The following is a 144,179-nucleotide window of genomic DNA, read 5'->3' as shown; positions in this document are numbered from 1 at the left end:
TGTTGTGTAGTGTAGTGGTGGTGTAGTTGTTTAGTATAGTGGTGGTGTAGTTCTTTAGTATAGTGGTGATGTAGTTGTTTAGTATAGTGGTGGTGTAGTTGTTTAGTATAGTGGTGGTGTAGTTGTATAGTGGTGGTGAAGTTGTATAGTGTAGTGGTGGTATAGTGGTATTGTGTAGTGGTGGTGTAGTTGTTTAGTGTAGTGGTGGTGTAGTTGTATAGTATACTGGTGGTGTAGTTGTATAATGGTGGTGTAGTTGTATAGTGTAGTGGTGGTGTAGTTGTATAGTGTAGTAGTGGTGTAGTTGTTTAGTATAGTGATGGTGTAGTTGTATAGTATAGTGGTGGTGTAGTTGTGTAGTATAGTGGTGGTGTGGTTGTATAGTGTAGTGGTGGTGTAGTTGTGTAGTATAGTATAGTGGTGTAGTTGTATAGTGTAGTGGTGGTGTAGTTGTATAGTGTAGTGGTGGTGTAGTTGTATAGTATAGTGGTGGTGTAGTTGTCTAGTGCATTGGTGGTGTAGTTGTAGAGTATAGTGGTGGTGTGGTTGTATAGTGTAGTGGTGGTGTAGTTGTATAGTGGTGGTGTAGTTGTATAGTGTAGTGGTGGTATAGTTGTGTAGTATAGTGGTGGTGTAGTTGTATAGTGTAGTGGTGGTGTAGTTGTGTAGTATAGTGGTGGAGTAGTTGTATAGTATAGTTATAGTGGTGGTGTAGTTGTATAGTGGTGGTGTAGTTGTATAGTGTAGTGGTGGTGTAGTGGTGGTGTAGTTGTGTAGTGTAGTGGTGGTGTAGTTGTATAGTTTACTGGTGGTGTAGTTGTGTAGTGTAGTGCTGGTGTAGTTGTGCAGCATAGTGGTGGTGTAGTTGTATAGTGTAGTGGTGGTGTAGTTGTATAGTGCATTGGTGGTGTAGTTGTATAGTGTAGTGGTAGAGTATTGTGGTGGTGTAGTTGTATAGTGTAGTGGTGGTGTAGTTGTGTAGTGTAGTGGTGGTGTATTTGTGTAGTATAGTGGTGGAGTAGTTGTGTAGTATAGTGGTGGTGTAGTTGTATAGTGTAGTGGTGGTGTAGTTGTATAGTATAGTGGTGGTGTAGTTGTATTGTATAGTGGTGGTGTAGTTGTATAGTTTAGTGGTGGTGTAGTTGTATAGTGTAGCGGTGGTGTAGTTGTGTAGTATAGTGGTGGTGTAGTTGTATAGTGTAGTGGTGGTGTAGTTGTGTAGTGGTGGTGTAGTTGTATAGTATAGTGGTGGTTTAGTTGTATAGTGTAGTGGTGGTGTAGTTGTATAGTATAGTGGTGGTGTAGTTTTGTAGTGGTATTGTTGTTGTGTAGTGTAGTGGTGGTGTAGTTGTTTAGTTTAGTATAGTGGTGGTGTAGTTCTTTAGTATAGTGGTGATGTAGTTGTTTAGTATAGTGGTGGTGTAGTTGTATAGTGGTGGTGAAGTTGTATAGTGTAGTGGTGGTATAGTGGTATTGTGTAGCGGTGGTGTAGTTGTTTAGTGTAGTGGTGGTGTAGTTGTATAGTATACTGGTGGTGTAGTTGTATAGTGGTGGTGTAGTTGTATAGTATAGTAGTGGTGTAGTTGTATAGTGTAGTAGTGGTGTAGTTGTTTAGTATAGTGGTGGTGTAGTTGTATAGTATAGTGGTGGTGTAGTTGAGTAGTATAGTAGTGGTGTGGTTGTATAGTGTTGTGGTGGTGTAGTTGTGTAGTATAGTATAGTGGTGTAGTTGTATAGTGTAGTGGTGGTGTAGTTGTATAGTGTAGTGGTGGTGTAGTTGTATAGTATAGTGGTGGTGTAGTTGTCTAGTGCATTGGTGGTGTAGTTGTAGAGTATAGTGGTGGTGTGGTTGTATAGTGTAGTGGTGGTGTAGTTGTATAGTGGTGGTGTAGTTGTATAGTGTAGTGGTGGTATAGTTGTGTAGTATAGTGGTGGTGTAGTTGTATAGTGTAGTGCTGGTGTAGTTGTGTAGTATAGTGGTGGAGTAGTTGTATAGTATAGTGGTGGTGTAGTTGTATAGTGGTGGTGTAGTTGTATAGTGTAGTGGTGGTGTAGTGGTGGTGTAGTTGTGTAGTGTAGTGGTGGTGTAGTTGTGTAGTATAGTGGTGGAGTAGTTGTATAGTATAGTGGTGGTGTAGTTGTATAGTGGTGGTGTAGTTGTATAGTGTAGTGGTGGTGTAGTGGTGGTGTAGTTGTGTAGTGTAGTGGTGGTGTAGTTGTATAGTTTACTGGTGGTGTAGTTGTGTAGTGTAGTGCTGGTGTAGTTGTGCAGTATAGTGGTGGTGTAGTTGTATAGTGTAGTGGTGGTGTAGTTGTATAGTGCATTGGTGGTGTAGTTGTATAGTGTAGTGGTAGAGTATTGTGGTGGTGTAGTTGTATAGTGTAGTGGTGGTGTAGTTGTGTAGTGTAGTGGTGGTGTATTTGTGTAGTATAGTGGTGGAGTAGTTGTGTAGTATAGTGGTGGTGTAGTTGTGTAGTGTAGTGGTGGTGTAGTTGTATAGTGTAGTTGTGGTGTAGTTGTATAGTGTAGTGGTGGTGTAGTTGTCTAGTGTGGTGGTGGTGTAGTTGTATAGTGGGGGTGTAGTTGTATGGTGTAGTGGTGGTGTAGTTGTGTAGTGTAGTGGTGGTGTAGTTGTGTAGTATAGTGGCGGTGTAGTTGTGTAGTGTAGTGGTGGTGTAGTTGTGTAGTGTAGTGGTGGTGTAGTTGTGTAGTGTAGTGGTGGTATAGTTGTATAGTGTAGTGGTGGTGTAGTTGTATAGTTTAGTGCTGGTGTAGTTGTATAGTGTAGTTGTGGTGTAGTTGTATAGTATAGTGGTGGTGTAGTTGTCTAGTGTAGTGGTGGTGTAGTTGTACAGTATAGTGGTGGTGTAGTTGTATAGTGTAGTAGTGATGTTGTTGTATAGTGGTGGTGTAGTTGTATAGTGTAGTGGTGGTGTAGTTGTATAGTGTAGTGGTGGTGTAGTTGTATAGTATACTGGTGGTGTAGTTGTAGAGTGGTGGTGTAGTTGTTTAGTGTAGTGGTGGTGTAGTTGTATAGTGTAGTAGTGGTGTAGTTGTATAGTGTCGTGGTGGTGTAGTTATTTAGTATAGTGGTGGTGTAGTTGTATAGTATAGTGGTGGTGTAGTTGTGTAGTATAGTGGTGGTGTAGTTGTATAGTGTAGTGGTGGTGTAGTTGTGTAGTATAGTATAGTGGTGGTGTAGTTGTATAGAGTAGTGGTGGTGTAGTTGTATAGTGTAGTGGTTGTGTAGATGTATAGTATAGTGGTGGTGTAGTTGTATAGTGCATTGGTGGTGTAGTTGTATAGTGTAGTGGTGGTGTAGTTGTATAGTGTAGGGGTGGTGTAGCTGTATAGTCTAGTGGTGGTTTAGTTAAAGAGTAAAGTGGTGGTGTAGTTGTGTAGTGGTGGTGTGGTGGTGTAGTGGTGTATTGGTGGTGTAGTGGTGTAGTGGAGGTGTAGTGGTGTGGTGGTGGTGTAGTGGTGGTGTAGTGGTTTGGTAGTGGTGTAGTGGTGGTGTAGTGGTGGTGGTGTAGTGGTGTATTGGTGGTGTAGTGGTGGTGGTGTAGTGGTGGTGTAGTGGTGTAGTGGTGGTGTAGTGGTGTTGTGGTGGTGTAGTGGTGTGGTGGTGGTGTAGTTGTGGTGAAGTGGTGTAGTGGTTGGGTAGTGGTGTAGTGGTGGTGTAGTGGTGGTGGTGTAGTGTTGTATTGGTGGTGTAGTGGTGGTGGTGTAGTTGTGTAGTGTAGTGGTGGTGTAGTTGTGTAGTATAGTGGTGGTGTAGTTGTGTAGTGTAGTGGTGGTGTAGTTGTGTAGTATAGTGGTAGTGTAGTTGTGTAGTGTAGTGGTGGTGTTGTTGTATAGTGTAGTTGTGGTGTAGTTGTATAGTGTGGTGGTGGTGTAGTTGTCTAGTGTAGTGGTGGTGTAGTTGTATAGTGTTGGTGTAGTTGTATGGTGTAGTGGTGGTGTAGTTGTGTAGTATAGTGGTGGTGTAGTTGTGTAGTGTAGTGGTGGTGTAGTTGTGTAGTGTAGTTGTGGTGTAGTTGTATAGCATAGTGGTGGTGTAGTTGTCTAGTGTAGTGCTGGTGTAGTTGTATAGTGGTGGTGTAGTTGTATAGTATAGTGGTGGTGTAGTTGTATGGTGTAGTAGTGATGTAGTTGTATAGTGGTGGTGTAATTGTAGAGTGTGGTGGTGGTTTAGTTGTATAGTGTAGTGGTGGTGTAGTTGTATAGTGTAGTAGTGGTGTAGTTGTATAGTGTAGTGGTGGTGTAGTTGTATAGTGTAGTGGTGGTGTAGTTGTTTAGTATAGTGGTGGTGTAGTTGTTTAGTATAGTGGTGGGGTAGTTGTTTAATATAGTGTTGGTGTAGTTGTTTAGTATATTGGATGTGTAGTTGTATAGTGGTGGTGTAGTTGTATAGTGTAGTGGTGGTTTAGTTGTATAGTATAGTAGTGGTGTAGTTTTATAGTGTAGTGGTGGTGTAGTTGTATAGTGTAGTGGTGGTGTAGTTGTGTAGTATAGTATAGTGGTGTAGATGTATAGTGTAGCGGTGGTGTAGTTGTGTAGTATAGTGGTGGTGTAGTTGTATAGTATAGTGGTGGTGTAGTTGTATAGTACATTGGTGGTGTAGTTGTAGAGTATAGTGGTGGTGTAGTTGTATAGTGTAGTGGTGGTGTAGTTGTATAGTGTAGTGGCGGTGTAGTTTTATAGTATAGTGGTGGTGTAGTTGTATTGTATAGTGGTGGTGTAGTTGTATAGTTTAGTGGTGGTGTAGTTGTATAGTGTAGTGGTGGTGTAGTTGTATAGTGTAGGGGTGGTGTAGTTGTATAGTGTAGTGGTGGTTTAGTTGTAGAGTATAGTGGTGGTGTAGTTGTGTAGTGTAGCGGTGGTGTAGTTGTGTAGTATAGTGGTGGTGTAGTTGTATAGTATAGTGGTGGTGTAGTTGTATAGTACATTGGTGGTGTAGTTGTAGAGTATAGTGGTGGTGTAGTTGTATAGTTTACTGGTGGTGTAGTTGTGTAGTTTAGTGGTGGTGTAGTTGTATAGTTTACTGGTGGTGTAGTTGTGTAGTTTAGTGGTGGTGTAGTTGTGCAGTATAGTGGTGGTGTAGTTGTATAGTATAGTGGTGGTGTAGTTGTATTGTATAGTGGTGGTGTAGTTGTATAGTTTAGTGGTGGTGTAGTTGTATAGTGTAGTGGTGGTGTAGTTGTGTAGTATAGTGGTGGTGTAGTTGTATAATGTAGTGGTGGTGTAGTTGTGTAGTGGTGGTGTAGTTGTATAGTATAGTGGTGGTGTAGTTGTGTAGTGTAGTGGTGGTGTAGTTGTTTAGTATAGTGGTGGTGTAGCTGTATAGTATAGTGGTGGTGATCTTGTGTAGTGCATTGGTGGTGTAGTTGTATAGTGGTGGTGTAGTTGTATAGTGTAGTGGTGTTGTAGTTGTGTAGTAGAGTGGCAGTGAAGTTGTGTAGTATAGTGGTGGTGTAATTGTGTAGTGTAGTGGTGGTTTAGTTGTATAGTGTAGTGGTGGTGTAGTTGTATAGTATAGTGGTGGTGTAGTTTTGTAGTGGTATTGTTGTTGTGTAGTGTAGTGGTGGTGTAGTTGTTTAGTTTAGTATAGTGGTGGTGTAGTTCTTTAGTATAGTGGTGATGTAGTTGTTTAGTATAGTGGTGGTGTAGTTGTTTAGTATAGTGGTGGTGTAGTTGTATAGTGGTGGTGAAGTTGTATAGTGTAGTGGTGGTATAGTGGTATTGTGTAGCGGTGGTGTAGTTGTTTAGTGTAGTGGTGGTGTAGTTGTATAGTATACTGGTGGTGTAGTTGTATAGTGGTGGTGTAGTTGTATAGTGTAGTAGTGGTGTAGTTGTATAGTGTAGTAGTGGTGTAGTTGTTTAGTATAGTGGTGGTGTAGTTGTATAGTATAGTGGTGGTGTAGTTGTGTAGTATAGTAGTGGTGTGGTTGTATAGTGTTGTGGTGGTGTAGTTGTGTAGTATAGTATAGTGGTGTAGTTGTATAGTGTAGTGGTGGTGTAGTTGTATAGTGTAGTGGTGGTGTAGTTGTATAGTATAGTTGTGGTGTAGTTGTCTAGTGCATTGGTGGTGTAGTTGTAGAGTATAGTGGTGGTGTGGTTGTATAATGTAGTGGTGGTGTAGTTGTATAGTGGTGGTGTAGTTGTATAGTGTAGTGGTGGTATAGTTGTGTAGTATAGTGGTGGTGTAGTTGTATAGTGTAGTGCTGGTGTAGTTGTGTAGTATAGTGGTGGAGTAGTTGTATAGTATAGTGGTGGTGTAGTTGTATACTGGTGGTGTAGTTGTATAGTGTAGTGGTGGTGTAGTGGTGGTGTAGTTGTGTAGTGTAGTGGTGGTGTAGTTGTGTAGTATAGTGGTGGAGTAGTTGTATAGTATAGTGGTGGTGTAGTTGTATAGTGGTGGTGTAGTTGTATAGTGTAGTGGTGGTGTAGTGGTGGTGTAGTTGTGTAGTGTAGTGGTGGTGTAGTTGTATAGTTTACTGGTGGTGTAGTTGTGTAGTGTAGTGCTGGTGTAGTTGTGCAGTATAGTGGTGGTGTAGTTGTATAGTTTACTGGTGGTGTAGTTGTGTAGTGTAGTGCTGGTGTAGTTGTGCAGTATAGTGGTGGTGTAGTTGTATAGTGTAGTGGTGGTGTAGTTGTATAGTGCATTGGTGGTGTAGTTGTATAGTGTAGTGGTAGAGTATTGTGGTGTAGTGGTGGTGTAGTTGTATAGTGTAGTAGTGGTGTAGTTGTATAGTTTAGTGCTGGTGTAGTTGTATAGTGTAGTTGTGGTGTAGTTGTATAGTGTAGTGGTGGTGTAGTTGTCTAGTGTAGTGGTGGTGTAGTTGTGTAGTGTAGTGGTGGTGTAGTTGTGTAGTGTAGTGGTGGTGTAGTTGTGTAGTGTAGTGGTGGTGTAGTTGTATAGTGTAGTAGTGGTGTAGTTGTATAGTTTAGTGCTGGTGTAGTTGTATAGTGTAGTTGTGGTGTAGTTGTATAGTGTAGTGGTGGTGTAGTTGTACAGTGTAGTGGTGGTGTAGTTGTACAGTATAGTGGTGGTGTAGTTGTATAGTGTAGTAGTGATGTAGTTGTATAGTGGTGGTGTAGTTGTAGAGTGTGGTGGTGCTTTAGTTGTATAGTGTAGTGGTGGTGTAGTTGTATAGTGTAGTGGTGGTGTAGTTGTATAGTATACTGGTGGTGTAGTTGTAGAGTGGTGGTGTAGTTGTTTAGTGTAGTGGTGGTGTAGTTGTATAGTGTAGTAGTGGTGTAGTTGTATAGTGTCGTGGTGGTGTAGTTATTTAGTATAGTGGTGGTGTAGTTGTATAGTATAGTGGTGGTGTAGTTGTGTAGTATAGTGGTGGTGTAGTTGTATAGTGTAGTGGTGGTGTAGTTGTGTAGTATAGTATAGTGGTGGTGTAGTTGTATAGAGTAGTGGTGGTGTAGTTGTATAGTGTAGTGGTTGTGTAGATGTATAGTATAGTGGTGGTGTAGTTGTATAGTGCATTGGTGGTGTAGTTGTATAGTGTAGTGGTGGTGTAGTTGTATAGTGTAGGGGTGGTGTAGCTGTATAGTCTAGTGGTGGTTTAGTTAAAGAGTAAAGTGGTGGTGTAGTTGTGTAGTGGTGGTGTGGTGGTGTAGTGGTGTATTGGTGGTGTAGTGGTGTAGTGGAGGTGTAGTGGTGTGGTGGTGGTGTAGTGGTGGTGTAGTGGTTTGGTAGTGGTGTAGTGGTGGTGTAGTGGTGGTGGTGTAGTGGTGTATTGGTGGTGTAGTGGTGGTGGTGTAGTGGTGGTGTAGTGGTGTAGTGGTGGTGTAGTGGTGTTGTGGTGGTGTAGTGGTGTGGTGGTGGTGTAGTTGTGGTGAAGTGGTGTAGTGGTTGGGTAGTGGTGTAGTGGTGGTGTAGTGGTGGTGGTGTAGTGTTGTATTGGTGGTGTAGTGGTGGTGGTGTAGTTGTGTAGTGTAGTGGTGGTGTAGTTGTGTAGTATAGTGGTGGTGTAGTTGTGTAGTGTAGTGGTGGTGTAGTTGTGTAGTATAGTGGTAGTGTAGTTGTGTAGTGTAGTGGTGGTGTTGTTGTACAGTGTAGTTGTGGTGTAGTTGTATAGTGTGGTGGTGGTGTAGTTGTCTAGTGTAGTGGTGGTGTAGTTGTATAGTGTTGGTGTAGTTGTATGGTGTAGTGGTGGTGTAGTTGTGTAGTATAGTGGTGGTGTAGTTGTCTAGTGTAGTGCTGGTGTAGTTGTATAGTGGTGGTGTAGTTGTATAGTGTAGTGGTGTTGTAGTTGTGTAGTAGAGTGGCAGTGAAGTTGTGTAGTATAGTGGTGGTGTAATTGTGTAGTGTAGTGGTGGTTTAGTTGTATAGTGTAGTGGTGGTGTAGTTGTATAGTATAGTGGTGGTGTAGTTTTGTAGTGGTATTGTTGTTGTGTAGTGTAGTGGTGGTGTAGTTGTTTAGTTTAGTATAGTGGTGGTGTAGTTCTTTAGTATAGTGGTGATGTAGTTGTTTAGTATAGTGGTGGTGTAGTTGTTTAGTATAGTGGTGGTGTAGTTGTATAGTGGTGGTGAAGTTGTATAGTGTAGTGGTGGTATAGTGGTATTGTGTAGCGGTGGTGTAGTTGTTTAGTGTAGTGGTGGTGTAGTTGTATAGTATACTGGTGGTGTAGTTGTATAGTGGTGGTGTAGTTGTATAGTGTAGTAGTGGTGTAGTTGTATAGTGTAGTAGTGGTGTAGTTGTTTAGTATAGTGGTGGTGTAGTTGTATAGTATAGTGGTGGTGTAGTTGTGTAGTATAGTAGTGGTGTGGTTGTATAGTGTTGTGGTGGTGTAGTTGTGTAGTATAGTATAGTGGTGTAGTTGTATAGTGTAGTGGTGGTGTAGTTGTATAGTGTAGTGGTGGTGTAGTTGTATAGTATAGTTGTGGTGTAGTTGTCTAGTGCATTGGTGGTGTAGTTGTAGAGTATAGTGGTGGTGTGGTTGTATAATGTAGTGGTGGTGTAGTTGTATAGTGGTGGTGTAGTTGTATAGTGTAGTGGTGGTATAGTTGTGTAGTATAGTGGTGGTGTAGTTGTATAGTGTAGTGCTGGTGTAGTTGTGTAGTATAGTGGTGGAGTAGTTGTATAGTATAGTGGTGGTGTAGTTGTATACTGGTGGTGTAGTTGTATAGTGTAGTGGTGGTGTAGTGGTGGTGTAGTTGTGTAGTGTAGTGGTGGTGTAGTTGTGTAGTATAGTGGTGGAGTAGTTGTATAGTATAGTGGTGGTGTAGTTGTATAGTGGTGGTGTAGTTGTATAGTGTAGTGGTGGTGTAGTGGTGGTGTAGTTGTGTAGTGTAGTGGTGGTGTAGTTGTATAGTTTACTGGTGGTGTAGTTGTGTAGTGTAGTGCTGGTGTAGTTGTGCAGTATAGTGGTGGTGTAGTTGTATAGTGTAGTGGTGGTGTAGTTGTATAGTGCATTGGTGGTGTAGTTGTATAGTGTAGTGGTAGAGTATTGTGGTGTAGTGGTGGTGTAGTTGTATAGTGTAGTAGTGGTGTAGTTGTATAGTTTAGTGCTGGTGTAGTTGTATAGTGTAGTTGTGGTGTAGTTGTATAGTGTAGTGGTGGTGTAGTTGTCTAGTGTAGTGGTGGTGTAGTTGTGTAGTGTAGTGGTGGTGTAGTTGTGTAGTGTAGTGGTGGTGTAGTTGTGTAGTGTAGTGGTGGTGTAGTTGTATAGTGTAGTAGTGGTGTAGTTGTATAGTTTAGTGCTGGTGTAGTTGTATAGTGTAGTTGTGGTGTAGTTGTATAGTGTAGTGGTGGTGTAGTTGTCTAGTGTAGTGGTGGTGTAGTTGTACAGTATAGTGGTGGTGTAGTTGTATAGTGTAGTAGTGATGTAGTTGTATAGTGGTGGTGTAGTTGTAGAGTGTGGTGGTGCTTTAGTTGTATAGTGTAGTGGTGGTGTAGTTGTATAGTGTAGTGGTGGTGTAGTTGTATAGTATACTGGTGGTGTAGTTGTAGAGTGGTGGTGTAGTTGTTTAGTGTAGTGGTGGTGTAGTTGTATAGTGTAGTAGTGGTGTAGTTGTATAGTGTCGTGGTGGTGTAGTTATTTAGTATAGTGGTGGTGTAGTTGTATAGTATAGTGGTGGTGTAGTTGTGTAGTATAGTGGTGGTGTAGTTGTATAGTGTAGTGGTGGTGTAGTTGTGTAGTATAGTATAGTGGTGGTGTAGTTGTATAGAGTAGTGGTGGTGTAGTTGTATAGTGTAGTGGTTGTGTAGATGTATAGTATAGTGGTGGTGTAGTTGTATAGTGCATTGGTGGTGTAGTTGTATAGTGTAGTGGTGGTGTAGTTGTATAGTGTAGGGGTGGTGTAGCTGTATAGTCTAGTGGTGGTTTAGTTAAAGAGTAAAGTGGTGGTGTAGTTGTGTAGTGGTGGTGTGGTGGTGTAGTGGTGTATTGGTGGTGTAGTGGTGTAGTGGAGGTGTAGTGGTGTGGTGGTGGTGTAGTGGTGGTGTAGTGGTTTGGTAGTGGTGTAGTGGTGGTGTAGTGGTGGTGGTGTAGTGGTGTATTGGTGGTGTAGTGGTGGTGGTGTAGTGGTGGTGTAGTGGTGTAGTGGTGGTGTAGTGGTGTTGTGGTGGTGTAGTGGTGTGGTGGTGGTGTAGTTGTGGTGAAGTGGTGTAGTGGTTGGGTAGTGGTGTAGTGGTGGTGTAGTGGTGGTGGTGTAGTGTTGTATTGGTGGTGTAGTGGTGGTGGTGTAGTTGTGTAGTGTAGTGGTGGTGTAGTTGTGTAGTATAGTGGTGGTGTAGTTGTGTAGTGTAGTGGTGGTGTAGTTGTGTAGTATAGTGGTAGTGTAGTTGTGTAGTGTAGTGGTGGTGTTGTTGTACAGTGTAGTTGTGGTGTAGTTGTATAGTGTGGTGGTGGTGTAGTTGTCTAGTGTAGTGGTGGTGTAGTTGTATAGTGTTGGTGTAGTTGTATGGTGTAGTGGTGGTGTAGTTGTGTAGTATAGTGGTGGTGTAGTTGTGTAGTGTAGTGGTGGTGTAGTTGTGTAGTGTAGTTGTGGTGTAGTTGTATAGCATAGTGGTGGTGTAGTTGTCTAGTGTAGTGCTGGTGTAGTTGTATAGTGGTGGTGTAGTTGTATAGTATAGTGGTGGTGTAGTTGTATGGTGTAGTAGTGATGTAGTTGTATAGTGGTGGTGTAATTGTAGAGTGTGGTGGTGGTTTAGTTGTATAGTGTAGTGGTGGTGTAGTTGTATAGTGTAGTAGTGGTGTAGTTGTATAGTGTAGTGGTGGTGTAGTTGTATAGTGTAGTGGTGGTGTAGGTGTTTAGTATAGTGGTGGTGTAGTTGTTTAGTATAGTGGTGGGGTAGTTGTTTAATATAGTGTTGGTGTAGTTGTTTAGTATATTGGACGTGTAGTTGTATAGTGGTGGTGTAGTTGTATAGTGTAGTGGTGGTTTAGTTGTATAGTATAGTAGTGGTGTAGTTTTATAGTGTAGTGGTGGTGTAGTTGTATAGTGTAGTGGTGGTGTAGTTGTGTAGTGTAGTGGTGGTGTAGTTGTGTAGTGTAGTGGTGGTGTAGTTGTGTAGTGTAGTGGTGGTGTAGTTGTATAGTGTAGTAGTGGTGTAGTTGTATAGTTTAGTGCTGGTGTAGTTGTATAGTGTAGTTGTGGTGTAGTTGTATAGTGTAGTGGTGGTGTAGTTGTCTAGTGTAGTGGTGGTGTAGTTGTGTAGTGTAGTGGTGGTGTAGTTGTGTAGTGTAGTGGTGGTGTAGTTGTGTAGTGTAGTGGTGGTGTAGTTGTATAGTGTAGTAGTGGTGTAGTTGTATAGTTTAGTGCTGGTGTAGTTGTATAGTGTAGTTGTGGTGTAGTTGTATAGTGTAGTGGTGGTGTAGTTGTCTAGTGTAGTGGTGGTGTAGTTGTACAGTATAGTGGTGGTGTAGTTGTATAGTGTAGTAGTGATGTAGTTGTATAGTGGTGGTGTAGTTGTAGAGTGTGGTGGTGCTTTAGTTGTATAGTGTAGTGGTGGTGTAGTTGTATAGTGTAGTGGTGGTGTAGTTGTATAGTATACTGGTGGTGTAGTTGTAGAGTGGTGGTGTAGTTGTTTAGTGTAGTGGTGGTGTAGTTGTATAGTGTAGTAGTGGTGTAGTTGTATAGTGTCGTGGTGGTGTAGTTATTTAGTATAGTGGTGGTGTAGTTGTATAGTATAGTGGTGGTGTAGTTGTGTAGTATAGTGGTGGTGTAGTTGTATAGTGTAGTGGTGGTGTAGTTGTGTAGTATAGTATAGTGGTGGTGTAGTTGTATAGAGTAGTGGTGGTGTAGTTGTATAGTGTAGTGGTTGTGTAGATGTATAGTATAGTGGTGGTGTAGTTGTATAGTGCATTGGTGGTGTAGTTGTATAGTGTAGTGGTGGTGTAGTTGTATAGTGTAGGGGTGGTGTAGCTGTATAGTCTAGTGGTGGTTTAGTTAAAGAGTAAAGTGGTGGTGTAGTTGTGTAGTGGTGGTGTGGTGGTGTAGTGGTGTATTGGTGGTGTAGTGGTGTAGTGGAGGTGTAGTGGTGTGGTGGTGGTGTAGTGGTGGTGTAGTGGTTTGGTAGTGGTGTAGTGGTGGTGTAGTGGTGGTGGTGTAGTGGTGTATTGGTGGTGTAGTGGTGGTGGTGTAGTGGTGGTGTAGTGGTGTAGTGGTGGTGTAGTGGTGTTGTGGTGGTGTAGTGGTGTGGTGGTGGTGTAGTTGTGGTGAAGTGGTGTAGTGGTTGGGTAGTGGTGTAGTGGTGGTGTAGTGGTGGTGGTGTAGTGTTGTATTGGTGGTGTAGTGGTGGTGGTGTAGTTGTGTAGTGTAGTGGTGGTGTAGTTGTGTAGTATAGTGGTGGTGTAGTTGTGTAGTGTAGTGGTGGTGTAGTTGTGTAGTATAGTGGTAGTGTAGTTGTGTAGTGTAGTGGTGGTGTTGTTGTACAGTGTAGTTGTGGTGTAGTTGTATAGTGTGGTGGTGGTGTAGTTGTCTAGTGTAGTGGTGGTGTAGTTGTATAGTGTTGGTGTAGTTGTATGGTGTAGTGGTGGTGTAGTTGTGTAGTATAGTGGTGGTGTAGTTGTGTAGTGTAGTGGTGGTGTAGTTGTGTAGTGTAGTTGTGGTGTAGTTGTATAGCATAGTGGTGGTGTAGTTGTCTAGTGTAGTGCTGGTGTAGTTGTATAGTGGTGGTGTAGTTGTATAGTATAGTGGTGGTGTAGTTGTATGGTGTAGTAGTGATGTAGTTGTATAGTGGTGGTGTAATTGTAGAGTGTGGTGGTGGTTTAGTTGTATAGTGTAGTGGTGGTGTAGTTGTATAGTGTAGTAGTGGTGTAGTTGTATAGTGTAGTGGTGGTGTAGTTGTATAGTGTAGTGGTGGTGTAGGTGTTTAGTATAGTGGTGGTGTAGTTGTTTAGTATAGTGGTGGGGTAGTTGTTTAATATAGTGTTGGTGTAGTTGTTTAGTATATTGGACGTGTAGTTGTATAGTGGTGGTGTAGTTGTATAGTGTAGTGGTGGTTTAGTTGTATAGTATAGTAGTGGTGTAGTTTTATAGTGTAGTGGTGGTGTAGTTGTATAGTGTAGTGGTGGTGTAGTTGTGTAGTATAGTATAGTGGTGTAGATGTATAGTGTAGCGGTGGTGTAGTTGTGTAGTATAGTGGTGGTGTAGTTGTATAGTATAGTGGTGGTGTAGTTGTATAGTACATTGGTGGTGTAGTTGTAGAGTATAGTGGTGGTGTAGTTGTATAGTGTAGTGGTGGTGTAGTTGTATAGTGTAGTGGCGGTGTAGTTTTATAGTATAGTGGTGGTGTAGTTGTATTGTATAGTGGTGGTGTAGTTGTATAGTTTAGTGGTGGTGTAGTTGTATAGTGTAGTGGTGGTGTAGTTGTATAGTGTAGGGGTGGTGTAGTTGTATAGTGTAGTGGTGGTTTAGTTGTAGAGTATAGTGGTGGTGTAGTTGTGTAGTGTAGCGGTGGTGTAGTTGTGTAGTATAGTGGTGGTGTAGTTGTATAGTATAGTGGTGGTGTAGTTGTATAGTTTACTGGTGGTGTAGTTGTGTAGTTTAGTGGTGGTGTAGTTGTATAGTTTACTGGTGGTGTAGTTGTGTAGTTTAGTGGTGGTGTAGTTGTGCAGTATAGTGGTGGTGTAGTTGTATAGTATAGTGGTGGTGTAGTTGTATTGTATAGTGGTGGTGTAGTTGTATAGTTTAGTGGTGGTGTAGTTGTATAGTGTAGTGGTGGTGTAGTTGTGTAGTATAGTGGTGGTGTAGTTGTATAGTGTAGTGGTGGTGTAGTTGTGTAGTGGTGGTGTAGTTGTATAGTATAGTGGTGGTGTAGTTGTGTAGTGTAGTGGTGGTGTAGTTGTTTAGTATAGTGGTGGTGTAGCTGTATAGTATAGTGGTGGTGATCTTGTGTAGTGCATTGGTGGTGTAGTTGTATAGTGGTGGTGTAGTTGTATAGTGGTGGTGTAGTTGTCTATTGTAGTGGTGGTGTAGTTGTATAGTGTAGTGGTGTTGTAGTTGTGTAGTAGAGTGGCAGTGAAGTTGTGTAGTATTGTGGTGGTGTAATTGTGTAGTGTAGTGGTGGTTTAGTTGTATAGTGTAGTGGTGGTGTAGTTGTATAGTATAGTGGTGGTGTAGTTTTGTAGTGGTATTGTTGTTGTGTAGTGTAGTGGTGGTGTAGTTGTTTAGTTTAGTATAGTGGTGGTGTAGTTCTTTAGTATAGTGGTGATGTAGTTGTTTAGTATAGTGGTGGTGTAGTTGTTTAGTATAGTGGTGGTGTAGTTGTATAGTGGTGGTGAAGTTGTATAGTGTAGGGGTGGTGTAGTGGTGGTGTAGTTGTGTAGTGTAGTGGTGGTGTAGTTGTATAGTTTACTGGTGGTGTAGTTGTGTAGTTTAGTGGTGGTGTAGTTGTGCAGTATAGTGGTGGTGTAGTTGTATAGTGTAGTGGTGGTGTAGTTGTATAGTGTAGTGGTGGTGTAGTTGTATAGTGTAGGGGTGGTGTAGTTGTATAGTGTAGTGGTGGTTTAGTTGTAGAGTATAGCGGTGGTGTAGTTGTGTAGTGTAGTGGTAGTGTAGTTGTATAGTGTAGTGGTGGTGTAGTTGTATAGTATAGTGGTGGTGTAGTTTTATTGTATAGTGGTGGTGTAGTTGTATAGTGTAGTGGTGGTGTAGTTGTGTAGTGGTGGTGTAGTTGTATAGTATAGTGGTGGTTTAGTTGTATAGTGTAGTGGTGGTGTAGTTGTATAGTATAGTGGTGGTGTAGTTTTGTAGTGGTATTGTTGTTGTGTAGTGTAGTGGTGGTGTAGTTGTTTAGTTTAGTATAGTGGTGGTGTAGTTCTTTAGTATAGTGGTGATGTAGTTGTTTAGTATAGTGGTGGTGTAGTTGTTTAGTATAGTGGTGGTGTAGTTGTATAGTGGTGGTGAAGTTGTATAGTGTAGTGGTGGTATAGTGGTATTGTGTAGCGGTGGTGTAGTTGTTTAGTGTAGTGGTGGTGTAGTTGTATAGTATACTGGTGGTGTAGTTGTATAGTGGTGGTGTAGTTGTATAGTGTAGTAGTGGTGTAGTTGTATAGTGTAGTAGTGGTGTAGTTGTTTAGTATAGTGGTGGTGTAGTTGTATAGTATAGTGGTGGTGTAGTTGTGTAGTATAGTAGTGGTGTGGTTGTATAGTGTTGTGGTGGTGTAGTTGTGTAGTATAGTATAGTGGTGTAGTTGTATAGTGTAGTGGTGGTGTAGTTGTATAGTGTAGTGGTGGTGTAGTTGTATAGTATAGTGGTGGTGTAGTTGTCTAGTGCATTGGTGGTGTAGTTGTAGAGTATAGTGGTGGTGTGGTTGTATAGTGTAGTGGTGGTGTAGTTGTATAGTGGTGGTGTAGTTGTATAGTGTAGTGGTGGTATAGTTGTGTAGTATAGTGGTGGTGTAGTTGTATAGTGTAGTGCTGGTGTAGTTGTGTAGTATAGTGGTGGAGTAGTTGTATAGTATAGTGGTGGTGTAGTTGTATAGTGGTGGTGTAGTTGTATAGTGTAGTGGTGGTGTAGTGGTGGTGTAGTTGTGTAGTGTAGTGGTGGTGTAGTTGTGTAGTATAGTGGTGGAGTAGTTGTATAGTATAGTGGTGGTGTAGTTGTATAGTGGTGGTGTAGTTGTATAGTGTAGTGGTGGTGTAGTGGTGGTGTAGTTGCGTAGTGTAGTGGTGGTGTAGTTGTATAGTTTACTGGTGGTGTAGTTGTGTAGTGTAGTGCTGGTGTAGTTGTGCAGTATAGTGGTGGTGTAGTTGTATAGTGTAGTGGTGGTGTAGTTGTATAGTGCATTGGTGGTGTAGTTGTATAGTGTAGTGGTGGTGTAGTGGTGGTGTAGTTGTGTAGTGTAGTGGTGGTGTAGTTGTCTAGTGCATTGGTGGTGTAGTTGTATAGTGTAGTGGTGGTGTAGTTGTATAGTGTAGGGGTGGTGTAGCTGTATAGTCTAGTGGTGGTTTAGTTGCAGAGTAAAGTGGTGGTGTAGTTGTGTAGTGTAGTGGTGGTGTAGTTGTATAGTGTAGTGGTGTTGTAGTTGTATAGTGTAGTGGTGGTGTAGTTGTATAGTGTAGTGGTGGTGAAGTTGTATAGTGTAGTGGTGGTGTAGTTGTATAGTGGTGGTGTAGTTGTATAGTGTAGTGGTGGTATAGTTGTGTAGTATAGTGGTGGTGTAGTTGTATAGTGTAGTGGTGGTGTAGTTGTGTAGTATAGTGGTGGAGTAGTTGTATAGTATAGTGGTGGTGTAGTTGTATAGTGGTGGTGTAGTTGTATAGTGTAGTGGTGGTGTAGTGGTGGTGTAGTTGTGTAGTGTAGTGGTGGTGTAGTTGTATAGTTTACTGGTGGTGTAGTTGTGTAGTGTAGTGCTGGTGTAGTTGTGCAGTATAGTGGTGGTGTAGTTGTATAGTGTAGTGGTGGTGTAGTTGTATAGTGCATTGGTGGTGTAGTTGTATAGTGTAGTGGTAGAGTATTGTGGTGGTGTAGTTGTATAGTGTAGTGGTGGTGTAGTTGTGTAGTGTAGTGGTGGTGTATTTGTGTAGTATAGTGGTGGAGTAGTTGTGTAGTATAGTGGTGGTGTAGTTGTGTAGTGTAGTGGTGGTGTAGTTGTATAGTGAAGTTGTGGTGTAGTTGTATAGTTTAGTGGTGGTGTAGATGTCTAGTGTGGTGGTGGTGTAGTTGTATAGTGGTGGTGTAGTTGTATGGTGTAGTGGTGGTGTAGTTGTGTAGTGTAGTGGTGGTGTAGTTGTGTAGTATAGTGGCGGTGTAGTTGTGTAGTGTAGTGGTGGTGTAGTTGTGTAGTGTAGTGGTGGTGTAGTTGTGTAGTGTAGTGGTGGTGTAGTTGTATAGTGTAGTGGTGGTGTAGTTGTATAGTTTAGTGCTGGAGTAGTTGTATAGTGTAGTTGTGGTGTAGTTGTATAGTGTAGTGGTGGTGTAGTGGTATTGTGTAGTGGTGGTGTAGTTGTTTAGTGTAGTGGTGGTGTAGTTGTATAGTATACTGGTGGTGTAGTTGTAAAGTGGTGGTGTAGTTGTATAGTGTAGTGGTGGTTTAGTTGTGTAGTATATTAGTGGTGTAGTTTTATAGTGTAGTGGTGGTGTAGTTGTAAAGTGTAGTGGTGGTGTAGTTGTGTAGTATAGTATAGTGGTGTAGATGTATAGTGTAGCGGTGGTGTAGTTGTGTAGTATAGTGGTGGTGTAGTTGTATAGTATAGTGGTGGTGTAGTTGTATAGTACATTGGTGGTGTAGTTGTAGAGTATAGTGGTGGTGTAGTTGTATAGAGTAGTGGTGGTGTAGTTGTATAGTGTAGTGGTGGTTTAGTTGTAGAGTATAGTGGTGGTGTAGTTGTATTGTATAGTGGTGGTGTAGTTGTATAGTTTAGTGGTGGTGTAGTTGTATAGTGTAGGGGTGGTGTAGTTGTATTGTGTAGTGGTGGTTTAGTTGTAGAGTATAGTGGTGGTGTAGTTGTGTAGTGTAGCGGTGGTGTAGTTGTGTAGTATAGTGGTGGTGTAGTTGTATAGTATAGTGGTCGTGTAGTTGTATAGTACATTGGTGGTGTAGTTGTAGAGTATAGTGGTGGTGTAGTTGTATAGTGCATTGGTGGTGTAGTTGTATAGTGTAGTGGTGGTGTAGTTGTATAGTGTAGGGGTGGTGTAGCTGTATAGTCTAGTGGTGGTTTAGTTGCAGAGTAAAGTGGTGGTGTAGTTGTGTAGTGTAGTGGTGGTGTAGTTGTATAGTGTAGTGGTGTTGTAGTTGTATAGTGTAGTGGTGGTGTAGTTGTATAGTGTAGTGGTGGTGAAGTTGTATAGTGTAGTGGTGGTGTAGTTGTATAGTGGTGGTGTAGTTGTATAGTGTAGTGGTGGTGTAGTGGTGGTGTAGTTGTGTAGTGTAGTGGTGGTGTAGTTGTATAGTTTACTGGTGGTGTAGTTGTGTAGTTTAGTGGTGGTGTAGTTGTGCAGTATAGTGGTGGTGTAGTTGTATAGTGTAGTGGTGGTGTAGTTGTATAGTGTAGTGGTGGTTTAGTTGTATAGTGTAGGGGTGGTGTAGTTGTATAGTGTAGTGGTGGTTTAGTTGTAGAGTATAGCGGTGGTGTAGTTGTGTAGTGTAGTGGTAGTGTAGTTGTATAGTGTAGTGGTGGTGTAGTTGTATAGTATAGTGGTGGTGTAGTTGTATTGTATAGTGGTGGTGTAGTTGTATAGTTTAGTGGTGGTGTAGTTGTATAGTGTTGTGGTGGTGTATTTGTGTAGTATAGTGGTGGTGTAGTTGTATAGTGTAGTGGTGGTGTAGTTGTGTAGTGGTGGTGTAGTTGTATAGTATAGTGGTGGTGTAGTTGTGTAGTGTAGTGGTGGTGTAGTTGTTTAGTATAGTGGTGGTGTAGCTGTATAGTATAGTGGTGGTGATCTTGTGTAGTGCATTGGTGGTGTAGTTGTATAGTGGTGGTGTAGTTGTATAGTGGTGGTGTAGTTGTCTAGTGTAGTGGTGGTGTAGTTGTATAGTGTAGTGGTGTTGTAGTTGTGTAGTAGAGTGGCAGTGAAGTTGTGTAGTATAGTGGTGGTGTAATTGTTTAGTGTAGTGGTGGTTTAGTTGTATAGTGTAGTGGCGGTGTAGTTGTATAGTATAGTGGTGGTGTAGTTTTGTAGTGGTATTGTTGTTGTGTAGTGTAGTGGTGGTGTAGTTGTTTAGTATAGTGGTGGTGTAGTTCTTTAGTATAGTGGTGATGTAGTTGTTTAGTATAGTGGTGGTGTAGTTGTTTAGTATAGTGGTGGTGTAGTTGTATAGTGGTGGTGAAGTTGTATAGTGTAGTGGTGGTATAGTGGTATTGTGTAGTGGTGGTGTAGTTGTTTAGTGTAGTGGTGGTGTAGTTGTAGAGTATACTGGTGGTGTAGTTGTATAATGGTGGTGTAGTTGTATAGTGTAGTGGTGGTGTAGTTGTATAGTGTAGTAGTGGTGTAGTTGTTTAGTATAGTGATGGTGTAGTTGTATAGTATAGTGGTGGTGTAGTTGTGTAGTATAGTGGTGGTGTGGTTGTATAGTGTAGTGGTGGTGTAGTTGTGTAGTATAGTATAGTGGTGTAGTTTTATAGTGTAGTGGTGGTGTAGTTGTATAGTGTAGTGGTGGTGTAGTTGTATAGTATAGTGGTGGTGTAGTTGTCTAGTGCATTGGTGGTGTAGCTGTAGAGTATAGTGGTGGTGTGGTTGTATAGTGTAGTGGTGGTGTAGTTGTATAGTGGTGGTGTAGTTGTATAGTGTAGTGGTGGTATAGTTGTGTAGTATAGTGGTGGTGTAGTTGTATAGTGTAGTGGTGGTGTAGTTGTGTAGTATAGTGGTGGAGTAGTTGTATAGTATAGTTATAGTGGTGGTGTAGTTGTATAGTGGTGGTGTAGTTGTATAGTGTAGTGGTGGTGTAGTGGTGGTGTAGTTGTGTAGTGTAGTGGTGGTGTAGTTGTATAGTTTACTGGTGGTGTAGTTGTGTAGTGTAGTGCTGGTGTAGTTGTGCAGCATAGTGGTGGTGTAGTTGTATAGTGTAGTGGTGGTGTAGTTGTATAGTGCATTGGTGGTGTAGTTGTATAGTGTAGTGGTAGAGTATTGTGGTGGTGTAGTTGTATAGTGTAGTGGTGGTGTAGTTGTGTAGTGTAGTGGTGGTGTATTTGTGTAGTATAGTGGTGGAGTAGTTGTGTAGTATAGTGGTGGTGTAGTTGTATAGTGTAGTGGTGGTGTAGTTGTATAGTATAGTGGTGGTGTAGTTGTATTGTATAGTGGTGGTGTAGTTGTATAGTTTAGTGGTGGTGTAGTTGTATAGTGTAGCGGTGGTGTAGTTGTGTAGTATAGTGGTGGTGTAGTTGTATAGTGTAGTGGTGGTGTAGTTGTGTAGTGGTGGTGTAGTTGTATAGTATAGTGGTGGTTTAGTTGTATAGTGTAGTGGTGGTGTAGTTGTATAGTATAGTGGTGGTGTAGTTTTGTAGTGGTATTGTTGTTGTGTAGTGTAGTGGTGGTGTAGTTGTTTAGTTTAGTATAGTGGTGGTGTAGTTCTTTAGTATAGTGGTGATGTAGTTGTTTAGTATAGTGGTGGTGTAGTTGCATAGTGGTGGTGTAGTTGTATAGTATAGTGGTGGTGTAGTTGTATAGTGTAGTAGTGATGTAGTTGTATAGTGGTGGTGTAGTTGTAGAGTCTGGTGGAGGTTTAGTTGTATAGTGTAGTGGTGGTGTAGTTGTATAGTGTAGTGGTGGTGTAGTTGTGGTGTAGTTGTGTAGTGTAGTGGTGGTGTAGTTGTATAGTTTACTGGAGGTTTAGTTGTATAGTGTAGTGGTGGTGTAGTTGTATAGTGTAGTGGTGGTGTAGTTGTGGTGTAGTTGTGTAGTGTAGTGGTGGTGTAGTTGTATAGTTTACTGGTGGTGTAGTTGTGTAGTGTAGTGGTGGTGTAGTTGTGCAGTATAGTGGTGGTGTAGTTGTATAGTGTAGTGGTGGTGTAGTTGTATAGTGCATTGGTGGTGTAGTTGTATAGTGGTGGTGTAGTTTTATAGTGTAGTGGTGGTGTAGTTGTGTAGTATAGTGGTGGTGTAGTTGTATAGTGTATTGGTGGTGTAGTTGTATAGTGTAGTGGTGGTGTAGTTGTATAGTGGTGGTGTAGTTGTATAGTGTAGTGGTGGTGTAGTTGTGTAGTATAGTGGTGGTGTAGTTGTGTAGTGTAGAGGTGGTGTAGTTGTATATTGTAGTTGTGGTGTAGTTGTATAGTGTAGTGGTGGTGTAGTTGTCTAGTGTAGTGGTGGTGTAGTTGTATAGTGGTGGTGTAGTTGTATGGTGTAGGGGTGGTGTAGTTGTGTATTGTAGTGGTGGTGTAGTTGTGTAGTATAGTGGCGGTGTAGTTGTGTAGTGTAGTGGTTGTGTAGTTGTGTAGTGTATTGGTGGTATATTTGTGTAGTGTAGTGGTGGTGTAGTTGTGTAGTGTAGTGGTGGTGTAGTTGTGTAGTGTAGTGGTGGTGTAGTTGTGTAGTGTACTGGTGGTGTAGTTGTATAGTGTAGTGGTGGTGTAGTTGTATAGTGTAGTGGTGGTGTAGTTGTATAATGTAGTTGTGGTGTAGTTGTATAGTTTAGTGCTGGTGTAGTTGTATAGTGTAGTTGTGGTGTAGTTGTATAGTGTAGTGGTGGTGTAATTGTCTTGTGTAGTGGTGGTGTAGTTGTACAGTATAGTGGTGTTGTATTTGTATAGTGTAGTAGTGATGTAGTTGTATAGTGGTGGTGTAGTTGTAGAGTGTGGTGGTGGTTTAGTTGTATAGTGTAGTGGTGGTGTAGTTGTATAGTGTAGTGGTGGTGTAGTTGTATAGTATACTGGTGGTGTAGTTGTAGAGTGGTGGTGTAGTTGTTTAGTGTAGTGGTGGTGTAGTTGTATAGTGTAGTAGTGGTGTAGTTGTATAGTGTCGTGGTGGTGTAGTTATTTAGTATAGTGGTGGTGTAGTTGTATAGTATAGTGGTGGTGTAGTTGTGTAGTATAGTGGTGGTGTAGTTGTATAGTGTAGTGGTGGTGTAGTTGTGTAGTATAGTATAGTGGTGTAGTTGTATAGAGTAGTGGTGGTGTAGTTGTATAGTGTAGTGGTTGTGTAGTTGTATAGTATAGTGGTGGTGTAGTTGTCTAGTGCATTGGTGTTGTAGTTGTATAGTGTAGTGGTGGTGTAGTTGTATAGTGTAGGGGTGGTGTAGCTGTATAGTCTAGTGGTGGTTTAGTTGCAGAGTAAAGTGGTGGTGTAGTTGTGTAGTGTAGTGGTGGTGTAGTTGTATAGTGTAGTGGTGTTGTAGTTGTATAGTGTAGTTGTGGTGTAGTTGTATAGTGTAGTGGTGGTGAAGTTGTATAGTGTAGTGGTGGTGTAGTTGTATAGTGGTGGTGTAGGTGTATAGTGTAGTGGTGGTGTAGTGGTGGTGTAGTTGTGTAGTGTAGTGGTGGTGTAGTTGTATAGTTTACTGGTGGTGTAGTTGTGTAGTTTAGTGGTGGTGTAGTTGTGCAGTATAGTGGTGGTGTAGTTGTATAGTGTAGTGGTGGTGTAGTTGTATAGTGTAGTGGTGGTGTAGTTGTATAGTGTAGGGGTGGTGTAGTTGTATAGTGTAGTGGTGGTTTAGTTGTAGAGTATAGTGGTGGTGTAGTTGTGTAGTGTAGTGGTAGTGTAGTTGTATAGTGTTGTGGTGGTGTATTTGTGTAGTATAGTGGTGGTGTAGTTGTATAGTGTAGTAGTGATGTAGTTGTATAGTGGTGGTGTAGTTGTAGAGTGTGGTGGTGGTTTAGTTGTATAGTGTAGTGGTGGTGTAGTTGTTTAGTGTAGTGGTGGTGTAGTTGTATAGTATACTGGTGGTGTAGTTGTAGAGTGGTGGTGTAGTTGTTTAGTGTAGTGGTGGTGTAGTTATATAGTGTAGTAGTGGTGTAGTTGTATAGTGTCGTGGTGGTGTAGTTATTTAGTATAGTGGTGGTGTAGTTGTATAGTATAGTGGTGGTGTAGTTGTGTAGTATAGTGGTGGTGTAGTTGTAAAGTGTAGTGGTGGTGTAGTTGTGTAGTATAGTATAGTGGTGTAGTTGTATAGAGTAGTGGTGGTGTAGTTGTATAGTGTAGTGGTTGTGTAGTTGTATAGTATAGTGGTGGTGTAGTTGTATAGTGTAGTGGTGGTTTAGTTGTATAGTGGTGGTGTAGTTGTATAGTGTAGTGGTGGTGTAGTTGTATAGTGTAGTGGTGGTGTAGTTGTGGCGTATTTGTGTAGTGTAGTGGTGGTGTAGTTGTATAGTTTACTGGTGGTGTAGTTGTGTAGTGTAGTGGTGGTGTAGTTGTGCAGTATAGTGGTGGTGTAGTTGTATAGTGTAGTGGTGGTGTAGTTGTATAGTGGTGGTGTAGTTGTATAGTGTAGTGGTGGTATAGTTGTGTAGTATAGTGGTGGTGTAGTTGTATAGTGTAGTGGTGGTGTAGTTGTGTAGTATAGTGGTGGTGTAGTTGTATAGTATAGTGGTGGTGTAGTTGTATAGTGGTGGTGTAGTTGTATAGTGTAGTGGTGGTGTAGTTGTGGTGTAGTTGTGTAGTGTAGTGGTGGTGTAGTTGTATAGTTTACTGGTGGTGTAGTTGTGTAGTGTAGTGGTGGTGTAGTTGTGCAGTATAGTGGTGGTGTAGTTGTATAGTGTAGTGGTGGTGTAGTTGTATAGTGCATTGGTGGTGTAGTTGTATAGTGGTGGTGTAGTTTTATAGTGTAGTGGTGGTGTAGTTGTGTAGTATAGTGGTGGTGTAGTTGTATAGTGTATTGGTGGTGTAGTTGTATAGTGTAGTGGTGGTGTAGTTGTGTAGTATAGTGGTGGTGTAGTTGTGTAGTGTAGAGGTGGTGTAGTTGTATATTGTAGTTGTGGTGTAGTTGTATAGTGTAGTGGTGGTGTAGTTGTCAAGTGTAGTGGTGGTGTAGTTGTATAGTGGTGGTGTAGTTGTATGGTGTAGTGGTGGTGTAGTTGTGTATTGTAGTGGTGGTGTAGTTGTGTAGTATAGTGGCGGTGTAGTTGTGTAGTGTAGTGGTGGTGTAGTTGTGTAGTGTATTGGTGGTATAGTTGTGTAGTGTAGTGGTGGTGTAGTTGTGTAGTGTAGTGGTGGTGTAGTTGTGTAGTGTAGTGGTGGTGTAGTTGTGTAGTGTACTGGTGGTGTAGTTGTATAGTGTAGTGGTGATGTAGTTGTATAGTGTAGTGGTGGTGTAGTTGCATAGTGTAGTTGTGGTGTAGTTGTATAGTGTAGTGGTGGTGTAGTTGCATAGTGGTGGTGTAGTTGTATAGTATAGTGGTGGTGTAGTTGTATAGTGTAGTAGTGATGTAGTTGTATAGTGGTGGTGTAGTTGTAGAGTCTGGTGGAGGTTTAGTTGTATAGTGTAGTGGTGGTGTAGTTGTATAGTGTAGTGGTGGTGTAGTTGTGGTGTAGTTGTGTAGTGTAGTGGTGGTGTAGTTGTATAGTTTACTGGTGGTGTAGTTGTGTAGTGTAGTGGTGGTGTAGTTGTGCAGTATAGTGGTGGTGTAGTTGTATAGTGTAGTGGTGGTGTAGTTGTATAGTGCATTGGTGGTGTAGTTGTATAGTGGTGGTGTAGTTTTATAGTGTAGTGGCGGTGTAGTTGTGTAGTATAGTGGTGGTGTAGTTGTATAGTGTATTGGTGGTGTAGTTGTATAGTGTAGTGGTGGTGTAGTTGTATAGTGGTGGTGTAGTTGTATAGTGTAGTGGTGGTGTAGTTGTGTAGTATAGTGGTGATGTAGTTGTATAGTGTAGTGGTGGTGTAGTTGCATAGTGTAGTTGTGGTGTAGTTGTATAGTGTAGTGGTGGTGTAGTTGCATAGTGGTGGTGTAGTTGTATAGTATAGTGGTGGTGTAGTTGTATAGTGTAGTAGTGATGTAGTTGTATAGTGGTGGTGTAGTTGTAGAGTCTGGTGGAGGTTTAGTTGTATAGTGTAGTGGTGGTGTAGTTGTATAGTGTAGTGGTGGTGTAGTTGTGGTGTAGTTGTGTAGTGTAGTGGTGGTGTAGTTGTATAGTTTACTGGTGGTGTAGTTGTGTAGTGTAGTGGTGGTGTAGTTGTGCAGTATAGTGGTGGTGTAGTTGTATAGTGTAGTGGTGGTGTAGTTGTATAGTGCATTGGTGGTGTAGTTGTATAGTGGTGGTGTAGTTTTATAGTGTAGTGGCGGTGTAGTTGTGTAGTATAGTGGTGGTGTAGTTGTATAGTGTATTGGTGGTGTAGTTGTATAGTGTAGTGGTGGTGTAGTTGTATAGTGGTGGTGTAGTTGTATAGTGTAGTGGTGGTGTAGTTGTGTAGTATAGTGGTGGTGTAGTTGTGTAGTGTAGAGGTGGTGTAGTTGTATATTGTAGTTGTGGTGTAGTTGTCTAGTGTAGTGGTGGTGTAGTTGTATAGTGGTGGTGTAGTTGTATGGTGTAGGGGTGGTGTAGTTGTGTATTGTAGTGGTGGTGTAGTTGTGTAGTATAGTGGCGGTGTAGTTGTGTAGTGTAGTGGTTGTGTAGTTGTGTAGTGTATTGGTGGTATATTTGTGTAGTGTAGTGGTGGTGTAGTTGTGTAGTGTAGTGGTGGTGTAGTTGTGTAGTGTAGTGGTGGTGTAGTTGTGTAGTGTACTGGTGGTGTAGTTGTATAGTGTAGTGGTGGTGTAGTTGTATAGTGTAGTGGTGGTGTAGTTGTATAATGTAGTTGTGGTGTAGTTGTATAGTTTAGTGCTGGTGTAGTTGTATAGTGTAGTTGTGGTGTAGTTGTATAGTGTAGTGGTGGTGTAATTGTCTTGTGTAGTGGTGGTGTAGTTGTCTAGTGTAGTGGTGGTGTAGTTGTACAGTATAGTGGTGGTGTATTTGTATAGTGTAGTAGTGATGTAGTTGTATAGTGGTGGTGTAGTTGTAGAGTGTGGTGGTGGTTTAGTTGTATAGTGTAGTGGTGGTGTAGTTGTATAGTGTAGTGGTGGTGTAGTTGTATAGTATACTGGTGGTGTAGTTGTAGAGTGGTGGTGTAGTTGTTTAGTGTAGTGGTGGTGTAGTTGTATAGTGTAGTAGTGGTGTAGTTGTATAGTGTCGTGGTGGTGTAGTTATTTAGTATAGTGGTGGTGTAGTTGTATAGTATAGTGGTGGTGTAGTTGTGTAGTATAGTGGTGGTGTAGTTGTATAGTGTAGTGGTGGTGTAGTTGTGTAGTATAGTATAGTGGTGTAGTTGTATAGAGTAGTGGTGGTGTAGTTGTATAGTGTAGTGGTTGTGTAGTTGTATAGTATAGTGGTGGTGTAGTTGTCTAGTGCATTGGTGTTGTAGTTGTATAGTGTAGTGGTGGTGTAGTTGTATAGTGTAGGGGTGGTGTAGCTGTATAGTCTAGTGGTGGTTTAGTTGCAGAGTAAAGTGGTGGTGTAGTTGTGTAGTGTAGTGGTGGTGTAGTTGTATAGTGTAGTGGTGTTGTAGTTGTATAGTGTAGTTGTGGTGTAGTTGTATAGTGTAGTGGTGGTGAAGTTGTATAGTGTAGTGGTGGTGTAGTTGTATAGTGGTGGTGTAGGTGTATAGTGTAGTGGTGGTGTAGTGGTGGTGTAGTTGTGTAGTGTAGTGGTGGTGTAGTTGTATAGTTTACTGGTGGTGTAGTTGTGTAGTTTAGTGGTGGTGTAGTTGTGCAGTATAGTGGTGGTGTAGTTGTATAGTGTAGTGGTGGTGTAGTTGTATAGTGTAGTGGTGGTGTAGTTGTATAGTGTAGGGGTGGTGTAGTTGTATAGTGTAGTGGTGGTTTAGTTGTAGAGTATAGTGGTGGTGTAGTTGTGTAGTGTAGTGGTAGTGTAGTTGTATAGTGTTGTGGTGGTGTATTTGTGTAGTATAGTGGTGGTGTAGTTGTATAGTGTAGTGGTGGTGTAGTTGTGTAGTGGTGGTGTAGTTGTATAGTATAGTGGTGGTGTAGTTGTGTAGTGTAGTGGTAGTGTAGTTGTATAGTGTTGTGGTGGTGTATTTGTGTAGTATAGTGGTGGTGTAGTTGTATAGTGTAGTGGTGGTGTAGTTGTGTAGTGGTGGTGTAGTTGTATAGTATAGTGGTGGTGTAGTTGTGTAGTGTAGTGGTGGTGTAGTTGTTTAGTATAGTGGTGGTGTAGCTGTATAGTATAGTGGTGGTGATCTTGTGTAGTGCATTGGTGGTGTAGTTGTATAGTGGTGGTGTAGTTGTATAGTGGTGGTGTAGTTGTCTATTGTAGTGGTGGTGTAGTTGTATAGTGTAGTGGTGTTGTAGTTGTGTAGTAGAGTGGCAGTGAAGTTGTGTAGTATAGTGGTGGTGTAATTGTTTAGTGTAGTGGTGGTTTAGTTGTATAGTGTAGTGGTGGTGTAGTTGTATAGTATAGTGGTGGTGTAGTTTTGTAGTGGTATTGTTGTTGTGTAGTGTAGTGGTGGTGTAGTTGTTTAGTATAGTGGTGGTGTAGTTCTTTAGTATAGTGGTGATGTAGTTGTTTAGTATAGTGGTGGTGTAGTTGTTTAGTATAGTGGTGGTGTAGTTGTATAGTGGTGGTGAAGTTGTATAGTGTAGTGGTGGTATAGTGGTATTGTGTAGTGGTGGTGTAGTTGTTTAGTGTAGTGGTGGTGTAGTTATATAGTATACTGGTGGTGTAGTTGTATAATGGTGGTGTAGTTGTATAGTGTAGTGGTGGTGTAGTTGCATAGTGTAGTAGTGGTGTAGTTGTTTAGTATAGTGATGGTGTAGTTGTATAGTATAGTGGTGGTGTAGTTGTGTAGTATAGTGGTGGTGTGGTTGTATAGTGTAGTGGTGGTGTGGTTGTATAGTGTAGTGGTGGTGTAGTTGTATAGTGGTGGTGTAGTTGTATAGTGTAGTGGTGGTATAGTTGTGTAGTATAGTGGTGGTATAGTTGTATAGTGTAGTGGTGGTGTAGTTGTGTAGTATAGTGGTGGAGTAGTTGTATAGTATAGTTATAGTGGTGGTGTAGTTGTATAGTGGTGGTGTAGTTGTATAGTGTAGTGGTGGTGTAGTGGTGGTGTAGTTGTGTAGTGTAGTGGTGGTGTAGTTGTATAGTTTACTGGTGGTGTAGTTGTGTAGTGTAGTGCTGGTGTAGTTGTGCAGCATAGTGGTGGTGTAGTTGTATAGTGTAGTGGTGGTGTAGTTGTATAGTGCATTGGTGGTGTAGTTGTATAGTGTAGTGGTAGAGTATTGTGGTGGTGTAGTTGTATAGTGTAGTGGTGGTGTAGTTGTGTAGTATAGTGGTGGTGTATTTGTGTAGTATAGTGGTGGAGTAGTTGTGTAGTATAGTGGTGGTTTAGTTGTGTAGTGTAGTGGTGGTGTAGTTGTATAGTGTAGTTGTGGTGTAGTTGTATAGTTTAGTGGTGGTGTAGTTGTCTAGTGTGGTGGTGGTGTAGTTGTATAGTGGGGCTGTAGTTGTATGGTGTAGTGGTGGTGTAGTTGTGTAGTGTAGTGGTGGTGTAGTTGTGTAGTATAGTGGCGGTGTAGTTGTGTAGTGTAGTGGTGGTGTAGTTGTGTAGTGTATTGGTGGTGTAGTTGTGTAGTGTAGTGGTGGTGTAGTTGTATAGTGTAGTGGTGGTGTAGTTGTATAGTGTAGTGGTCGTGTAGTTGTATAGTGTAGTGGTGGTGTAGTTGTATAGTATACTGGTGGTGTAGTTGTAGAGTGGTGGTGTAGTTGTTTAGTGTAGTGGTGGTGTAGTTGTATAGTGTAGTAGTGGTGTAGTTGTATAGTGTCGTGGTGGTGTAGTTATTTAGTATAGTGGTGGTGTAGTTGTATAGTATAGTGGTGGTGTAGTTGTGTAGTATAGTGGTGGTGTAGTTGTATAGTGTAGTGGTGGTGTAGTTGTGTAGTATAGTATAGTGGTGTAGTTGTATAGAGTAGTGGTGGTGTAGTTGTATAGTGTAGATGTTGTGTAGTTGTATAGTATAGTGGTGGTGTAGTTGTCTAGTGCATTGGTGGTGTAGTTGTATAGTGTAGTGGTGGTGTAGTTGTATAGTGTAGGGGTGGTGTAGCTGTATAGTCTAGTGGGGGTTTAGTTGCAGAGTAAAGTGGTGGTGTAGTTGTGTAGTGTAGTGGTGGTGTAGTTGTATAGTGTAGTGGTGTTGTAGTTGTATAGTGTAGTTGTGGTGTAGTTGTATAGTGTAGTGGTGGTGAAGTTGTATAGTGTAGTGGTGGTGTAGTTGTATAGTGGTGGTGTAGTTGTATAGTGTAGTGGTGGTGTAGTGGTGATGTAGTTGTGTAGTGTAGTGGTGGTGTAGTTGTATAGTTTACTGGTGGTGTAGTTGTGTAGTTTAGTGGTGGTGTAGTTGTGCAGTATAGTGGTGGTGTAGTTGTATAGTGTAGTGGTGGTGTAGTTGTATAGTGTAGTGGTGGTGTAGTTGTATAGTGTAGGGGTGGTGTAGTTGTAGAGTATAGTGGTGGTGTAGTTGTGTAGTGTAGTGGTAGTATAGTTGTATAGTGTAGTGGTGGTGTAGTTGTATAGTATAGTGGTGGTGTAGTTGTATTGTATAGTGGTGGTGTAGTTGTATAGTTTAGTGGTGGTGTAGTTGTATAGTGTTGTGGTGGTGTATTTGTGTAGTATAGTGGTGGTGTAGTTGTATAGTGTAGTGGTGGTGTAGTTGTGTAGTGGTGGTGTAGTTGTATAGTATAGTGGTGGTGTAGTTGTGTAGTGTAGTGGTGGTGTAGTTGTTTAGTATAGTGGTGGTGTAGCTGTATAGTATAGTGTTGGTGATCTTGTGTAGTGCATTGGTGGTGTAGTTGTATAGTGGTGGTGTAGTTGTATAGTGGTGGTGTAGTTGTCTATTGTAGTGGTGGTGTAGTTGTATAGTGTAGTTGTGTTGTAGTTGTGTAGTAGAGTGGCAGTGAAGTTGTGTAGTATAGTGGTGGTGTAATTGTTTAGTGTAGTGGTGGTTTAGTTGTATAGTGTAGTGGTGGTGTAGTTGTATAGTATAGTGGTGGTGTAGTTTTGTAGTGGTATTGTTGTTGTGTAGTGTAGTGGTGGTGTAGTTGTTTAGTATAGTGGTGGTGTAGTTCTTTAGTATAGTGGTGATGTAGTTGTTTAGTATAGTGGTGGTGTAGTTGTTTAGTATAGTGGTGGTGTAGTTGTATAGTGGTGGTGAAGTTGTATAGTGTAGTGGTGGTATAGTGGTATTGTGTAGTGGTGGTGTAGTTGTTTAGTGTAGTGGTGGTGTAGTTGTATAGTATACTGGTGGTGTAGTTGTATAATGGTGGTGTAGTTGTATAGTGTAGTGGTGGTGTAGTTGTATAGTGTAGTAGTGGTGTAGTTGTTTAGTATAGTGATGGTGTAGTTGTATAGTATAGTGGTGGTGTAGTTGTGTAGTATAGTGGTGGTGTGGTTGTATAGTGTAGTGGTGGTGTAGTTGTGTAGTATAGTATAGTGGTGTAGTTGTATAGTGTAGTGGTGGTGTAGTTGTATAGTGTAGTGGTGGTGTAGTTGTTTAGTGTAGTGGTGGTGTAGTTGTATAGTATACTGGTGGTGTAGTTGTAGAGTGGTGGTGTAGTTGTTTAGTGTAGTGGTGGTGTAGTTATATAGTGTAGTAGTGGTGTAGTTGTATAGTGTCGTGGTGGTGTAGTTATTTAGTATAGTGGTGGTGTAGTTGTATAGTATAGTGGTGGTGTAGTTGTGTAGTATAGTGGTGGTGTAGTTGTAAAGTGTAGTGGTGGTGTAGTTGTGTAGTATAGTATAGTGGTGTAGTTGTATAGAGTAGTGGTGGTGTAGTTGTATAGTGTAGTGGTTGTGTAGTTGTATAGTATAGTGGTGGTGTAGTTGTCTAGTGCATTGGTGGTGTAGTTGTAGAGTATAGTGGTGGTGTAGTTGTATAGTGTAGTGGTGGTTTAGTTGTATAGTGGTGGTGTAGTTGTATAGTGTAGTGGTGGTGTAGTTGTATAGTGTAGTGGTGGTGTAGTTGTGGCGTATTTGTGTAGTGTAGTGGTGGTGTAGTTGTATAGTTTACTGGTGGTGTAGTTGTGTAGTGTAGTGGTGGTGTAGTTGTGCAGTATAGTGGTGGTGTAGTTGTATAGTGTAGTGGTGGTGTAGTTGTATAGTGGTGGTGTAGTTGTATAGTGTAGTGGTGGTATAGTTGTGTAGTATAGTGGTGGTGTAGTTGTATAGTGTAGTGGTGGTGTAGTTGTGTAGTATAGTGGTGGTGTAGTTGTATAGTATAGTGGTGGTGTAGTTGTATAGTGGTGGTGTAGTTGTATAGTGTAGTGGTGGTGTAGTTGTGGTGTAGTTGTGTAGTGTAGTGGTGGTGTAGTTGTATAGTTTACTGGTGGTGTAGTTGTGTAGTGTAGTGGTGGTGTAGTTGTGCAGTATAGTGGTGGTGTAGTTGTATAGTGTAGTGGTGGTGTAGTTGTATAGTGCATTGGTGGTGTAGTTGTATAGTGGTGGTGTAGTTTTATAGTGTAGTGGTGGTGTAGTTGTGTAGTATAGTGGTGGTGTAGTTGTATAGTGTATTGGTGGTGTAGTTGTATAGTGTAGTGGTGGTGTAGTTGTGTAGTATAGTGGTGGTGTAGTTGTGTAGTGTAGAGGTGGTGTAGTTGTATATTGTAGTTGTGGTGTAGTTGTATAGTGTAGTGGTGGTGTAGTTGTCAAGTGTAGTGGTGGTGTAGTTGTATAGTGGTGGTGTAGTTGTATGGTGTAGTGGTGGTGTAGTTGTGTATTGTAGTGGTGGTGTAGTTGTGTAGTATAGTGGCGGTGTAGTTGTGTAGTGTAGTGGTGGTGTAGTTGTGTAGTGTATTGGTGGTATAGTTGTGTAGTGTAGTGGTGGTGTAGTTGTGTAGTGTAGTGGTGGTGTAGTTGTGTAGTGTAGTGGTGGTGTAGTTGTGTAGTGTACTGGTGGTGTAGTTGTATAGTGTAGTGGTGATGTAGTTGTATAGTGTAGTGGTGGTGTAGTTGCATAGTGTAGTTGTGGTGTAGTTGTATAGTGTAGTGGTGGTGTAGTTGCATAGTGGTGGTGTAGTTGTATAGTATAGTGGTGGTGTAGTTGTATAGTGTAGTAGTGATGTAGTTGTATAGTGGTGGTGTAGTTGTAGAGTCTGGTGGAGGTTTAGTTGTATAGTGTAGTGGTGGTGTAGTTGTATAGTGTAGTGGTGGTGTAGTTGTGGTGTAGTTGTGTAGTGTAGTGGTGGTGTAGTTGTATAGTTTACTGGTGGTGTAGTTGTGTAGTGTAGTGGTGGTGTAGTTGTGCAGTATAGTGGTGGTGTAGTTGTATAGTGTAGTGGTGGTGTAGTTGTATAGTGCATTGGTGGTGTAGTTGTATAGTGGTGGTGTAGTTTTATAGTGTAGTGGTGGTGTAGTTGTGTAGTATAGTGGTGGTGTAGTTGTATAGTGTATTGGTGGTGTAGTTGTATAGTGTAGTGGTGGTGTAGTTGTATAGTGGTGGTGTAGTTGTATAGTGTAGTGGTGGTGTAGTTGTGTAGTATAGTGGTGGTGTAGTTGTGTAGTGTAGAGGTGGTGTAGTTGTATATTGTAGTTGTGGTGTAGTTGTCTAGTGTAGTGGTGGTGTAGTTGTATAGTGGTGGTGTAGTTGTATGGTGTAGGGGTGGTGTAGTTGTGTATTGTAGTGGTGGTGTAGTTGTGTAGTATAGTGGCGGTGTAGTTGTGTAGTGTAGTGGTTGTGTAGTTGTGTAGTGTATTGGTGGTATATTTGTGTAGTGTAGTGGTGGTGTAGTTGTGTAGTGTAGTGGTGGTGTAGTTGTGTAGTGTAGTGGTGGTGTAGTTGTGTAGTGTACTGGTGGTGTAGTTGTATAGTGTAGTGGTGGTGTAGTTGTATAGTGTAGTGGTGGTGTAGTTGTATAATGTAGTTGTGGTGTAGTTGTATAGTTTAGTGCTGGTGTAGTTGTATAGTGTAGTTGTGGTGTAGTTGTATAGTGTAGTGGTGGTGTAATTGTCTTGTGTAGTGGTGGTGTAGTTGTCTAGTGTAGTGGTGGTGTAGTTGTACAGTATAGTGGTGGTGTATTTGTATAGTGTAGTAGTGATGTAGTTGTATAGTGGTGGTGTAGTTGTAGAGTGTGGTGGTGGTTTAGTTGTATAGTGTAGTGGTGGTGTAGTTGTATAGTGTAGTGGTGGTGTAGTTGTATAGTATACTGGTGGTGTAGTTGTAGAGTGGTGGTGTAGTTGTTTAGTGTAGTGGTGGTGTAGTTGTATAGTGTAGTAGTGGTGTAGTTGTATAGTGTCGTGGTGGTGTAGTTATTTAGTATAGTGGTGGTGTAGTTGTATAGTATAGTGGTGGTGTAGTTGTGTAGTATAGTGGTGGTGTAGTTGTATAGTGTAGTGGTGGTGTAGTTGTGTAGTATAGTATAGTGGTGTAGTTGTATAGAGTAGTGGTGGTGTAGTTGTATAGTGTAGTGGTTGTGTAGTTGTATAGTATAGTGGTGGTGTAGTTGTCTAGTGCATTGGTGTTGTAGTTGTATAGTGTAGTGGTGGTGTAGTTGTATAGTGTAGGGGTGGTGTAGCTGTATAGTCTAGTGGTGGTTTAGTTGCAGAGTAAAGTGGTGGTGTAGTTGTGTAGTGTAGTGGTGGTGTAGTTGTATAGTGTAGTGGTGTTGTAGTTGTATAGTGTAGTTGTGGTGTAGTTGTATAGTGTAGTGGTGGTGAAGTTGTATAGTGTAGTGGTGGTGTAGTTGTATAGTGGTGGTGTAGGTGTATAGTGTAGTGGTGGTGTAGTGGTGGTGTAGTTGTGTAGTGTAGTGGTGGTGTAGTTGTATAGTTTACTGGTGGTGTAGTTGTGTAGTTTAGTGGTGGTGTAGTTGTGCAGTATAGTGGTGGTGTAGTTGTATAGTGTAGTGGTGGTGTAGTTGTATAGTGTAGTGGTGGTGTAGTTGTATAGTGTAGGGGTGGTGTAGTTGTATAGTGTAGTGGTGGTTTAGTTGTAGAGTATAGTGGTGGTGTAGTTGTGTAGTGTAGTGGTAGTGTAGTTGTATAGTGTTGTGGTGGTGTATTTGTGTAGTATAGTGGTGGTGTAGTTGTATAGTGTAGTGGTGGTGTAGTTGTGTAGTGGTGGTGTAGTTGTATAGTATAGTGGTGGTGTAGTTGTGTAGTGTAGTGGTAGTGTAGTTGTATAGTGTTGTGGTGGTGTATTTGTGTAGTATAGTGGTGGTGTAGTTGTATAGTGTAGTGGTGGTGTAGTTGTGTAGTGGTGGTGTAGTTGTATAGTATAGTGGTGGTGTAGTTGTGTAGTGTAGTGGTGGTGTAGTTGTTTAGTATAGTGGTGGTGTAGCTGTATAGTATAGTGGTGGTGATCTTGTGTAGTGCATTGGTGGTGTAGTTGTATAGTGGTGGTGTAGTTGTATAGTGGTGGTGTAGTTGTCTATTGTAGTGGTGGTGTAGTTGTATAGTGTAGTGGTGTTGTAGTTGTGTAGTAGAGTGGCAGTGAAGTTGTGTAGTATAGTGGTGGTGTAATTGTTTAGTGTAGTGGTGGTTTAGTTGTATAGTGTAGTGGTGGTGTAGTTGTATAGTATAGTGGTGGTGTAGTTTTGTAGTGGTATTGTTGTTGTGTAGTGTAGTGGTGGTGTAGTTGTTTAGTATAGTGGTGGTGTAGTTCTTTAGTATAGTGGTGATGTAGTTGTTTAGTATAGTGGTGGTGTAGTTGTTTAGTATAGTGGTGGTGTAGTTGTATAGTGGTGGTGAAGTTGTATAGTGTAGTGGTGGTATAGTGGTATTGTGTAGTGGTGGTGTAGTTGTTTAGTGTAGTGGTGGTGTAGTTATATAGTATACTGGTGGTGTAGTTGTATAATGGTGGTGTAGTTGTATAGTGTAGTGGTGGTGTAGTTGCATAGTGTAGTAGTGGTGTAGTTGTTTAGTATAGTGATGGTGTAGTTGTATAGTATAGTGGTGGTGTAGTTGTGTAGTATAGTGGTGGTGTGGTTGTATAGTGTAGTGGTGGTGTGGTTGTATAGTGTAGTGGTGGTGTAGTTGTATAGTGGTGGTGTAGTTGTATAGTGTAGTGGTGGTATAGTTGTGTAGTATAGTGGTGGTATAGTTGTATAGTGTAGTGGTGGTGTAGTTGTGTAGTATAGTGGTGGAGTAGTTGTATAGTATAGTTATAGTGGTGGTGTAGTTGTATAGTGGTGGTGTAGTTGTATAGTGTAGTGGTGGTGTAGTGGTGGTGTAGTTGTGTAGTGTAGTGGTGGTGTAGTTGTATAGTTTACTGGTGGTGTAGTTGTGTAGTGTAGTGCTGGTGTAGTTGTGCAGCATAGTGGTGGTGTAGTTGTATAGTGTAGTGGTGGTGTAGTTGTATAGTGCATTGGTTGTGTAGTTGTATAGTGTAGTGGTAGAGTATTGTGGTGGTGTAGTTGTATAGTGTAGTGGTGGTGTAGTTGTGTAGTATAGTGGTGGTGTATTTGTGTAGTATAGTGGTGGAGTAGTTGTGTAGTATAGTGGTGGTTTAGTTGTGTAGTGTAGTGGTGGTGTAGTTGTATAGTGTAGTTGTGGTGTTGTTGTATAGTTTAGTGGTGGTGTAGTTGTCTAGTGTGGTGGTGGTGTAGTTGTATAGTGGGGGTGTAGTTGTATGGTGTAGTGGTGGTGTAGTTGTGTAGTGTAGTGGTGGTGTAGTTGTGTAGTATAGTGGCGGTGTAGTTGTGTAGTGTAGTGGTGGTGTAGTTGTGTAGTGTATTGGTGGTGTAGTTGTGTAGTGTAGTGGTGGTGTAGTTGTATAGTGTAGTGGTGGTGTAGTTGTATAGTGTAGTGGTCGTGTAGTTGTATAGTGTAGTGGTGGTGTAGTTGTATAGTATACTGGTGGTGTAGTTGTAGAGTGGTGGTGTAGTTGTTTAGTGTAGTGGTGGTGTAGTTGTATAGTGTAGTAGTGGTGTAGTTGTATAGTGTCGTGGTGGTGTAGTTATTTAGTATAGTGGTGGTGTAGTTGTATAGTATAGTGGTGGTGTAGTTGTGTAGTATAGTGGTGGTGTAGTTGTATAGTGTAGTGGTGGTGTAGTTGTGTAGTATAGTATAGTGGTGTAGTTGTATAGAGTAGTGGTGGTGTAGTTGTATAGTGTAGATGTTGTGTAGTTGTATAGTATAGTGGTGGTGTAGTTGTCTAGTGCATTGGTGGTGTAGTTGTATAGTGTAGTGGTGGTGTAGTTGTATAGTGTAGGGGTGGTGTAGCTGTATAGTCTAGTGGTGGTTTAGTTGCAGAGTAAAGTGGTGGTGTAGTTGTGTAGTGTAGTGGTGGTGTAGTTGTATAGTGTAGTGGTGTTGTAGTTGTATAGTGTAGTTGTGGTGTAGTTGTATAGTGTAGTGGTGGTGAAGTTGTATAGTGTAGTGGTGGTGTAGTTGTATAGTGGTGGTGTAGTTGTATAGTGTAGTGGTGGTGTAGTGGTGATGTAGTTGTGTAGTGTAGTGGTGGTGTAGTTGTATAGTTTACTGGTGGTGTAGTTGTGTAGTTTAGTGGTGGTGTAGTTGTGCAGTATAGTGGTGGTGTAGTTGTATAGTGTAGTGGTGGTGTAGTTGTATAGTGTAGTGGTGGTGTAGTTGTATAGTGTAGGGGTGGTGTAGTTGTAGAGTATAGTGGTGGTGTAGTTGTGTAGTGTAGTGGTAGTATAGTTGTATAGTGTAGTGGTGGTGTAGTTGTATAGTATAGTGGTGGTGTAGTTGTATTGTATAGTGGTGGTGTAGTTGTATAGTTTAGTGGTGGTGTAGTTGTATAGTGTTGTGGTGGTGTATTTGTGTAGTATAGTGGTGGTGTAGTTGTATAGTGTAGTGGTGGTGTAGTTGTGTAGTGGTGGTGTAGTTGTATAGTATAGTGGTGGTGTAGTTGTGTAGTGTAGTGGTGGTGTAGTTGTGCAGTATAGTGGTGGTGTAGTTGTATAGTGTAGTGGTGGTGTAGTTGTATAGTGGTGATGTAGTTGTATAGTGTAGTGGTGGTATAGTTGTGTAGTATAGTGGTGGTGTAGTTGTGTAGTATAGTGGTGGTGTAGTTGTATAGTATAGTGGTTGTGTAGTTGTATAGTGGTGGTGTAGTTGTATAGTGTAGTGGTGGTGTAGTTGTGGTGTAGTTGTGTAGTGTAGTGGTGGTGTAGTTGTATAGTTTACTGGTGGTGTAGTTGTATAGTTTAGTGCTGGTGTAGTTGTATAGTGTAGTTGTGGTGTAGTTGTATAGTGTAGTGGTGGTGTAGTTGTCTAGTGTAGTGGTGGTGTAGTTGTACAGTATAGTGGTGGTGTAGTTGTATAGTGTAGTAGTGATGTAGTTGTATAGTGGTGGTGTAGTTGTAGAGTGTGGTGGTGGTTTAGTTGTATAGTGTAGTGGTGGTGTAGTTGTATAGTGTAGTGGTGGTGTAGTTGTATAGTATACTGGTGGTGTAGTTGTAGAGTGGTGTAGTTGTTTAGTGTAGTGGTGGTGTAGTTGTATAGTGTAGTAGTGGTGTAGTTGTATAGTGTCGTGGTGTTGTAGTTATTTAGTATAGTGGTGGTGTAGTTGTATAGTATAGTGGTGGTGTAGTTGTGTAGTATAGTGGTGGTGTAGTTGTAAAGTGTAGTGGTGGTGTAGTTGTGTAGTATAGTATAGTGGTGTAGTTGTATAGAGTAGTGGTGGTGTAGTTGTATAGTTTACTGGTGGTGTAGTTGTGTAGTGTAGTGGTGGTGTAGTTGTGCAGTATAGTGGTGGTGTAGTTGTATAGTGTAGTGGTGGTGTAGTTGTATAGTGGTGATGTAGTTGTATAGTGTAGTGGTGGTATAGTTGTGTAGTATAGTGGTGGTGTAGTTGTGTAGTATAGTGGTGGTGTAGTTGTATAGTATAGTGGTTGTGTAGTTGTATAGTGGTGGTGTAGTTGTATAGTGTAGTGGTGGTGTAGTTGTGGTGTAGTTGTGTAGTGTAGTGGTGGTGTAGTTGTATAGTTTACTGGTGGTGTAGTTGTGTAGTGTAGTGGTGGTGTAGTTGTGCAGTATAGTGGTGGTGTAGTTGTGCAGTATAGTGGTGGTGTAGTTGTATAGTGTAGTGGTGGTGTAGTGGTGGTGTAGTTGTATACTGCATTGGTGGTGTAGTTGTATAGTGGTGGTGTAGTTTTATAGTGTAGTGGTGGTGTAGTTGTGTAGTATAGTGGTGGTGTAGTTGTATAGTGTATTGGTGGTGTAGTTGTATAGTGTAGTGGTGGTGTAGTTGTATAGTGTTGGTGTAGTTGTATAGTGTAGTGGTGGTGTAGTTGTGTAGTATAGTGGTGGTGTAGTTGTGTAGTGTAGAGGTGGTGTAGTTGTATATTGTAGTTGTGGTGTAGTTGTATAGTGTAGTGGTGGTGTAGTTGCATAGTGGTGGTGTAGTTGTATAGTGTAGTGGTGGTGTAGTTGTATAGTGTTGGTGTAGTTGTATAGTGTAGTGGTGGTGTAGTTGTGTAGTATAGTGGTGGTGTAGTTGTGTAGTGTAGTGGTGGTGTAGTTGTGCAGTATAGTGGTGGTGTAGTTGTATAGTGTAGTGGTGGTGTAGTTGTATAGTGGTGGTGTAGTTGTGTAGTGTAGTGGTGGTGTAGTTGTGTAGTGTACTGGTGGTGTAGTTGTATAGTGTAGTGGTGGTGTAGTTGTATAGTGTAGTGGTGGTGTAGTTGTATAGTGTAGTTGTGGTGTAGTTGTATAGTGTAGTGGTGGTGTAGTTGCATAGTGGTGTTGTAGTTGTATAGTATAGTGGTGGTGTAGTTGTATAGTGTAGTAGTGATGTAGTTGTATAGTGGTGGTGTAGTTGTAGAGTCTGGTGGAGGTTTAGTTGTATAGTGTAGTGGTGGTGTAGTTGTATAGTGTAGTAGTGGTGTAGTTGTTTAGTATAGTGGCGGTGTAGTTGTATAGTGTATTTGTGGTGTAGTTGTATAGTGTAGTGGTGGTGTAGTTGTTTACTATAGTGGTGGTGTATTTGTTTAGTATAGTGGTGGTGTAGTTGTTTAGGATAGTGGTGGTGTAGTTGTATAGTATACTGGTGGTGTAGTTGTATAGTGGTGGTGTAGTTGTATAGTGTAGTGGTGGTATAGTTGTATAGTGTAGTAGTGGTGTAGTTGTATAGTGTAGTGGTGGTGTGGTTGTTTAGTATAGTGGTGGTGTAGTTGTATAGTATAGTGGTGGTGTAGTTGTATAGTGTAGTGGTGGTGTAGTTGTGTAGTATAGTGGTGGTTTAGTTGTATAGTGTAGTGGTGGTGTAGTTGTGTAGTGTAGTGGTGGTGTAGTTGTAGAGTATAGTGGTGGTGTGGTTGTATAGTGTAGTGGTGGTGTAGTTGTATAGTGGTGGTGTAGTTGTATAGTGTAGTGGTGGTATAGTTGTGTAGTATAGTGGTGGTGTAGTTGTATAGTGTAGTGGTGGTGTAGTTGTATAGTGTAGTGGTGGTGTAGTTGTGTAGTGTAGTGGTGGTGTAGTTGTATAGTGGTGGTGTAGTTGTGTAGTATATTGGTGGTGTAGTTGTATAGTGGTGGTGTAGTTGTATAGTATACTGGTGGTGTAGTTGTATAGTGTAGTGGTGGTGTAGGTGTATAGTGGTGGTGTAGTTGTATTGTGTAGTTGTATAGTGGTGGTGTAGTTGTATAGTGTAGTGGTGGTGTAGTTGTATAGTATAGTGGTGGTGTAGTTGTATAGTGTAGTGGTGGTGTAGTTGTGTAGTTTAGTGGTGGTGTAGTTGTATAGTGTAGTGGCAGTGTAGTTGTATAGTGTAGTGGTGGTGTAGTTGTATAGTAAAGTGGTGGTGTAGTTGTGTAGTGTAGTGGTGGTGTAGTTGTGTAGTGGTGGTGTAGTTGTATAGTGGTGGTGTAGTTGTTGAGTGTGGTGGTGGTTTAGTTGTATAGTATAGTGGTGGTGTAGTTGTATAGTGTAGTGGTGGTGTAGTGTGTAGTATAGTGGTGGTGTATTTGTATAGTGTAGTGGTGGTGTAGTTGTATAGTGTAGTGATGGTGTAGTTGTATAGTATAGTGGTAGTGTAGTTGTATAGTGTAGTGGTGGTGTAGTTGTTTAGTGTAGTGGTGGTGTAATTGTCTAGTGGTGGTGTAGTTGTGTAGTATAGTGTTGGTGTAGTTGTGTAGTGTAGTGCTGGTGTAGTTGTATAGTGTAGTGGTGGTGTAGTTGTATAGTGGTGGTGTAGTTGTGTAGTGTAGTAGTGGTGTAATTTTTAGTGTAGTGGTAGTGTAGTTGTATGGTGTAGTGGTGGTGTAATTGTATAGTGTAGTGGTGGTGTAATTGTATAGTGGTGGTGGTGTAGTTGTATAGTTGTGGTGTAGTTGTTTAGTATAGTGGTTGTGTAGTTGTCTAGTGTAGTGGTGGTGATGTTGTGTAGTGCAGTGCTGTATCTGACCACTAGGGGGCAGCACACTACACAGTTTACTGGGATCTTTGATTCAGATGCTCCTGAGATACTGTGGGTATTCTGATGGAGAACATTTCATTAATGAACCATACAATATGAGAAGAAACTAGACACTCGCAGGCAAACACACTCCAGCACACACACACACACACACACACACACACACACACACACACACACACACACACACACACACACACACACACACACACATACACATGCACACACACACACACACACACAGTTTTGGCTTGGCACAGCAAAGGAAACTAATTTGTGTGTTCTGTTAGGATGTTAATCCCTGGTCATAGATGTTAATCCTTGGTCATAGATGTTAAACCCTGGTCATAGATGTTAAACCCTGGTCATAGATGTTAAACCCTGGTTATAGATGTTAAACCCTGGTCATAGATGTTAAACCCTGGTCATAGTGACTCCATTCTGTTAGGATGTTAAACCCTGGTCATAGATGTTAAACCCTGGTCATAGATGTTAAACCCTGGTCATAGATGTTAAACCCTGGTCATAGTGACTCCATTCTGTTAGGATGGTTAAACCCTGGTCATAGATTTTAAACCCTGGTCATAGATGTTAAACCCTGGTCATAGATATTAAACCCTGGTCATAGATGTTAAACCCTGGTCATAGATGTTAATCCCTGGTCATAGATGCTAAACCCTGGTCATAGATGTTAAACCCTGGTCATAGATGTTAAACCCTGGTCATAGATGTTAAACCCTGGTCATAGTGACTCCATTCTGTTAGGATGTTAAACCCTGGTCATAGATGTTAACCCTGGTCAGAGATGTTAAACCCTGGTCATAGTGACTCCATTCTGTTAGGATGTTAAACCCTGGTCATAGATGTTAAACCCTGGTCATACATGTTAAACCCTGGTCATAGTGACTCCATTCTGTTTGTAAAGTAACAATCGTTCTCCCTGCTGACTGGAAACAGATGGTTTCTGGGTTAACTTTATTCATTACCTTTATTCAATGAGGAATTCCTATTCAGATACTGACTCTCCTTTCAACACTAGACTCCAGCCCAACCTGAGAGAGAGACTATGGTGTGTAGGCCTGCCTCATAGAATTAAAACTTTACTTATTATTAGCCTGAGATCTGGAGCCTAAATGCCAAATGACACACTACTCTATATGGGCCCTGGTCAAAATTAGTGCACTACACATGGAATAAGGTGCTATTTGGGATGCAAGCAAAGAGTCTAATTTCCATACGAGCCTGAAGCCTGCAGCTCCGCCTAAGAGAAACAGATTGGTGTGATTACAGTGAGATACTAATAGAATGACAATTCATGGAATGGTAGAGTGGTTATACCTGTAACCGTGTCTATCAGCGTTAGACTTCTACTGTTCTACTGTGGTGTAAACACTGGCAATTTCTATCAGCGTTAGACTTCTACTGTTCTACTGTGGTGTAAACACTGGCAATTTCTATCAGCGTTAGAGTTCTACTTTTTTACTGTTCTACTGTTCTACTGTTCTACTGTGGTGTAAACACTGGCAATTTCTATCAGCGTTAGAGTTCTACTGTTCTACTGTGGTGTAAACACTGGCAATTTCTATTAGCGTTAGAGTTCTACTGTTCTACTGTGGTGTAAACACTGGCAATTTCTATCAGCGTTAGAGTTCTACTGTTCTACTGTGGTGTAAACACTGGCAATTTCTATCAGCGTCAGAGTTCTACTGTGATGTAAACACTGGCATTTTCTATCAGCGTTAGACTTCTACTGTTCTACTGTGGTGTAAACACTGGCAATTTCTATCAGCATTAGACTTCTACTGTTCTACTGTGGTGTAAACACTGGCAATTTCTATTAGCGTTAGAGTTCTATCGTTCTACTGTTCTACTGTTCTACTGTGGTGTAAACACTGACAATTTCTAGTAGTGTTAGAGTTCTACTTTTCTACTGTTCTACTGTTCTACTGTGGTGTAAACACTGGCAATTTCTATCAGTGTTAGACTTCTACTGTTCTACTGTTCTACTGTTCTACTGTGGTGTAAACACTGTGGCAATTTCTATCAGCGTCAGAGTTCTACTGTTCTACTGTGGTGTAAACACTGGCAATTTCTATCAGCGTTAGAGTTCTACTGTTCTACTGAGGTGTAAACACTGGCAATTTCTATCAGCATTAGACTTCTACTGTTCTACTGTGGTGTAAACACTGGCAATTTCTATCAGCGTTAGAGTTCTACTGTTCTACTGTGGTGTAAACACTGGCAATTTCTATCAGCATTAGACTTCTACTGTTCTACTGTGGTGTAAACACTGGCCATTTCTATTAGCGTTAGAGATCTATTGTTCTACTGTTCTACTGTTCTACTGTGATGTAAACACTGACAATTTCTAGTAGTGTAAGAGTTCTACTTTTCTACTGTTCTACTGTTCTACTGTGGTGTAAACACTGGCAATTTCTATCAGCGTTAGACTTCTACTGTTCTACTGTTCTACTGTTCTACTGTGGTGTAAACACTGTGGCAATTTCTATCAGCGTCAGAGTTCTACTGTTCTACTGTGGTGTAAACACTGGCAATTTCTATCAGCGTTAGAGTTCTACTGTTCTACTGTGGTGTAAACACTGGCAATTTCTATCAGCGTTAGAGTTCTACTGTTCTACTGTTCTACTGTGGTGTAAACACTGTAGAGGACCTGTTCCAATAATAATACTAGCAGAAAAAGTCAAACCCACCCTTAAAGAAAATACTAAAATACCAAATAAAAACCACGTAGACTGAAGCTATGTGTTGGTGAGGCATTCCGAGTGGAATACACACACGCACGTTGGCACACACACACGCACGTTGGCACACACACACGCACGTTGGCACACACATACATGCAGCCTGAATGTCCCCGAGTCATGATGTTGGGCAGCTCTGTGTAACCTCAGCGGTCTCACAGGGTACAGAGAGAAGACAGGACAGACACACTGGAATTTAAGCTGAGGGAATTGTGGGAACTTAACGTGTGTGTGTGTGTGTGTGTGTGTGTGTGTGTGTGTGTGTGTGTGTGTGTGTGTGTGTGTGTGTGTGTGTGTGTGTGTGTGTGCTTGTGTGTACGTGAGAGAGAGAGAGAGAGTTTTGTCGACTTGTAACTGCAGAGTCTTTTTGGTTGCTCTTGGCAAACATACATGGATAATCCACCAAGTATTGCAGGGAGAGAAACCTAACTTCTAAATATGAGGCATATCCTGACTCTTTCGTCCCCCCCTCTCCCTCTTTCATCCCCCCCTCCCTCTTTCGTCCCCCCCTCCCTCTTTTGTCCCCCCCTCCCTCTGTCTCACAAGGTAAAATGGTGTCTATTGTCAAACCTATGGAGAGAGAGAGGGGGGTGGAAGACGATGGGGCCTTGACAAAGCTGTGAACGAAAGAATGAGAAATTGAAAAGGTGTATTCTGGGTTAGAGCGAGAGAAGGAGGAAGGGAGAAAGGGAGGAAGGGAGGAGGGAGTGAGGGAGTGAGGGAGGAGGGAGTGAGGGAGTGAGGGAGGAGGGAGGAGGTAAGAGGGAAGAGTGCAGGTAACACCTTTAGGTCATTTGGCAGCCAGGAGAATAAGTCACTTTTCTGCGTTCATCTGAAAGTATTTTTCCCAGGCTTTGAAATGGCTCTTTTCCCATTTCGTCCAATTTTCTAACATTGTTGTAATACCACTACCTGTGAGATCCATAATAATCAGAAAGTCTCCAAATGTGGTGTTGTTCAGTGTGTGTGTGTGTGTGTGTGTGTGTGTGTGTGTGTGTGGTCTGTGTCTTTCTGTCTCTGTTTCTGTAATATTAGAAAAAAATACAAACTGTGTTGTTATGTTGTTCTGTTGTTGTGTTGTGTTGGTACTGTGTCGTTGTGTTGTTGTGTTATTCTGTTGTTGCGTTGTTGTGTTATTCTGTTGTTGTGTTGTTGTGTTGTTGTGTTGTGTTGGTACTGTGTTGTTGTGTTATTCTGTTATTCTGTTGTTGTGTTGTTGTGTTATTCTGTTGTTGTGTTGTTGTGTTATTCTGTTGTTGTGTTATTCTGTTGTTGGGTTGTTGTGTTGCTGTGTTGTTGTGTTGTTGTGTTATTCTGTTGTTGTGTTGTTGTGTTGCTACTGTGTTGTTGTGTTGTTGTGTTGATGTGTTATTCTGTTGTTGTGTTGTTGTGTTGCTACTGTGTTGTTGTGTTGTTCTTTTATTCTGTTGTTCTGTTGTTCTGTTGTTGTGTTTTTCTGTTGTTCTGTTGTTGTGTTGCTACTGTGTTGTTGTGTTGTGTTATTCTGTTGTTCTGCTGTTGTGTTGTTGTGTTATTCTGTTATTCTGTTGTTCTGTTGTTGTGTTGTTGTGTTATTCTGTTATTCTGTTGTTCTGTTGTTGTGTTGTTGTGTTGTTCTTTTATTCTGTTGTTCTGTTGTTCTGCTGTTGTGTTGTTGTGTTGTTGTGTTATTTTGTTGTTGTGTTGTTGTGTTATTCTGTTGTTCTGTTGTGCTGTTGTGTTGTTGTGTTATTCTGTTGTTCTGTTGTTGTGTTGTTGTGTTGTTCTTTTATTCTGTTGTTGTGTTGTTCTGTTGTTCTGTTGTTGTGTTGTTGTGTTGTTGTGTTGTTGTGTTATTCTGTTGTTGTGTTGTTGTGTTGTTGTGTTATTCTTTTATTCTGTTGTTCTGCTGTTGTGTTGTTGTGTTGTTGTGTTATTCTGTTGTTGTTTTATTCAGTTGTTGTGTTGTTGTGTTGTTGTGTTATTCTGTTGTTCTGTTGTGCTGTTGTGTTGTTGTGTTATTCTGTTATTCTGTTATTGTGTCATCAGTCTAACTGTTAACTACATATCCCATACCTTAAAGACACACAGGGACATTTAATAGTTCTGACAAGTCACTACTATAATCTATTCTATTCTAATCTACTGTATTATATTATACTCAACTCTACTCTACTCTATGTATTGTGTTCTACTCTATTATATTGTGTTCTATTCTATTCTACTCCATTTTACTCTACTCTACTATATTCTACTCTACCCTACTCTACTCTATTTATTCTGTTCTACTCTATTATACTGTGTTCTATTATACTCTATTCTACTATATTCTACTCTATTCTACTCTACTCTATTCTACTCTACTCTACTCTATTTATTCTGTTCTACTCTATTATATTGTGTTCTATTATACTCTACTCTATTCTACTCTACACTACTGTATTCTACTCTAATCTACTCTACTCTACTCTATTTATTCTGTTCTACTCTATTATATTGGGTTCTATTATACTCTACTCTACTCTGTACTGTTCTACTCTACTCTATCCTGCTATACTATATTCTGTTGTATTATATTATACTGTACTCTCCTCTAGTCTACTCTAATTTAGTCTCCTCTATTATATTATGCTCTACCCTACTCCACTCTATTATATTCTACTCTATAATATTATAGTCTACTCCACTCTATTATTTTCTGTTAATTTCTTTTCTATTCTATTCTACTCAACTATACTCTACAATATTGTATTATGTTGTGTTCTATTCTACTCCACTCTACTATATTCTACTCTACTCTAGTCTATTATATTATATTCTACTCTATTCTATTATTTTCTACTTTACTATATTATATTCTCTCTATTATATTCTACTCTGTACCGTTCTCTTCTACGATATTATGTTTTACTCTACTCTATTCTACTCTACACTGTTTGATTCTACTTTATACTGTTCTCTTCTACTCTACTCTATTCAGTTTTTTTATTCCACTCTATTCTGTTCTATTCCACTCTAAGCCCAGCCCTAAACCTCTCACTAGTTTCTAGCCCAGCCCTAACCCTGTCATTAGTTTCCAGCCCAGCCCTAACCCTCTCACTAGTTTCCAGCCCAGCCCTAACCCTCTCACTAGTTTCCAGCCCAGCCCTAATCCTCTCAATTAGTTTCCAGCCCAGCCCTAATCCTCTCAATTAGTTTCCAGCCCAGCCCTAATACTCTCACTAGTTTCCAGTCATAACCCTCTCACTAGTTTCTAGCCCAGCCCTAATACTCTCACTAGTTTCTAGCCCAGCCCTAATCCTCTCACTAGTTTCCAGCCCAGCCCTAACCCTGTCACTAGTTTCCAGCCCAGCCCTAACCCTCTCACTAGTTTCCAGCCCAGCCCTAATCCTCTCAACTAGTTTCCAGCCCAGCCCTAATCCTCTCAATTAGTTTCCAGCCCAGCCCTAATCCTCTCAATTAGTTTCCAGCCCAGCCCTAATACTCTCACTAGTTTCCAGTCTTAACCCTCTCACTAGTTTCTAGCCCAGCCCTAATACTCTCACTAGTTTCTAGCCCAGCCCTAACCCTCTCACTAGTTTTCAGCCCAGCCCTAATCCTCTCAATTCGTTTCTAGCCCAGCCCTAACCCTCTCACTAGTTTCCAGCCCAGCCCTAATACTCTCACTAGTTTCCAGCCCAGTTCTTGGGAGAGGTGAAGAGGGTTTTTTACACCTATTCTCTGGGAGAGAAGCTGGAAGCTAATCCAGCTTCGACAGGACTCCTGCAGTGTGGCAGACTATACAGTGGATTTCCACACGTTCACAGCGTAGAGTGCTTGGAACCAGGAAGCACTGTTCGATATGTTCCTGCACAGCGTCTCGGAGGAGGTCAAGGACGAGCTTGCCACTCGGGAGTTACGTATGGATCTCGAATTCCCTCATCGCTTTGACCATTCGAATTGATGGGCGACTACGGGTACGACGGAGGGAGAGTAAATTTAACTTCGCTAGCACGTCCAGGGATTCAACCTTGCCTCCAAGTCATCCCGGAAGTCCCCCGATCATCCCTATGCCGAGAGAACCCGAGGCTTCCCGACCTTCCCAGAGAGTCGCCAAAAAGGCTGACTCACCACTTCCTGAGCCTATGCAACTAGGTAGAGCTGGGCTGTCACCAGTGGAACGGCAATACAGGATCGACATGAAGAGTTGTCTGTATTGTGGGACTCTTGGTCATTTTGTGTCATCTTGTCCTTTAAAAAGACCAGGCTCACTGGTAAGAGCGAGTACTCTGGTGGGCCATATAAAGAACTTTCCTGCTTCCCTTGCTCGCACCCCTTTTCATGCCATTCTGCTGTGGGGATCCCAGTCCAAATCTCTCCTCATTGACTCTGGGGCCAAGAAGAGCTTTTTGGACACTAACCTGGCTTCCGAGCTTATCATCCCCACTCAGCCCATCTCCATTTCCATGGATGTTAGAGCATGGGCGGACGCTCTATAGGCCGGGTCACTCATAATACCACTCCCATCAACCTACGGGTGTCAGGAAATCACAGCGAGACTATTTAATTCCTGCTCATCAAGTCTCCTCAGATTCCTGTGGTTTTGGGATTCTCCTGGCTTCAGCGACACAACCCTCTCATCAACTGGTCTATTGGTGACATCATGGGCAAGAGTCCGTTCTGCCCATTGTCTGAAGTCAGCGCATCCTGCCCCAGGACGTCTTCCTCGGGGCCTGGAAGGCATCCAAGACCTCTCCTCTATTCTTGCGGAGTCCCAGGACATTTGGGAGGTGTTCAACAAGGCCCGGGCCACTTCGCTTCCGCCGTACTGACCATATGACTGCGGGATTGACCTTCTCTCTAGCACCACTCCTCCCCGGGGATGACTGTACTCGCTGTCGAGACAGGAGACCAAGGCTACGGACACCTACATTGGGGACTCCCTAGCTGCAGGATGTATATGTCCCCGTCCTCTTCCACCGTCAGGAAGTCCAGGACCCAGTTACACAAGGCAGGGTTCAGATCGAGGGCCCTGATTTTAATGATGAGCTTGGAGGGTACTATGGTGTTGAATGCTGAGCAATAGCCAATTAAAAGCATTCTTACATAGGTATTACTCTTGTCCAGATGGAAAGGGCAGTGTGCAGTGTGATGGTGATTGCGTTGTCTGTGGATCTAGTGGGGCGGTAAGAAAATTGAAGTGAGTTTAGGGTGTCAGGTAAGGTAGAGGTGATATGATCCTTAACTAGCCTCTCAGGCAGGCACGACTATAAACACCATCATTAAGTTTGCCGATGACACAACAGTGGTACTTTAGGCCTGATCACCGACAACGACGAGACAGTCTATAGGGAGGAGGTCAGAGACCTCAACCTCTCTCTCAGCGTGATCAAGACAAAGGAGGTGATTGTGGACTACAGGAAAAGGAGGACCAAGCATGCCCCCATTCTCATAGACTGTAGTGGAGCAGGTTGAGAGCTTCAAGTTCCATTGTGTCCACATCACCAACAAACTAACATGGTCCAAGCACACCAAGACAGTTGTGAAGAGAGCACGACAAAACCTATTCCCCCTCAGGAGACTGAAAATATTTGTCATGGGTCCACAGATCCTCAAAATATTCTACAGCTGCATCATCGAGATCATCCTGACTGGTTGCATCACTGCCTGGTATGGCAACTGTTTGGCCTCTGACTGCAAGGCACTACAGAGGGTAGTGCGTTCGGCCCAGTATCAAGCTTCCTGTCATCCAGGACCTCTATACCAGGCTGTGTCAGAGGAAGACCCTGAGAATTGTCAAAGACACCAGCCACCCTAGTCATAGACTGTTCTCTCTACTACCGCATGGCAAGCGGTACCGGAATGCCAAGTCTAGGTCCAAGAGGCTTCTGAACAGCTTCTACCCCAAGCCATAAGGCTCCTGAATGCGGTGGTTCATGCTTTCAGTTTTGTGTGAATGCTGCCATCTAGCCAAGGTTTCTGGTTTGGATTGGTTTTTATACAGTCTGCATTTGATTGAACAAAAGGACTTGAGTTTCTGTATGTTATCACAATCACACCATGAGTAGTTAATCATGAAACATACACCTCCACCTTTCTTCTTCCTGGAGAGTTCTTTATTCCTATCTGCACGATGTACTGAGAACCCAGCTGGCTTTATGGATGGGGTCAGTAAATCACGAGAGAGCCATGTTTCCGTGAAACAGAGTATGTTACAATCCCTGATGTCCCTCTGGAAGGAGATCCTCGCCCTGAGCTCGTCTACTTTATTATCCAGAGACTGAACATTAGCAAGTAATATACTCAGAAGCAGTGAATGGTGTACATTGCTCCTGAGTCGGACCAGAAGTCCACTCTGAATACCTCTTCTCCGCCGGCGTTATCTTGCAGCAGCCTCTGGAATAAGTTAAATTGCGCTGGGGGGGGGGGGGTACGAACAAAGGATCCAATTTGGGAAAGTCGTATTCCTGGTCGTAATGCTGGTGAGTTACCACCACTCTAATATCCAAAAGTTATTTCCGGCCGTATGTAATAACACACAACAACAAAAAATTGGGACTAATAATGTAAGAAGTAACGCACAAAAACAAAAGAAATACTGCAAAGTTACTTAGGAGCTAGAAGCAGAGCTGCCATATCTGTTGGCATCATCTTCCTACATAAGCAGCACACAGGCAGGGCATCTACATGGGGTCTACATCTTTAGCATGGCGGTCTCTTTCACGTTCTTAATAAGGTTAAATGATAAAAGGTACAGTGTCTCTGATCTGAATTACAGTAATTCTCTCTCTATGGATACTGTAATTTGGGTGTTTAACCTTTAAGACAGGAAGTGTTTAGTCAGCTACAATCATTACCTATGCAGCCGACCCGGGCCCTTCTCCAACCATGTGACCATATCTTCATCAAACATAAACATACAGGTCATAAAAGGTGATTATGTCTTTAAAAGATCCAAACAGAGAGTTCCTCTAATCATCTTCACCTCCATTACAGCGTTATAGATAATTACACAGAATTACAATTACACGTTCAAATCATAGATCTTTCCTGCAGTCAGATTACCTAGTGGAATATTTTTCACATTTTTCATAATTAATATAGTATCATTTATTTATTTATTTATTTTTACAACATAAATCCGGTGTTTCTATGTCATACAGTTTTGTTATATTTCAGTCTTCTGTGATGTAGATAATGGGTAATATTGGGATGCAAACTCAAAATGTAATACATTTCATCTCTATATCTGACATGGTACAGGTGTCTTCTTTTTGTTAAGTCCATAACCATGTGTGTGAGGTGTATACTTTTGATTGAAAGTAGATTTATTTAATATTACCAAGAATCACTCTGTGTGGCCCTGATTTAGCCCACCGCAGGAAATTAATGCACAAACATTCTGAGCAAACAAATTAATAACAAAAAAACAATAATTAACGCAAAAAATATCCATAAAAAAGCTAAGTCTAGCAGGGACCGCAAAGAGGTGAAACACCTCCTCATCCATCCTAGGTATTTATGGACGGGTCACAATCCCTGCTATTGTGATGTCATCGCACTACATCCTGTTGAAAACTTCAGCTTGTGTGTGTGTGTGTGTGTGTGTGTGTGTGTGTGTGTGTGTGTGTGTGTGTGTGTGTGTGTGTGTGTGTGTGTGTGTGTGTGTAAAAGGTTGAATAAAATGTCATTTGTCACATGATTCGTAAACAACAGGTGTGGACTAACAGGGAAGCGGTTGTCCGCAGAACATTACAGAACATTACAGAACATCACAGAACATTACAGAACATTACAGAACATTACAGAGCATCACAGAATAGTACAGAACATCGCATTACATTACAGAACATTACAGAACATCACATAACATTACAGAACATTACAGAACATTACAGAGCATCACATAACATTACAGAACATCACAGAACATTACAGAACATTACAGAACATTACAGAACATCACAGAACACTATATAACATTACAGAACATCACAGAATAGTACAGAATAGTACAGAACATCACAGAACATTACAGAACATTACAGAACATCACAGAACACTACATAACATCACAGAACATCACAGAACATCACAGAACACTACATAACATCACAGAACATCACAGAACACTACATAACATTACAGAACATCACAGAATAGTACAGGACATCACAGAACATTACAGAACATTACAGAACATTACAGAATAGTACAGAACATCACAGAACATCACAGAACATTACAGAATAGTACAGAACATCACAGAACATTACAGAACATTACAGAACATCAGAGTACATCACAGAACATTACAGAACATTACAGAACATCACAGAACATTACAGAACATCACAGAATAGTACAGAACATCACAGAACAGTACAGAACATCACAGAACATCACAGAACATTACAGAACATCACAGAACATCGCAGAACATTACAGAACATTACAGAACATCACAGAACATCACAGAACATCACATAATATTACAGAACATCACAGAGAGAAAAGACAAATAATAATAGAAAAGTAGTAATGTAATAATTTAAAGTAATAAGAAAATCAACTTCATTTTCAAGGTTAGTACAGTGTACTTACATGTGTCATTGCACTAAAATATTGTATTTAATTGTAATAATGCATAGTAACAATGTAATAACGACAGTCCATCATTATTTTAAGACATGATTTTAAGACATTCAAGCACTTTGAAAGTTTCTTCAAGTTCAGTCGCAAAAACCATCAAGCGCTATGATGAACTGGCTTTCATGAGGAATGGAAGACTATTAGAATATGGCAAATATTAGTTAATTATTGCATTGTAGCCATGCTGGCTTTCTCAGGCTACCTGAGACATGAAACAGATAGGCGGGAGGGCATACAGGCTGTTGCCAATTTATTAACGCCGCAATTTGTCTAAATGGGTAATGGAAAACACTTCAACCACTACATTTTGATTTCGACACAAAGTTTTTTTTTGCATCATTACGGTTTGACATCATTACGTCCAGCTGTTTTTTTTAATCGACAGAAGATTAAACGCACCCCTAGTTAAATTTAAACGCACCCCTAGCAGGCAATTATTACATCTGTTTTCTATGATATCTTTCTGTTTACAAAAAAAAAAAATCGCTGGACACAGTTCATGGAAACATAAATAATATTGTTGCTAGCACATGACCCCCCCCCCCAAAAAAAAAGTGTACCACTTGGTTGAGTTTACAAAAACAGTTCAGATATCTAGGTCAACCTCACTGACTCACTGTCTTCCTTACGGGTGTCATCCCAGATTGTAATAATAAAAAATAACAACCTATAAAGAATGTGCACTTTAACCGTTATAACAACCTGAAACCTCCTTGCCATCCAAGTGAGGGAATAAACACTCTAGCACATCAGAGATGTAATATATACATAGGTACAATGTAATTACTAGGTCTTAAACAGGGTTTAACTAGTGTATCTTGAGGGATACTTACTTGTAAGTATTGTGTCCCTACAAAGTACGTTACCCATTCTGACAGTCTAATCGTCGGTTTCTGAAAGTCAAAGTGGGATACACCGCTGAGTCTGTAACATCTGTATAAAGTTGATACTCAGGATTTAGCTACTTAAAGTGAACTGTAACTTTAAAGTTACCTATGAGCGATTTATATTACTCATTACCAAGTGGAAAATACCTATAAAACAAAAGATTAGCCTATACTTTAGTCAAATGTATTGCAAATGTTGTAAAAATACCTTACAAAATAATCATATTTTTTATTGTTAGATTAATAATTTGATTATTTAGATTAAACAAAGATACTCAATAACATAAAAGTACCTATTCTAGTGGTGACTCAAAAAAATGGGATTGTCTTTCTCTTCCCTTTTTAACATTACAGTGGAAATCAACAACTGTCTTCATCTTCTTCTTTTTCCCATCCTGGAGTTTGAGATCTTCTGGAAATGTCCAGTAGAGAAGAAGAATGTGTGACAATATAGCGTTGACACCGTACATTACGTCGAGTTATCATCATCATAGCTAGCTAGATACCTAGTTGTTATTGTGTTATCCAGCTAGCAATTAAAGTGCTTGCTAACACTAATAAGTTAGCTAGTGTTTAGTTACATTGAAAATGAACTAACGTTACTCATAGTGTGTTGACACAAGTAGCTCAAGGGTATTACTTGTGGGTATTACTTGTGTCTCAAGTAATACCCTTGTGTAACGGATACCCTGAGAACAAGGTTCAGGAAAAGATAAGAGCATCGAGCACAGCTAACATTAGCTAACTAGCTAGCTAGTTAGCTAGCCAGTAGCTACCATATCATATTTGTCAGCTTTAGCTAGCTAGCTGCAGGGGATTTGCTTCCATTTAGCCACAAGAGCATTAGTGAGGTCGGTCACTGATGTTGGGCGATTAAGCGGTGTTCCAATTCATCCCAAAGGTGTTCGATGGGGTTGAGGTCAGGACTCTGTGTAGGCAGGTCAAGTTCTTCCACACCGATCTCGACAAATTATTTGTGTATGGACCTCGCTTTGTGCATGGGGGCGTTGTCATGCTGAAACAGAACAGGGCCTTTCCCAAATTGTTGCCACAAAGTTGGAAGCACAGAATCGTCTAGAATGTAATAAATGCTAAATGCTAAATGTAAATGCTGTAGCGTTAATATTTCTCTTCACTGGAACTAAGGGGCCTAGCCCGAACCATGAAAAGCCCCAGGCCATTATTCCTCCTCCACCAAACTTTACAGTTGACACTATGCATTCGGGCAGGAAGCGTTCTCTTGGCATCCACCAAACCCAGATTTGTCCTTCGGACTGCCAGATGGTGAAGCATGATTCACCACTCCAGCTGATGCTTGGCATAGCGCATGGTGATCTTAGGCTTGTGTGCGGCTGCTTAGCCATGGAAACCCATTTCATGAAGCTCCCGACAAACAGTTATTGTGCTGTAGTTGCTTTCCAGAGGCAGTTTGGAACTCGGTAGTGAATGTTGCAACCGAGGACAGACGATTTTTTACGTGCTTCAGCACTCAGTGCGTTCTGTGAGTTTGTGTGGCCTACCACTTTGCGGCTGAGATGTTGTTGCTTCGAGATTTTTCCACATAACAGCCCTTACAGTTGACCGGGGAAGCTCTAGCAAGGCAGAAATCTGACGAACTGACTTTTTGGAAAGGTGGCATCCTATGACAGTGCTTCGTTGAAAATCACTGAGCTCTTCAGTAAGGCCATTATTCTGCCAATGTTTGTCTATGGAGATTGCATGGCTGTGTGCTTGATTTTATACACCTGTCAGCAACGGGTGTAGCTGAAATAGCTGAATCCACTAATTTGAAGGGGTACATACTTTTGGCCAAGTAGTGTATTTAGCTAGCTAGCATGCTAGCTAAATCCAGAAAAACTCAATAGATTGCATTGAAAGTCTATTCTGTAGATGGTAACGCACTAGCTGGCCTAGATAGTAGGCCCAACAAAAACACCATCTGATGTTGCTAGCTAGCCAACCAACACTGGGCAAAAGCTAGCTACCTACGCTAATTCGTCTAGCAGAAGTCATCTGTCCAAAAAAGAAAAACAAATTGTTTGAAAAACTTTCTTTCTTTCTCCTGTGTTGACATTTTTGACCTACAACACTTTGTTTCTTTGGCGGCAATATTTAATGGCCGGAATTTGCAAACTGACCTTCTTCTCGACCCTATTCTTTGCGCACTGTTACAGGACGTCAGTGTTAACACATGTGGGCATGTTCGAGGTCGTCATTATTTCGAGTGTGTGCCACAGATAGGCATTGAGACCTTAACATGAAATATGGGACCAACACTTTCCATGTTGAGTTTTATATTTTTGTTCTGTGTACTTTAACCATCGATTAAACATGGTTAAACACATTAATAAGAAGTTATGGTTAAAATTGTGAGACAAACTCTTATTGTTTCATTATTGATGAGCATTCTTACTTTTGCAGGAATCCAGACTGTATCACAACCGGCCATGATTGGGAGTCCCATAGGGCGGCGCACAATTGACCCAGCGTCATCTGGGTTAGGTTTTGGTCGGGTGTAGGCCGTCATTGGAAATAAGATATTTTTTTAACTGACTTGCCTAGTTAAATAAAGGTAAAAAAAGGTCATATTTAAGTTTTATATTCTTAAGAAAAATGCCAAAAAATTTATACATATTTTATTTTGCTTTTTCATAATGTGGTGTGTCGATTGATGAGGAAAAAAAACAATTTTATCAATTTTAGAATAATGCTTAAATAATAATAATAATGTTAATAATATTTTTTTAAAGTCAAGGGGTCTGAATATGGCTATGGTAGATACTGTATGAGTAAGCATTTTGTAGCATTGTAGTATGCTACAGAGTAACACGCCATTAAAAGGGTTCTGGATGTTTAGCTATGTTCTCCTGCTTCCTGCTACCCAAGCATGCTGACACGCTAACAACATCAAGCAGCATTAGCAATGTAGCATGCTAAAAAGCTATCTCAGTTCTTCCTTGACTTACAGTGGTAACTTAGCAGCACCACTGCTAGCTAACACTAACTTTATACTCTGCGGGTGGGAGCTGAGTGTGTGACTAGCTGTACATTAGAACCAGCAGTGCTGACGCCTCTGAGAGGGGGGAGCGAGGGGGATGGAGGGATTGGGAACAGATGTATTCGTTTTTATGGAGGTAATGATACCCCATAATAGTTTAGCTAATTAAAGATAACTAGCAACTCAATGCAGAGGGACACACACACACACACACATTCAAGCATCGCGTGCACGCACACAAATGTAACTCCCCACTGTTACAGTAATTTAACTAAATGAAACCTTTGTAACAGTTGGAACTTACATAACCCACAGGATTCTCCAATCCAATGGCGTGAAATAACATGTATAAAAACAGCAAATGGTTCCATCCCAAATGGCACCCTATTTACCCAGGGCCCCTAGGGCCTGCAAACAATAATGAGTCGTTATGAAGGTCACAAAATGGTCGCCTAAAGAGGTCAGGATGTTGTGTCAAGGTCCACTGGAGGTTTTGTCTGTTTTTTTTGTTTTTGTTTTATTTTGTTCTCGGATGTCCCCAAGGACATTTTAGGACTGGTGTAGGACTGGTGTAATTAGGGTGTTATCATTAGTCCAACAGTTGCAAACGAGAGTTTCTATTGGACAAACACAGGTATGTTTATACTCGTTTTGTTCAAATTGGCTTCCATTTATTAAGAAACATTATTCAACAGAATCGGTGGAATGAATACACCCCTGATCACTTTCATAGCAGCCACGTTGTACTCATTCTCACATTTATGCTCTCTCCTCTTCTCACATTTTCCGTTCTCACCTTTTCCGTTCGCTTGAGAACTTCAATGCACAAAACATCAGCTATATGGGACCAGGCAACAAAAAAAACTTTCCAAGCAAAACCATATCTTAACCGCTACAGACAGCCTACATTGTTGTCACCATAATAGCTAAATTAATGTCATAGTAAACACAGCTAATAGAACTAACGAGTTAGTAAACCAGCTACAATCATGCAGCAATGTTATTAAAGTATACAGTCAGTTGTCCACATGTTGTTCACATGTTGTCCACATGTTGTCCACCCTAGAGTCACTGGTGCGTCAACAGTGAAGAGGTGAAGAGGCGACTCCAGGATGCTGGACTTCTAGGCAGAGTTCTTCTGTCCAATGTCTATGTTCTTTTGCCCATCTTAATCTTTTATTTTATTGCCCAGTCTGAGATATGGCTTTTTGCTTTGCTGAACATAGACACTGGACAGAGGAACTCTGGAGAGAGGAACTGGACAGAAGAACTCTGCCTAGAAGGCCAGCATCCAGGAGTCGCCTCTTCACTGTTGACGTTAAGACTGGTGTTTTGCGGGTACTATTTAAGGAAGCTGCCAGTTGAGGACTTGTGTGGCGTCTGTTTCTCAAACTAGACACTCTAATGTACTTGTCCTCTTGCTCAGTTGTGCACTGGGACTTCCCACTCCTCTTTCTATTCTGTTTAGAGCCAGTTTGCTCTGTTCTGTGAAGGGAGTAGTACACAGCGTTGTACGAGATCTTCAGTTTCTTGGCAATTTCTCGCATGGAATAGCCTTCATTTCTCAGAACAAGAATAGACTGACGAGTTTCAGAAGAAAGTTCTTTGTTTCTGGCCATTTTGAGCCTGCAATCGAATCCACAAATGTTGATGCTCCAAATACTCAACTTGTCTAAATAAGGCCAGTTTTATTGCTTCTTTAATCAGTTTTCAGCTGTGCTAACATAATTGCAAAAGGGTTTTCTACTGATCAATTAGCATTTTAAAATTATAAAGTTGGATTAGCTAACACAACGTGCCATTGGAACACAGGAGTGATGGTTGCTGATAATGGGCCTCTGTATGTGCCTAAGTAGACATTCCATTAAACATCAGCCGTTTCCAGCTACAATAGTCTTTTACAACATTACAACAATGTCTAGACTGTATTTCTGATCAATTTTATGTTATTTTAATGGACAAAAATGTGCTTTTCTTTCAAAAACAAGGACATTTCTAAGTGACCCCGAACTTTGGAACGGTAGTCTATATTCTTTTTTTATAACTCCTAGATTTAGGAGTTATAAAACCTTGTTTCTTACGATTAATTTTTTTGACTGTCCTTTTTCCATTTGTGAATGACTAATTCAATGCATTTCTGTGGGCTTTAGTAGTAAAGGCCAATCAACACAGAATAGCCGCATGTGCACACTCCCTCTGAAAATGTTTGGAAAAAATATCATTAATATTTTATTCAGCAATGTTCAATTGTATTCTTCATACTATAAAAGAGTATAAAATAATGCTAAGCAAATGTTGTCTGGTAAATTAACTAGTGTAGCCCACAGCCATATGGCATAGTCAGATCATAAGAACATGCTATTCTCTCCTTCTGGAATATAATACATTCACAGCCTGTCACAGCCTGATCTGTTTCACCTGTCTTTGTGCTTGTCTACATCCCCCTCCAAGTGTCGCCCATCTGCCCCATTATCCCCTGTGTATTTATATCTGTGTTCTCTGTTTGTCTGTTGCCAGTTCGTCTTATCTCGTCAAGTCTACCAGCGTTTTTCCCGTACTCCTGTTTTCTCTGTAGTCCTTGTTTTCTAGTTTTCCCAGGTTTGACCGTTCTGCCTGCCCTAACCCTGAGCCTGCCTGCCGTTCTGTACCTCTCAGACTCTGCTCTGGATTACTGACCTCTGCCTGCCCTTGACCTGTCATTTGCCTGCCCCCCTGTTTCTGTAATAAACTTTTGTTACTTCAAACGGTCTGCATCTGTGTCTTATCCTGAGGTCTGATAAAATTAAATCAATGATGAGAAAATAGTCAGATTAACTAATAACTATGGCTTGGAGACATCTTCTAACATCTATTGTCTTGGAGACATCTCGTAACAACTTCCTTTACCCAACAAATTAAGATAACTCCTCAGGAGAACTGGGTTTAAACCCTTACACTGGTAACAAAAACATATACAGTGGCAAGAAAAAGTATGTGAACCCTTTGGAATTACCTGGATTTCTGCATAAATTAGTCATACAATTTGATCTACACTTCATTTTAGTCACAACAATAGACAAACACAGTATGTGTGTCACGGGTGTCGTAGGGATTTGACCAAAATGCAGCGGGAATGTGTATACTCATCTTCTTTTTATTTGGCAGAAAGAAGGAAAAACCAAAACAAAACACACCTATACAAAAACAACGACAATAAACAGTCCTGTGAGGCTTACAGCTATACAAGGAACAACTACCCACAAAATCCCACAGAAAAACACCCCTCTAAAATAGGACCTTCAATTAGAAGCAACTAGGAGCAGCTGCTTCCAATTGAAGGTCAACCCCATTAACTAAACATAGAACTAGACATACAAGATAAACATAGAAATATACTAACATGGAACATAGCCCAACAAACCCCGAAACACTCTAAACAAACACCCCCTGCCACGTCCTGACCAAACTACAATAACAAATAACCACTTATACTGGTCAGGACGTGACAGTGTGCTTAAACTAATAACACACAAAGTATTGTATTTTTCTTTTCTATATTGAATAGATAATTTAAACATTGACATTGTATGCTGGAAAAAGTATGTGAACCCCTAGGTCAATGACTTCTCCAAAAGCTAATTGGAGTCACCCTACCTCTGAGGAAGCACAGTTCCCGCTCAGCCCAGTCAAAACTGTTCGCTGCTCTGGCACCCCAATGGTGGAACAAGCTCCCTCACGACGCCAGGACAGCGGAGTCAATCACCACCTTCCGGAGACACCTGAAACCCCACCTCTTTAAGGAATACCTAGGATAGGATAAAGTAATCCTTCTAACCCCCCCCCCCTCCCCCCCTTAAAAGATTTAGATGCACTATTGTAAAGTGGTTGTTCCACTGGATATCATAAGGTGAATGCACCATTTTGTAAGTCGCTCTGGATAAGAGCGTCTGCTAAATGACTTAAATGTAAATGTAAAAATGTAAATGAGTCAGGAGTCAGCTAACCTGGAGTCCAATCAATGAGACAAGATTAGAGATGTTGGTTCGAGCTGCCCTGCCCTATAAAAAACACACTCAAAATTTGAGTTTGCTATTCACAAGAAGCATTGCCTGATGTGAACCAGGCCTCGAACAAAAGAGATCTCTGAAGAACTAAGATTAAGAACTGTGTCAAAGTATCTCTAAAAGCCTTGACGTTCATCAGTCCACAGTAAGACAAATTGTCTATAAATGGAGAAAGTTCAGCACTGTTTCTACTCTCCCTAGGAGTGGCCGTCCTGCAAAGATGACTGCATGAGCACAGTGCAGAATGCTCAATGAGGTTAAAAAGAATCCTAGAGTGTCAGCTGAAGACATACAGAAATCTCTGGAACATGATAACATCTCTGTTGACGAGTCTACGATACGTAAAACACTAAACAAGAATGGTGTTCATGGAAGGACACCACGGAAGAAGCCACTGCTGTCCAAAAAAAAACATTGCTGTACGTCTGAAGTTCACAAAAGAGCATCTGGATGTTCCACAGCGCTACTGGCAAAATATTCTGTGGAGAGATGAAACTACAGTTGAGTTGTTTGGAAGGAACACACAACACCATGTGTGGAGAAAAAATGGCACAGCACAGCACACCAACATCAAAACCTCATCCCAACTGTAAAGTATGGTGGAGGGAGCATCATAGTTTGGGGCTGCTTTGCTGCCTCAGGGCCTGGACAGCTTGCTATCATCGATGGAAAAATGAATTCCCAAGTTTATCAAGACATTTTGCAGGATAATGTAAAGCTATCTGTCCACCAATTGAAGCTCAACAGAAGTTGGGTGATGCAATAGGACAAAGACCCAAAACACAGAAGTAAATCAACAACAGAATGGCTTAAGCAGAAGAAAATACGCCTTCTGGAGTGGCCCAGTCAGAGTCTTGGACCTCAAGCCGATTTAAAATGCTGTAGCATGACCTCAAGAGCGGTTCACACCAGACATCCTAAGAATATTGCTGAACTGAAACAGTTTTGTAAAGATGAATGGTCCAAAATTCCTCCTGACCGTTGTGCAGGTCTGATCCGCAGCCACAGAAAACATTTGGTTGAGTTTATTGCTGCCAAAGGAGGATCAACGAGTTCACATACTTTTTCCACCCTGCCCTGTGAATGTTTACACGGTGTGTTCAATAAAGACATGAAAACGTATGATTGTTTGTGTGTTATTAGTTTAAGCAGACTGTGTTTGTCTATTGTTATGACTTAGATGAAGATCAAATTTTATGACGAATTTATGCAGAAATCCAGGGAATTCCAAAGGGTTCACATACTTTTTCTTGCCACTGTAACTGTGTTCTTATTCAAGTACCTTCAATAAGCATGAGTCAGTAAGCAGACTATCCTCTTCCCTCTTACAAAAAAAAAATACAACAAATATATGACCTTTTAGATTAAACAACATAGTCTCTGGAGTATCTCACAGGCATCCTGATATTTGTTCTGGTGTGTCTCAGAGTTATATTTTCAGGCAGTGGGACTGCTTCCATTTCAGCACCCTGTTGTTCATCACTGTTGTTCATCACCTGCTGTTCCAAGGTCCCCAGTCATCCTCATCCGTGTTTGTTTGGTGGTCGTTCAGGGAATTCTGAGTTGTTCAGTCACTGTTGGAGTATTCCACCATGCCAACATCGCTTTCCACAGGTCTTCAATATCCATCACAGCCTTTTTTAGAAGTGTTTTGGCAATTTTCTCTGCTGATTCTGCTTTGCCATTGCTTTGGATGCGATACGGTGATGACGTCACAAGTTTAAAGTCCCACTCATCAGCACATTTTTGAAAGTCCATTCTGGAGAAGGGGGGCATTATCAGAAACAACAGTGGGGGCAACACCACGTCCGTTGAACGGCTTTTTGCAGCATTCACTGATGGTGTCTGATGTGGTGTCAGTCTGCTCGTCGAGCTCTCAGTACTCGGAGTAATAATATATATATTTTTATATTTTTATTTCACCTTTATTTAACCAGGTAGGCTAGTTGAGAACAACTTCTCATTTACAACTACGACCTGGCCAAGATAAAGCAAAGCAGTGCAACACAAACAACAACACAGAGTTACACATGCAATAAAACAAACACGAAGTCAATAATACAATAGAAAAAGTCTATATACAGTGTGTGCAAATGAGGTAGGATAAGGGAGGTAAAGGCAATAAATAGGCCAAAGTGGTGAAATAATTACAATATAGCAATTAAACACTGGAGTGATAGATGTGCAGAAGATGAGTGTGCAGGTAGAGATACTCGGGTGCAAGGGAGGAACATAAATATAAATAGTATGGGGGATGAGGTAGTTCGATGGGCTATTTACAGATGGGCTATGTACAGGTGCAGTGATCTGTGAGCTGACAGCTGGTGCTTAAAGTTAGTGAGGAAGATATGAGTCCCCAGCTTCAGTGATTTTTGCAGTTCGTTACAGTCATTGGCAGCAGAGAACTGTAAGGAAAGGCGGCCAAAGGAGGAATTGGCTTTGGGGGTGACCAGTGAGATATACCTGCTGGAGCACGTGCTGCTATGGTGGCCAGTGAGCTGAGATAAGGCGGGGCTTTACCTAGCAAAGACTTATAGATGAATCTACCATGATGAGGTAGTTGCTGTTGTTGACTGTGAGTAAGTCCATCCTGATATTGGACCATGGGAGGGGAGGCATTTGGTGGGGGATGAGGGTCTACCTGTGTTGTCTCTTTTGGATGGATTTGGTATGGGATGAGGTTCTCCTTGTGTTGTCTCTTCTGGATGAATTTGGGTTTTGGTGGGGGATGAGTGTCTCCTTGTGTTGTCTCTTCGGGAGGGATTTGGTGGGAGATGAGGGTCTCCTTGTGTTGTCTATTCTGGAGGGATTTGGTGTGGATGAGGTTCTCCTTGTGTTGTCTCTTCTTGATGGATTTGGTGGGGGATGAGGTTCTCCTTGTGTTGTCTCTTCTTGATGGATTTGGTGGGGGATGAGGGTCTTCTTGTGTTGTCTCTTCTGGAGGTTATTTGGTGTGGATGAGGTTCTCCTTGTGTTGTCTCTTCTTGATGGATTTGCAGGTGGCACATTTGCTGATAAAGATCTTTACGTCCTCTGTAATCTTTGGCCAGAAAACAGCATCACGTGCCTTTCAGAGACTGGCCTCTATGCCTGAGTGGCCAGAGTGTATTTTGTGTAGAAAGTCAGTGTGTAACATGTCAGGTTTGAAGACCCTGTTTCCTTTAAATAACAGTCCATTTTCTGTGGTGATCTCCTCTTTGTAAATCCAGAAGTCTTTCAGTGTTTGACTCACAGCCTGTTTGGTTCCAAACCAGTCGTTTCTGATAGGTGTGTACATAGCCAGATACAGTGTGTCTGGGAACAGTGTGCTTTGATTGACTCCATTGTCTTAGTTGAGAAACTGGTGTGATCCACCTGTTCCAGGTCAGTTGTGACTAGGCCCATAGCGTAGACCGTGGATGGTGTTTGCATTTGTCTGTGCTCTGTGGTTGATTGAGCTGTTCTGGACAGGAAGTCAGCTACATGTAGTTCTTGGCCTTGTTTGTATTGCACGTGGAGTTGGTATCTTTGTAGCCTTAGCAACGTTCTCTGCAGTTGCTTGGGTGTTGTGAGTAGGGAATTCTTGAAGATCGTCTCAAGCGGTTTGAGGTCGCTGTGTATTGTGAAGAACTGCCATGCAGATACTGGTCAAACTTGTCACATGCAAAAAAAAACAATGGAGAGACATTTTTTTATAATCTGTGCATATCTATGTTCTGGAGGCAAATGCAACAGGTTGTCCTTTCTGTTGAAGGGCTGCACCCAAACCTGTCTCACTGGCATCACACTGCCGTGTGACTTCGTCATTCAGGTGTGACTGTTTGGTAGTCACCGCTGCTGCATCTCCATGTCCATTCAATGTCCTTGTCAGTCAGTCTTCTGAGAGGCTCACATACATCAGATAGGCAGGGGCATGAATTTTGAAAGAAAGTTCACAAACCCCAACAGCCATTGTAGTGACTTGGCATCAGTCAGTGTTAACCCATGTTCTGAACATTATTTTCTCTGGGTCAGGGCAAAGGCCCTCTATGGTGAGAAGATGACCCATGTATGTCACAGTAGGTTGCTTTAACCTCACTATATTTTTACATTTTAGTCATTTAACAGACGCTCTTATCCAGAGCGACTTACAGTAGTGAATACATACATTTCATGCATTTTTTTTGTTTGTTGTACTGGCCCCCCGTGGGAATCGAACCCACAACCCTGGCATTGCACACACCATGCTGGCGTTGCAAACACCATGCTCTACCAACTGAGCCACAGGGAAGACTGTTCAGCTTCAGGTTGACATCTCTTGCTCTCTGCAGGAGAGCTGTGAGGTTTCTGTCATGATCTGCCATCGCCTCTTCATGTGTGTCACCATAGAGTAGAACGTCATCTGTGATCACGCTCACTCCTTTTAGTGCCTGTAGTCCTTCACCACTGTCTGTGCTGGTGTAACTGATGTGAAATGGCTAGTTAGTTTGCGGTGGTGCGCGCTAATAGTGTTTCAATCAGTGACGTCACTCGCTCTGAGACTTGAAGTAGGGTTTCCCCTTGCATTGCAAGGGCCGTGGCTTTTGTGGCGCGATGGGTAACGATGCTTCGTGGGGTGTCAGTTGTTGATGTGTGCAGAGGGTCCCTGGTTTGAGCCCGGGTTGGGGCGAAGAGAGGGACGGAACCTACACTGTTACACTGGTATTCTTCAGCTGCTGGCTTGATTCCAACTGGCATTCTCAGCCATCTATACCTGTCTACAGGTGTCCAGAAAGTTGTTAGATAGCTGCTCACTTGATCAAGTTTGACTTGCCAATATCCATCTTTGGCATTGAGTACTGAGAATACCTTTGCGTTGGATATTTCTGGTAAAGTCTCTTCTATTGTGGGCATCTGGAAGTGCAATCTCAGTAAGGCTTTGTTGAGTGCGCTGTGGACCGTGCATATTCGTAGTTTATCAGGTTTTTCAATGACAACTATGTTGCTGATCCACAGTGTTGGCTCTGTGACTTTTCATGATGACGTCCGTTGAATGTATGGCCTTTGTGATCCTTTCCTTTCGGTGGAATAGGTATCTGTCTTGGTAGCTGCTTCACAGGCCCCGGGCCCCGGGCTGCATTGTCAACTTCTAGGTGTATCTCTCCAGGAAGGCAGCCAAGCCCAGCGAACACGTCCTTGTACTTGGAAATGATCTCCTCAGTTGTCACGATGACCTCAGTGGATGTGATGCTCGTGGGGTGTTGACGTGATGTAACACATGGCTGTGGTTCACATGAAAACATTTTTTTTTTCCCACGTCATGATCTTCTTTTTTGAGATTGCTTTCTCCTGTTGGCTTTTATCAGTGTGTCGTCATATAGCTTGAGCTTCGCTGGGTAGGAGAATTGTTTTCCCCGTAGACCTTCACTGTTGATCTTGTGTCTAGTTGACATTTAATTGTATGGCTGAGGGCATATGTCAATGGCTCATTGCTAAGTGGAACTAGCTTAAGGTTAATGAACCATTTGTTTGCCTTTGTTTGCCTCCACATAATTAACCTGTGTGATGTACCACAATTGCATCTGTTGTTTGGTCATCTGACTCATTATCATTCCTCTAATTGATTGAGTTGAGGTATGTGTTGTGCTTGTTTACAAACTCTGGAAAAAGTGGTTTCTTTACAGGTGACACCGTATGCTGGGCGTTTGGCTTTGGTATGTACTGAACCACAGTAATGACAGGGTAAGTCGTTTGGCATTCTGTGTTTGTTAGTGTCCCCTGTAAAACTCTGTCTGTTTTTTGACCATATGTTTTATTCTGAATGTCGCTCACAGGAGGTATAATGTACAGTCTCTGGTTCAACTCCACCAATTTTCCTGATTTGCATCTGTGCTTGTTCACTTGAACGACACACGTCAATGGCATTGTTCAGAGTGATGTTCGGTTCTCTGAGCATTCGCGCTCACGCATCTTTAGTGCCTATGAGGACTAGTTCCTCACTTAATGCGCCAAATTCAAGTGTCTGCTTGCTTCCTCAGATTGGCACGTGAGCACTCCAAATTAAATGATTGAATAACATGTTCTGGAGAGTACAGCAGCTTGGTGGAGAGCATCCTCATGTTCAATCTGACAGTCTGGTATGGTAATCTGAGCATGATGAGCAAAAATAAACTGACCAGAATAGTAAACACAGCCAGCAAAGTAATTGGTCGACCGCAGGCACATTTGAGCATTCTGTTCCACAAGGTAACCAGTCAGAAGCCACTGGCTGTCGTTGGCGACCCCTCCTCACCCTCCTCACCCTCAGTTCGAGAGGCTTCCCTCTGGCCAGCGCTTCAGAATGCCCATGGCCAAGAAGAACGTGTTCAAACATTCATTTGTTCCTTGTGCTGTTGGACTACATAAATGCAAAGTAAATTGTATCAGTATATGTACTTATCTATGTAGTGTAGTTGGAACAATGGTCATTGTGAGTGAATGTATTAATGAATGTATTAATGTCCTCTGTGTTGTTATTTTACCAACATGATGGACTGACTGGATTAAATGTGATGTGAGAATGTATGTGTATGTGATTATTTTAATGAAGGTGAAGCCCAAGAAAAATGTCCATCCTGGATGGACAACAAAGTTTTATTCTATTCTATCCTATGTATGCGTACATTTTACATTGTAACTGATCATGTCAAACGTAAACATTTTGTCACTGATTCAAGATTTCTACACTATTTCAGCTGAGCACCACTTACCTTAAAACCACCGTACCATTTAAAAAAAAACTTTACTAAAGTGGTTTGGGACACCTGGGACGTGACAAAAATATCCATGATACAACTTCCCAACACTAAAAATGTTCTCGGGGACAAGACAGAAACTAGACAACTCCAGGGACCATGACACAACGTCCTGACACTTTGGGGAAACCATTTGGTGATGTTCCCGAGGACGTCCTAATTACACGTTTTCGTTTTGCTGGAATATTCCCTTGGGACCATCATGCAACATCTTAATCACTATTAAAATTAAAGTCCTGAAAATGTCTTAAAAAGGTCCCAACATGTTCGTCAGTGACGTCCTGGTAATTTACAGGGAACTACAGAAAGGTCCCCCAGAGAACATTCCCATGGGACCATCATTAATCATCTCCTTGTTGTCATTAAATGTCCCATTGTCACGTTCTGACCAGTAAAGGGGTTATTTGTTATTGTAGTTTGGTCAGGACGTGGCAGGGGAGTATTTGTTTTATGTGGTTCGGGGTTTGTTAGTATATGTGCTTATGTAGAGGGGTGTTTGGTTAGAGTATTCCGGGGGTTTTGGGTTATGTTCTTTATTTCGTATTTCTATGCTCTGTCTATGTTGTGTATTTCTTTGTTGGCCTGGTATGGCTCTCAATCAGGAACAGCTGTACATCGTTGTTGCTGATTGAGAGTCATACTTAGGTAGCCTGTTTTCACCTGTCCCTTGGTGGGAAGTTGTTGTTGCATAGCTGTGTGGTTAGCCTGCCATCCTGGTCGTTCGATCGATCATTTCTTGTTTTGTTTGTTACGTGTTCAAATAAAGTCACTATGAGCACTCAACCTGCTGTGCCTTGGTCCACTACGTACGACGACCGTTACACCCATGGATAATGTCCTGTCAGAACCAAATAGAAACCTTTTGCGTAACATTCCCCAATGGACATCAAAATACCTTATTATAGCGAAATACTGAGACCAAACCGGGACCTGTACTGAACGTCTTCTTATGGTCCCAGGCTTAACGTCATATTTTAACATTCCTAGAACATTCTAAGAACGTCAGTGGGATAATTTCTCGCTGAAACCCTTTAAGGGACCTAATGGGAACGACGCCGAATGTCTTAGGACGACCGCTGTTTGCTGGGAAAGAATATGGTGCATCCATGGTTTCAACTATGGTCTATGTAACTGTGTGTAATCTGTGTAATCTGAGAGATGTTGTCTTCTGCCTGTCAATCATCAGGACAATGTAACGCTCAGACACTGCTGTGCTCAGCGTATGTGCTCCAGATTACCTTACTGGGGTCCCATGGTTTATTTAGCATAGTGTGTGTGTGTGTGTGTGTGTGTGTGTGTGTGTGTGTGTGTGTGTGTGTGTGTGTGTGTGTGTGTGTGTGTGTGTGTGTGTGTGTGTGTGTCTCTCACTCTCTTTCTCTCCCCCCATCTCTCTCTCCCACATCTGTAGATTCTTCACATTAACCTGTTGACGACAGACGTTCCGCTAGCGGAACCCCGTTCCGCCTGCGGAACCCCTAGCCAACAACCAATGGCATCGCACGGCGCGAAATACAAAACCAACTAAAATACCAGAATTCAATTTTCTCAAACAATCAACTATTTTACACCATTTTAAAGATAAGACTCTCGTTAATCTAACCACATTGTCCGATTTCAAAAAGGCTTTACAGCGAAAGCAAAATATTAGATTATGTTAGGAGAGTACATAGACACAAATAATCACACAGCCGTTTTCCAAGCAAGCATATATGTCACATAAACCCAAACCACAGCTAAATGCAGCACTAACCTTTGATGATCTTCATCAGATAACACTCCTAGGACATTATGTTATACAATACATGCATGTTTTGTTCAATCAAGTTCATATTTATATCAAAATACGGCTTTTTACATTAGCATGTGATGTTCAGAACTAGCATACCCACCGAAAACTTCCGGTGAATATACTAAATTACTCATGATAAACGTTGACAAAATACATAACAATTATTTTAAGAATTATAGATACAGAACTCCTTTATGCAATCGCTATGTCCGATTTTAAAATAGCTTTTCGGCGAAAGCACATTTTGCAATATTCTGAGTACATAGCTCGGCCATCACAGGCTAGCTAATTTGACACCCACCAAGTTTAGGGCTCACTAAACTCAGAATTACTATTAGAAAAATTGGATTACCTTTGCTGTTCTTCATCAGAATACACTCCCAGGACTTCTACTTCAACAACAAATGTTGTTTTGGTTCCAAATAATCCATAGTTATATCTAAATTCCGCCGTTTTGTTCATGCATTCAGGTCACTATCCGAAGGGTAACGCGCGAGCGCATTTCGCGACAAAAAAATTCAAAATATTCCATTACCGTACTTAGAAGCATGTCCAACGCTGTTGAAAATCTATTTTTATGCTATTTTTCTCATAAAATAGGGATAATATTCCAACCGGGCAACGTTGTATTCATTCAAAGGCTGAAAGAAAAAAATGGAGTAGTCTCGTGAAAGCGCATCTCAGTCTCACTGTCCCCAGGCTGACCACTTACAAACAGAGCTGTTGTACTTTGCCCAGAGACAGCAGACACCCCATTCCACTTTCTGGCGGCTTTAGAGAGCCAATGGAAACCTTAGAAAGTGTCATGTTACAGCACAGATGCTGTAATGTCGATAGAGATGCAACAGAAAGACAACAAATTGTCAGACAGGGCACTTCCTGTATGGAATATTCTCAGGTTTTGGCCTGCCAAATGAGTTCTGTTATACTCACAGACACCATTCAAACAGTTTTAGAAACCTTGGAGTGTTTTCTATCCAAGCTAATAATTATATGCATATTCTAGTTTCTGGGCAGGAGTACTAATCAGATTAAATCGGGTACGTTTTTTATCCGTCCGTGAAAATACTGCCCCCTAGCCATAACAGGTTAAACAGCTTGGAAAATTCTAGAAAATGATGCCATGGCTTTAGAAGCTTCTGATAGGCTAATTGACATCATTTGAGTCAATTGGAGGTGTACCTGTGGATGTATTTCAAGGCCTATCTTCAAACTCAGTGCCTCTGCTTGACATCATTGGAAAATCAAAAGAAATCAGCCAAAACCTCAGAGAAAAATTTGTAGACCTCCACAAATCTGGTTCATCCTTGGGAGCAATTTCCAAACGCCTGAAGGTACCACGTTCATCTGCACAAACAATAGTACGCAAGTATAAACACCACGGGACCACGCAGTCCTCGTGTAACAGTGTAGGTTCCGTCCCAACCCGGGCTCGAACCAGGGACCGTTGCACACATCAACAACTGACACCCCACAAAGCATCGTTACCCATGGCGCCACAAAAGCCGCGGCCCTTGCAACGCAAGGGGAAACCCTACTTCAAGTCTCAGAGCGAGTGACGTCACTGATTGAAATGCTATTAGCGCGCACCACCGCTAACTAACTAGCTATTTCACATCGGTTACACTCGTACCACTAATGAAGGAGATGCGTTCTGTCTCCTAGAGATGAACGTACTTTGGTGCGAGACTTGCAAATCAATCCTAGAAAAACAGCAAAGGACCTTGTGAAGATGCTGGAGGAAACAGGTACAAAAGTATCTATATCCACAGTAAAACGAATTCTATATTGACATAACCTGAAAAGGCAGCTCAGCAAGGAAGAAGCCACTGCTCTAAAACCACCATAAAAAGCCAGACTACGGTTTGCAACTGCACATGGGGACAAAGATCATACTTTTTGGAGAAATGTTCTCTGGTCTGATGAAACAAAAATAGAACTGTTTGGCCATAATGACCATCATTATGTTTGGAGGAAAAAGGAGGAGGCTTGCAAGCCGAAGAATACCATCCCAACCGTGAAGCACGGGGGTGGCAGCATCATGTTGTGGGGGTGCTTTGCTGCAGGAAGGACTGGTGCACTTCACAAAATAGATGGCATCATGAGGGAGGAAAATTATGTGGATATATTGAAGCGACATCTCAAGACATCAGTCAGGAAGTTAAAGCTTGGTTGCAAATGGGTCTTCCAAATAGACAATGAGCCCAAGCATATTTCCAGTTGTGGCAAAATGGCTTAAGGACAACAAAGTCAAGGTATTGGATAGGCCATCACAAAGCCCTGATCTGAATCCCATTGAAAATTTGTAGGCAGAACTGAAAACGTGTGTGCAAGCAAGGAGGCCTACAAACCTGACTCAGTTACACCAGCTCTGTCAGGAGGAATTGGCTAAAATTCACCCAACTTAGTGTGGGAAGCTTGTGGAAGGCTACCCGAAATGTTTGACCCAAGTTAAACAATTTAAAGGCAATGCTACCAAATACTTATTGAGTGTATTGTGACCCAATGGGAATGTGACTGTCACGTCCTGACCCTTGTAAGAGGTCCTTTTTCCATAGTAGAGTGGTCAGGGCGTGACAGGGGGTGTTTTGGGTGTGTTTCTGGGTTTCTGTTTCATTGTGGGGTTTCTAGATTTCTATTTCTATGTTTTTCTTTTCTATGCGTTGGCCAGGTATGGTTTCCAATCAGAGGCAGCTGTCTATCGTTGTCTCTGATTGGAAGCCATACTTAGGTAGCCTGTTTTCCATGTTTGGGTTGTTAATTTTTGAGTAGTGATTGCTTGCTCTGCGTTACGGCTTTTGTTGTTTCATTATTTAGAGTGGTTGGTGTCTTGCATTTAGTTTCACAGTAAATAAAGAGATGTTGAACTACGAACACACTGCGTTTTGGTCCGATCTTTCAGAAAGCTGTGACAGTGACCCAATGGGAATGTGATGAAAGAAATAAAATCTGAAATAAATGATTCTCTCTACTATTTTTCTGACATTTCACATTCTTAAAATAAAGTGGTGATCCTAACTGACCTACGACAGGGAATTTTTACTAGGATTAAATGTCAGGAATTGTGAAAAACTGAGTTGAAATGTATTTGGCTAAGGTGTATGTAAACTTCCGACTTCAACTGTATGTCCTGTACTGACTGTCCCTGTGACATCAACTAGCCAAAATATGAAACCAATTGTTTAACAAATCTGCTACGTCCTTCAAAAAGTAGGTGCTGGATTATCAGTTCACTGTTTGGTACTAAAGACATTTACTTTGATCTACTTCAATTTTGGACACCATTCCACGTAATGGAAAAATATTATTGTTTTTGATTATATTACATCTTACTTAAATCACTGGTGTTACCCAAAATATACTATTTAGTAATAATAATTGGAAATGGTCAAAAATGTTCTCTTATTCAAATGTCCCACTTTACAGCCTGTTTGAGTTGAATGAGTACCACTTATTTTCACTGCCGGCTTATCTGTTTGTCCATAGGAAGCTTATCTCTAACCCAAACACCAGATAGCAGCCTCTAATATCAATCCCTCTGTTCGTCATGTGACCTTGTATTGAAACGTTTACTTCTTCAAATTATTAAGATATTGCGTTATTGGAAAGCTATCTGCAAGCCTCTAATATTACCATTCACTTTGTTACTTTCACTAGTCGCCATATCGGTTTCCTTCAACTAGGACTCTCAAGACACTCCCAATCACTACTGCTAATCACTCTCAAACGTTGTTCTGCTTTTACCCTTATTGTAAGGTTTAAAAACAAAACAAACATGATAACTTTCTCCTTATTGGAAGGATATGTTTTCATTTTAATGTACCCTATTAATGTTACTCTATATTTTTATTAGCAGTTTCTGTTGGATATTCACTTTTCTGCTTCACACTTGTTAAATGTGTAATATTTTAAGATTTAACTTGTAATGCGTTGAATTGACAAAATACACCGGTTATTTCAGAAGGGGCGAGATAAACTATAACTGGGTTGGCACTGCCTATCAGTCCCCTGTAGATGGAGTGCTCTGCCCATAATAAGTCTGCCACCTGAGACAGGATAGATATAGACATTTTTCGTCTCGGGAGTGGTTAAGTTTTGCCTTGTCACAAATCGGATTAGAACTTCATCATTTGGGATATCAACAAAAACTCCAACGGGAGTACAGTAAATTGTGGTCTTAAGCTTAGTTAACAAGTCTCTACATGTTCAATATTCATTGGTTCCATTTAAGAGAGCATGGGTTTCAAAATATATTACTGAAGTGGGGGAAATCTCATAAGCGTTTGAAGTTTTATGAGTAAGTCAGGTCCTGTACCTTTACCAATCTTTATCTGAGACTTTACTTCCCAGACCCATTAGACAGTCATACTTTAATCTTATCTTTCTCAAATGATCCATGGAGGGACCACTCTGAAAATGTCGCAAGTTTTATATTATTATAATTAAAACGTTTTTTTTTTTCTTCCATTGTTACTTTATCAAATGTCTAGTAAACCATTATACATTCATACACTACCGGTCAAAAGTTTTAGAACACCTACTCATTCAAGGGTTTTTCTTTATTTTCATTATTTTCTACATTGTAGAATAATAGTGAAGACATCAAAACTATGAAATAACACATATGGAATCATGTAGTAACCAAAATAGTGTTAAACAAATCAAAATATATTTCAGATTTTTGAGATTCTTCAAGCAGCCACCCTTTGCCTTGATGACAGCTTTGTACACTCTTGGGATTCTCTCAACCAGCTTCACCTGGAATACTTTTCCAACAGTCTTGAAGGAGTTCCTACATAGGCTGAGTGCTTGTTGACTGCTTTTCCTTCACTCTGCGGTCCAACTCATCACAAACCATCTCAATTTGGTTGATGTCAGAGGATTGTGGAGGCCATGTCATCTGATGCAGCACTCAATCACTCTCCTTCTTAGTAAAATAGCCCTTACACAGCCTGGAGGTCATTGTCCTGTTGAAAAACAAAATTAAAGTCCCATTAAGATCAAACCAGATAGGATGGTGTATTGCTGCAGAATGCTGTGGTAGCCATGCTGGTTAAGTGTGCCTTGAATTCTAAATAAATCACAGACAGTGTCACCAGCAAAGCACCCCCACACCATAACACCTCCTCCTCCATGCTTTACGGTGGGAAATATACATGCGGAGATCATCCATTCACCCACACCCACGTCTCAAAAAGACACGGCGGTTGGAACCAAAAATCTCCAATTTGTACTCCAGACCAAAGGACAAATTTACACAGGTCTAATGTCCATTGCTCGTGTTTCCTGGCCCAAGCATGTCTTTTCTTATTATTGGTGTCCTTTAGTAGTGGTTTCTTTGCAGCAATTCGACCATGAAGGCCTGATTCACACAGTCTCCTCTGAACAGTTGATGTTGAGATCTGTCTGTTACTTGAACTCTGTGAAGCATTTATTTGGGCTGCAATTTCTGAGGCTGGTAACTCTAATGAATGTATCCTCTGCAGCAGAGGTAACTCTGGGTCTTCCATTCCAGTGGCGGTCCTCATGAGAGCCAGTTTCATCATAGCGCTTGATGGTTTTTGCGACTGCACTTGACGAAACTTTCAAAGTTCTTGAAATTTTCCCGATTGACTGTCCTTCATGTCTTAAAGTAATGACGGACTGTCATTTCTCTTGCCATAATAATATGGACTTGAAATTCATTCCAGGCGACTACCTCATAAAGCTGGTTGAAGCTTTTAGTCTCCATAGTTTCAGTCTCCATAGTTTGAGTCGCCATGGTTTGAGTCCCTATAGACTCTATATTCTCTATAGTTTCAGTTTCCATAGTCTCTATGGTCTCCATAGAAAGTCTCCATAGTCTCCATAGTCTCTATAGTTTGTCTCCATAGTCTCTATAGTTTCAGTCTCCATAGTCTCTCGGTCGCCATAGCCTCTCAGTCTCCATAGTTTCTCAGTCTCCATAGCCTCCATAGTTTCTCAGTCTCCATAGTCTCTATAGGTTCAGTCTCTATAGTCTCTATAGTTTCAGTCTCCATAGTCTCTATAGTTTCAGTCTCCATAGTCTCTATAGTTTCAGTCTCCATAGTCTCTATAGTTTCAGTCTCCATAGTCTCTATAGTTTCAGTCTCTATAGTCTCTATAGTTTCAGTCTCTATAGTCTCTATAGTTTCAGTCTCCATAGTCTCTATAGTTTCAGTCTCCATAGTCTCTCGGTCGCCATAGCCTCTCAGTCTCCATAGTTTCTCAGTCTCCATAGCCTCCATAGTTTCTCAGTCTCCATAGTCTCTATAGGTTCAGTCTCTATAGTCTCTATAGTTTCAGTCTCCATAGTCTCTATAGTTTCAGTCTCCATAGTCTCTATAGTTTCAGTCTCCATAGTCTCTATAGTTTCAGTCTCCATAGTCTCTATAGTTTCAGTCTCTATAGTCTCTATAGTTTCAGTCTCTATAGTCTCTATAGTTTCAGTCTCCATAGTCTCTATAGTTTCAGTCTCCATAGTCTCTATAGTTTCAGTCTCCATAGTCTCTATAGTTTCAGTCTCCATAGTCTCTATAGTTTCCGTCTCCATAGTCTCTATAGTTTCAGTCTCCATAGTCTCTATAGTTTCAGTCTCCATAGTCTCTATAGTTTCAGTCTCCATAGTCTCTATAGTTTCAGTCTCCATAGTCTCTATAGTTTCAGTCTCTATAGTCTCTATAGTTTCAGTCTCCATATTCTCTATAGTTTGTCTCCATAGTCTCTATAGTTTCAGTCTCTATAGTCTCTCTGTCTCCATAGTTTCTCAGTCTACATAGTTTCTCAGTCTCCATACTCTCTATAGTCTCAATAGTTTCAGTCTCTATAGTTTGAGTCGCCATGGTTTCAGTCCCCGTAGTCTCCATAGTCTCTCAGTCTCCATAGCCTCTCAGCCTCCATAGCCTCTCAGTCTCCATAGCCTCTCAGTCTCCATAGCCTCTCAGTCTCCATAGCCTCTCAGACTCCATAGCCTCTCAGACTCCATAGCCTATCAGTCTCCATAGTTTCTCAGTCTCCATAGTTTCTCAGTCTCCATAGTCTCTCAGTCTCCATAGCCTCTCAGTCTCCATAGCCTCTCGTCTCCATAGTTTCTCAGTCTCCATAGTCTCTATAGTCTCAATAGTTTCAGTCTCTATAGTTTGAGTCACCATGGTTTCAGTCCCCGTAGTCTCCATAGTTTCTCAGTCTCCATAGTTTCAGTCTCCATTGTTTCAGTCTCCATAGTGTCTATAGACTATATAGTTTTCCACTTATATACTTAGTTATTCACATCCACACCACTAGCAACAATCATTGTGCAGCCCGAGAGGTACACCTGTCATTGCTCACTTCCTGTAGCTCAACGGGCGCTGGTGGACAGAACCCCTAGATAATGTTATTTGACCGCATCCTGTCAGGCTGTATCACAGCCTGATATGGCAACTGTGTGGTGAGGTCTGCACAACGCATTCCCAGGGGCAAACTACCTGCCCTCCAGGACACTTACAGCACCCGATGTCACAGGAAGGCCAAAAAGATCATCAAAGACAACAACCACCCGAACCACTGCCTGTTCACCCCGCTATCATCCAGAAGGCGAGGTCAGTACAGGTGCATCAAAGCGGGGACCGAGAGACTGAAAAACAGCTTCTATCTCATGGCCATCAGACTGTTAATAAACAGCCATCACTAACACAGAGAGGCTGCTGCCTACATACAGACTTGAAATCACTGGCCACTTTAATAGATGGATCACTAGTCACTTTAATAATGTCACTTTAATAAAGTTTGCATATCTTGCATTACTCATCTCATGTGTATATACTGTATACTATACTATTTTACTGTGTATGTGACAAATAAAATTTGATTTGGTTTGGTTAGATCGAAAAACTCAGCTCACAAAGAACTGGTTGGGGTATTCGTTCAGACACGCACCTCGTTCACACTGAAGCTAGTCCCCTGACAGCGCTCATTCACTCTGTACTTAAATAGTAATAATATCTCTCATGATCTAAATTACAATTAGCTTAAATATCCTAATTTCAAGCCTCTTATTTGGCCAAAATGCAATCAACTTAATGTCTAAATGGCAATGGTCTTATTATCCCAAATAAATCCTTTGTTGAAATCAGTTTAACACTTATTGTCCAAATTTCATTCTCTAATTATCCCCCCAAAAATATATTTTTTTTATTACACCTTTATTTGACCAGGTAGGCCAGTTGAGAACAAGTTCTCATTTGAAACTGTGACCTGGCCAAGACAAAGCAAAGCAGTGCAGCAAAAACAACACAGAGTTACACACGGGATAAACAAAAGTACAGTCAATAACACAATAGAAAAAGCTATATACAGTGTGGGCAAATGGAGTAAAGAGGTAAGGCAATAAATAGGCCATAGTAGCGAAGTAATTACAATTTAGCAGATTAACACTGGAATGATAGATGTGCAGATGATGATGTGCAAGTAGAAATACTGGTGTGCAAAAGAGCAGAAAAGTAAATAAAAACAATATGGCGATGAGGTAGGTAGATTGGGTGGGCTATTTACAGATGGCCTATGTACAGCTGCAGCGATCGGTTAGCTGCTCAGATAGCTGACGTTTAAAGTTAGTGAGGGAGATATGTCTCCAACTTCAGTGATTTTTGCAATTCGTTCCAGTCATTGGCAGCAGAGAACTGGAAGGAAAGGCAGCCAAAGGAGGTGTTGGCTTTTGGGATGACAAGTGAGATATACCAGCTAGAGCGCGTGCTATGGGTGGGTGTTGTTATGGTGACCATTGAGCTGAGATAAGGTGGGGCTTTACCTAGCATAGACTTATAGATGACCTAGAGCCAGTGGGTTTGGCGATGAATATGTAGCGAGGGCCAGCCAACGAGAGCATACAGGTTGCAGTGGTGGGTAGTATGAGGCGCTTTGGTGACAAAACGGATGGCACTGTGATAGACTGCATCCAGTTTGCTGAGTAGAGTGTTGGAGGCTATTTTGTAAATGACATCGCCAAAGTTGAGGATCGGTAGGATAGTCAGTTTTACGATGGTATGTTTGGCAGCGTGAGTGAAGAAGGCTTTGTTGCGAAATAAGAAGCCGATTCTAGATTTAATTTGACTGTCGTACTTAGTTCGTACTTTATCAAACTCCAGTCGTATTTTATCAAAAGCCATTTCAAAATCAGCTATAAATACCAGGCCTGGTTTTCTATTGTTTCCTGTACTTGTCTTATATTATCTCCAACGTATCGTCCATGTAAAAAACCTGTCTGATTAGGATGAATAATATCCCAAAATACCTTTTTAATTCTATGCTCTATGCATTTTGCTAGCATTTTTGCATCACAACACTGAAGCGTAAGAGGGCTCACAATGTTTTCATGGACTGGGTGATTATATTTACCTCTTCGATCCTGTTTCAGTTAAATCAGACCTTCTTGTTGAGTGTCAGATAATCTACTATTTATATAGGAGTGGCTAAAACATGCCAATAACGGTCCTCTGAGTATATAAATAAAGCATTGGTATACCTCCACTGGTATGCCATCCAGCCCTGGAGCTTGGTATACCTCCACTGGTATGCCATCCAGCCCTGGAGTTTGGTATACCTCCACTGGTATGCCATCCAGCCCTGGAGTTTGGTATACCTCCACTGGTATCCCATCCAGCCCTGGAGTTTGGTATACTTCCACTGGTATGCCAATCCAGCCCTGGAGTTTGGTATACCTCCACTGGTATGCCATCCAGCCCTGGAGTTTGGTATACCTCCACTGGTATGCCATCCAGCCCTGGAGTTTGGTTATACCTCCACTGGTATGCCATCCAGCCCTGGAGTTTTCCTGGACTTAAAGGCTTTAAATGCATCAAGAGGTTCTTCCTCTGTGGTTCGGCCTTTACACAAGTCTTTCTGTACAGCTGTTAATGTTATTCCATCCAGGTTTGCTTTATTTAAAAAAAAATATATAACACTTGATCTTTCTTGAATAGGTTCCTCCATTTTGTTTTTACTCTCACTTATTCTGAGCCTCTATGGTTACAGTTTTTATTGCTATCTGTCTGTTCTGTTATTCCTTCCATTTCCTTTGTTTAATATGGACTCTTTGGACCTAAATTGCTTTTGTTTTAGAGATTGGTACTGAATTTCAGTGGTCTTTAAAGGCATATTTAAAGGTGTCCCATACACCACATCTGCTGTACCTATGTTATGTCTGGAAAAAGTCAGTTATAAATTCTTCTGTCCTAGTTCTAAACAATTTATCATCTAGTAGGCTTTGATTAAATTTCCAATATCCTCGCCCACGTGGAAATTCTGTAAGAGTAATATATATGCCAATTATCTGAAGGTCCGACCACATTCTTCCCCTGTCAACACTTTTTAAACTTTTGGTGCCCACGAGAATGACATAAGTGTCACAGAAAATGTCGTACTCTTCGGCGAATATGTCGCATGGGAGAGAGAAGCACCAAGGCGCAGCAGGATTGTGGACACTCATGTTTATTACTGACAAAACATGTAAGGCATCCACTTGAAAAACAACACTAGACAGTACTCACGACATGGACAGTCTTGCAGGCTATACAAAACGCAGTGCAAAATCAATTCCCCACAACCCCAAAGAAAAACACACACACCTATATAGGACTTCCAATCAAAGGCAACTATACACACCTGCCTTCAATTGGAAGTCCCAATCACCAACACAACATTTAACAAACACAAACTACCTGCCACATCCTGACCAAGACTAAGCAATACGCCCTCTGCTGGTCAGGACCTGACAATAAGAAAGTAGTCAAGGATATTTAAGTCTCCATATATCCACTCGTTCTCATATATATCCATGACATTCGGGATTTCCCTAAGTGCCTGAGGGTGATAGTTTGTAGTGTGATTTCCTTTACGGTCCATTGAGGTATTTGAAACAGTATTATTATCTCCCAAAATAATAATAGAGTCTAGTGTTGCTTGTAGGGTTGATCAATTATTATATATATGTTCACAGAAGCTTGGATGAACATTATTTAACCGTATTGATTAATGAGCCAAATCTGTTTATGGTCCAATAACATATTTAAAATCGTCCATCTACCTTGAGGATCTGTTTGGACAATTTGCACATTCGGATCAAAATTACTATTAATTAATATCATCACACCTTTTGAATTTCTTTGCCTATTGGAGAAACCTATTTCACCCACCTAGTCCTTTTTCCACAAAACTTCATCTAAAATTGAATGAGTTTCCTGTGAACAATAGATATTATATTCCTTCTCTTTTACATACTAATCGTCTTTTCTTATCTGCTAAACCACAACCAGGATTACCATAAAAAACAAAAACAAATGTTGCTAAGAAATTATTATTTTAGCAAACAATTATTGTGATTCATCCTATATTGTCCCTAACATCATGTGGGATCATACACACTAAAGTTACCATTCTATAACAGCACTAGACTTTAGGGCACTTCTATAACAGCACTAGACATTAGGGCACTTCCATAACAATACGTTAGAGCATTTTTACGACATTAGAGCACTTTCTAGACAGTAGAGCTCTTGTTAAGATACAAGTAAAGATGTCTGCAGTTTGGCGGCGTTGCCTAAAATGTTCATCTGAACAAGCTTTAAGCATGAGTTTCCCATCCTGCTCAGTGTCCTCCCACAATAGGAGTACCTATCAAGGCATGTCTCAGGGCAAGCGGTAGATTCCCTCTCTTCCTAATCATACAGGGAATTCAGACCCTGCCTCTCCAATATCTAACTATTAAACCCAGACAGCAGATCCAAAGAGAAACAGAAACCAGAGAAAATTAGAAGAGGAGAGGATAGGAGAATAGGAGGAGAGGAGGAGAGGAGAGGAGGAGTGAAGAACAGAAGGAGAGGGAGATAAGAAGAGTAGAAGCGGAGGAGAGGAGGAGAGAAGGAGAAGAAGAGAAGGAGAGGAGAAGAGGAGGAGAGAAGGAGAGCAGAAGCGGAGGAGAGGAGGAGAGAAGGAGAAGAAGAGAAGGAGAGTAGAAGCGGAAGAGAGAAGGAGAAGAAAAGGAGAGGAGAAGAGAAGAGGAGAAGAGGAGGAGAGAAGGAGAGGGGGAGAAGGAGAGTAGAAGCGGAGGAGAGAAGGAGAGCAGAAGCGGAGGAGAGGAGGAGAGAAGGAGAAGAAAAGAAGGAGAGGAGAAGAGGAGGAGAGAAGGACAGGAGGAGAGAGGGAGAGGAGAAGAGGAGGAGAGGAGGAGAGGAAGAGAGGAGGAGAGAAGGAGAGGAGAAGAGTACTGTGTAATGTGTGAGTGAAACTCTCAACAGAACAATGTGTCAGTTCAACCCTGCTGTCACTGAACCACTTTGTTTAAACTAACAACAGCAGCAAACAATCAAATCAATTTCTTGTGATAATATTGTATTTCCTGCTCTGAGACCAAGAAAAACGCAACGGGGGTTACTTTGGACGCTGTGAGTGTTTTGGCTATGGGGACGACAGTGAGGATTTGGGGTTTCTGTGAGTGTGTGTGTGTGTGTGTGTGTGTGTGTGTGTGTGTGTGTGTGTGTGTGTGTGTGTGTGTGTGTGTGTGTGTGTGTGAGAGAGAGAGAGAGAGAGAGAGAGTGTGTTGTGTTGGCTCTGTGAAGGCTTTTAGCTTTATCTCCAGCATCAGAGATTCAAGTGAACAATTTTTAATATTCTCACAGAGAGTAGTAGGAATCGTGTTCTTCAGGACAAAAGACTTTACTGGTCGCTGACTGGGGAACAAAGGCTTATATAAATTAGAGCAGAACAGAACCAGAGATTCATATGTAATACATCTTACTGGAATGGTCTGTAACCAGAGATTCAAATGTAATACATCTTACTGGAATACCAAACTCTAAACCGATACACGTTAGCTAACCCAGTACATGTTAGCTAACCCAGTACCTAACCCAGTACATGTTAGCTAACCCAGTACCTAACCCTAACCCGGTACACATTAGCTAACCCAGTACCTAACCCTAACCCAGTACACGTTACCTAACACAGTACCTAACCCTAACCCAGTACACGGTAGCTAACCCAGTACCTAACCCTAACCCAGTACATGTTAGCTAACCCAGTACCTAACCCTAACCCTGTACAGATTAGCTAACCCAGTACCTAAACCTAACCCGGTACACATTAGCTAACCCAGTACCTAACCCTAACCCAGTACAGGTTAGCTAACCCAGTACCTAACCCTAACCCGGTACACATTAGCTAACCCAGTACCTAACCCTAACCCGGTACACATTAGCTAACCCAGTACCTAACCCTAACCCAGTACATGTTAGCTAACCCAGTACCTAACCCTAACCGGTACACATTAGCTAACCAAGTACCTAACCCTAACCCAGTACATGTTAGCTAACCCAGTACCTAACCCTAACCGGTACACATTAGCTAACCCAGTACCTAACCCTAACCCAGTACATGTTAGCTAACCCAGTACCTAACCCTAACCCAGTACATGTTAGCTAACCCAGTACCTAACCAAGTACACGGTAGCTAACCCAGTAGCTAACTCTAACCCGGTACACGTTAGCTAACCCAGTACCTAACCCTAACCCAGTACCCGTCAGCTAACCCAGTACCTAACCCTAACCCAGAACATACCCCTAACGTGGAACACATTAGCTAACCCAGGACACATTAGCTAACCCAGTACCTAACCCTAACCCAGTACAGGTTAGCTAACCCAGTACCTAACCCTAACCCAGAACCTAACCCTAACCCAGTACACGTTAGCTAACCCAGTACCTGACCCTAACCCAGTACAGGTTAGCTAACCCAGTACCTAACCCTAACCCAGAACCTAACCCTAACCCAGTACACGTTAGCTAACCCAGTACCTGACCCTAACCCAGAACCTAACCCTAACCCAGTACACATTAGCTAACCCAGTACCAAACCCTAACCCAGAACCTAACCCTAACCCGTTACACATTAGCTAACCCAGTACCTAACCCTAACCCAGTACAGGTTAGCTAACCCAGTACCTAACCCTAACCCAGAACCTAACCCTAACCCAGTACACGTTAGCTAACCCAGTACCTGACCCTAACCCAGTACAGGTTAGCTAACCCAGTACCTAACCCTAACCCAGAACCTAACCCTAACCCAGTACACGTTAGCTAACCCAGTACCTGACCCTAACCCAGAACCTAACCCTAACCCAGTACACATTAGCTAACCCAGTACCAAACCCTAACCCAGAACCTAACCCTAACCCGTTACACATTAGCTAACCCAGTACCTAACCCAGTACACATTAGCTAACCCAGTACCTAACCCTAACCCGGTACACGTTAGCTAACCCAGTACATAACCCTAACCCGGTACACATTAGCTAACCCAGAACCAAACCCTAACCCAGTAGATGTTAGTTAACCCAGTACCTAACCCTAAACCAGAACACATTAGCTAACCCAGTACCAAACCCAGTACACACTACCTAACCCAGTACCTAACCCAGTACACATTAGCTAACCCAGTACCAAACCCTAATCCAGTAGACGTTAGATAACCCAGTACCTAACCCTAACCCTAACCCAGTACCTAACCCTAACCCAGTAAACATTAACTAACCCAGTACCAAACACTAACCCAGTACACGTTAGCTAACCCAGTACCTAACCCTAACCCAGTACACGTTAGTTAAGCCAGTACCTAAATCTAACCCAGCAAAGGATAGCTAACCCAGAACCTAGATTTTTATATGAAATACTCCTCAAAGGAACAGGCAACAGCAAAAACGAAACTTCCCAATAACCCTAACCTCTCTTACCCTAACCCTAACCCCTCCTAACCCTTACCCCTAACCCTAACCTCTCTTTACCCTAACCTCTCTTTACCCTAACCCTAACCCCTCCTAACCCTAACCCCTCCTAACCCTTACCTCTCTTTACCCTAACCTCTCTTTACCCTAACCCTAACCCCTCCTAACCCTAACCACACCTAACCCTAACCCCTCCTAACCCTAAAATCTAACCTAACCTATCCTAACCCTAACCTCTCCTAACCCTAACCCCTCCTAACCCTAACCCCTCCTAACCCTAACCCCTCCTAACCATAACCACAGCTAACCCTAACCCCTCCTAACCCTAAAATCGAATCTAACCTATCCTAACCCCAACCCATCCTAACCCTAACCCCTCCTAACCCTAACCACACCTAACCCTAACCCCTCCTAACCCTTACCCCTAACCCTAACCTCTCTTTACCCTAACCTCTCTTTACCCTAACCCTAACCCCTCCTAACCCTAACCCCTCCTAACCCTTACCTCTCTTTACCTTAACCTCTCTTTACCCTAACCCTAACCCCTCCTAACCCTAACCACACCTAACCCTAACCCCTCCTAACCCTAAAATCTAACCTAACCTATCCTAACCCTAACCTCTCCTAACCCTAACCCCTCCTAACCCTAACCCCTCCTAACCCTAACCCCTCCTAACCATAACCACACCTAACCCTAACCCCTCCTAACCCTAAAATCTAATCTAACCTATCCTAACCCCAACCCATCCTAACCCTAACCCCTCCTAACCCTAACCACACCTAACCCTAACCCCTCCTAACCCTAAAATCTAACCTAACCTATCCTAACCCTAACCCCTCCTAACCCTAACCCCTCCTAACCCTAACCCCTCTTAACCCTAACCCCTCCTAACCCTAACCTCTCCTAACCCCTCCTAACCCTAACCCCTCCTAACCCTAACCTCTTCTAACCCTAACCCCTCCTAACCCTAACCCCTCCTAACCCCTCCTAACCCTAACCCCTCCTAACACCAACCACACCTAACCCTAACCCCTCCTAACCCTAAAATCTAACCTATCCTAACCCTAACCTCTCCTAACCCTAACCTCTCCTAACCCTAACCACACCTAACCCTAACCCCTCCTAACCCTAACCACACTTAAACCTAACCTATCCTAACCCTAATCTCTCCTAACCCCAACCCATCCTAACCCCTCCTAACCCTAACCTCTCCTAACCCTTACCTCTCCTAACCCTAACCTCTCCTAACCCCTCCTAACCCTAACCCCTCCTAACCCTAACCCCTCCTAACCCTAACCCCTCCTAACCCCTCCTAACCCTAACCCCTCCTAACCCTAACCTCTCCTAACCCTAACCTCTCCTAACCCCTCCTAACCCTAACCCCAACCCCTCCTAACCCTAACCCCTTTCTTGGTAGAGCTGGACCAGATCTATCCTGAGTTCTCTCTTACCTAACCCTAATTCCTCCTAACCCTAATTCCTCCTAACCCTACCCTCTCCTAACCCTAACCTCTCCTAACCCTAACCCCTCCTAACCCTAACCCCTACCTTGGAAGAGCTGGACCAGATCTATCCCGGGTTCTCTCTTACCAATATGTTCTGACAATGACAGCAATGGAGTCGGCAAGAGCAACAACAGATCTGGGATCAGGATAGACCAGGCTTAGATGGGATAATTGGGTCCGAAACAACGACCAAAGCTAATTATGTTAATGTTTTTCTCTAAATCATGTTTTTCTCTTTGATTCTCTGTCCTGAATGGAAAACATTCCAACAACCTCTCGTCAAATTAGCACTTTTGGCTTTCTAGTGTTATGGACCTGGTTTCTATCAGGCCTAAAAGAGGGCTGGGCTGTGTTCAAATTATAATTGTGTAAGACAAATCAGACAGACAATCAGAAAGTGATCTTGTCTGAGATCTAGAGACAGGGCATCCAGGAAGTGATCTTGTCTGTGATCTTGTGGAGAGACAGGGCATCCAGGAAGTGATTTTGTCTGTGATCTTGTGGAGAAACAGGGCATCCAGGAAGTGATCTTGTCTGTGATCTTGTGGAGAGACAGGGCATCCAGGAAGTGATCTTGTCTGTGATCATGTGGAGAGTCAGGGCATCCAGGAAGTGATCTTGTCTGTGATCTTGTGGAGAGACAGAGCATCCAGGAAGTGATCTTGTCTGTGATCTTGTGGAGAGTCAGGGCTTGTAAATGAAGTTATCTTGATGTGGAGGCTGGTGTAGTTAAATAGTGGATGACAGGTTCAATTGATGTGACATCATGCATTGCCAGTTTTCACTTATTACAATCACTAGGGGGGGGGATGAACAAACTTGTAGTAAACATATAAATGTTTTATTAATGAGCTGTTCCGCCCCAATTCAACTCCACCATTTTATCAGAGAAGAGATATTGGATTGTCATTTTACTGAGCACATTGTTAACACTTAGGAGCAGGGCCGACCAAAGTCAACGTTTAGGAGCAGGGCCGACCAAAGTCAACGTTTAGGAGCAGGGCCGACCAAAGTCAACGTTTAGGAGCAGGGCCGACCAAAGTCAACGTTTAGGAGCAGGGCCGACCAAAGTCAACGTTTAGGAGCAGGGCCGACCAAAGTGTAGGCCACAACTGATTACTGAAATTACATTTCTTCCAAAAGCTTTGGCATCCCCTGTTCTGGAGGTTCATGTGAACGATTGGTCATCAGAAGTGGTTTGGTAACTGCAGTGTTCTCACTCTTTCCAGTTACCCATCTAGTGCTGACAAGCTGACTCTGGCCAAGAACATGATCACTGGCTCCCCGTCATTGAGGGTTCAGATCCCCCCGCAGGGCAGAATGGAGGATTTTTAAGAAAAACCTGATTTAATGAAATATAGATTTAAGAACATGTTTTCGTCTGTCTTGATCCATTTAAACATGCACTATGTCAGTTTTGGAGCAACCCGACAGATTTCAGATAGAAATGAGATTGTAAATCTATCATTCTCATTAATAGCAGTTTGGCAGCTTTAATGCTGAGGTGCTAATGTTCATTGAATACATATTATTTATACGCCTTTGTTCAACCCTTATCCAGGAACACTTCTATGATCCATCATCCCACAGTGGATTTATAGAGCTCAAATTTATGAACCTCCGGAGGACTCTTTAGGATGACCAAAGACGATACACATGGAAGTGCAAGCCAAACGAGGCCCCTGAACCAACGGCGACCACTGCGATGACAGTAAGTACAGAGGAGGAGGACCCAAGCGAGTGGATGACTGTCATAAAGAGGATGAAACCATCCACGGAAAACATTGACTCCATCAAAATGGCCATGGAGAAAACAAACTCACCCTAGAACATGAAGAAAACACACTCACCCCAAAACATGGATAAAACCCCTCACCCCAGAACATGGACAAAACCCCTCACCCCAAAACATGGACAAAACCCCTCACCCCAAAACATGGACAAAACCCCTCACCCCAAAACATGGACAAAACCCCTCACCTCAAAACATGGACAAAACCCCTCACCTCAAAACATGGACAAAACCCCTCACCCCAAAACATGGACAAAACTCCTCACCCCAAAACATGGACAAAACCCCTCAACCCAAAACATGGACAAAACCCCTCACCCCAAAACATGGACAAAACCCCTCACCTCAAAACATGGACAAAACCCCTCACCCCAAAACATGGACAAAACCCCTCACCCCAAAACATGGACAAAACCCCTCACCTCAAAACATGGACAAAACCCCTCACCTCAAAACATGGACAAAACCCCTCACCCCAAAACATGGACAAAACTCCTCACCCCAAAACATGGACAAAACCCCTCAACCCAAAACATGGACAAAACCCCTCACCCCAAAACATGGACAAAACCCCTCACCTCAAAACATGGACAAAACCCCTCACCTCAAAACATGGATTACTACACCCTCATCCCAGAACGTGGATCACTACACCCTCATCCCAGAACATGGATCACTACACCCTCATCCCAGAACATGGATCACTACACCCTCATCCCAGAACATGGATCACTACACCCTCATCCCAGAACACGGACAAAAACCCTCATCCCAGAACACGGACAAAAACCCTCATCCCAGAACATGGATCAATACACCCTCACCCCAGAACATGGATCACTACACCCTCATCCCAGAACACGGACAAAAACCCTCATCCCAGAACACGGACAACAACCCTCATCCCAGAACATGGATCAATACACCCTCACCCCAGAACATGGATCACTACACCCTCATCCCAGAACATGGACAAAAACCCTCATCCCAGAACACGGACAAAACCCTCATCCCAGAACATGGATCAATACACCCTCACCCCAGAACATGGATCAATACACCCTCACCCCAGAACATGGATCAATACACCCTCACCCCAGAACATGGACCACTACACCCTCACCCCAGAACATGGACAACTACACCCTCACCCCAGAACATGGATCAATACACCCTCACCCCAGAACATGGACAACTACACCCTCACCCCAGAACATGGATCAATACACCCTCACCCCAGAACATGGACCACTACACCCTCACCCCAGAACATGGACCACTACACCCTCACCCCAGAACATGGACCACTACACCCTCATCCCAGAACATGGACCACTACACCCTCACCCCAGAACATGGATCACTACACCCTCATCCCAGAACATGGATCACTACACCCTCATCCCAGAACATGGATCACTACACCCTCACCCCAGAACATGGACCACTACACCCTCATCCCAGAACACGGACAAAAACCCTCATCCCAGAACACGGACAAAAACCCTCATCCCAGAACACGGACAAAAACCCTCATCCCAGAACACGGACAAAAACCCTCATCCCAGAACACGGACAAAAACCCTCATCCCAGAACACGGACAAAAACCCTCATCCCAGAACACGGACAGAAACCCTCAGTGTCAGAGATGTTGACTTGTTTTCCTCTTTTCACTGACATGCCATGTAGACATATGATTTGTTGTTGTACGCTCTTCTCTTCACATCAAGGTATCTAGCCTCATTTATTCACATGAACATATTGGAAGATAAATTGTGACTTAATAACCAGGTTTCCATTCAACCTTTTAATGTGAGTAAAAGTAGAGGTTGGATAAAACATGTAATGACATTTAAAACGTCAAGCTATATACTGGACCCTATTCCAACTGAACTACTGAAAGAGCTGCTTCCTGTACTTGGCCCTCCTATGTTGAACATAAAAAAACAGCTCCCTATCCACCGGATGTGTACCAAACTCACTAATAAAGCCTCTCTTGAAAAAGCCTTACCTTGTCCGAGAAAATATTAAAAACTATCGGCCTATATCGAATCTCACATTCCTCTAAATGGTTTTTTGAAAAAGCTGTTGTGCAGCAACTCACTGCCTTCGTGAAGACAAATAATGTATACGAAATGCTTCAATCTGGATTTAGACCCCATCATAGCACTGAGACTGCACTCGTGAAGGTGGTAAATTACCTTTTAATGGCGTCGATCCCCACATTCTTTTTGAGAGATTGGAATCCCAAATTGGTCTACACGGCAAGTTCTGGCCTGGTTTAGATCTTATCTGTCGGGAAGATATCCGTTTGTCTCTGTGGATGGTTTGTCCTCTGACAAATCAACTTTACATTTCGGTATTCCTCAAGGTTCTGTTTTAGGACCACTAATGTTTTCACTATATATTTTACCTCTTGGTGATGTCATTCGGAAACATAATGTTAACTTTCACTGCAATGCGGACGATACACAGCTGTACATTTCGATGAAACATGGTGAAGCCCCAAAGTTGCCCTCCCTGAAAGCCTGTGTTTCAGACATAAGGAAGTGGATGGCGGCACATTTTTTGCTTTTAAACTCGGACAAACAGAGATGCTAGTTCTAGGTCCCAAGAAGCAAAGAGATCTGCTGTTGGATCTGACAATTAACCTTAATGGTTGTACAGTCATCTCAAATAAAACTGTGAAGGACCTCGGCGTTACTCTGGACCCTGATCTCTCTTTTGACAAACATATCAAGACTGTTTCAAGGACAGCTTTTTTCCATCTACTTAACATTGTAAAAATCTGAAACTTAATCCATGCTTTTGTCACTTCTAGATTAGACTACTGCAATGCTCTACTTTCGGGCTACCTGGATAAAGCACTAAATAAACTTCAGTTAGTGCTAAACACGGCTGCTAGAATCTTGACTAGAACCAAAAAATGTGATCATATTACTCCAGTGCTATCCTCTCTACACTGGCTTCCTGTTAAGGCAAGGGCTGATTTCAAGGTTTTACTGCTAACCTACAAAGCATTACATGGGATTGTCCTACCTATCTTTCCGATTTTAGCAATGTTATGTAGATGGAAAAAGCTTTCTTTGAAACAGTCTTGATATGTTCATCAAAAGAGAGGGTCCAGAGTAACGCCGAAGTAACGCCGAAGTCCTTCACAGTTTTATTTGAGACGACTGTACAACCATCAAGATTAATTGTCAGATTCAACAGAAGATCTCTTTGTTTCTTGGGACCTAGAACAAGCATCTTTGTTTTGTCCGAGTTTAAAAGTAGAACATTTGCAGACTGATATTTTTCCGACAGTACAGGGAAAACATGCTGGTTGACTTGACTAAACATGCAAGATGAACTGGCACAGAGAGACAGGAAACACAGGGATAAATACGCTGGGGAAAATAAGCGACACCTGGAGGGGGTGAAGACAATCACAAGGACAGGTGAAACAGATCGGGGCATGGCAGTACACCCCCCTCTAGGGATGTCACCTGGCATCCTACCTGTGAGCATACCTGGCTGAACGGGGTGTCGGCGGTGGAATTCAGCAATGAGGGCCGGGTCCAAGATGTCTTTAGCAGGAACCCAGCACCTCTCCTCCGGGCCATAGCCCTCCCAGTCAACCAGGCACTGGAAACCCCTGCCCCATTGACGAACCCTCAGGAGGCGTCTCACCGTATACGCTGGCTGGCCATCGATTACCCGGGGGGGAGGGATGGGCCTGGAAACAGAAAACAAAGAGCAGTGAGACACAGGCTTATTTCTGGACACATGGAAATTAGGGTGGATACGGATGGTACGGGGTGACACAAGACAGACAGCAGCAGAACTAAGGACTCTAGAGATGTGATAAGGACCAATGGAATTGCTGTTCTGCTCCTTCCAGCCAGTGCCTCCACTCTTCCAACTCCATCTTAACCACCAGGAGTTCTTGGTTGCCTAGTAGTTCCTCTCTGCAGGATTGAGACGATGGGACAGGAAGGCACATGGATGAAGCTTTTGGTCCTGGGCAGATCGCTGGGGCAAGATGGCCCCCCACTCCAACATCCGAAGCATCAACTTCCACCACAAATTGATGCAAGGGGTCCGGTGAACCAATCCTTGAGGTCCACAAAGGCTTTGTCAACAGCTGGAGACCATTTGAATGGTACCTTGGGAGAGGTGAGTGCCGAGATGGGCCGCCAGGGTGCTGTAATCCAATAGGTACCGAAGGGCAGGCATATTCAATGAGGAGGCAGAATGGTCAGGCAGTGGTCAGAACCGGGAAGACTAGCAAAAGAGAATAGAAAAGGAGTACGGGGAAAAACACGCTGGTTGACTTCACAAAAAAATACAAGACGAACTGGCACAGAGAGACAGGAAACACAGGGATAAATACACTGGGGAAAATAAGCGACACCTGGAGGGGGTGGAGACAATCACAGGGACAGGTGAAACAGATTGGGGCGTGACACCCTTACCACATTGTAACTAACGTTACCCCATACTCCCGATTCCTGCATGCCAAATGTTAGCTAAACAGTTAGCATCGTCACTAGCATAACAGGCTAGCTAGCTTAATTCCTAACCTTGCTTGCTAAGGCCAGCTAGCCAAATGTTTGGCTTCTGATTAGAAAGGGGTGCTTGTCGAGGCTAATAATGCATTATTAACCTCTTACATCTAGACGTTCCGCTAGCGGAACACCTGCTCCAATATCCAATGATAGGCGTGGCGCGAAATACAAATTCCTCTAAAATCCGAAAACTTCAATTTTTCAAACATATGACTATTTCACAGCATTTTAAAGACAAGACTCTCGTTAATCTAACCACACTGTCCGATTTCAAAAAGGCTTTACAGCGAAAGCAAAACATTAGATTATGTCAGCAGAGTACCCAGCCAGAAATAATCAGACACCCATTTTTCAAGCTAGCATATAATGTCACAAAAACCCAGAAGACAGCTAAATGCAGCACTAACCTTTGATGATCTTCATCAGATGACACACCTAGGATATTATGTTATACAATACATGCATGTTTTGTTCAATCAAGTTCATATTTATATCAAAAAACAGCTTTTTACATGTGACGTTCAGAACTAGCATACCCCCCGCAAACTTCCGGGGAATTTACTAACAATTTACTAAATTACTCACGATAAACGTTCACAAAAAGCATAACAATTATTTTAAGAATTATAGATACAGAACTCCTCTATGCACTCGATATGTCCGATTTTAAAATAGCTTTTTGGTGAAAGCACATTTTGCAATATTCTAAGTACATAGCCCAGCCATCACGGGCTAGCTATTTAGACACCCGGCAAGTTTAGCCTTCACCAAAATCAGATTTACTATTACAAAAGTTTGATTACCTTTTGTTGTCTTCGTCAGAATGCACTCCCAGGACTGCTACTTCAATAACAAATGTTGGTTTGGTCCAAAATAATCCATCGTTATATCCGAATAGCGGCGTTTTGTTCGTGCGTTCAAGACACTATCCGAAATGGTAAATCAGGGTCGTGCGCATGACGCATTTCGTGACAAAAAAATTCTAAATATTCCATTACCGTACTTCGGAGCATGTCAACCGCTGTTTAAAATCAATTTTTATGCAATTTATCTCGTAAAAAAGCGATAATATTCCGACCGGGAATCTCCTTTTTGGCAAACAGAGGAAAAAACACAAAGACGGGGGGCGGCCAGTGCACGCGCCTAAGCCCACAGTCCCTTGATCGGCCACTTGAGAAAGGGGATAATGTGTTTTAGCCTGGGGCTGGAATGACGAAACTCAGGTTTTTCCCGGGCTCTGAGAGCCTATGGAAGACGTAGGAAGTGTCACGTTAGAGCAGAGATCCTTTGTAATAGATAGAGATGGCAAAGAAGTTCAAGAAATGGTCAGACAGGGTACTTCCTGTACAGAATCTTCTCATGTTTTGGCCTGCCAAATGAGTTCTGTTATACTCACAGACACCATTCAAACAGTTTTAGAAACTTTGGAGTGTTTTCTATCCAAAGCTAATAATTATATGCATATTCTAGTTTCTGGGCAGGACTAATAATCAGATTAAATCGGGTACGTTTTTTATCCAGCCGTGAAAATACTGCCCCCTAGCCATAACAGGTTAAAAAAGACATTGAGACTTTGAGGAGGTGTACATGGAAAGGAAGCCATAGCTGGATATACATCCATACATCTCACCCAGCCATTAGACTAACAGAGAGAGATGGTGGTTAGTGTCTCAATGCATCTGTCACCAGAGTGGGATACCACAAATTTGTGCTGAAATAAATTCAGCAGGTTGTGGTGTGGCTTTTGGAAGTGCCGTCTTTGGTGTGTTTATCAATGTAGGAGTAACCTTTCCCAACTTTTCCAGCTCCTTGTGGAACAGCTTGTTGTGTTGTCCCCAAAGACATATAAGGGTTTTGTGACGTCTTGACTTGAAATGGAACTGCCATCTATGGATTACATGTCTATTTTTTTATTTCACCTTTATTTAACCAGGTAGGCCAGTTGAGAACAAGTTCTCATTTACAACTGAGACCTGGCCAAGACAAAGCAAAGCAGTGTGACAAAAAACAACACAGTTACACATAGGATAAGCAGTCAATAACACAATAGAAATATCCATGAGCAAATGGAGTAAGGAGGTAAGGTAATAAATATGGACTTAGTAGCGAAGTAATTACAATTTAGCAAATGAACACTGAAGTGGTAGATGTGCAGATGATGATGTGCAAGTAGAAATACTGGTGTGCAAAAGATCAGAAAAAAAATTGTTGGGATGAGGTAGGTAGTTGGCTATTTATTTATTTAACTAGGCAAGTCAGTTAAGAACAAATTATTTTTTCAATGACGGCCTAGGAACAGTGGGTTAACTGCCTTGTTCAGGGGCAGAACAACAGATTTTTACCTTGGGGATTCGATCTTGCAACCTTTCAGTTACAAGTCCAAAGCTCTAACCACTAGGGTACCTGCCACCCCAGGTAGCCTAGTGGGCTGTGTACAGCTGCAGCGATCGGTAAGCTGCTCTGACAGCCGATGCTTGAAGTTAGTGAGGGAGATAAAAGTCTCCAACTTCAGTGATTTTTGCAATTTGTTGCAGTCATTGGCAGCAGAGAACTGGAAGGAAAGGCGGCTAAAGAGGTGTTGGCTTTGGGGGTGACCAGTGAATTATACCTGCTGGAGCGCGTGCTACGGGTGGGTGTTGCTATGGTGACCAGTGAGCTGGGATAAGGCGGAGCTTTACCTAGCAAAGACTTATAGATGACCTGGAGCCAGTGGGGTTGGCGGCGAATATATAGCGAGGACCAGCCAACGAGAGCATACAGGTCGCAATGGTGGGTAGTATATGGGGCTTTGGTGACAAAACGGATGGCACTGTGATAGACTGCATCCAATTTGCTGAAATGAGTGTTGTAACAATAAAGGGAGGGGGGCTGTAACAATACAGGGGGAGGGGGGCTGTAACAACACAGGGAGGGGGGGCTGTAACAATACAGGGGGAGGGGGGGGCTGTAACAATACAGGGGGAGGGGGGGCTGTAACAATACAGGGGGAGTGGGGGCTGTAACAATACAGGGAGGGGGGGCTGTAACAATACAGGGAGGGGGGGCTGTAACAATACAGGGGGAGAGGGGCTGTAACAATACAGGGGGAGGGGGGGCTGTAACGATACAGGGGGAGGGGGGGGCTGTAACAATATATGGAGGGGGGGCTGTAACAATACAGGGGGAGGGGGGGCTGTAACAATACAGGGAGGGGGGGCTGTAACAATACAGGGGAAGGGGGGGCTGTAACAATACAGGGGGAGGGGGGGCAGTAACAATACAGGGGGAGGGGGGGCTGTAACAATACAGGGGGAGGGGGGGCTGTAACAATACAGGGAGGGGGGGCTGTAACAATACAGGGGAAGGGGGGGCTGTAACAATACAGGGGGAGGGGGGGCAGTAACAATACAGGGGAGGGGGGGCTGTAACAATACAGGTGGAGGGGGGGCTGTAACAACAAATGGAGGGAGCTGTAACAATATATGGAGGGGGGGCTGTAACAATACAGGGGGAGGGGGGCTGTAACAATACAGGGGGAGGGGGGCTGTAACAATACAGTGAAGAGGGGCTGTAACAATACGGGGGGGCTGTAACAATATATGGAGCGGGGCTGTAACAATATATGGAGGGGGGCTGTAACAATACAGGGAGGGGGGCTGTAACAATACAGGGAGGGGGGGCTGTAAAAACACGGGGAGGGGGGCTGTAACAATACAGGGAGGGGGGGCTGTAACAATATATGGAGGGGGGCTGTAACAATATATGGAGGCGGGGCTGTAACAATACAGGGAGGGGAGGCTGTAACAACAAACGGAGGTGGGGGGGCTGTAACAATACAGGGAGGGGGGGGCTGTAACAATATATGGAGGGGGGCTGTAACAATATATGGAGGGGGGGCTGTAACAATATAGGGAGGGGGGCTGTAACAATATATGGAGGGGGGGCTGTAACAATACAGGGAGGGGGCTGTAACAACAAACAGAGGTGGGGGGCTGTAACAACAAATGGAGGGGGGCTGTAACAATATATGGAGGGGGGCTGTAACAATACAGGGAGGTGGGGGCTGTAACAATACAGGGAGGTGGGGGCTGTAACAATATATGGAGGGGGGGCTGTAACAATAAAGGGAGGGGGGGCTGTAACAATATATGGAGGGGGGCTGTAACAATATATGGAGGGGGGCTGTAACAATAAAGGGAGGGGGCTGTAACAATATATGCAGGGGGGATGTAACAATATATGGAGGGGGGGCTGTAACAATAAAGGGAGGGGGGGCTGTAACAATACAGGGAGGGGGCTGTAACAACAAACAGAGGTGGGGGGCTGTAACAACAAATGGAGGGGGGCTGTAACAATATATGGAGGGGGGCTGTAACAATACAGGGAGGTGGGGGCTGTAACAATACAGGGAGGTGGGGGCTGTAACAATATATAGAGGGGGGGCTGTAACAATAAAGGGAGGGGGGGCTGTAACAATATATGGAGGGGGGCTGTAACAATATATGGAGGGGGGCTGTAACAATAAAGGGAGGGGGCTGTAACAATATATGCAGGGGGGATGTAACAATATATGGAGGGGGGGCTGTAACAATATATGGAGGGGGGGGCTGTAACAATAAAGGGAGGGGGGGCTGTAACAATACAGGTGGAGGGGGGGCTGTAACAGTACAGGTGGAGGGGGGGATGTAACAACAAATGGAGGGAGCTGTAACAATATATGGAGGGGGGGCTGTAACAATACAGGGGGAGGGGGGGCTGTAACAATACAAGGGGACGGGGGCTGTAACAATACAGTGAAGAGGGGCTGTAACAATACGGGGGGGCTGTAACAATATATGGAGGGGGGCTGTAACAATACAGGGAGGGGGGCTGTAACAATACAGGGAGGGGGGCTGTAAAAACACGGGGAGGGGGGGCTGTAACAATACAGGGAGGGGGGGCTGTAACAATATATGGAGGGGGGGCTGTAACAATATATGGAGGGGGGGCTGTAACAATACAGGGAGGGGAGGATGTAACAATATATGGAGGGGGGGATGTAACAATACAGGGAGGGGGGGCTTTAACAACAAACAGAGGTGGGGGGGCTGTAACAATACAGGGAGGGGGGGCTGTAACAATATATGGAGGGGGGCTGTAACAATACAGGGAGGTGGGGGCTGTAACAATATATTGAGGGGGGGCTGTAACAATACAGGGAGGGGAGGATGTAACAATATATGGAGGGGGGGATGTAACAATACAGGGAGGGGGGGCTTTAACAACAAACAGAGGTGGGGGGGCTGTAACAATACAGGGAGGGGGGGGCTGTAACAATATATGGAGGGGGGCTGTAACAATACAGGGAGGTGGGGGCTGTAACAATATATTGAGGGGGGGCTGTAACAATAAAGGGAGGGGGGGCTGTAACAATATATGGAGGGGGGCTGTAACAATATATGGAGGGGGGCTGTAACAATAAAGGGAGGGGGCTGTAACAATATATGCAGGGGGGATGTAACAATATATGGAGGGGGGGCTGTAACAATATATGGAGGGGGGGCTGTAACAATAAAGGGAGGGGGGGCTGTAACAATACAGGTGGAGGGGGGGCTGTAACAACAAATGGAGGGAGCTGTAACAATATATGGAGGGGGGACTGTAACAATACAGGGGGAGGGGGGGCTGTAACAATACAGGGGGACGGGGGCTGTAACAATACAGTGAAGAGGGGCTGTAACAATACGGGGGGGCTGTAACAATATATGGAGGGGGGCTGTAACAATACAGGGAGGGGGGCTGTAACAATACAGGGAGGGGGGGCTGTAAAAACACGGGGAGGGGGGGCTGTAACAATACAGGGAGGGGGGCTGTAACAATATATGGAGGGGGGCTGTAACAATATATGGAGGGGGGGCTGTAACAATACAGGGAGGGGAGGCTGTAACAATATATGGAGGGGGGGATGTAACAATACAGGGAGGGGGGGCTTTAACAACAAACAGAGGTGGGGGGGCTGTAACAATACAGGGAGGGGGGGCTGTAACAATATATGGAGGGGGCCTGTAACAATATATGGAGGGGGGGCTGTAACAATACAGGGAGGGGGGCTGTAACAATATATGGAGGGGGGGCTGTAACAATACAGGGAGGGGGCTGTAACAACAAACAGAGGTGGGGGGCTGTAACAACAAATGGAGGGGGGCTGTAACAATATATGGAGGGGGGCTGTAACAATACAGGGAGGGGGCTGTAACAATACAGGGAGGTGGGGGCTGTAACAATATATGGAGGGGGGCTGTAACAATACAGGGAGGGGGGGCTGTAACAATATATGAGGGGGGGCTGTAACAATACAGGGAGGGGGGCTGTAAAAATTCAGGGAGGGGGGGGCTGTAACAATAAATGGAGGGGGCTGAAACAACAAATGGAGGTGGGGGCTGTAACAACAAACGGAGGTGGGGGGCTATAACAATAAAGGGAGAGAGGGGGATGTAACAATAAAGAGAGGTGGTGTAACAATAAAGGGAGAGAGGGGGATGTAACAATAAAGAGAGGTGGTGTAACAATAAAGGGAGAGAGGGGGGATGTAACAATACAGGGAGGGGGGGCTGTAAAAACACGGGGAGGGGGGGCTGTAACAATACAGGGAGGGGGGGCTGTAACAATATATGGAGGGGGGCTGTAACAATATATGGAGGGGGGGCTGTAACAATACAGGGAGGGGAGGCTGTAACAATATATGGAGGGGGGGATGTAACAATACAGGGAGGGGGGGCTTTAACAACAAACAGAGGTGGGGGGGCTGTAACAATACAGGGAGGGGGGGCTGTAACAATATATGGAGGGGGCCTGTAACAATATATGGAGGGGGGGCTGTAACAATACAGGGAGGGGGGCTGTAACAATATATGGAGGGGGGGCTGTAACAATACAGGGAGGGGGCTGTAACAACAAACAGAGGTGGGGGGCTGTAACAACAAATGGAGGGGGGCTGTAACAATATATGGAGGGGGGCTGTAACAATACAGGGAGGGGGCTGTAACAATACAGGGAGGTGGGGGCTGTAACAATATATGGAGGGGGGGCTGTAACAATAAAGGGAGGGGGGGCTGTAACAATATATGGAGGGGGGCTGTAACAATATATGGAGGGGGGCTGTAACAATAAAGGGAGGGGGGCTGTAACAATATATGCAGGGGGGATGTAACAATATATGGAGGGGGGCTGTAACAATATATGGAGGGGGGCTGTAACAATAAAGGGAGGGGGGGCTGTAACAATATATGGAGGGGGGCTGTAACAATACAGGGAGGGGGGGGCTGTAACAATATATGGAGGGAGGGCTGTAACAATAAAGGGAGGGGGGCTGTAACAATATATGGAGGGGGGGCTGTAACAATATATGAGGGGGGGCTGTAACAATACAGGGAGGGGGGGCTGTAAAAATTCAGGGAGGGGGGGGCTGTAACAATAAATGGAGGGGGCTGAAACAACAAATGGAGGTGGGGGGCTGTAACAACAAATGGAGGTGGGGGGCTATAACAATAAAGGGAGAGAGGGGGATGTAACAATAAAGAGAGGTGGTGTAACAATAAAGGGAGAGAGGGGGATGTAACAATAAAGAGAGGTGGTGTAACAATAAAGGGAGAGAGGGGGGATGTAACAATAAAGGGAGCGAGGGGGGACGTAACAATAAAGAGAGGGGGTGTAACAATAAAGGGAGAGAGGGGGATGTAACAATAAAGAGATGTGGTGTAACAATAAAGGGAGAGAGGGGGGGTGTAACAATAAAGGGAGAGAGGGGGGATGTAACAATAAAGAGAGGGGGTGTAACAATAAAGAGAAAGAGGGGGGATGTAACAATAAAGGGAGAGAGGGGGGGATGTTACAATAAAGAGAGGGGGTGTAACAATAAAGGGAGAGAGGGGGGATGTTACAATAAAGGGAGGAGATGTAACAATAAAGAGAGGGGCTGTAACAATAAAGAGAGAGGGGGGATGTAACAATAAAGGGAGAGAGGGGGATGTTATAATAAAGAGAGGGGGTGTAACAATAAAGGGAGAGAGGGGGAATGTTACAATAAAGGGAGGGGGTGTAACAATAAAGGGAGAGAGGGGGGGATGTTACAATAAAGAGAGTGGGTGTAACAATAAAGGGAGAGAGGGGGTGTAACAATAAAGAGAGGGGGTGTAACAATAAAGGGAGAGAGGGGGTGTAACAATAAAGAGAGGGGGTGTAACAATAAAGAGAGAGTGGGGGATGTAACAATAAAGAGAGATGGGGGATGTAACAATAAACAGAGGGGGTGTAACAATAAGACATGAGCCTACCAGTCAAGCTAATTTACTTCTATGCACACTTTGAGGTAAGCAACGCTGAAGCATGTATGAGAGCACCAGCTGTTCCAGATAATTGTGTGATCACGTTCTCCGTAGCCGATAGGTCAACAGGTCATCATTCACAAAGCCGCGGGGCCAGACGGATTACCAGGATGTGTACTCCAAGCATGTTCTGACCAACTGGCAAGTGTCTTCACTGACATTTTTTAAGCTGTCCCTAACTGAGTCTGTAATACCAACATGTTTCAAGCAGACCTCCATAGTCCCTGTGCCCAAGAACACTAAGGTAACCTGCCTAAATGACAACCGACTCGTAGCACTCACGTCTGTAGCCATGAAGTGCTTGGAAAGAATGGTAATGGCTCACATCAACACCATTATCGCCGAAACCCTAGACCCACTCCAATTTGCATATGGCCCCAACAGATCCACACACTGCCCTTTCCCACCTGGACAAAAAAAACATATACGTGAGAATGCTATTAATTGACTACAACTCAGCGTTTAACACCATAGTGCCTTCAAAGCTCATCAATAAGCAAAGGACCCTGGGACTAAACACCTCCCTCTGCAACTGGATCCTGGACTTTCTGACGGGCTGCTCCCAGGTGGTGAGGGTAGGCAACAACTCATCTGCCACGCTGATCCTTAACACTGGAGCCCCCCAGGGGTGCATGCTTAGTCCCCTCCTGTACTCCCTGTTCACCCATGACTGCAAGGCCAAGCACAACTCCAACACCATCATTAAGTTTGCCGACGACACAACATTGGTAAGCCTGATCACCGACAACAATGAGACAGCCTATAGGGAGGAGGTCAGAGACCTGGCAATGTGGTGCCAGGACAACAATCTCTCCCTCAACGTGATCAAGACAAAAGAGATGATTGTGGACTACAGGAAAAGAAGGGCCGAGTACGCCCCCATTCTCATCGACGGGGCTGTAGTGGAGCAGGGTTAGAGCTTGTCCACATCGCCAATGAACTATCATGGTCCACACACCAAGACAGTCGTGAAGAGGGCACGACCACGCCTATTACCCCTCAGGAGATTGAAAAGATTTGGCATCGGTCCTCAGATTCTCAAAAGGATCTACAGCTGCACCATTGAGAGCATCCTGACTGTTTGCATCACCGCCTGGTATGGCAACTGCTCGGCCTCCGACTGCAAGGCACTACAGAGGGTAGTGCGTACGGCCCAGGACATCACTGGGTTCAAGCTTCCAGTCATCAAGGACCTTTATACCAGGCGGTGTCAGAGGAAGGCCCTAAGAATTGTCAAAGACTCCAGCCATCCTTGTCATACACTGTTCTCTCTGCTACTGAGCGCCAAGTCTAGGTCCAAAAAGCTTTTTAACAGCTTCTACCCCGAAGCCATAAGACTCCTGAACATGAACGCAATAAGAAAACTTAGGTCCTGGCTTAAGGCCAGTAGCAACCACAACAGAATGTCCGGTCAGACCGAGGATGAAACTGAAGTCCAGGGATTCTAGGCCGCTGACAAACTGAACGAGATGTGGAGATAATTAATTGGATGACGTTGACCAATAAGACACTAACAAAAGTGGGGGTCCTCTGAATGGGAGACTAAAATGCCTGACTGGAACTAACCAAGGTTATAATCAGCTGACTGATGCTGGCCCGTTTTAACAGTGGGCATTAAAACTGAAGGCATATTTTCCTAATTCGGTGGAGACCTGAGGAACCTCAAGAGTAAAGTAACCCTGTGAAGGGGTTTGGTAACTCGTGTTTTTATACTTCAACAATGAAGTTAGGTAAGTCAGAAGCTTATGTAGTAGAGCTTTGTAAACAAGAAGGGAATAGTGAGGTGATCCCCGGGACTAATGCCAACCTTTTGAAAGAGGCTGCGTACAAAAACTGACACCTGTGATAAAACAAAAGGTGTTATGATAGACAGCATCCAAATATGTAGGAGTAGTGGCTGCTGCATTCTGGTAAATGATGTCACCATACTCAAGAACTGGCAGGAAAGTTGACTGTACAAACTGCTTCAAGCTGTTTTGGGAGAGGCAAGATCTATTTAAAAAAAAAGAAAAAAAGAAGCCCACTTTAAATCTTAGCTTTTTAACTAGCTCGTCAATATGTTTTCTAAATGTTAAATCCTTGTCAATCTAAAACCTCAGATATTTATAGGCGTGAACCCGATCGATGAATAATATCTAGTCCATCTGATGTTTGTTGTTGGTACAAGTTTTAAACCAAGCAGGATTTTTTGTAAGATAACAAGGCATCTCTAACAACGCCTGGTCTACAGTTGGGGTAATGGTACAGTAATAATAATAATGTAATTATAATAATAATGTTATTTATTAATGGCATACGTGACAGTATCGTCTGCATACAGATGAATATTGTACGTTTTAACAGATAGACCAATGTTATTCATAGAAATACACTGAACAGAAATATAAAGGCAACATGTAGGTCCTATGTTCCATGAGCTGAAATAAAATATGGATGCCTGATGAAGACCTAAGGGTCGAAACGTTATAAACAAATATCACATTTTTAGCAGACACTCTTATCCAGAGCGACTAACAGTAGTGAATACATACATTTCATAGATTTTTTTTTTCTTCGTACTGGTCCCCCGTGGGAATTGAACCCACAACCCTGGCGTTGCAAACACCATGCTCTACCAACTGAGCCACACGGGACCACACATATCACCTGGGAGCAGCAGTATGCAGTGTTTTCCTTACCGTTTTCCCTGAAATTGAAGATCCCAGAAAAAGCGTATTTCTCTCAAATTTTGTGCACAGATTTGTTTACATCCCTGTTAATGAGCATTTCTCCTTTGCCAAGATAATCCATCCACCTGACAGGTGTGGCATATCAATAAGCTGATTAAACAGCATGATCATTACAAAGGAGAACCTTGTGCTGACAATAAAAGGTCAATCTAAAATGTGCAGTATTGTCACACAACACATTGCCACAGATGTCTCAAGTTTTGAGTGAGCGTAGAATTGGCATGCTGACTGCAGGAATTTCCACCAGAGCTGTTGCCAGGGAATTTAATGTTTCTTTATCTACCATGTCACGCCCTGACCTTAGAGATCCTTTTATGTCTCTATTTTGGTTTGTCAGGGCGTGAGTTGGGGAGGGCATTCTATGTCCTTTTTTCTATGTTTGGTATTTCTTTGTTTCAGCCGGGTATGGATCTCAATCAGGGACAGCTGTATATCGTTGTTGCTGATTGGGAGCCATACTTAGGCAGCCTGTTTTCCTTTGGGTTTTGTGGGTGGTTATTTTCTTTTTAGTCATTTGTTACCTGACAGAACTGTTTGGCTGTTGTCTTTTGTTTATTTTGTAAAGTGTTCTCGTTTTCCATTAAATTACAAAGATGAGCACTAACCACACTACGCCTTGGTCTACTCCATTCAACAGCCGTTACACATAAGCTGCCTCCAACGTTGTTTTAGAGAATTTGGCAATTACGTCCAACCGTCCTCACAAACCGCAGACCATGTGTAATCACGCCAGCCTGTAACGGCTGTCGTAGAGAGGGGACCAAAGCGCAGCGTGTTGATTGCTCATGATGAATGTTTATTTTAACTCAGAACACTAAAGGAAAAATAACAAAGAGGGAAAACTAAAGTGTACAGTTCTGTCAGGTACATAAACCACACAGAAGACAACTACCCACAAACACAGGTGGAAAAAAAAACCTACTTAAGTATGATCTCCAATTAGAGACAACGAGGACCAGCTGCCTCTAATTGGAGATCATCCCAAAAAACAACAACATAGAAATAGAAAACTAGAACTAAACATAGATATAGAAAACATAGAAAAACACAAAACACCCCCTGTCACGCCCTGACCTACTCTACCATAGAAAATAACATCTTACTATGGTCAGGATGTGACACAGCCCAGGACCTCCACATCAGACTTTGTCACCAGTGGGATCGTCTGAGACCAGCCACCCGGATAGCTATTGAATCTATGGGTTTGCACAACCAAAGAATTTCAGCACAAACTGTTAGAAACCATCTCAGAGAAGCTCACCTGCGTGCTCGTCGTCCTGACCTGACTGCAGATCAGCGTCGTAACCGACTTCACCTTCGATAGCCACTGGCACGCTGGAGAAGCTCTTCACAAATGAATCCAGGTTTCAACTGAACCGGGCAAATGGTGTTGTGTGGGTGAGCGGTTTGCTGATGTCAATACTGTGATCAGAGTGCCCCATGGTGGCTGGGGGTTATGGTAAGGACAGACAAAAGCTACGGACAATGAACACGATTGCATTTTATTGATTGCAATTTGAATGAACAGAGATACCATGGGGAGATCCTGAGGCCCATTGTTGTGCCATTCATCCACCGCCATCACATCATGTTTCAGCATGATAAAGTCGCAAGGACCTATACACTATTCCTGGAAGCTGAAAATGTCCTAGTTCTTCCATGGCCTGCATACTCACCAGACATGTCACCCATTGAGCATGTTTGAGATGCTCTGGATTGATGGGTACGACAGCGTGTTCCAAGTCCGGCCAACATCCAGAAACTTTGCACAACAATTGAAGAGTAGAACATTCCACAGGCCACGATAAACATCCTGATCAACTCTATGTGAAGGAGATGTGTCACACTGCATGAGGCAAATGGTGGTCACACCAGATACTGACTGGTTTTCTGATCCATGCCCACTACCTTTTTTTAAAATGGTATCTGTGACCAACAGATGCATAACTGTATTCCGGTCATGTGACATCCATATACTAGGCGCTAATAAATTCATTTTAATTGACTTATTTCCTTATATGAACTGCGATACCTTTAAAATTGTTACATGTTACGTTTATATTTGTGTTCAGTGTAGTAAAGACCGTTACAGACCCTTGAAGTACACCTTTTCATAATATCTAGGAAACTAGATTTAAACACCATCAGAATTCACACATTGTAACCTGTTTGATAGATAATTCTCATAACACTTGTTCCAGGCCTATTTCACTTGAAATTTGAATTATAATTTGATGGTCAACAGTGTCGAAGGCCTTAGAAAGGTCTATAAATGATAATCACAATGACTTTTTATGATCTAAGCAATTTAACACAGCATTTAAAACATGCGTAGCAGCAGAAACGGTGCTGTGTCCAGGTCTACTGAAACGGTGCTGTTTTCAGGTCTAATGAAACGGGGCTGTTTCCAGGTCTAATGAAACGGTGCTGTGTCCAGGTCTAATGAAACGGTGCTGTGTTCAGGTCTAACGAAACGGCGCTGTGTCCAGGTCTAATGAAACGGTGCTGTGTCCAGGTCTAATGAAACGGTGCTGTGTTCAGGTCTAATGAAACGGTGCTGTGTCCAGGTCTAATGAAATGGTGCTGTGTTCAGGTCTAATGAAATGGTGCTGTGTTCAGGTCTAATGAAACGGTGCTGTGTTCAGGTCTAATGAAATGGTGCTGTGTCCAGGTCTAATGAAACGGTGCTGTGTCCAGGTCTAATGAAACGGTGCTGTGTCCAGGTCTAATGAAACGGTGCTGTGTCCAGGTCTAATGAAACGGTGTCCCTGTCTAAAACCAGACTTGTGCACATTGAGAGAGAATTTTTAAAAAAAGTTGTTAACTGAGAGTTGGCTTGAGATTCAAACACTTTGAAAAGGCAAGATAATGTTGAAATTGGACTATAGTTATCAAAGTCAGAAGGATCTCCTCCTTTATGTAGGGTGAGGACATGTGCCGCTTTCTAGATTTTAGGGATAACACCAGAAACAATTGACAAGTTAAAAGTCTATGTCAGTGGTTCTGCAGTAAGTGGGGCAGAGAGCTGCAGTAACAAGGAATCAAGTGAATTAGCTCCGATGGATTTAATAACGTCACTCAATATGAGCCCTTGTTAAAAAAAAACAACAACAACATTAAAAACATTTAAGAGACAGAAAGAAACAGAAAGAAAATATCATCCAATACGCCACCTTGTTGACTAGCATTCAAAAAGCAGTTAGCTAGCTGGCTACTTAGCTTGGTTAGTTAAAAATGTTTTTTTTTTTAATGTTACATTTTCTTAAATGTATAAAAGAAGAGTAGAAAGGGAAGAATCCCTCCCCATCTATACATTACTCCTATCTCCCCTTTCCACCCTCTGTCTCCTCTCTGTCTGTCGTTCTTCATGTAAAATTAGCTCCCACAGTTGTGAGTGAAGATGTTTTTACCAAATGATGCAGTAGTACACAGATGCTGTAAGCTAGCGGACACACACAGTTGTAGCAGACAAATTGTACATACCTAATTTTCGCCCATTGCGCTAAAACACATCAGTCTTTTCCCAGCCAGTCTCTCTCACCCTGTATGTACCTGCCAACATGCCTCCTTCATCCTGATATTGTCTGTTTACACTTAGAAGATCTGATCTAATCCTAAATGCTGATTGGTTAAAACCGCATTCTAGGCGGTGTCTATCAATAGAAAACAGGTCAAACGAAACAAAGTGCAGCTGGTTTGCAGTTTTTCCAGCTTCAGTTTGAAGTGATTGTGTTAGCTGTGTTGTTGGCTAGCTCCTCTGAACAACAGTGTCCTGACGAGAGAGCACATTTTCTATGCCAGACGAAATCGTGCATTGTTAGCTCATTGTTATGTATGTATTCAAATAAATGTCATGAGAAAACAGCTTAAACAAACGCAATTGCAGCTAGTTCGCTGTTATTCTGCCTGCCTGTTATTTTGACGTGCCTGTAAGTTAGCCGTAGTTAGCTAGCTAGCAAGCAAGGGATAAGAATGTTGACCAGTCAGTATGGCAATGGAACGATTAGAACGAACGACTGTGTCACGTCCATAGGTACAGAACAAAAAGACTGAACGACTGGGTCGAGTCCATAGATACAGAACAAAAAGACTGAACGACTGGGTCGAGTCCATAGATACAGAACAAATAGACTGAACAACTGGGTCACGTCCATAGGTACAGAACCAAAAGACTGAACGACTGGGTCGAGTCCATAGATACAGAACAAAAAGACTGAACGACTGGGTCGAGTCCATAGATACAGAACAAATAGACTGAACAACTGGGTCACGTCCATAGATACAGAACAAAAAGACTGAACAACTGGGTCGTGTCCATAGGTACAGAACAAAAAGACTGAACGACTGGGTCGAGTCCATAGATACAGAACAAAAAGACTGAACGACTGGGTCGAGTCCATAGATACAGAACAAATAGACTGAACAACTGGGTCACGTCCATAGATACAGAACAAAAAGACTGAACGACTGGGTCACGTCCAGAGGTACAGAACAAAAAGACTGAACAACTGGGTCACGTCCAGAGGTACAGAACAAAAAGACTGAACGACTGGGTCACGTCCACAGATACAGAACAAAATGACTGAACGACTGGGTCACGTCCAGAGGTACAGAACAAAAAGACTGAACGACTGGGTCACGTCCACAGATACAGAACAAAATGACTGAAACGACTGGGTCACGTCTATAGATACAGAACAAAAAGACTGAACAACTGTGATGGGTCTCTTGCAACCGAACCAATAGAATGAACGACCAGCCAGCTTGGGTAGCAACCCCAGTCACCTCCACAAACTCTCCCTCAATGTGAGAAATATGAGTAAGACAAAGACAAAGGAGCTGATCGTGGACTATAGGAAAAGGAGGGCAGAACAGGACCCCATTAACATCGACGGGGCTGTAGTGGAGCGGGTCGAGAGTCTCAAGTTCATTGGTGTCCACGTCACCAATGAACTATCATGGTCCAAACATACCAAGACAGTTGTGAAGAGGACACAACAACACCTTTCCCCCATATCCTCAAAGAGTTTTACAGCTGCACAACTGAGAGCATCCTCACCGGATGCATCACCGCCTGGTATGGCAACTGCTCGGCATCTGAACGTAAGGCGCTAAAGAGGGTAGTGAGTACGGCCCAGTACATCACTGGGGTCAAGCTTCCTGCCATCCAGGACCTCTACGCCAGGCGGTGTCAGAGGAAGGGCCAAAAAATTGTCAAAGACTCCAGTCATCCAAGTCATAGACTGTTTTCTCTGCTACCTCATGGAAAACGGTACCGGATCGCCAAGTCTAGGACCAAAAGGCTCCTTAACAGCTTCTACCCCCAAAGCCATAAGACTGCTGAACAATTAATCAAATGGACACCCAGACAATTTACAGTTGAAGTCTGAAGTTTACATACACCTTAGCCAAATACATTTAAACTCAGTTTTTCACAATTCCTGACATTTAATCCTAGTAAAAATTCCCTGTCTTGGGCCAGTTAGGATCACTACTTTATTTTAAGAATGTGAAATGTCAGAAAACTAGAAGAGAGAATGATTTATTTCAGCTTTTATTTCTTTCATCACATTCCCAGTGGGTCAGAAGTTTACATACACTCAATTAGTATTTGGTAGCACTGCCTTTTAATTATTTAACTTGGGTCAAACGTTTTGGGTAGCCTTCCACAAGCTTCCAACAGTAAGTTGGGTACATTTTGGCCCATTCCTCCTGACAGAGCTGGTGTAACTGAGTCAGGTTTGTTGGCCTCCTTGCTCACATATGCTTTTTCAGTTCTGTCGACAAATGTTCTATAGGATTGAGGTCAAGGCTTTGTGATGGCCATTCCAATACCTTGACTTTGTTGTCCTTAAGCCATTTTGCCACAACTTTGGAAATATGCTTGGGGTCATTGTCCATTTGGAAGACCAATGAGATGTTGCTTCAACATATCCACATAATTTTCCTACCTCATGATGCCATCTATTTTGTGAAGTGCACCAGACCCTCCTGCAGCAAAGCACCCCCACAACATGATGCTGCCACCCCCGTGCTTCACGGTTGGGATGGTGTCTTCGGCTTGCAAGCCTCCCCATTTTTCCTCCAAACATAACGATGGTCATTATGGCCAAACAGTTCACTTTTTGTTTCATCAGACCAGAGGACACTTCTCCAAAAAGTACGATCTTTTTCCCCATGTGCAGTTGCAAACCATAGTCAGGCTTTTTCATGGCGGTTTTGGAGCAGTGGCTTCTTCCTTGCTGAGCGGCCTTTCAGGTTATGTCGATATAGGACTCGTTTAACTGTGGATTAATTTGTTATTTACTGTTATTTAACCAGGTAAGTTGAGAACAAGTTCTCATTTACAACTGTGACCTGGCCAAGAGAAAGCAAAGCAGTGCAACACAAACAACAACACAGAGTTACACATGGAATAAACAAGCGTACAGTCAATAACACAATAGAAAAAAAGAAAGTCTATATACAGTGTGTGCAAATGGCGTGAGGAGGTAAGGCAATAAATAGGCCATAGTGGCAAAGTAATTACAATTTAGCAAATTAACACTGGAGTGATAGATGTGCAGATGATGATGTGCAAGGGGAAATACTGGTGTGCAAAAGAGCAGAAAAGTAAATTAAAACAATATTGGGATGAGGTAGGTAGATTGGATGGGCTATTTACAGATGTGCTATGTACAGCTGCAGCGATCGGCTAGCTGCTCAGATAGCTGACGTTTAAAGTTAGTGAGGAAAATCTAAGTCTCCAGCTTCAGCAATTTTTGCAATTCGTTCCAGTCACTGGCAGCAGAGAACTTGAAGGAAAGGCGGCTAAAGGAGGTGTTGGCTTTGTGGATGACCAGTGTGATATACCTGCTGGAGCGCGTGCTACGGGTGGGTGTTGTTATGGTGACCAGTGAGCTGAGATAAGGAGGAGCTTTACCTAGCAAAGACTTATAGATGACCTGGAGCCTGTGGGTCTGGCGACGAATATGTAGCGAGGGCCAACCTACGAGACCATACAGGTCGCAGTGGTGGGTGGTATATGGGGCTTTGGTGACAAAACGGATGACAATGTGATAGACTGCATCCAGTTTGCTGAGTACGGGATATAGATAAAAAAGTACTGGATATAGATATTTTTATACCAGTTTCCTCCAGCATCTTCACAATGTCTTTTGCTGTTGTTCTGGGATTGATTTGCACTTTTTGCACCAAAGGACGCATTCCTTCCTGAGCGGTATGACAGCTGCATGGTCCCATAGTGTTTATACTTGCGTATTATTGTTTTTACAGATGAACGTGGTACCTTCAGGCGTTTGGAAATTGCTCCCAAGGATCAACCAGACTTGTGGAGGTCTAGAATTATTTTATGAGATCTTTGCTGATTTCTTTGGATTTTCCCATGATGTGAAGCAAAGAGGCACTGAGTTTGAAGGTAGGCCTTGAAATTCATCCACAGGTACACCTCCAATAGACTCAAATGATGTCAATTAGCCTATCAGAAGCTTCTAAAGCCATGACATCATTTTCTGGAATTTTCCAAGCTGTTTGAAGGCAGAGTCAACTTAGTGTACCTACTACTTCTGACCTACTTGAATTGTAATACATTTATAAGTTAAATAATCTGTCTGTAAACAATTGTTGGAAAAATGTATTGTGTCATGCACAAGTAGATGTCCTAACTGACTTGCCAAAACTATAGTTTGTTAACAAGAAATTTGTGGAGTGGTTGAAAAATGAGTTTTAATGTATCCCAACCTAAGTGTAAGTAAACTTGTGACTTCAACTGTACATTGACCCTCCTCCTGTTACTAAGTGATTTAAAAAAAATTATCACTTCAGTTTATTTAGTAAATACATTCTTAACTCTTTAACTACATTGTTGGTTAAGGGCTTGTAAGTAAACATTTCACAATAAGGTTGTGAAATCAATTTGATTTGATTAGACTTGTGTTCGGGACTATATCTTGTGGAAGGATGAAACATTTTTTTAAATATGTTGGTAACCAGTTGTATAAAAGTTATAACGTCCTCGGAGCTGGTGTTTGGAGGATATTTGGTTTGTATCACCTGTGCCAATATATCCTCCAAACAACGGCTTCTCTGGCATTATCACTTAAATAACCTTCTGTTACTGGGAGTTAACCTTCTTTTACTGGGAGTTAACCCTCTGTTACTGGGAGTTAACCTTCTGTTACTGGGAGTTAACCTTCTGTTACTGGGAGTTAACCTTCTGTTACTGGGAGTTAACCTTCTGTTACTGGGAGTTAACCCTCTGTTACTGGGAGTTAACCTTCTGTTACTGGGAGTTAACCTTCTGTTTACTGGGCGTTAACCTTCTGTTACTGGGAGTTAACCTTCTGGTTAACCTTCTGTTACTGGGAGTTAACCCTCTGTTACTGGGAGTTAACCTTCTGTTACTGGGAGTTAACCTTCTGTTACTGGGAGTTAACCTTCTGTTACTGGGAGTTTACCTTCTGTTACTGGGAGTTAACCCTCTGTTACTGGGAGTTAACCTTCTGTTCCTGGGTGTTAACCCTCTGTTACTGGGAGTTAACCCTCTGTTACTGGGAGTTAACCTTCTGTTACTGGGAGTTAACCTTCTGTTACTGGGAGTTAACCTTCTGGTTAACCTTCTGTTACTGGGAGTTAACCCTCTGTTACTGGGAGTTAACCTTCTGTTACTGGGAGTTAACCTTCTGTTACTGGGTGTTAACCCTCTGTTACTGGGAGTTAACCTTCTGTTACTGGGAGTTAACCTTCTGTTACTGGGAGTTAACCTTCTGTTACTGGGAGTTTACCTTCTGTTACTGGGAGTTAACCCTCTGTTACTGGGAGTTAACCTTCTGTTCCTGGGTGTTAACCCTCTGTTACTGGGAGTTAACCCTCTGTTACTGGGAGTTAACCTTCTGTTACTGGGAGTTAACCTTCTGTTACTGGGAGTTAACCTTCTGTTACTGGGTGTTAACCCTCTGTTACTGGGAGTTAACCTTCTGTTACTGGGAGTTAACCTTCTGTTACTGGGAGTTAACCTTCTGTTACTGGGAGTTTACCTTCTGTTACTGGGAGTTAACCCTCTGTTACTGGGAGTTAACCTTCTGTTACTGGGAGTTAACCTTCTGTTACTGGGAGTTTACCTTCTGTTACTGGGAGTTAACCCTCTGTTACTGGGAGTTAACCTTCTGTTCCTGGGTGTTAACCCTCTGTTACTGGGAGTTAACCCTCTGTTACTGGGAGTTAACCTTCTGTTACTGGGAGTTAACCTTCTGTTACTGGGAGTTAACCTTCTGTTACTGGGTGTTAACCCTCTGTTACTGGGAGTTAACCTTCTGTTACTGGGAGTTAACCTTCTGTTACTGGGAGTTAACCTTCTGTTACTGGGAGTTTACCTTCTGTTACTGGGAGTTAACCCTCTGTTACTGGGAGTTAACCTTCTGTTCCTGGGTGTTAACCCTCTGTTACTGGGAGTTAACCCTCTGTTACTGGGAGTTAACCTTCTGTTACTGGGAGTTAACCTTCTGTTACTGGGAGTTAACCTTCTGTTACTGGGAGTTAACCTTCTGTTACTGGGAGTTAACCCTCTGTTACTGGGAGTTAACCTTCTGTTACTGGGAGTTAACCTTCTGTTACTGGGAGTTAACCTTCTGTTCCTGGGAGTTAACCTTCTGTTACTGGGTGTTAACCCTCTGTTACTGGGAGTTAACCTTCTGTTACTGGGAGTTAACCTTCTGTTACTGGGAGTTAACCTTCTGTTACTGGGTGTTAACCCTCTGTTACTGGGAGTTAACCTTCTGTTACTGGGAGTTAACCTTCTGTTACTGGGTGTTAACCCTCTGTTACTGGGAGTTCTACAGTTCAAAACACACACACACACACACACACAGACACACACACACACACACACACACAGACACACACACACACACACACACACACACACACACACACACACACGATGGGAAGACAGGAGAAAGAAGTGGATGTGGAAACACATGTTAGGGTAAAGAAGTGGTTAATTTAAGTTAAGTGCACTTGGCAGCGCTCCTGTTTACGATCTGGTGGCAGTAAAATTGTCCATGTAAGCAAATGGTTCTGTGGAACTGGCCTGCTGTCAGCCAGGCAGCCAGGCATTGGATGCTTTCCAAATGACACCCTATTCCCTATATAGTGCACTACTTTTCACACGGGCCTATAGGGGTAGTGCACTACTTTTGACAATAGGACCTATAGGAAATAGGGTGTCATTTTGGACGGATCCATTAACTGTTTCTGGATGATGTCACTGTGTAGACCAGGGTTTTTTTTGTGTGTTTTCTGTGTAGACCAGGGGGATTGTTGTGTGTTTTCTGTGTAGACCAGGGGGGTTGTTGTGTGTTTTCTGTGTAGACCAGGGGGGTTGTTGTGTGTTTTCTCTGTAGACCAGGGGGGTTGTTCTGTGTTTTCTCTGTAGACCAGGTTTTTTTTGTGTGTTTTCTGTGTAGACCCAGGGGGTTGTTGTGTGTTTTCTGTTTAGACCAGGGGGTTGTTGTGTGTTTTCTGTGGAGACCAGGGGGTTGTTGTGTGTTGTGTGTTTTCTGTGTAGACCAGGGTGTTGTTGTGTGTTTTCTCTGTAGACCGGGGGGTTGTTGTGTGTTTTCTGTGTAGACCAGGGGGTTGTTGTGTGTTTTCTGTGTAGACCAGGGGGGTTGTTGTGTGTTTTCTGTGTAGACCAGGGGGTTGTTGTGTGTTTTCTGTGGAGACCAGGGGGTTGTTGTGTGTTGTGTGTTTTCTGTGTAGACCAGGGGGTTGTTGTGTGTTTTCTCTGTTGACCAGGGGGTTGTTGTGTGTTTTCTGTGTTTTCTGTGTAGACCAGGGGGTTGTTGTGTGTTTTCTGTGTAGACCAGGGGGGTTGTTGTGTGTTTTCTGTGTAGACCAGAGGGTTGTTTGTGTGTTTTCTGTGTAGACCAGGGGGTTGTTGTGTGTTTTCTCTGTAGACCAGGGGGTTGTTGTGTGTTTTCTGTGTAGACCAGGGGGGTTGTTGTGTGTTTTCTGTGTAGACCAGGGGGGTTGTTGTGTGTTTTCTCTGTAGACCAGGGGGTTGTTGTGTGTTTTCTTTGTTGACCAGGGGGTTGTTGTGTGTTTTCTGTGTAGACCCAGGGGGGTTGTTGTGTGTTTTCTGTGTAGACCAGGGGGGTTGTTGTGTGTTTTCTGTGTAGACCAAGGGGTTGTTGTGTGTTTTCTGTGTAGACCAGGGTTTTTTTGTGTGTTTTCTGTGTTTTCTGTGTAGACCAGGGGGTTGTTGTGTGTTTTCTGTGTAGACCAGGGGGGTTGTTGTGTGTTTTCTGTGTTTTCTGTTTAGACCAGGGGGTTGTTGTGTGTTTTTTGTGTAGACCAGGGGGGTTGTTGTGTGTTTTCTGTGTAGACCAGGGGGGTTGTTGTGTGTTTTCTGTGTAGACCAGGGGGGTTGTTGTGTGTTTTCTGTGTAGACCAGGGGGTTGTTTAAATATGCTCTCTCTTATTCTCTCTTTCTCTCTTTCTTTCTTTCTTTCTCTCATGGGACCTGAGCCCTAGGACCATGCCTCAAGACTACCTGGCATGATGACTCCTTGATGTTCCCAGTCCACCTGGCCGTGCTGCTGCTCCAGTTTCAACTGTTCTGCCTGCGGCTATGGAACCCTGACCTGTTCACCGGACGTGCTTGTTGCACCCTCGACAACTACTATGATTATTATTATTTGACCCTGCTGGTCATTTATGAACATTTTAACATCTTGACCATGTTCTGTTAAAATATCCACCCGGCACAGCCAGAAGAGGATGATTGGAAGTCCTATATTAGTTGGGTGTGTTTGTCTGTGTGTTTGTGGGGAATTGTTTGTGAGCACTGCGTTATTGAGCCTGCTACACTATTGTGAGTCGTGAGTACTGTTTATTGTTTTGTTTTTTTTGTTCTGTGGATGCTTTACATTTTTTCATTAAAAGAATGAGTATCCATATACCCGCTGCATTTTGGTCTTCCCTGCAACACCACGACATAATTCGTGACACCTGCTCTTCATGAGACTCACCTGTACTCCATCACCTTCCCGTTGACCTCCCCTATATCTGTCACCCCCTTTGGTTCATTCCCCAGGCGTTGTTGACTCTGATTCTGTTCCTGTGTTTTATGGCGGTACGCTACGTATTTCTTGTTTTCAGTTATTATTAAATTCAGTCTCTGTACTTGCTTCCCAAGTCCTAGCGTATATGCTGCACAGACGAGTCCCGTGACACAAAACAGAGAATACCACGTGTGTGAGTCTCCCCTTTTTCTGAATATTTTGTGGGCCAAAACTACGCAGACGCTACAGATGTTTCGTGAGAAGACCGACTGTCTGATTGTCTCATGGTCTGACAAACACCACTCTAGCTCTGCCACCTGATATCAAGCTTAAAATGACAGATTCTGACAGGGGATGTTTTTATTATGTTACTTTGATTTGACATGTTGGCTGGGTGGGGAATGGGAGGTTGGGGGGGAGACATGTTGGCTGGGTGGGGAATGGGAGGTTGGGGGGGAGACGTGTTGGCTGGGTGGGGGATGGGAGGTTGGGGGGAGACGTGTTGGCTGGGTGGGGGATGGGAGGTTGGAGGGTTGGGGGGAGACATGTTGGCTGGGTGGGGGATGGGAGGTTGGGGGGAGACATGTTGGCTGGGTGGGGGGATGGGAGGTTGGGGGAGACATGTTGGCTGGTTGGGGGGATGGGAGGTTGGGGGGAGACATGTTGGCTGGGTGGGGGGATGGGAGGTTGGGGGGAGACATGTTGGCTGGGTGGGGGGATGGGAGGTTGGGGGAAGACATGTTGGCTGGGTGGGGGGATGGGAGGTTGGGGGGAGACATGTTGGCTGGGTGGGGGGATGGGAGGTTGGGGGGAGACATGTTGGCTGGGTGGGAGGGGATGGGAGGTTGGGGGGAGACATGTTGACTGGGTGGGGGATGGGAAGGAAGGTTGGGGGGAGACATGTTGGCTGGGTGGGGGATGGGATGGGAGGTTGGGGGGGAGACATGTTGGCTGGGTGGGGGATGGGAGGTTGGGGGGAGACATGTTGGCTGGGTGGGGGGATGGGATGGGAGGTTGGGGGGAGACATGTTGGCTGGGTGGGGGGATGGGATGGGAGGTTGGGGGGGAGACATGTTGGCTGGGTGGGGGATGGGAGGTTGGGGGGAGACATGTTGGCTGGGTGGGGGGATGGGAGGTTGGGGGGAGACATGTTGGCTGGGTGGGGGGGATGGGAGGTTGGGGGGAGACATGTTGGCTGGGTGGGGGGATGGGAGGTTGGGGGGAGACATGTTGGCTGGGTGGGGGATGGGATGGGAGGTTGGGGGGAGACATGTTGGCTGGGTGGGGGATGGGATGGGAGGTTGGGGGGAGACATGTTGGCTGGGTGGGGGGATGGGAGGTTGGGGGGAGACATGTTGGCTGGGTGGGGGAATGGGAGGTTGGGGGGGAGACATGTTGGCTGGGTGGGGGATGGGAGGTTGGGGGGAGACATGTTGGCTGGGTGGGGGGATGGGAGGTTGGGGGGAGACATGTTGGCTGGGTGGGGGGATGGGATGGGAGGTTGGGGGGAGACATGTTGGCTGGGTGGGGGGATGGGATGGGAGGTTGGGGGGAGACATGTTGGCTGGGTGGGGGATGGGAGGTTGGGGGGAGACATGTTGGCTGGGTGGGGGGATGGGAGGTTGGGGGGAGACATGTTGGCTGAAGACAGCTGCGGGGTGATTGATAGCTTGAAGACAGCTGCGGGGTGGGGGGGGGGTGATTGATAGCCTGAAGACAGCTGGGGGGAGGGGGGTGATTGATAGCCTGAAGACAGCTGCGGGGTGGGGAGGGTGATTGATAGCCTGAAGACAGCTGCGGAGTGATTGATAGCCTGAAGACAGCTGCGGGGTGATTGATAGCCTGAAGACAGCTGTGGGGTGATTGATAGCCTGAAGACAGCTGTGGGGTGATTGACAGCCTGAAGACAGCTGCGGGATGATTGACAGCCTGAAGACAGCTGCGGGGTGGGGGGTGATTGACAGCCTGAAGACAGCTGTGGGGTGGGGTGTGATTGACAGCCTGAAGACAGCTGCGGGGTGATTGACAGCCTGAAGACAGCTGCGGGGTGGGGGGTGATTGATAGCCTGAAGACAGCTGCGGTGGGGGGGTGATTGATAGCCTGAAGACAGCTGGGGGGATGGGGGTGATTGATAGCCTGAAGACAGCTGCGGGGTGATTGATAGCCTGAAGACAGCTGTGGGGTGATTGATAGCCTGAAGACAGCTGTGGGGTGATTGATAGCCTGAAGACAGCTGCGGGGTGATTGATAGCTTGAAGACAGCTGCGGGGTGATTGATTGCCTGAAGACAGCTGCGGGGTGATTGACAGCCTGAAGACAGCTGCGGGGTGATTGACAGCCTGAAGACAGCTGCGGGGTGGGGGGTGATTGACAGCCTGAAGACAGCTGTGGGGTGGGGTGTGATTGACAGCCTGAAGACAGCTGCGGGGTGATTGACAGCCTGAAGACAGCTGCGGGGTGGGGGGTGATTGATAGCCTGAAGACAGCTGCGGGGTGGGGGGGGGTGATTGATAGCCTGAAGACAGCTGCGGGGTGTTTGATAGCCTGAAGACAGCTGTGGGGTGATTGACAGCCTGAAGACAGCTGGGGGGTGGGGGGATGAATGATAGCCTGAAGACAGCTGTGGGGTGATTGATAGCCTGAAGACAGCTGTGGGGTGATTGATAGCCAGAAGACAGCTGCGGGGTGATTGATAGCTTGAAGACAGCTGCGGGGCGGGGGGGGGGGGGGGGGGGGGCGATTGATAGCCTGAAGACAGCTGGGGGGAGGGGGTGATTGATAGCTGGAAGACAGCTGCGGGGTGGGGGGGGGTGATTTATAGCCTGAAGACAGCTGCGGGGTGATTGATAGCCTGAAGACAGCTGTGGGGTGATTGATAGCCTGAAGACAGCTGTGGGGTGATTGATAGCCTGAAGACAGCTGCGGGGTGATTGACAGCCTGAAGACAGCTGCGGGGTGATTGACAGCCTGAAGACAGCTGCGGGCTGATTGACAGCCTGAAGACAGCTGGGGGGTGGGGGGATGAATGATAGCCTGAAGACAGCTGTGGGGTGATTGATAGCCTGAAGACAGCTGCGGGGTGATTGATAGCCGGATGACAGCTGCGGGGTGATTGATAGCCTGACGACAGCTGGGGGGTGCGGGGTGATTGATAGCCTGAAGACAGCTGCGGGGTGATTGACAGCCTGAAGACAGCTGCGGGGTGATTGACAGCCTGAAGACAGCTGCGGGCTGATTGACAGCCTGAAGACAGCTGCGGGGTGATTGACAGCCTGAAGACAGCTGGGGGGTGCGGGGTGATTGATAGCCTGAAGACAGCTGCGGGGTGATTGACAGCCTGAAGACAGCTGCGCTGTGATTGACAGCCTGAAGACAGCTGCGGGCTGATTGACAGCCTGAAGACAGCTGGGGGGTGGGGGGATGAATGATAGCCTGAAGACAGCTGTGGGGTGATTGATAGCCTGAAGACAGCTGCGGGGTGATTGATAGCCGGATGACAGCTGCGGGGTGGGGGGGTGATTGATAGCCTGAAGACAGCTGCGGGGTGGGGGGGTGATTGATAGCCTGAAGACAGCTGCGGGGTGATTGATAGCCTGACGACAGCTGGGGGGTGCGGGGTGATTGATAGCCTGAAGACAGCTGCGGGGTGATTGACAGCCTGAAGACAGCTGCGGGGTGATTGACAGCCTGAAGACAGCTGCGGGCTGATTGACAGCCTGAAGACAGCTGGGGGGTGGGGGGATGAATGATAGCCTGAAGACAGCTGTGGGGTGATTGATAGCCTGAAGACAGCTGCGGGGTGATTGATAGCCGGATGACAGCTGCGGGGTGGGGGGGGTGATTGATAGTCTGAAGACAGCTGCGGGGTGGGGGGTGATTGATAGCCTGAAGACAGCTGCGGGGTGGGGGGATGAATGATAGCCTGAAGACAGCTGTGGGGTGATTGATAGCCTGAAGACAGCTGCGGGGTGATTGATAGCCTGACGACAGCTGGGGGGTGCGGGGTGATTGATAGCCTGAAGACAGCTGCGGGGTGATTGACAGCCTGAAGACAGCTGCGGGGTGATTGACAGCCTGAAGACAGCTGCAGGGTGGGGGGATGAATGATAGCCTGAAGACAGCTGTGGGGTGATTGATAGCCTGAAGACAGCTGCGGGGTGGGGGGTGATTGATAGCCTGAAGACAGCTGCAGGTTGATTGATAGCTTGAAGACAGCTGCAGCGTGGGGGGTGATTGATAGGTTCCCAACCTCCCAGCCTCATAACTATCTACCCGGTGTTAGCCTATGTAAGCATCATAATATTGCTAGGTGGCTAGTAGTATTACAGAGAAGCAACCCCCCAAAAAAATAATATATATGTATATACTGTACAGTCGTGGCCAAAAGTTTTGAGAATGGCACAAATATACATTTTCACAAATGTTGTTTGTCTGTGTGTCAGAAGGATAGTAGATGGGACTACTGGAGAACATCACCTCTCTACCAACTACCTTTCCCCATGTCTGTCATGTCATGCAAAAGGTTTCTGCTTCTCTCACAGGCACTTCATATCAGCGACCCAAAAGATGATGAAGAGAATGACAAGAAGAAAGGCACAGCAACATTTGATAGACTATGCAAAATCAAGCCTCTCTACCTCAGCATTGTTGATGCCTGCAAGACCTACGTTCAGCCTGCACAGAACCTGTCCATAGATGAGAGGATGGTAGCCTCAAAGGCCAGAATCAGCCTCAAACAATATATGAGAAACAAACCGACCAAGTGGGGTTACAAGCTGTTTGTTTTGGCTGATTCTGTGTGTGCCTACACTTGCAATTTCTTCGTTTATGAGGGGAAGAACACTTGTGCTACCGGTAAGGGACTTAGCTATGACTCTGTAATGGAGTTATTGGATTTTCAACTGCTGGGGAAGGGCTACAAACTGTTTGTAGACAACTTCTACACAAGCCCTTCCCTGTTCACAGACCTGAGGAAGCGGCATGTATGGGCTTGTGGCACCATTCGCACCAACAGGGTGGGCTTTCCGAAGACAAAGGTGAATGACATGCCTAAGCGCGCTGAGCGGGGTACCATGCGATGGATCCGTGAAGATGGCCTTCTCTTTGTAAAGTGGATGGATACCAGAGAGGTGGTGATGTGCTCAACAATCCACAAATCCTACAGTGGCGATAACGTAGTAAGGCGGGTGAAGAGCGCTAATGGGGCATGGACCACAAAGAATGTCCCCATTCTAGCTGCTGTGAAGGACTACAACAAGAGCATGGGCGGTGTGGACCTGTCAGATGCGCTGATAGGCTATTACAACGTTCTGCACAAGACGACAAAATGGTACAAGACGTTCTTCTACCATTTCATCGACATCGCTGTAGTGAATGCGTTCATCCTACACAAGGAAATTGCTAAGAGCTGTGGAAAGCCCCCCATGTCACAGCTAGCTTTCAGAGAGCAGCTCATCAGGGAGCTTGCTGACTACAGCACCACTGCACCTGTTGCACCTGTTGCACCTGTCCCTTCTGCTGCTGCAACAAGTGTTCATCTGCCCAAATTTATTTCTGCAGGCATGGATGTGCCTCAGGGCCAAAAGGGCACAGCATGGAGGCGTCGTTGTGTTCTCTGCAAAATGAAGTCCCCCATCACCTGCACCACATGCTTGGTGACCCTTTGCTTTACAGCAGAAAGAGACTGCTATGGCACATGGCATAAGCAGCACAATATTGTGTAGAGGACGTAGGGTCTTCCAAATATTGAAAGTGTGTCTTCTGATCCCTCCTGTCTCAGCCTCCAGTATTTATGCTGCAGTAGTTTATGTGTCGGGGGGCTAGGGTCAGTCTGTTACATCTTGAGTATTATCCCTGTCTTATCTGGTGTCCTGTGTGAATTGAAATATGCTCTCTCTAATTCTCTCTTTCTTTATCTCTCTGAGAACCTGAGCCCTAGGACCATGCCTCAGGACTACCTGGCATGATGACTCCTTGCTGTCCCCAGTTTACCTGGCCGTGCTGCTGCTCAAGTTTCAACTGTTCAGCCTGCGGCTATGGAACCCTGATCTGTTCACCGGACGTGCTACCTGTCCCACCTCCACCCGGCACAGCCAGAAGAGGACTGGCCACCCCTCATAGCCTGGTTCCTCTCTAGGTTTCTCCCTAGGTTCCTGCCTTCTAGGGAGTTTTTCCTAGCCACCGTGCTTCTACATCTGCATTGCTTGCTGTTTGGGGTTTTAGGCTGGGTTTCTGTATATCACATAAACTGATATAACAAGGGATATGTGAATACATTTGATTTGATTTGTAAATAGTTACCCGTGTTTTTTGTACATTTATATAATAATTTTTTTAAATGAAAAAAAAAATAGACAGTAATATATCCAACATGGACCCAGTGGGGGTTCTTGGGGGTGTGTTACAATACCATTTAGGTATTTTGTATATAGTTATTTGCTTCAAAATGTAACTTCACCAATTTGGCCACTTGGGTACATTTTGGTAACTTGTGTGGGACACCTGGGTGACCTCATGCTAAATTTGATGTAGCACACTCATTCCAGAAGTTATCATTCTGAAACTTTGCACAAGTTCTGTTGCCCTCTTCTGTTTTTCACTGAAATTGTTCCCATCATCTTATCTGAATGTTTTTTTTTTCTTGTTCATTTTAATGATGATGCAATCACAATAAAATGAAAAAACGGATGGTTTTTTCTTAGTATTTTGTTCTACCAGATCTATTGTGTTATATTCTCCTACATTCAATTCACATTTCCACAAACTTCAGAGTGTTTCCTTTCAAATGAAACCAAGAAAATGCATATCCTTGCTACTGGGCCTGAGCTACAGACAGTTAGATTTGGGTATGTCTTCAGGCGGAAATTAAGAGAAGTATCCCTAAGAGGTTAAAGCTTACTGTTAGCTAGCTAGCTACATGTCTAAACAATAGACCCCAAGTTAAAGCTTACTGTTAGCTCGCTAGCTACATGTCTAAACAATAGACCCCAAGTTAAAGCTTACTGTTAGCTAGCTAGCTACAAGTCTAAACAATAGACCCCAAGTTAAAGCTTACTGTTAGCTAGCTAGCTACATGTCTAAACAATAGACCCCAAGTTAAATCTTACTGTTAGCTAGCTACATGTCTAAACAATAGACCCCAAGTTAAAGCTTACTGTTAGCTAGCTAGCTACATGCCTAAACAATAGACCCTAAGTTAAAGCTTACTGTTAGCTAGCTAGCTACATGTCTAAACAATAGACCCCAAGTTAAAGCTTACTGTTAGCTAGCTAGCTGACAACCCATCCAGTTAGCCAGGTGTGTCTGACGGTGATTGCGGCTATCTATTGTATAATAATGCTAATATATTTGTATCTGGAATTTGTCTTTTAACATCAGTAGAACACGCCTGACTCTCCTCCACCAGTCATTCAAGGAGAATGGTCTGATACCTCCCATCAAAAAGAGAGCTGGCCGAAGCAAGAACAGGTAACACCTGAAGCATGAGGTCTTGCAGCGAGTGGTGAACTTCATCAACAACTATGCAGAGGATAATGCAATAGTATTACCAGGACGCCAGCCAGGACACAAACACTTTGGTGGAAAGCTGCTGCCATCCCATGTGACAAAAGCAGCAGTGTGGCGTATCTACAAGGAATCGATAACAACACTTGGAATGTAAAGCATAACCACATTTTCATTATTTAATTGACCTCCAACATGATTGGCACTACTTTTATTGATTTTGCATTATTTCTGTATTTTTCTAGAGGTATGTGTAGTCAGGCTTACTTCCTTCAGGAATCTGTGGAGAAAATTGCTGCCCCACATCTCAAGCACTAAGCCCAGGACAGACCTGTGCTGGCAGTGCCAGAGGAACAACTAACAGGTCTTCAGATCTGCCAATCTGCCAGAAGCTGTTAACAATAAAACATCATCACAATCCATAGAGTACTAGCAATACAAACCGATTGGCATAGCTAGATACAGTTAACCAAATATTTTCTATGTTAGCTAGTTAGCTAGCTAGGATTACCTACACATACTGACCAGCTCAAATAGACAGAAGCGTGCTATATTGCAGACCAATCCAAACTCATCACTTGGCATGTCCAGCCCACTCATTATCTCAGCCAATCATGGCTAGCGGGAAGGTTGCTTGCTTTTTCTGTGCCTAAACCAACTAGGCTCGTAATTTAACAATTTTATTGGTATTTACAGATGGCATACAAATATGTTTTTATGGCACGTGAAAGTTTACATGGTCGAGAAGGCATTTCTGCCCCCCCAAAAAACGCATTTTGATAAAAAAAAATGTCAAGTTTATGTTCGAGCGACTCCCCTGTGAAGTAGTGACCCGCAACATACTCCTAGTTTCCTGAAACGGGTCACATATGTGATATTTCGGTTTATATTTTTAATACATTTTCAAACATTTCTAAAAACCTTGTTTTTGCTTTGTCATTATGGGGAATTGTGTGTAGATTGATGGACTTTTTTTTTATTTAATCCATTTTAGAATAAGGCTGTAATGTAACAAAATGTGGAAAAAGTCAAGGGGTCTGAATACTTTCGAAATGCACTGTAAATATACAATGATCAGTGAAATATGAGTTTGTTTGACTCTTGACCCGCTTTCCCACTTCCTTCAAACGCACACGTCAATACAGCATCATAAACACACACACACACAAACAATCTTGAAGTCATAACACACACAGCCCAAGGCAGGGTCCATGTACATACCACGGTCAGTGAAAAATGAGTTTGTTTGACTCTTGACCAAACACACACACACACATCAATACAGCATCTTAAACACACACACACACACACACACACACATACACACACACACACACACACACACACACACACACACACACACACACACACACACACACACACACACACACACACACACACACACACACACACACACACACACACACACACACACACACACACAGTATTGTACAGCTAACATTGTGGGGACACACAATTCAGTCCCATTCAAAATCCCATTTTCCCTAACCCCTAATCCTAACCCTAACCTGTACTCTGACCCTTACCCTAACCTTAACCCTAACCTTAACCCAAAAACCTAACCTTAACCCTAACCCTAGCTCCTAACCCCAAAACTAACCCTAGCTCCTAACCCCAAAACTAACCCTAGCTCCTAACCCTAGCTCCTAATCCTAGCTCCTAAACCTAGCTCCTAACCCTAGCTCCTAAGCCTAGTTCCTAACCCTAGCTTTTAAACCTAGCTCCTAACTCTAGCTCCTTACCCTAGTTCCTAACCCTAGCTTTTAACCTTGCTCCTAACCCTAGCTCCTAACCCTAGCTTTTAACCTAGCTCCTAACCCTAGCTCCTAATCCTAGTTCCTAACCCTAGCTTTTAACCTAGCTCCTAACCCTAGCTCCTAGCTCCTAACCCTAGCTCCTAACCCTAGCTCCTAGCTCCTAACCCTAGTTCCTAACCCTAGTTCCTAACCCTAGCTCCTAACCCTAGCTTCTAACCCTAGCTCCTAACCCTAGCTCCTAGCTCCTAACCCTAGTTCCTAACCCTAGCTCGTAACCGTAGAACTAACCCTAACCCTTAACATCATTCCAACACTAATTCTAACCTTAACCCTAAACCCCCTAGAAATAAATTTTGGGATTTACAAACTACAGGCCACTAAATACCCAGGTTTAAATGAAGATATGGATTTCTCACCCTTCCTGTAGGGTTGCGATGGGTCCATTTGCTGTCATCTAGTGGACTTTTTCCTCAATTGCCCTCAGCTATGTTTAGACTCTTGTTGTTCATGTTTTGCTGTGTTCTAGTGTACTATGGAATATATTGCTTTCTTATTCTTGACACTTCTCCCAGACATATTTAAGGTTAGAACTACCTTTCGAAGTGATCTGATACTTTGAGCTTGGAGTTGTATTTTTATGATAACATAGCATTTCACTTTAAAGTGTGTATAGTATTGCTTACTAGGTGTGTTCAATCAATCTTGTAACCACTCCCTCTTCAAATTAGGGCTAATTGGAAAAGCTGTTAAAAAGAGAACATTGTATTATTTCTTTGTACTCCCTGATGAAGGCCATGTAGCCAAAACGCGTCGGATTTTTTAAAACATTGTTTCTATTGAACATGCCATACTAATAAAGGCATTTTAATCTATTATATGAAGAGTGCCTTGGTCCTCGTTTCTTTTTGATCCCCTAGAAATAGCCTTTGACCTTGTGGGGACCAACAACATGTTCCCAGTTCAAGTTTTGGTTTGTTTACTATTCTTGTGGGGACTTCTGGTCAGTTTCATCTGACTGCTGCTGACTGCTGCCTGTGACTGCTGACTGTGACTGCTGACTGTGACTGCTAACTGTAACTGCTGCTAACTGCTGCTGACTGTGACTGCTAACTGTAACTGCTAACTGTGACTGCTGACTGTAACTGCTAACTGTGACTGCTAACTGTAACTGCTGACTGTGACTGCTGACTGTGACTGCTAACTGTGACTGCTGACTGCTGACTGCTGACTGCTGCCTGTGACTGCTAACTGTGACTGCTGACTGTGACTGCTAACTGTAACTGCTAACTGTGACTGCTAACTGTAACTGCTGACTGTGGCTGCTGACTGTGACTGCTGACTGTAACTGCTAACTGTGACTGCTAACTGTAACTGCTAACTGTGACTGCTAACTGTAACTGCTAACTGTAACTGCTGACTATAACTGCTAACTGTGACTGCTAACTGTAACTGCTGACTATAACTGCTGACTGTGACTGCTGACTGTAACTGCTAACTGTGACTGCTAACTGTGACTGCTGACTGTGACTGCTGACTATAACTGCTGACTATAACTGCTAACTGTAACTGCTGACTGTGACTGCTAACTGTAACTGTTGACTGTGACTGCTGACTGTACCTGCTAACTGTGACTGCTAACTGTGACTCCTGACTGTGACTGCTAACTAACTGCTAACTGTAACTGTTGACTGTGACTGCTGACTGTGACTGCTAACTGTGACTGCTAACTGTGACTGCTAACTGTGACTGCTAACTGTATCTGCTAACTGTGACTGCTAACTGTACCTGCTAACTGTGACTGCTAACTGTGACTGCTAACTGTGACTGCTAACTATGATTACTAAACTGTGACTGCTGACTGTGACTGCTGACTGTGACTTCTAACTGTAACTGTTGACTGTGACTGCTGACTCTGACTGCTGACAGTGACTTCTAACTGTAACTGTTGACTGTGACTGCTGACTGTGACTGCTAACTGTGACTGCTAACTGTGACTACTAAACTGTGACTGCTAACTGTGACTGCTGACTGTGACTTCTAACTGTAACTGTTGACTGTGACTGCTGACTCTGACTGCTGACAGTGACTTCTAACTGTAACTGTTGACTGTGACTGCTGACTGTGACTGCTAACTGTGACTGCTAACTGTGACTGCTGACAGTGACTTCTAACTGTAACTGTTGACTGTGACTGCTGACTGTGACTGCTAACTGTGACTGCTAACTGTGACAGCTGACTGTGACTGCTAACTGTGACTGCTAACTGTGACTGCTAACTGTGACTGCTAACTGTATCTGCTAACTGTGACTGCTAACTGTACCTGCTAACTGTGACTGCTAACTGTGACTGCTAACTGTGACTGCTAACTATGATTACTAAACTGTGACTGCTAACTGTGACTGCAACTGTGACTGCTGACTGTGACTGCTGACTGTGACTTCTAACTGTAACTGTTGACTGTGACTGCTGACTGTGACTGCTGACTGTGACTGCTAACTGTGACTGCTGACTGTGACTGCTGACTGTGACTGCTGACTGTGACTGCTGACTGTGACTTCTAACTGTAACTGTTGACTGTGACTGCTGACTGTGACTGCTAACTGTGACTGCTAACTGTGACTGCTGACTGTGACTGCTGACTGTGACTGCTGACTGTGACTTCTAACTGTAACTGCTAACTGTGACTACTGACTGTGACTGCTGACTGTGATTGCTGACTGTGACTGCTGACTGTGACTGCTGACTGTGACTTCTGACTGTAACTGTTGACTGTGACTGCTGACTGTGACTGCTAACTGTGACTGCTAACTGTGACTGCTGACTGTGACTGCTGACTGTGACTGCTGACTGTGACTTCTAACTGTAACTGTTGACTGTGACTGCTGACTGTACCTGCTAACTGTGACTGCTAACTGTGACTCCTGACTGTGACTGCTAACTAACTGCTAACTGTTACTGTTGACTGTGACTGCTGACTGTGACTGCTAACTGTGACTGCTATCTGTGAATGCTGACTGTGACTGCTAACTGTGACTGCTAACTGTGACTGCTAACTGTATCTGCTAACTGTGACTGCTAACTGTACCTGCTAACTGTGACTGCTAACTGTGACTGCTAACTGTGACTGCTAACTATGATTACTAAACTGTGACTGCTAACTGTGACTGCTAACTGTGACTGCTAACTGTGACTGCTGACTGTGACTGCTGACTGTGACTGCTGACTGTGACTTCTAACTGTAACCGTTGACTGTGACTGCTGACTGTGACTGCTAACTGTGACTGCTAACTGTGACTGCTGACTGTGACTGCTGACTGTGACTGCTGACTGTGACTGCTGACTGTGACTTCTAACTGTAACTGTTGACTGTGACTGCTGACTGTGACTGCTAACTGTGACTGCTAACTGTGACTGCTGACTGTGACTGCTGACTGTGACTGCTGACTGTGACTTCTAACTGTAACTGTTGACTGTGACTGCTGACTGTACCTGCTAACTGTGACTGCTAACTGTGACTCCTGACTGTGACTGCTAACTAACTGCTAACTGTGACTGCTGACTATAACTGCTGACTATAACTGCTAACTGTAACTGCTGACTGTGACTGCTAACTGTGACTGCTAACTGTGACTGCTAACTGTAACTGCTAACTGTGACTGCTAACTGTGACTGCTAACTGTGACTGCTAACTGTGACTGCTGACTGTGACTGCTAACAGTAACTGCTAACTATGACTGCTAACTGTGACTGCTAACTGTGACTGCTAACTGTCACTGCTGACTGTGACTGCTGACTGTGACTGCTGACTGTACCTGCTAACTGTGACTGCTGACTGTGACTGCTAACAGTAACTGCTAACTATGACTGCTAACTGTGACTGCTAACTGTGACTGCTAACTGTGACTGCTGACTGTGACTGCTGACTGTGACTGCTGACTGCGACTTCTAACTGTAACTGCTGACTGTACCTGCTAACTGTGACTGCTAACTGTGACTGCTAACTGTGACTGCTGACTGTGACTGCTGACTGTGACTGCTGACTGCGACTTTTAACTTTAATTGCTGACTGTACCTGCTACCTGTGACTGCTAACTGTGACTGCTAACTGTGACTCCTGACTGTGACTGCTAACTGTGACTGCTAACTATGATTACTAACTGTGACTGCTAACTGTGACTGCTGACTGTGACTGCTGACTGTGATTGCTGACTGTGACTGCTGACTGTGACTGCTGACTGTGACTTCTGACTGTAACTGTTGACTGTGACTGCTGACTGTGACTGCTAACTGTGACTGCTAACTGTGACTGCTGACTGTGACTGCTGACTGTGACTGCTGACTGTGACTTCTACTGTAACTGTTGACTGTGACTGCTGACTGTGACTGCTAACTGTGACTGCTAACTGTGACTGCTGACTGTGACTGCTGACTGTGACTGCTAACTGTGACTGCTAACTGTGACTGCTAACTGTGACTGCTAACTATGATTACTAAACTGTGACTGCTGACTGTGACTGCTGACTGTGACTTCTAACTGTAACTGTTGACTGTGACTGCTGACTCTGACTGCTGACAGTGACTTCTAACTGTAACTGTTGACTGTGACTGCTGACTGTGACTGCTAACTGTGACTGCTAACTGTGACTACTAAACTGTGACTGCTAACTGTGACTGCTGACTGTGACTTCTAACTGTAACTGTTGACTGTGACTGCTGACTCTGACTGCTGACAGTGACTTCTAACTGTAACTGTTGACTGTGACTGCTGACTGTGACTGCTAACTGTGACTGCTAACTGTGACTGCTGACAGTGACTTCTAACTGTAACTGTTGACTGTGACTGCTGACTGTGACTGCTAACTGTGACTGCTAACTGTGACTGCTGACTGTGACTGCTAACTGTGACTGCTAACTGTGACTGCTAACTGTGACTGCTAACTGTATCTGCTAACTGTGACTGCTAACTGTACCTGCTAACTGTGACTGCTAACTGTGACTGCTAACTGTGACTGCTAACTATGATTACTAAACTGTGACTGCTAACTGTGACTGCAACTGTGACTGCTGACTGTGACTGCTGACTGTGACTTCTAACTGTAACTGTTGACTGTGACTGCTGACTGTGACTGCTAACTGTGACTGCTAACTGTGACTGCTGACTGTGACTGCTGACTGTGACTGCTGACTGTGACTGCTGACTGTGACTTCTAACTGTAACTGTTGACTGTGACTGCTGACTGTGACTGCTAACTGTGACTGCTAACTGTGACTGCTGACTTTGACTGCTGACTGTGACTGCTGACTGTGACTTCTAACTGTAACTGCTAACTGTGACTGCTGACTGTGACTGCTGACTGTGATTGCTGACTGTGACTGCTGACTGTGACTGCTGACTGTGACTTCTGACTGTAATTGTTGACTGTGACTGCTGACTGTGACTGCTAACTGTGACTGCTAACTGTGACTGCTGACTGTGACTGCTGACTGTGACTGCTGACTGTGACTTCTAACTGTAACTGTTGACTGTGACTGCTGACTGTACCTGCTAACTGTGACTGCTAACTGTGACTCCTGACTGTGACTGCTAACTAACTGCTAACTGTTACTGTTGACTGTGACTGCTGACTGTGACTGCTAACTGTGACTGCTATCTGTGAATGCTGACTGTGACTGCTAACTGTGACTGCTAACTGTGACTGCTAACTGTATCTGCTAACTGTGACTGCTAACTGTACCTGCTAACTGTGACTGCTAACTGTGACTGCTAACTGTGACTGCTAACTATGATTACTAAACTGTGACTGCTAACTGTGACTGCTAACTGTGACTGCTAACTGTGACTGCTGACTGTGACTGCTGACTGTGACTGCTGACTGTGACTTCTAACTGTAACCGTTGACTGTGACTGCTGACTGTGACTGCTAACTGTGACTGCTAACTGTGACTGCTGACTGTGATTGCTGACTGTGACTGCTGACTGTGACTGCTGACTGTGACTTCTAACTGTAACTGTTGACTGTGACTGCTGACTGTGACTGCTAACTGTGACTGCTAACTGTGACTGCTGACTGTGACTGCTGACTGTGACTGCTGACTGTGACTTCTAACTGTAACTGTTGACTGTGACTGCTGACTGTACCTGCTATCTGTGAATGCTGACTGTGACTGCTAACTGTGACTGCTAACTGTGACTGCTAACTGTATCTGCTAACTGTGACTGCTAACTGTACCTGCTAACTGTGACTGCTAACTGTGACTGCTAACTGTGACTGCTAACTATGATTACTAAACTGTGACTGCTAACTGTGACTGCTAACTGTGACTGCTAACTGTGACTGCTGACTGTGACTGCTGACTGTGACTGCTGACTGTGACTTCTAACTGTAACCGTTGACTGTGACTGCTGACTGTGACTGCTAACTGTGACTGCTAACTGTGACTGCTGACTGTGATTGCTGACTGTGACTGCTGACTGTGACTGCTGACTGTGACTTCTAACTGTAACTGTTGACTGTGACTGCTGACTGTGACTGCTAACTGTGACTGCTAACTGTGACTGCTGACTGTGACTGCTGACTGTGACTGCTGACTGTGACTTCTAACTGTAACTGTTGACTGTGACTGCTGACTGTACCTGCTAACTGTGACTGCTAACTGTGACTCCTGACTGTGACTGCTAACTAACTGCTAACTGTGACTGCTGACTATAACTGCTGACTATAACTGCTAACTGTAACTGCTGACTGTGACTGCTAACTGTGACTGCTAACTGTGACTGCTAACTGTAACTGCTAACTGTGACTGCTAACTGTGACTGCTAACTGTGACTGCTAACTGTGACTGCTGACTGTGACTGCTAACAGTAACTGCTAACTATGACTGCTAACTGTGACTGCTAACTGTGACTGCTAACTGTCACTGCTGACTGTGACTGCTGACTGTGACTGCTGACTGTACATGCTAACTGTGACTGCTGACTGTGACTGCTAACAGTAACTGCTAACTATGACTGCTAACTGTGACTGCTAACTGTGACTGCTAACTGTGACTGCTGACTGTGACTGCTGACTGTGACTGCTGACTGCGACTTCTAACTGTAACTGCTGACTGTACCTGCTAACTGTGACTGCTAACTGTGACTGCTAACTGTGACTGCTGACTGTGACTGCTGACTGTGACTGCTGACTGCGACTTCTAACTGTAACTGCTGACTGTACCTGCTAACTGTGACTGCTAACTGTGACTGGTAACTGTGACTCCTGACTGTGACTGCTAACTGTGACTGCTAACTATGATTACTAACTGTGACTGCTAACTGTGACTGCTGACTGTGACTGCTGACTGTGATTGCTGACTGTGACTGCTGACTGTGACTGCTGACTGTGACTTCTGACTGTAACTGTTGACTGTGACTGCTGACTGTGACTGCTAACTGTGACTGCTAACTGTGACTGCTGACTGTGACTGCTGACTGTGACTGCTGACTGTGACTTCTAACTGTAACTGTTGACTGTGACTGCTAACTGTGACTCCTGACTGTGACTGCTAACTAACTGCTAACTGTTACTGTTGACTGTGACTGCTGACTGTGACTGCTAACTGTGACTGCTAACTGTGAATGCTGACTGTGACTGCTAACTGTGACTGCTAACTGTGACTGCTAACTGTGACTGCTAACTGTATCTGCTAACTGTGACTGCTAACTGTACCTGCTAACTGTGACTGCTAACTGTGACTGCTAACTGTGACTGCTAACTATGATTACTAAACTGTGACTGCTAACTGTGACTGCTAACTGTGACTGCTAACTGTGACTGCTGACTGTGACTGCTGACTATAACTGCTGACTATAACTGCTAACTGTAACTGCTGACTGTGACTGCTAACTGTAACTGTTGACTGTGACTGCTGACTGTACCTGCTAACTGTGACTGCTAACTGTGACTCCTGACTGTGACTGCTAACTAACTGCTAACTGTAACTGTTGACTGTGACTGCTGACTGTGACTGCTAACTGTGACTGCTAACTGTGACTGCTGACTGTGACTGCTAACTGTGACTGCTAACTGTGACTGCTAACTGTATCTGCTAACTGTGACTGCTAACTGTACCTGCTAACTGTGACTGCTAACTGTGACTGCTAACTGTGACTGCTAACTATGATTACTAAACTGTGACTCCTGACTGTGACTGCTAACTAACTGCTAACTGTTACTGTTGACTGTGACTGCTGACTGTGACTGCTAACTGTGACTGCTATCTGTGACTGTGACTGTAGACTGTGACTTCTAACTGTAACCGTTGACTGTGACTGCTGACTGTGACTGCTAACTGTGACTGCTAACTGTGACTGCTGACTGTGACTGCTGACTGTGACTGCTGACTGTGACTGCTGACTGTGACTTCTAACTGTAACTGTTGACTGTGACTGCTGACTGTGACTGCTAACTGTGACTGCTAACTGTGACTGCTGACTGTGACTGCTGACTGTGACTGCTGACTGTGACTTCTAACTGTAACTGTTGACTGTGACTGCTGACTGTACCTGCTAACTGTGACTGCTAACTGTGACTCCTGACAATGACTGCTAACTAACTGCTAACTGTGACTGCTGACTATAACTGCTGACTATAACTGCTAACTGTAACTGCTAACTGTGACTGCTAACTGTGACTGCTAACTGTGACTGCTAACTGTGACTGCTAACTGTGACTGCTGACTGTGACTGCTAACTGTGACTGCTAACTGTGACTGCTGACTGTGACTGCTGACTGTGACTGCTGACTGTGACTGCTGACTGTGACTTCTAACTGTAACTGTTGACTGTGACTGCTGACTGTGACTGCTAACTGTGAATGCTAACTGTGACTGCTGACTGTGACTGCTGACTGTGACTGCTGACTGTGACTTCTAACTGTAACTGTTGACTGTGACTGCTGACTGTACCTGCTAACTGTGACTGCTAACTGTGACTCCTGACTGTGACTGCTAACTAACTGCTAACTGTAACTGCTGACTATAACTGCTGACTATAACTGCTAACTGTAACTGCTGACTGTGACTGCTAACTGTGACTGCTAACTGTGACTGCTAACTGTAACTGCTAACTGTGACTGCTAACTGTGACTGCTAACTGTGACTGCTAACTGTGACTGCTGACTGTGACTGCTAACAGTAACTGCTAACTATGACTGCTAACTGTGACTGCTAACTGTGACTGCTAACTGTGACTGCTGACTGTGACTGCTGACTGTGACTGCTGACTGCGACTTCTAACTGTAACTGTTGACTGTGACGGCTGACTGTACCTGCTAACTGTGACTGCTAACTGTAACTGCTAACTGTGACTGCTAACTGTGACTGACAACTGTGACTGCTAACTGTGACTGCTGACTGTGACTGCTAACAGTAACTGCTAACTATGACTGCTAACTGTGACTGCTAACTGTGACTGCTAACTGTGACTGCTGACTGTGACTGCTGACTGTGACTGCTGACTGCGACTTCTAACTGTAACTGCTGACTGTACCTGCTAACTGTGACTGCTAACTGTGACTGCTAACTGTGACTCCTGACTGTGACTGCTAACTGTGACTGCTAACTATGATTACTAACTGTGACTGCTAACTGTGACTGCTAACTGTGACTGCTAACTGTGACTGCTGACTGTGACTGCTGACAGTGACTTCTAACTGTGACTGTTGACTGTGACTGCTGACTGTGACTGCTAACTGTGACTGCTAACTGTGACTGCTAACTGTGACTGCTAACTGTGACTGCTGACTGTGACTGCTGACTGTGACTGCTGACTGTGACTGCTGACTGTGACTGCTGACTGTGACTTCTATCTGTAGCTGTTGACTGTGACTGCTGACTGCTGACTGTGACTGCTAACTGTGACTGCTAACTGTGACTGCTGACTGTGACTGCTGACTGTGACTGCTGACTGTGACTTCTAACTGTAACTGTTGACTGTGACTGCTGACTGTACCTGCTAACTGTGACTGCTAACTGTGACTCCTGACTGTGACTGCTAACTAACTGCTAACTGTGACTGCTGACTATAACTGCTGACTATAACTGCTAACTGTAACTGCTGACTGTGACTGCTAACTGTGACTGCTAACTGTGACTGCTGACTGTGACTGCTGACTGTGATTGCTGACTGTGACTGCTGACTGTGACTGCTGACTGTGACTTCTAACTGTAACTGTTGACTGTGACTGCTGACTGTGACTGCTAACTGTGACTGCTAACTGTGACTGCTAACTGTGACTGCTGACTGTGACTGCTGACTGTGATTGCTGACTGTGACTGCTGACTGTGACTGCTGACTGTGACTTCTAACTGTAACTGTTGACTGTGACTGCTGACTGTGACTGCTAACTGTGACTGCTAACTGTGACTGCTGACTGTGACTGCTGACTGTGACTGCTGACTGTGACTTCTAACTGTAACTGTTGACTGTGACTGCTGACTATACCTGCTAACTGTGACTGCTAACTGTGACTCCTGACTGTGACTGCTAACTAACTGCTAACTGTTACTGTTGACTGTGACTGCTGACTGTGACTGCAAACTGTGACTGCTAACTGTGACTGCTGACTGTGACTGCTAACTGTGACTGCTAACTGTGACTGCTAACTGTGACTGCTAACTGTATCTGCTAACTGTGACTGCTAACTGTACCTGCTAACTGTGACTGCTAACTGTATCTGCTAACTGTGACTGCTAACTGTACCTGCTAACTGTGACTGCTAACTGTGACTGCTAACTGTGACTGCTAACTATGATTACTAAACTGTGACTGCTAACTGTGACTGCTAAATGTGACTGCTAACTGTGACTGCTGACTGTGACTGCTGACTGTGACTGCTGACTGTGACTTCTAACTGTAACTGTTGACTGTGACTGCTGACTGTGACTGCTAACTGTGACTGCTAACTGTGACTGCTGACTGTGACTGCTGACTGTGACTGCTGACTGTGACTGCTGACTGTGACTTCTAACTGTAACTGTTGACTGTGACTGCTGACTGTGACTGCTAACTGTGACTGCTAACTGTGACTGCTGACTGTGACTGCTGACTGTGACTGCTGACTGTGACTTCTAACTGTAACTGTTGACTGTGACTGCTGACTGTACCTGCTAACTGTGACTGCTAACTGTGACTCCTGACAATGACTGCTAACTAACTGCTAACTGTGACTGCTGACTATAACTGCTGACTATAACTGCTAACTGTAACTGCTGACTGTGACTGCTAACTGTAACTGCTAACTGTGGCTGCTAACTGTGACTGCTAACTGTGACTGCTAACTGTAACTGCTGACTATAACTGCTGACTGTGACTGCTGACTGTGACTGCTGACTGTGACTTCTAACTGTAGCTGTTGACTGTGACTGCTGACTGCTGACTGTGACTGCTAACTGTGACTGCTAACTGTGACTGCTGACTGTGACTGCTGACTGTGACTGCTGACTGTGACTTCTAACTGTAACTGTTGACTGTGACTGCTGACTGTACCTGCTAACTGTGACTGCTAACTGTGACTCCTGACTGTGACTGCTAACTAACTGCTAACTGTGACTGCTGACTATAACTGCTGACTATAACTGCTAACTGTAACTGCTGACTGTGACTGCTAACTGTGACTGCTAACTGTGACTGCTGACTGTGACTGCTGACTGTGATTGCTGACTGTGACTGCTGACTGTGACTGCTGACTGTGACTTCTAACTGTAACTGTTGACTGTGACTGCTGACTGTGACTGCTAACTGTGACTGCTAACTGTGACTGCTGACTGTGACTGCTGACTGTGACTGCTGACTGTGACTTCTAACTGTAACTGTTGACTGTGACTGCTGACTATACCTGCTAACTGTGACTGCTAACTGTGACTCCTGACTGTGACTGCTAACTAACTGCTAACTGTTACTGTTGACTGTGACTGCTGACTGTGACTGCAAACTGTGACTGCTAACTGTGACTGCTGACTGTGACTGCTAACTGTGACTGCTAACTGTGACTGCTAACTGTGACTGCTAACTGTATCTGCTAACTGTGACTGCTAACTGTACCTGCTAACTGTGACTGCTAACTGTATCTGCTAACTGTGACTGCTAACTGTACCTGCTAACTGTGACTGCTAACTGTGACTGCTAACTGTGACTGCTAACTATGATTACTAAACTGTGACTGCTAACTGTGACTGCTAACTGTGACTGCTAACTGTGACTGCTGACTGTGACTGCTGACTGTGACTGCTGACTGTGACTTCTAACTGTAACTGTTGACTGTGACTGCTGACTGTGACTGCTAACTGTGACTGCTAACTGTGACTGCTGACTGTGACTGCTGACTGTGACTGCTGACTGTGACTGCTGACTGTGACTTCTAACTGTAACTGTTGACTGTGACTGCTGACTGTGACTGCTAACTGTGACTGCTAACTGTGACTGCTGACTGTGACTGCTGACTGTGACTGCTGACTGTGACTTCTAACTGTAACTGTTGACTGTGACTGCTGACTGTACCTGCTAACTGTGACTGCTAACTGTGACTCCTGACAATGACTGCTAACTAACTGCTAACTGTGACTGCTGACTATAACTGCTGACTATAACTGCTAACTGTAACTGCTGACTGTGACTGCTAACTGTAACTGCTAACTGTGGCTGCTAACTGTGACTGCTAACTGTGACTGCTAACTGTGACTGCTGACTGTGACTGCTGACTATAACTGCTAACTGTAACTTCTGACTGTGACTGCTAACTGTGACTGCTAACTGTGACTGCTAACTGTAACTGCTAACTGTGACTGCTAACTGTGACTGCTAACTGTGACTGCTAACTGTGACTGCTGACTGTGACTGCTGACTGTGACTGCTGACTGTGACTGCTAACAGTAACTGCTAACTGTGACTGCTAACTGTGACTGCTAACTGTGACTGCTGACTGTGACTGCTGACTGTGACTGCTGACTGCGACTTCTAACTGTAACTGTTGACTGTGACTGCTGACTGTACCTGCTAACTGTGACTGCTAACTGTAACTGCTAACTGTGACTGCTAACTGTGACTGCTAACTGTGACTGCTAACTGTGACTGCTGACTGTGACTGCTAACAGTAACTGCTAACTATGACTGCTAACTGTGACTGCTAACTGTGACTGCTAACTGTGACTGCTGACTGTGACTGCTGACTGTGACTGCTGACTGCGACTTCTAACTGTAACTGTTGACTGTGACTGCTGACTGTACCTGCTAACTGTGACTGCTAACTGTGACTCCTGACTGTGACTGCTAACTGTGACTGCTAACTGTAACTGCTAACTGTGACTGCTAACTGTAACTGCTGACTATAACTGCTGACAGTGACTGCTGACTGTAACTGCTAACTGTGACTGCTAACTGTGACTGCTGACTGTGACTGCTGACTATAACTGCTGACTATAACTGCTAACTGTAACTGCTGACTGTGACTGCTAACTGTGACTGCTAACTGTGACTGCTAACTGTATCTGCTAACTGTGACCGCTAACTGTACCTGCTAACTGTGACTGCTAAGTGTGACTGCTAACTATGATTACTAACTGTGACTGCTAACTGTGACTGCTAACTGTGACTGCTAACTGTGACTGCTGACTGTGACTGCTGACTGTGACTGCTGACTGTGACTTCTAACTGTAACTGCTAACTATGATTACTAACTGTGACTGCTAACTGTGACTGCTAACTGTGACTGCTGACTGTGACTGCTGACTGTGACTGCTGACTGTGACTGCTAACTGTACCTGCTAACTGTGACTGCTAACTGTGACTGCTAACTATGATTACTAACTGTGACTGCTAACTGTGACTGCTAACTGTGACTGCTAACTATGATTACTAACTGTGACTGCTAACTGTGACTGCTAACTGTGACTGCTAACTGTGACTGCTGACTGTGACTGCTGACAGTGACTTCTAACTGTAACTGTTGACTGTGACTGCTGACTGTGACTGCTAACTGTGACTGCTAACTGTGACTGCTGACTGTGACTGCTAACTGTGACTGCTAACTGTGACTGCTAACTGTGACTGCTAACAGTATCTGCTAACTGTGACTGCTAACTGTACCTGCTAACTGTGACTGCTAACTGTGACTGCTAACTATGATTACTAAACTGTGACTGCTAACTGTGACTGCTAACTGTGACTGCTGACTGTGACTGCTGACTGTGTCTGCTGACTGTGACTTCTAACTGTAACTGTTGACTGTGACTGCTGACTGTGACTGCTAACTGTGACTGCTAACTGTGACTGCTGACTGTGACTGCTGACTGTGACTGCTGACTGTGACTTCTAACTGTAACTGTTGACTGTGACTGCTGACTGTGACTGCTAACTGTGACTGCTAACTGTGACTGCTGACTGTGACTGCTAACTGTGACTGCTGACTGTGACTTCTAACTGTAACTGTTGACTGTGACTGCTGACTGTACCTGCTAACTGTGACTGCTAACTGTGACTCCTGACTGTGACTGCTAACTAACTGCTAACTGTGACTGCTGACTATAACTGCTGACTATAACTGCTAACTGTAACTGCTGACTGTGACTGCTAACTGTGACTGCTAACTGTGACTGCTAACTGTAACTGCTAACTGTGACTGCTAACTGTGACTGCTAACTGTGACTGCTAACTGTGACTGCTGACTGTGACTGCTAACAGTAACTGCTAACTATGACTGCTAACTGTGACTGCTAACTGTGACTGCTAACTGTGACTGCTGACTGTGACTGCTGACTGTGACTGCTGACTGCGACTTCTAACTGTAACTGTTGACTGTGACGGCTGACTGTACCTGCTAACTGTGACTGCTAACTGTAACTGCTAACTGTGACTGCTAACTGTGACTGACAACTGTGACTGCTAACTGTGACTGCTGACTGTGACTGCTAACAGTAACTGCTAACTATGACTGCTAACTGTGACTGCTAACTGTGACTGCTAACTGTGACTGCTGACTGTGACTGCTGACTGTGACTGCTGACTGCGACTTCTAACTGTAACTGCTGACTGTACCTGCTAACTGTGACTGCTAACTGTGACTGCTAACTGTGACTGCTGACTGTGACTGCTGACTGTGACTGCTGACTGCGACTTCTAACTGTAACTGCTGACTGTACCTGCTAACTGTGACTGCTAACTGTGACTGCTAACTGTGACTCCTGACTGTGACTGCTAACTGTGACTGCTAACTATGATTACTAACTGTGACTGCTAACTGTGACTGCTGACTGTGACTGCTGACTGTGATTGCTGACTGTGACTGCTGACTGTGACTGCTGACTGTGACTTCTGACTGTAACTGTTGACTGTGACTGCTGACTGTGACTGCTAACTGTGACTGCTAACTGTGACTGCTGACTGTGACTGCTGACTGTGACTGCTGACTGTGACTTCTAACTGTAACTGTTGACTGTGACTGCTGACTGTACCTGCTAACTGTGACTGCTAACTGTGACTCCTGACTGTGACTGCTAACTAACTGCTAACTGTTACTGTTGACTGTGACTGCTGACTGTGACTGCTAACTGTGACTGCTAACTGTGAATGCTGACTGTGACTGCTAACTGTGACTGCTGACTGTGACTGCTGACTGTGACTGCTGACTGTGACTTCTAACTGTAACTGTTGACTGTGACTGCTGACTGTACCTGCTAACTGTGACTGCTAACTGTGACTCCTGACTGTGACTGCTAACTAACTGCTAACTGTTACTGTTGACTGTGACTGCTGACTGTGACTGCTAACTGTGACTGCTAACTGTGAATGCTGACTGTGACTGCTAACTGTGACTGCTAACTGTGACTGCTAACTGTAACTGCTAACTGTGACTGCTAACTGTGACTGCAAACTGTGACTGCTAACTGTGACTGCTGACTGTGACTGCTGACTGTGACTGCTGACTGCGACTTCTAACTGTAACTGTTGACTGTGACTGCTGACTGTACCTGCTAACTGTGACTGCTAACTGTAACTGCTAACTGTGACTGCTAACTGTGACTGCTAACTGTGACTGCTAACTGTGACTGCTGACTGTGACTGCTAACAGTAACTGCTAACTATGACTGCTAACTGTGACTGCTAACTGTGACTGCTAACTGTGACTGCTGACTGTGACTGCTGACTGTGACTGCTGACTGCGACTTCTAACTGTAACTGTTGACTGTGACTGCTGACTGTACCTGCTAACTGTGACTGCTAACTGTGACTCCTGACTGTGACTGCTAACTGTGACTGCTAACTGTAACTGCTAACTGTGACTGCTAACTGTAACTGCTGACTATAACTGCTGACTGTGACTGCTGACTGTAACTGCTAACTGTGACTGCTAACTGTGACTGCTGACTGTGACTGCTGACTATAACTGCTGACTATAACTGCTAACTGTGACTGCTAACTGTAACTGCTGACTATAACTGCTGACTGTGACTGCTGACTGTAACTGCTAACTGTGACTGCTAACTGTGACTGCTGACTGTGACTGCTGACTATAACTGCTGACTATAACTGCTAACTGTAACTGCTGACTGTGACTGCTAACTGTGACTGCTAACTGTGACTGCTAACTGTGACTGCTAACTGTATCTGCTAACTGTGACTGCTAACTGTACCTGCTAACTGTGACTGCTAAGTGTGACTGCTAACTATGATTACTAACTGTGACTGCTAACTGTGACTGCTAACTGTGACTGCTAACTGTGACTGCTGACTGTGACTGCTGACTGTGACTGCTGACTGTGACTTCTAACTGTAACTGTTGACTGTGACTGCTGACTGTGACTGCTAACTGTGACTGCTAACTGTGACTGCTGACTGTGACTGCTGACTGTGACTGCTGACTGTGACTGCTAACTGTACCTGCTAACTGTGACTGCTAACTGTGACTGCTAACTATGATTACTAACTGTGACTGCTAACTGTGACTGCTAACTGTGACTGCTAACTATGATTACTAACTGTGACTGCTAACTGTGACTGCTAACTGTGACTGCTAACTGTGACTGCTGACTGTGACTGCTAACTGTGACTGCTAACTGTGACTGCTAACTGTGACTGCTAACAGTATCTGCTAACTGTGACTGCTAACTGTACCTGCTAACTGTGACTGCTAACTGTGACTGCTAACTATGATTACTAAACTGTGACTGCTAACTGTGACTGCTAACTGTGACTACTGACTGTGACTGCTGACTGTGACTGCTGACTGTGACTTCTAACTGTAACTGTTGACTGTGACTGCTGACTGTGACTGCTAACTGTGACTGCTAACTGTGACTGCTGACTGTGACTGCTGACTGTGACTGCTGACTGTGACTGCTGACTGTGACTTCTAACTGTAACTGTTGACTGTGACTGCTGACTGTGACTGCTAACTGTGACTGCTAACTGTGACTGCTGACTGTGACTGCTAACTGTGACTGCTGACTGTGACTTCTAACTGTAACTGTTGACTGTGACTGCTGACTGTACCTGCTAACTGTGACTGCTAACTGTGACTCCTGACTGTGACTGCTAACTAACTGCTAACTGTGACTGCTGACTATAACTGCTGACTATAACTGCTAACTGTAACTGCTGACTGTGACTGCTAACTGTGACTGCTAACTGTGACTGCTAACTGTGACTGCTAACTGTGACTGCTAACTAACTGCTAACTGTGACTGCTGACTGTGACTGCTGACTGTTACTGCTGACTGCGACTTCTAACTGTAACTGCTGACTGTACCTGCTAACTGTGACTGCTAACTGTGACTGCTAACTGTGACTGCTGACTGTAACTGCTGACTGTGACTGCTGACTGCGACTTCTAACTGTAACTGCTGACTGTACCTGCTAACTGTGACTGCTAACTGTGACTGCTAACTGTGACTCCTGACTGTGACTGCTAACTGTGACTGCTAACTATGATTACTAACTGTGACTGCTAACTGTGACTGCTGACTATAACTGCTGACTGTGACTGCTGACTGTAACTGCTAACTGTGACTGCTAACTGTGACTGCTGACTGTGACTGCTGACTATAACTGCTGACTATAACTGCTAACTGTGACTGCTAACTGTAACTGCTGACTATAACTGCTGACTGTGACTGCTGACTGTAACTGCTAACTGTGACTGCTAACTGTGACTGCTGACTGTGACTGCTGACTATAACTGCTGACTATAACTGCTAACTGTAACTGCTGACTGTGACTGCTAACTGTGACTGCTAACTGTGACTGCTAACTGTGACTGCTAACTGTATCTGCTAACTGTGACTGCTAACTGTACCTGCTAACTGTGACTGCTAAGTGTGACTGCTAACTATGATTACTAACTGTGACTGCTAACTGTGACTGCTAACTGTGACTGCTAACTGTGACTGCTGACTGTGACTGCTGACTGTGACTGCTGACTGTGACTTCTAACTGTAACTGTTGACTGTGACTGCTGACTGTGACTGCTAACTGTGACTGCTAACTGTGACTGCTGACTGTGACTGCTGACTGTGACTGCTGACTGTGACTGCTAACTGTACCTGCTAACTGTGACTGCTAACTGTGACTGCTAACTATGATTACTAACTGTGACTGCTAACTGTGACTGCTAACTGTGACTGCTAACTATGATTACTAACTGTGACTGCTAACTGTGACTGCTAACTGTGACTGCTAACTGTGACTGCTGACTGTGACTGCTAACTGTGACTGCTAACTGTGACTGCTAACTGTGACTGCTAACAGTATCTGCTAACTGTGACTGCTAACTGTACCTGCTAACTGTGACTGCTAACTGTGACTGCTAACTATGATTACTAAACTGTGACTGCTAACTGTGACTGCTAACTGTGACTACTGACTGTGACTGCTGACTGTGACTGCTGACTGTGACTTCTAACTGTAACTGTTGACTGTGACTGCTGACTGTGACTGCTAACTGTGACTGCTAACTGTGACTGCTGACTGTGACTGCTGACTGTGACTGCTGACTGTGACTGCTGACTGTGACTTCTAACTGTAACTGTTGACTGTGACTGCTGACTGTGACTGCTAACTGTGACTGCTAACTGTGACTGCTGACTGTGACTGCTAACTGTGACTGCTGACTGTGACTTCTAACTGTAACTGTTGACTGTGACTGCTGACTGTACCTGCTAACTGTGACTGCTAACTGTGACTCCTGACTGTGACTGCTAACTAACTGCTAACTGTGACTGCTGACTATAACTGCTGACTATAACTGCTAACTGTAACTGCTGACTGTGACTGCTAACTGTGACTGCTAACTGTGACTGCTAACTGTGACTGCTAACTGTGACTGCTAACTAACTGCTAACTGTGACTGCTGACTGTGACTGCTGACTGTTACTGCTGACTGCGACTTCTAACTGTAACTGCTGACTGTACCTGCTAACTGTGACTGCTAACTGTGACTGCTAACTGTGACTGCTGACTGTAACTGCTGACTGTGACTGCTGACTGCGACTTCTAACTGTAACTGCTGACTGTACCTGCTAACTGTGACTGCTAACTGTGACTGCTAACTGTGACTCCTGACTGTGACTGCTAACTGTGACTGCTAACTATGATTACTAACTGTGACTGCTAACTGTGACTGCTGACTGTGACTGCTGACTGTGATTGCTGACTGTGACTGCTGACTGTGACTGCTGACTGTGACTTCTGACTGTAACTGTTGACTGTGACTGCTGACTGTGACTGCTAACTGTGACTGCTAACTGTGACTGCTGACTGTGACTGCTGACTGTGACTGCTGACTGTGACTTCTAACTGTAACTGTTGACTGTGACTGCTGACTGTACCTGCTAACTGTGACTGCTAACTGTGACTCCTGACTGTGACTGCTAACTAACTGCTAACTGTTACTGTTGACTGTGACTGCTGACTGTGACTGCTAACTGTGACTGCTAACTGTGAATGCTGACTGTGACTGCTAACTGTGACTGCTAACTGTGACTGCTAACTGTGACTGCTAACTGTATCTGCTAACTGTGACTGCTAACTGTACCTGCTAACTGTGACTGCTAACTGTGACTGCTAACTGTGACTGCTAACTATGATTGCTAAATGTGACTGCTAACTGTGACTGCTAACTGTGACTGCTGACTGTGACTGCTGACTGTGACTGCTGACTGTAACTTCTAACTGTAACCGTTGACTGTGACTGCTGACTGTGACTGCTAACTGTGACTGCTAACTGTGACTGCTGACTGTGACTGCTGACTGTGACTGCTGACTGTGACTTCTAACTGTAACTGTTGACTGTGACTGCTGACTGTGACTGCTAACTGTGACTGCTAACTGTGACTGCTGACTGTGACTGCTGACTGTGACTGCTGACTGTGACTTCTAACTGTAACTGTTGACTGTGACTGCTGACTGTACCTGCTAACTGTGACTGCTAACTGTGACTCCTGACTGTGACTGCTAACTAACTGCTAACTGTGACTGCTGACTATAACTGCTGACTATAACTGCTAACTGTAACTGCTGACTGTGACTGCTAACTGTGACTGCTAACTGTGACTGCTAACTGTAACTGCTAACTGTGACTGCTAACTGTGACTGCTGACTGTGACTGCTAACTGTGACTGCTGACTGTGACTGCTAACAGTAACTGCTAACTATGACTGCTAACTGTGATTACTAAACTGTGACTGCTAACTGTGACTGCTAACTGTGACTGCTAACTGTGACTGCTGACTGTGACTGCTGACTGTGACTGCTGACTGTGACTTCTAACTGTAACTGTTGACTGTGACTGCTGACTGTACCTGCTAACTGTGACTGCTAACTGTGACTCCTGACTGTGACTGCTAACTAACTGCTAACTGTTACTGTTGACTGTGACTGCTGACTGTGACTGCTAACTGTGACTGCTAACTGTGAATGCTGACTGTGACTGCTAACTGTGACTGCTAACTGTGACTGCTAACTGTGACTGCTAACTGTATCTGCTAACTGTGACTGCTAACTGTACCTGCTAACTGTGACTGCTAACTGTGACTGCTAACTGTGACTGCTAACTATGATTACTAAACTGTGACTGCTAACTGTGACTGCTAACTGTGACTGCTAACTGTGACTG

Source organism: Salmo salar, chromosome 13 (assembly GCF_965601325.2).
Source record: "Salmo salar chromosome 13, fSalSal1, whole genome shotgun sequence".
In the NCBI taxonomy this organism is placed as follows: Eukaryota; Metazoa; Chordata; class Actinopteri; order Salmoniformes; family Salmonidae; genus Salmo; species Salmo salar.
Note: the sequence above shows the minus strand (reverse complement) of the source record.